We start from the raw sequence: 123,742 nt of genomic DNA on the forward strand, positions 1-123,742 counted from the left end.
TATAGGAATGAGACAATTTCCAGAAAATAGGGCCATGTAGGAGAAGACGTAATGGCTCACAATTTTTGACTCTACATTTTGCTCATAACTATCCACACTCACTGTATCTTTATCTCTTGTATTATACACCAAGTTTTATCTCGGTATTGACTTTCGCATGTTCCAATTTTTTTTCCATAGGCAATGTTCATTCAATTGGGGTGCAAATGATTTACCTAAGGCCAAGGGGTCATGACTCTAAACTAAATGTATATGAATTTCTTTTAACTTGTAAATAAATTTATTTTGTTATAATTTTTTAAAAATTATTAAAATATATTTTTATAATTAAATTTGCATTAAGCTGTGTCAAATTTTAAAACATATATATAATGGTGGTTTTAATCAAGTTAAGGTTTTTCTTTTTTCAGACAATTCAGTGTCCAATAGTTATATATAAGACTTTACTTAATGCATCCTTTCGTCACTAAGTCACTAAAGTATATATACTGTTTTCCTAATTTTTTTCCTATTTTAATCCTTTGGAAGTTAAAATTAATAATTAAGATATTCAACCAATTATGTATCATATTATGACATCATAGTGACATCATCTCCAGAAAATCTTTAAAAGATCTTTTAAAAATGAAAATTATTAAAATTACAAAAAAATTGATAAAAGTATACAAGTTTTTACTAAAAATTACTATTTTTTAAACTAAATTATAATTTTAATATTTTTACTAGAGCTTGAATATAAGATCATTATCTTTTGAAAGGACAGACACGTAAGAAAATTGTTTTATAATTCAATCAATCAAAATGATTTTTAAGTGATAAATTTAGATGAATTTTTACAATTTATTAAAATAATGAAAATAATATTATTTCAATTCAAATAATAATGCAAGTATTCAAATATGCCATCCTTCTCCCCATGTCCACCATTATTATCGAGTGTTTAATACAAAATAAAGACAGCATTGACACAATGATGGAAGGAAGAAGTTTACGCTAGAAACATCGGGAAAGTCTAAAAGTTAATGTAATTTAAAATAATAAAATTTTGATGTAAAAGTGTTAATTTTTATTAAAATAATTTTAAAATACAATTTTTATAAAAAAATTGATTGTATTTTTAATTAAATACAACTTTTATATCAAATTTTAATATTTTAAATGTGATTAGCCAATCTTTATTCTAAGATGCAATAAATTTTCCCCCTTTTTTTTAGTTTTAAAACTTTTTACAATTTCTATAAAAAAACCCTAGAAGCCAAGAGTTCTATCCCTAATATCCTAGCAAGAACAGTGGCTGCTGCGGCTTGGGATGATGGAAAGTGGTGGCAACGACGGGTTTGGGGGCGATGAGATCTCCCTGCTGGCAGAGGAATTAATTCAATTATCGGTTAAAACTTCGACGGTGGAACCAAGTGAGAAACCAACTCTAATCTGTACTATTTGGACAGAGAAATCTTACAATCCAGATAGCTTCAAAGCGCAGATGAGAAGTATTTGAAAAATAAAAAAAAGTTTGAAATTCAATTGGTAGGGCAAAACCTGTTTATGATTGTCTTTGATTTAGAGGAAGATTTAGAAACTATTATGGAAGGACAGCCATGGTTGTTTAGGAAAAGTTTAGTCATCTTTGATCGACTGACTAAACCAATGGAAAGAAATCAGATCAGATTAGTTTCATCCCCGTTTTGGATCAAGATTGGGCCATGTTTACCAGAATTTGATAAAAAAGATCTCTTGCATGCCATAGGGGTTACTTTCGGAGGTGTTCTCAGATCTGAAGTTAATGGTGAGTTTTGTCGCCTTAGAGTTAATTTAAAAATACAGAAACCCTTGCGTAGGGGTATATTTGTTTTACGAAGCAATGGAAGTAGATACTGGATCCCTTTCAAATACGAGAGATTACCAAAATTCTGCTTTACCAAAATTCTGCTTTGGTTGTGGCATAATGGGGCATGATCTTTAAGAATGCACAGTAGTGGAACCTGCAGAAAAAGACAGAATTAGAGAAGACCCACATTTTTCTTTAGCACTTAAAGTAGAATTAAATTTAATTGGAAAGGAGTGTATGAAATTTAATGCTATAGGGAAAAAATTACAATCACAGAGCTCGTACACAGGAGGAGTCACAGCGAATCAGAAAACGTGCTTGTTTGATGGCAAAAATAGTGGTCAGATTCCAGTACTGCAAAAAGAGGTGTGGGCGACAATAACAAGAACAGAGATAAGGAAGCAGCTGGAAGGAGAACAAGATAGGAATATTTCAGAAAAAGACAAAACCGACGAAGAATTATTACAGCCAATCAAGAAATCCAGCTGGAGGAGAGTTAAACCGTTAGAACCGATGGAATGTCATGAAGTTGAGAGTAAATTGCAGAAGAGGAAATTGGCAGATGTTGATTATGATGATTACATCACAGAAGAATCACGAGATAAGGCAACAAAGAGGAAGATATGTGAAGGAAAGGAGTTGTTACATGAGGTGGAAACAAATATGTCTGTTGTCAACCTCACCCAGAATAGATCGGCGGCTGCCAAAAGGCAAGCCGACCGGACGCAATGAAAATCATTTGCTGGAATGTCCGTGGATTGGGGAGCCCACGGGCAATAAGAAGGTTTTAGTTTTTATTGAAACAGAATAATCCCCAAATAGTTTTCATCATGGAGACTAAAGTTAGTGAAAGGCGAATGGAGAGTATTAGACGGAGGTGTGGTTTTCTGAATGGTTTTGATGTAGGAGCAGTAGGTTCGCGAGGAGGACTCTGTCTAGCATGGAAAGAGCAGACCCAGGTTAGTCTTAAAACCTTTTCAAATAATCATATTGATGTATTGATCAAAGAAGATGATGGTGGTACAGAATGGAGATTCACAGGGTTTTATGGGTCACCTTATATACATGATAAAACTAGTTCATGGGATTTATTAAGAACTCTGAGGCAGGAACAGAACTATCCTTGGCTAGTTTGTGGAGATTTTAACTAAATAATGTATTCTTTTGAAAAAAATAGAGGTCAGGAAAGGGAGGAAAAAAGGATGGAAGCATTCCGTGATGTACTAGAAGAATGCCAACTTATTGATGTAGGATATTCAGGAGTATGGTATACGTGGGAAAGAGGGAATCTACCGAGTACAAACATTAGAGAAAGACTGGGTCGTGGTGTTGCAAATGGAAAATGGATGGAGTCTTCCCAAGTGGCAATGTTCACCACTTAACGTCTTCACTTTCTGATCATTGCCCTCTTTTGATTAGCACAACAAATGCGGGTAGGTTAAAAAGAACTCCAAGATTTAAGTTTGAGGCATGGTGGACTGCAGAGGAATCGACTGAAGAGGAGATTAGGAAATCATGTGAGTCATCAAATGGATCTCTAGTTGAAAAATTCAAAAGTTTACAGATCAGTCTGACAAGATGGGCACAATCAATAAGGAAGGCCGGGAAAGAGTTGACGAATAAATTCACAAAGGAGCTTGAAATTCTGCTGGAAAAGGACAGAGATGATGATACAATGGCACAGATAATAAATGCGAGAATCCATTTAAATTTGGAAGTTGATAAAGAAGATATGTACTGAGAACAAAGAGCAAAAGTAAACTGGCTTCAGCTAGGGGACAGGAATACGACATTTTTCCACAAATATGCTTCAATACGAAAACGTATTAATACGGTTAACAGGCTAGATACAGATGATGGAAGGGAGATTGTTGAAGAAACAGAAATAATTGAGACTGTTGCAAAGTACTTCCAGAATCTTTTTCTATCTAATGGGGTAAGGAATCTTTCCCACCTCTTATCAGGTATCAAGAATAGCATCTCTCCAAACATCAACACAATTCTACTTGCACGATATACGGCAGAAGAGATCTTCAATGCAATAAAAGGTATGGGACCCACTAAAGCACCAGGTTATGATGGCTTTCTAGCACTTTTCTTCCAGAATTACTAGCATATTGTGGGTAAATATATTAAAGAATTTTGCTTGGGAGTTTTGAATGATGGAAAAAGCCTTGGTGATTTCAACCTTACTGACATAGTACTTATCCCGAAGATTCTCAACCCCACAAATCTTGTCAACTTCAAGCCTATCAGCTTATGCATAATTATTTATAAAATAGTAGCCAAAGTTATTGCTTATCGTCTTCAGGAATTCATTGGTGGATGTATTGACAATGCTCAAAGTGCGTTTATTCCTGGGAGGTTAATTTCTGACAATATTTTGGTTGCCTATGAAATTATGCATACACTTCGACAAAAAAGAACAGGGAAAAAAAGATTCATGGCAGTGAAACTCGACATGAGCAAAGCATATGACAGAGTTGAGTGGACATTCCTGAAAGAAGTAATGCGTCGAATGGGCTTTGTAGAGGAATGGATATCACTAATTATGAGATGCATTTCTACAGTCTCTTATGTGGTAAACATCAATGGAAGGAGGAGTAATGTTTTCAAACCTACTAGAGGACTCCGTCAAGGGGACCCACTTAGTCCTTTTCTTTTTCTAATCTGTAGTGAGGGACTTTCGTCCTTACTCAGGATAGCAACAGCAGAAGGTTTGAAAAAAGGAGTTAAGGCTAGTAGAAGGGGTCCGGCGATCTCACATTTATTATTTGCGGACGATTGTATCTTGTTCAGTGAAGCTTCAAAAAATAAAATAATGATTTTGAAAGACATCTTGAAGGAATACGAGAGGTGTCCAGGCCAATGTGTGAATTTTAACAAGTCCACGGTTTTTTCAGTTCCAATATGGTGGAAGGGGACAAAGCAGCTATTTCAACTGAAATGGGAATAAGGCGTTCAACAAATATGGAGAAATATTTAGGATTGCCTAATATGGTAGGAAGGAGAAAGAAGGAATCCTTTCAGAACCTTAAGGATAGGATTAAATTGAAGATTGAGAATTGGAGTACAAGGTTTCTATCACAAGGGGAAAAAGAGGTTTTTATAAAATCTGTTCTTCAGGCTATACCAACTTATGCTATGGCATGCTTTCTTCCACCAAAATCATTATGCGAGGAGTTCGAAAATATTTTCGCTAGATACTGGTGGCAAAAAAGTCAGAAATCGAAAGGGATTCATTGGTGCAAATGGAAAGCTATGTGCAGCTCTAAAGAGGAGGGCGGAATGGGATATAGAGATATGGCTCAGTTTAATATTTCTTTACTTGCTAAGCAGGGTTGGAGAATTATCAATAATCAGGATGCTCTTGTTACGCAATTTTTTAAAGTGAAATATTTTCCAAATGATCATTTTTTAAATTCTCGTTAGGGAAATTCCGGCTCTTATGTATGGAAAAGTATTTAGGCAGCGAAGGCTTTACTGGCAAAGGGGTTATACTGGAGAGTTGGTACGGGTTCTAATATACTCATTAATGATGATGATTGGGTTCCGGAGGCAGTAAATTTCAGATTATCAACAGTGAATAATTCAATGCGTAATCTCAAAGTTAATGAGTTAATCGATAACAATACCAGGCTTTGGAAGAAGGAGTTGATAAATAATACCTTCACAGAAGAAGATGCTGCAAGAATTCTTCGAATCCCTCTGGCACGAACGCCTCACGAGGATTTCCTCATCTTGGGAGGTGAGTTGACGGGTGAATTCACGGTCCGAAGTGCTTATAAACTATTACAGAGTTCGAATGAAGACCCTAGCGCTTATACGTTACAACTTATCTATAGGAAATTCTACAAAAAACTTTGGAGCCTAAATCTACCAGCTAAAATTGCAATTACAATATGGAGGTTATCATGGAACTTCTTGCCTACAAAAGTGAATATGCAGCACAGGAAGCTTTCAAACATCACAACATGTCCCCGTTGTGAAGCACGAGCTGAAACATTGGACCATCTTTTTCGAGAGTGCCCTGTCACAATTGATGTATGGATTGCGTTATCATTCCAAGGTTTTTTAATAGACCAGAGTATGGATTTCGTACAGTGGATTACCTGGGTATTTGAACAACTCAATCCTTGTCAAAGTCGTTTATTCTGCTGCGATCTATGGGCCATATGGGGAGATCGAAACAGAAGAATACACGAAGGAAAAGTTAGCAACGGCAAAGAAACTGCAAATTTCATCAACAATTACATTACTGAGTTAACTCACTTTGAAAGAAGGAAATCGAAAAAAATCACAGGAAAGCAAAGATGGCAGCATCCACATCGTGAGTTTATAACAATAAATTTTGATGGAGCATATCATGAAAGTCAGTATTGCTCAGCCATAGGTATTGTGGCCAGTGATGCCGAAGGAAGTGTTTTGTTATCCTATTCAGAGTTACAGAAAGACATTACCTCTGCATTTGCCGCTGAAGCAATAGCTTGTTGGAGAGCAGTCTAAATCAGAGTCGATCGGGGATGGCAATCAATCATTTTTTAGGGAGATTCCCTCGCAATAATTAAAAAATGCAATACCACAGGTCAAGATCGATCAATGATAGGGGTTTATATTCATGATATCCAACAGGAAATCAGTAAGTTTAATAAAGTCAGATTTCAGCACACACCAAGATCTGCAAATAATCTCGCACACATTCTTGCAACGAAAACCCTAAAGAGGAAAGAGGAGATTTACCTTGAAATGGAGGTCCCTGAGTATGCAAAGAAGCAGAGAAGATATGACTGGTTGCGTGAACCAGACTAGAAAATGACAGAAGATGAGGGAAGAAAGGAAGAAATGCTTCAAAACTAAAGAAAGTGAAACGGTTCAAAAGAAGCTTTGCCAGAGAAATCGTCGAAATGGAAATGAAATGATGGGAAGACGAAATGACAGATTTCAGCAAATTTTGATTGGGCATTTAGTCGGTGCTTTTATTATAGGTTCCAGAACTCTCTTTTTTCATATCTCTCTTTTTAATATCTTGATTTTTTCAACTTTGGCCATCTGTTTTGGGCCGGGTTTTTCTAGGATAATAGGTTTATAAGTTTTGTCATACTGTTTTCTATTAATAAAGCCCATTCTTAATTTTTTTCAAAAAAAAAACTTTTTACAATTCCTAATAACTTTTATAAATTTTTAGAGCTTTTATATTTTCTTTTACAATTTTAAAATATTCTAACATATTTTTAAAAATATTAAGAACATGTAACGTTAGGGATTGAACTGGAAATGTCTAATAACATTAGAGATTGAGATGAGTCAAAAAAAACCTTTAACTATCAATTGGAAAAAAGGTACGTACGGTAGGAGTTAAGGTATGCATTAAGCCATTACACTTTAATTAAATTTGAAGTTGAATCAAGTCAAATATTTGAATGAGAGATAAAACTCTCTCAATGTTGTTTTCTTCTTTTACAAAACTTGAATCCAAAATCTAAAATAAAATACGTTAAACTTTTTTAACTACAATTGTTTTTATATTTTTTATGTCCATTTTAATTCAATGTCGTATCTAAAATTTAAATTTGCATCTCTTCCTAAAAGTATAATATACCTTAGACCGTACCCAACACATATTATAAATTCATTTTTTAACTACTTAATTACAGGGGAGGAGGGACTTGACATCATTGGGATAATCATGGGTCGTTAGTAATGTTTTCCTTTGCTGAATTTATGTAGATTTGGAAGCTCTTAAAATGGGCAAATTAGAGTTGTAGTGGCATATGATTTTTCCCTTAATTAATTTTCATATACACTGCCAAAAACTAGGTAGGCAGTGGCATAATCTCTTGCAACTCCGTCATCTCGTTTCCATGTTGATTTGATCTTTCCGTTTCCGTCCATGTGGGAAATGAAAAAGTCGTTTTGCATGTCACTTGTCTCGACACCTTTCCATACCAAATGGCTGTTTTCAAACTTTAACTCACCTCCTTAGAAAACTGGTTGTTAAGAAATGGATGAAAACCAAAAACATTACATAAAGGAAGGGGAGAACTGAAGAACACATATACATAGAACCAAAAACAAAAAGATCACATGGGTTCTGAAAAGCAAGGGTTTATATGGTTATCAGGGCTTTTGTTTCTGAATATCTTTGTCTTATCCACAGCCGATGTCCACTATTACGAGTTTTCTGTAAGTTCCTTGCATGTTCCCCCTTTTCTGTTTGTGTTAATAAGAGAGAGCAGTGCTGAATTTTCATTTTGGGTTTTGTTTAAATTAGTTGCAAGAATCCCCGTTCACAAAGCTGTGTAGCACGAAGATCATCTTGACCCTCAATGGCAGCTTTCCAGGGCCTGAGATTCGGGTTCGCAGAGGGGACACAGTTTTTGTCAACGTCCACAATCAAGGAAACCATGCTGTATCCCTCAAGTGGTAATATATACATACATGTATATGCTTACACACCTTGTTTATGATGAAACAATTAGTCATATATATATAGCTATGTTTGTGGGTTTTTAGGGAGGGAGTTAAGGGTTCAATTGATGGTTCGAATGAGTTGATTCAGCCAGGGAGAAACTTCACTTACAAGATAGAGTTAAAGGATGAAATAGGAACTCTGAGGTGGCACGCTACCAGTGCTTGGGCTGCTGCAACCGTCCATGGTGCCTTTGTCATTTTGCCAGTAGCCACTGAAGACTATCCTTTCCCTGCACCTACTTCTGATCAAACAATTATACTTGGTACATCTGATTAACATGTTTGATTCATATATTTTGCAAATTAATTGCTTATATGAATGTTTTGGCATAATATTCCGTTAGGGGAATGGTTCAGGGAAGAGTTAACGGAAGCTAATCAAACCATAACTCCTGGCTCAGCAGATGCTTACACTATCAATGGCCACCCCGGAGAAACATATGGATGCAGCAACGGTACGTATCCGCTATTGTTTAGACTTTTTCTTTTCCTGGTATCTGATATCTGGTAATGACTTAGGCCTCACTGTTTCCAAGTTAAGTCAGGTCGGATATTCATAAGACTAAAATCCGAGATGTTGGACCCGTCAAATCTTGTTTTTTTTTTTTTTATAACTCTATTTTATACTTTTAATACGTAAGTTTGCATCACATGAATTAAGCATCCTCTTCCCTAGGCCATACAGCATGAAATGAAAGCTGATAATAGATTAATTTTTATGCAGAAACCTTTACTATGAATGCTAATAATCCAACAATTTTGATGTTGTAGATACAACTTTTGAGATGCAAGTAGATTACGAGGGCCTTTACCTTGTTGGCGTAATAAATGCTGTTGCCAATGAAACAATGGTGTTTGACATCGAAAACCACAGATTGACCATTGTCGGACAAAATGGGACCTATACCAATCGTTCCTTTACAAATTCTTTAACCCTAGCCCCAGGCCAAGTTATTGACGTCTTGTTGCTTCCAAACCAAAATGTTGGCCATTATTACATCACTGCTCGATCTTCCTCCGGCACACATATTACCAATGGAATTCTGCGATATACCACCACTACCACTAGTTTTTAATATGGGTAAATAGTTTCCGTTGCTAAGAAATAATAATAAGGTTAATGTTGAAATAAGAGATTAAATATAATGTGTGTATGTTGGTTTATAATTTGTTGTGATCGTTGTTTGAACGATGTGTTTTGAATGTTGTAATGGGAAGATGTTCTTTAACTAAAATGTACAATATTTATTCATTATTGTAAGACCCGATCAGAGATTCAACCAATTGGATCTTTGGTTCCAATTCAATCACTTCAAAAAGTAAATTAAAAATATTTACAATTGCAAAAGAATAATTTAAAATTTTAAGAATTATGGAATAATATTTTTCTTTAAAAACCAAACATAAAATTGAAAAAAAATCAATTATTGTTAAAAAGAATAAAAAAATTCTACATTTTGATTTATTTGAAATAGATATATTTTTTAATTATATTTCGATTGAATAGTTTTCAATTCAATCACTTCTTATAACATCGTATTTATTTAAGGCTAAAATTAAGTGACTGTAAATAGGGTTAGAAGTTGAATATTGCATAAATTTCATACCAACAACAAATAATATTGAAAAAGTTTAAATGATTTCATTTTTAGTAACGTGATATTAATATATGCAATAATAATAAATTATATTAAAACCTTTTATCATCAGCATAATAAAATGCTTATTTCAAGTTTCCAAACATGAGAAAGAAAGAGACTGAAGCATTCGGGGAAAAAAATAGAAGCATCGAAATTAGGATTGTGGACAATGGGGCATCTAATCAGGCAGTGACGACTGTACAATAAGAATTGGGTTTGATTTAGTTTCTATATTTATAAATTTATAAATGGATTAGTTTTATGTTTGTATTATGTTAAAAAGAAGTTTAATCTTTGTATTAATAAAAAGATTCATACAAAGTTAATATTATTTTGTAAAGGTGTACTTATTTTTTTTTTACCTTCCAAATTAATAAAAAAAATTTATTAAAGTAATCTTAGTCATTCATTTAATTTTTCGTTTCATTTAGCCTTTGAACTTGTAATTTTGTCAAATCAACTCAAATTTGATGGAAAAGTTAATATTTTTTAACTTTACTGATATGACCTATGTTAAACTGAACGTCGATAATTGCAATATAGAATGATCGCAAAGCAATAAGAAAGAAAATTAAAACACATAGATTTTACCTAAAAAAACCACGGGTAGAGGAGAAGAAAATTCACTAATGTTGAAAATAGAATGATACAAGAGGAGTTACGATTACATTGACCCTGACAACAAGATGGGAGTGCGATGTGCAGCAAGCTGGAGAGGGAGGCAAAGGGTTCTTAACTTTCCCAACAAGATCTAGGAAGACAATGTGGCACTCCTAGGTTGTTTTCTAGTCGGCTTTCATGTATCTCTCACTCGTGGGAGTACGAAATTTTGTCTTCATGCAAAAGGTGCCCACCACCATCTTCATTATCCTCATGATTGGCCTCCTGAAAATGGCCCTGTAAGTTATCGGGAGGTCAACCGCTAGAAAATCCACCATTTCTATGGTGGTGTGCTCACCATTTCCCATTACCAATGGGAGGAAAAATGGACCCCTTAACCGCAATGGGCTGGTTGGCAAAACTGTACACCGGGCTTGCAAGTTTGAGTTGGGCATCCTTGAGCCTCATTTGATGAAAAGCCTTGGTCATCAGAATATCCACAGAGCAACCTGTGGTCACCCCACAAGCTTAGTACTATTGAAGGGTCACCCTTCCTCTTCATGGTCCCTAGAGGTATTTATAAGCAGAGGTTCCGTGCAGGGTTGTGTTAACATGTTAGACTTTCCATCTAGCCATCATTAGGGAGCTCGTGGGAGGGATGTCTTCAATGAGACAAGGATGTCTATGACAAGAAAGATCTTGTCATTCATTCTAAAGTTAACGGGATAAAGTAATTGAGCCCACGTGCTATTTGGTAACCAAACAACTTCATGTTTCCAATGAAGATAAAATCATTCGTTGTTCAGATAGTCCTCCAAGGAGGGTGAGCTCACAGATGACCGCTTGACTTGTTGGTGGTAGGCTTACATGTATAAGCATCTTCTAAGCTTGTCACATGTATTGTCACGGATGAGGGGTATAACAATCGTGATATTAGTATTGGAAAAAATACTGTTCAAAAATAATTTTCTTGCACAGCGAAAAATACAAATTTTGAAAAAAAAGACCAAGTTTGTGATATTTATAACAATAAACCCAAAAATCCGTACCTATGTTTTCGGATGGGCGGATCCTTTTTTATTCTCAGCTTTCAACCAAACGATCTTCTCAGTTATTCTTGTATCACGAACTGCTTCGAGTGTGGGCTCGAACAAATGGTATGAACATAAAAATACTAAAAACCATATTTAACAGTGCACAAAGACGAGAGAACCAGAGAGGGGGAATGGCTCTAGAGGAAGATCTCAAAACAAACAAATCAAACTATGAACATGAAAACCTAAACCCAAACGATAATGGAAGATTACGGTCCTAGAAAGAAAATGAAAAGTTTGGTTTTGATTACCGAATGGAAACAAATGGTTTTAGTTACGATTTGGGTTGGTTTCTTTTTGGTAAAAAAAAAACTATTAATTACGATAATAAATTTAATTAAAAATCATTATAAATTACTCTTCCTTATAACAGACCCAAAACCCAACCAGCCCTAAACCCCCAAATCAGACCCAATCAAACTCAATTTGCCCTTTTTTAATTAAGTCATATAATAGAAATTAAATTTTATCCATTAATTCAATTACTTACATAAATAAACCTGGATCATTATAAATTACTCTTCCTTTATAAATTACACAAAAATTAAAATGAAAGTATAGCAACTGTATGCAGCAGCAGTAATTCCAGAGGCTGATAACAGAAATTCAGAAGGAAAAAAACACATAAATACAACAGGAGGAAAAGGCACCAAGAATACAAATTGGTAGCTGAAACTTTAAATTGATTTTACATTATCAATCTTCCAATAACCTCGGGTCTTTACATTCTCACTCGACCATACAAAATTATGAACATAAGATGAATGCTAGTTGAAACTATCCCCACAAATTTGCTAAAAATTGCATTATAATGGGGTTGGGTATATATATATACACAGCATTTTTCAACTGGCTATAAAAAATGAGGGCTAATTCAAATAAAAAATGTGAAACAAGGAATACGAGAACTAGGCAGAAATACCATTTAGGGACTTGGGTTGAGACCAGGCATCATTTGGAGTGCCACACAGTTGGCAAGGGTCAGAGGATCCCTGTGAACACCAGTGATCAGGGACACTCAAAAAGTAAGTTGACATGAACTTTCTGAGTCTTTTCTTATATTCCTTGGGAGAAATCACAGTTGGCAACAAATTCTTAGGAACAACCAATGAAGACTTAACCCATGTCTCCAGTTGTTTGTCCCAAGTATACTGCCTGAGATAATCAATGATCCCACATACAAGCTCCCGCCGCTCCGTATCCACCCCAACAAGTAAAGAATAATCCATTACATTGATTGACTGCAAAAGAGCACAACTCAGTCAACACCTCATTCCAAATTTGAGGAATATAACATACAAAGGAAATATATAGATGATATATGGGGTTGAGGGAGGATTTGGGATGTTGGGGTTGATGGGGAGTACTGAATACCATAAGGGCAAAATTTATTCAAGAAAAGAAAGAATGCATCTAGTCCAAGCAAGGAAAAGTCCAGTAGAAAGAAATTAAAGCTCACATTGAGGAAAGTTGTGTCATTCCATACAGCCCGTTGCAAGAGACGCTTGGCTTGATTACTAACATATAATGGAGAGGAATTCATGTCATTGACAAAGTTCTGATCCAAAAGAACATCTCCAGAACCCTCAGCAGCTGAATTGAATCGAGCATGCAAGGCCCCTTTAAGATCATACTGGCGAGTAATATTTCTACCAAAGGTAAGATTCTCCATCACCATAAGATCATGTCTTGTCTCTTTCCCTGTTTTAGGCTGTCTTACTATTACCTGCAAAATGTTTAAATGTTCAAAAAAATAGAGCAAAGAATAAAGCAATCACATATTTTTTTAAATGAAAATGAAAGCAAACCTGATAAATCCCAAGAACTTTAGCAAGGCAAGTTTGGCTTCCAGACTCAAATGATTGGTTCATGTACTTGAAATAATGTAAAGCAAACTTCTCAAATGATTCATATTCTGTCTTCTTGATTTCTTTTATAATAAACCTATCATCAAGTGTTTTAGCAAAAAAGGACTTGCTCTTCCCTCCTTTGGCATCCCAATTTCTGCATCGGCTAAGGGAAGCAATATAATCAAGCTCTGAAGGGCAGCACCGCTCTCGAAGATCACGGAACTGGTTAGCATATAAACAAAATACCGAGTATTTACCCTTCCCAAGTGATTTTGAAACCCCTAGAGAAACCTCTATGTTATGCGCATCAGGAGGAACTAGAGAATCCAACAAGCTTAACCCATCAAAACTGGAGAAGCGCGACTCTTCTGAAGAAATACTCAGACTAGAGACAGACTCTGAATCAGAGGAACCACTGGACGACCAATGCAGGGATGTTAAAGTAGGAACACGACTTAGGCTTCGTAAACTTTCAACTAGTCTATCTCTCCTCCCATCCTCATTGGACACTTCAGTTCCAGCAGGCAGATCTTTCAGCAATGCCAATGCACAAGCAATTATACTCGAGAGTTCACCTTTATAATCTGATACAATATAATCATTAGTTCCTAGAGGTATGCGTAGCCTTGATGCTTCCTCCCTGATTAATTGACAGCCTGTGGGTATTTGTGATGGAGTATAACTACTAATGGATTCAAACTTGGGGACATTTCCTCTTTGAAGGTCCTTCATGTATATCTGTCTGATTTCAGAAAAAGGCATCCAGAACCATCCATTTACATTTTCTAAACTGGATAGTAAGGAATGCGGAGATCCATGAATCTTTGATTCATTTGAATCAATCATAGAATCATTGTCATCAAGATCAGTGGAAATTGGGATTGTTCTATCCACTTGTAAAGGACCTGATATAGGTGCATCCTCTGCTTGATAGTTCTCATCACCAAAATGGGAACAAACAGAAATATCATGTGCCACAACGGACTCTGGTTTGGATGATTTCGTAACAGCATCTACTTTTGGCTTTTCAATGTTTTCAACCTCAGTAGAACTCCCTTGTATGCTGTCACATCCTTCAGATTTTTTAACAGGAACATTTGAAGATAATTCATCACCAGGAAATTCATTACCTCCAACCAAAGAACCTGAATAAGTTTTCATATTTCCAGTATTTTCAGAACCTTTATCACCATCTATAGGTTTGCTTTCTCTACCATTGTCCTCTCCATCAGCACTATCAGTATGCAACTTCAGTTGCTCCACCACTGCTTTGTTGTTGGCACCAGCAACTACTACTGTCGGATCAGGCAACAGCAGAGAATGCAGGCGTCGATCCCAAATGCATGCTTCCAGAAGAAGGTCCCACCTTAGTCTGTTCAAGCTGAGGAGTTTGTGAGAACCCAAGTTTGCATTCCCATTATTTGCAACAGCATTCTGGATGTTTAGCTGCAATTTTTTCCCAATGGAACATATGAATAAAAAGTAAAAGCAACAGCACCCAACAACTTATCAGAAAGACGATGAGAAACCAACCTCAAATTCAGAAGCTTCCAGTTCCAGCATCTCTTCAACATCAGAGAATACTTTTAAGGAATCTTTAAGGTTTAAGGTTGAACCCGCAAACTGAGACCTTATCTGAACCAAAAAGGTTGCAACCTCTCTGAACATTACCATTCCTTTTGTGTAAACCTGAAGAAAACAACACCAATTCAAACATATTAACATGCCTGTGTTTATAGTTTACCACATAATAAACATTAGGTCATAAATCTAAGCACAGTGAGAACAGAATATCCACATACATTCTCGGATTCTTCCTTCAGCCAATCTGGTCTGATTGACCTGCTAAACTCCAGCTGTTGTGGAGGCATGGACACAGTATAAGTGGTAACTGAAGAAAAACTAAACATTGCAACCATAGGGCCTAACCTGCAGTTACATTAAATTACAAGAAATAAGGGAAACAAGCCTCTTAGCATAAGAAAATATAAACCTCCCCAACCCCTAGCCAATAAATATAGTCGCAAGCTATTACTACAAAACATAAAGTGCCCAAGTCTCAAACAGAGAGGACAAAATTTCCTGCTCAATAATACATTTGAAAGTAGTTCATTGTTAAATGAAAACGGAAAGAGTTATCCATACCCAAAGAAATATAGAAAATCCTTGTGTGGAGAATGGCCACAGCTGGATAATCCACAGGATGTATTGTGTTCAGAAAAGCTGAGCTCCAAGAACTTTCCAAATGAGAGAAAACGTGCAGCAGTTGAAATTAGCACTCTTTTCGTAGATTTTGACATTCCATTCTCAGTTTGACACTTGCCACAGCGACTCCACATCCAGAGTTTTCCCTCAGCTTCCCCAGGTAAATGCTTAGGAAGCCGTTTAACTTGTATTGTTAGCTGCTTATTATGATGTGCATAATAGTAGAAGTGAGCTTCTGGGAGTTCACCGCATATAGAACATTGGCTTCTCTGCAAAAAGCAAAAGTTTCTATTAGCGGAAACTGGAAAACTCAACAGTACCAAGGATTGAGAAAAGTTATGTTTTCAAAAGCAGTCTACAGCATTATAGAGTTAAGCGTTAGCTAAGTTTGTTAAAAGATTAACGAGAAACTAAATAACCAAATAAGTAGTCGAAACATATCTTCAACACTTTAGAGCAGTGGGCAACCTAATAAAACTTGACTCACTTTCAATAAAATCAAACTTGACTCATAAGAATCACATACTGATAAAACTGCAGAAAAGATTCCTTCTTTTTTAATTCTTAAAAGGAGAACCCAGAGACCTGATTGAGTAAATTATCTCGAAGGAACTTCCCAAGAGGAACATCAAAATTCCTGTAGAACATTATATGGCTAAAATGGCTTTGCTCACATATAGTCCCCTTTAAGGCATTTCGGCAAGACATAAGAACCAAAATACTTTGTGCATCCAACATTGTGTTGATGCTCTCCTTATTTTGCATTTTCTCTTCATTATTATCACCACCAGCATTCAAGTTAAGTAGTGCTTCAGAGGAAGCGGGAAAAGATTGAGGTTGTCCATCATCAAGGGATTTCTCTTGATCAGGACCAGATTTAGATTCCACATCAAGTTGCTCTGAGCCCTCAAAACTTTTCATTGCAGGAACTGCTTCTGTGAGCTCAGATTCCACCCCATTTAACCCTAAATATGTAGACAATGACCGATGAGGAGCAGTGGATGCAAGAGGAAAATTGCTTCCGATTACTTTCTTCAGAGAGACAGAAATGGATGACAACCCAGACAAAATGCCTGGTAAAGCAGAACTATCGCCTAATCCTGACTTCAGAATTTGATCACCATTTACATGGTAACCTTCTTCATGCAATCCACTGGAAATGGGAATGTCAATTTCATGTGAACCAGTTTCAGCAGTAGACTCATCAAGACAAGTAGCATTCATGTTGCAAATTTCTAAGGCATGGGATTCATGATCAGCTGGCAACACATCTGCTATTCCAGTTAGAGGAATCGTAGAGAACATTGCCTTTTGATCAATAAGGAAAGAAGTTTCAAGGATTAAATGATATGCCATGACAACAGCATATTGCACAACACACTTAATCTTTTTCAGTTCTTCAGAATGGCTTCCTTTCAGCAAAATCTGCAAAATTATGATATCAAGTTAACAAGTGCACAGACAGGAAAATGCCGTTGATATCTTACCAGGAAAAAAAAAACAAAGGAAGAGGAAAGCCTGTTATCCAGTAGATAGCATCAGTTCAAACATCTTCAGACCAGACATCAACCACAAGTACTTTTTGAGAAACAAGATGATAAAAATCGATGATGCAAAGAAACCAAGTGGAAGACCCTTAAGCTTCAAAAGTAAAAAACTACAAATTGGTGAACTGTACATTTTTAGGGGACTACTAAAATAGAGAAAATGCATTTGACTTTTAAATGCTTAGGAGAAAACCAATTTAACTAATATATACATTTTAACAAAATCAACATACTCGGATAAAATTGGGTTTCGACATAACTAATTAAAACATAAGTTGAATTTTTTCCAATAAAGAAATTCTTAGGAGACTACTACAATAGAGAAAATCTTTTAAAAGAGTTTAGCTGAGAACTTTCTTAAATTTTATGGAAGATTAGAAAGAAAATCTCAATATCAAAAAGACCAATACTTTTAGTAACTTTTAAAATTCAATTTGCAGAATATTTGCATATAAAAATCTTAAGATAATTTACAATAGGTTGAAATATTTCAAAGAAAAATTCTTAGGAGACTAAAATTGAGTAATCTTTGTAGGGAAAGGAGCAAAGATACAACAAGCTGCATTTTCTTAACAGTTCAACATAGGAGGCCCAAGCTTTAAGATATTATTGCATTTCAAACTTACAACAAAAAATTAATTAGTAATATGTAATAGCCTAGGAGATAACGATGTAAGTACTTAATATGTATTATAGTTGAATATCTTAATAGCTTTGGATAATGAGGTTTGGAGTAGGCCTAGTCCTACTCATTAATATTGGAAAAACTGGTAAAAATAATGTAAAAGAACGTTTAAAGCCTTCCCATTGAGAAGTTTTGCAACGAAAAGAAATACAAAATAAGCTATCAAAGGAATGATTCTTTTTATTAGAACTGCGTTCGTATATATCTTGTTTTCCATATATCAACTTCTCAGACCATACTACCAGTGCTCACATCCAACATCTAACTCTGTCTTGTTTCCCACATGCAAGTGATTGTGTGTTAGCATGTATGCAAAAACATGCTGGAGCATTCTGGGGAAAACAATTAAAAAAGAAAGAAAAAGAAGAAGTCAACTTACAGTGCAACAAAGATGTTTGGGACAGCCCTCAAGAAACATCAATGTTTTACTTGGTCGTTTTCCCCCTTCACCAGAGCAAGCATGTTCTTCAACAAACTTTTCTATATGGAAGGAGTCGCACTGCTTATAGGAGTCATTCTGCTTTAGCTTTTGACCAATCAAATGATCGGACGGTATGATTGATGAGCCAGTGCAGCACGCAACTCTCTTGAGACGATGTTGCTTCATGTCAAACACCAGTGTGATTCCTTTGGCAAGAACACTCTCTTGAACATCACGTGAAACAGTTTTCTCCACCAATATCACATTCGGATGACACATATCTATCATCTCGCTTAGAGATTTCATATGACCTTTTTCCTGTTTTCAAGGGTCAATGATCAGAACATAGAGTAGAAAATTTACTGCATTACAAAGAAATAGAGTTTACTTTTGCCATGGTACCTCATCTAGTGAATCTAATGAAGACAACCCACTAGAAGATTGACCAAGGGCTCCCTGAATTAATAACAGCCTTGGATTCCTGAACTTAGTTTGCATGTGCTTATGAGCAGCACGCTTTTTGAAGACCAAGCCCTTGATTAATTGGCTGCAAAAAAATAGGCTAATTTATAATAGTTCAAGGGACAAAAATCCTATAACACCAATAGCATTAATGTTCTATTATAAAGAGGTGTTTCAAATAAAGCATGAGAGATGTTGATTTCCACGCATGCTCATACATGATTCAACAAAAAAAAAAGAAATTAAAATTTTAAAAAAAGAGTATGGCTTTTCGCATGCTACCAGTTGAAGGAGAAGTAACCAATAATCTCTTAATGAAATAAATTTTACAGAGATAATAGATGTTTATAAGAACTATCTGAAGAAGATACTTCAGAAAAGCACATTACCATCACCCATCAATCTTTTAAAAAAAACACCCATCTGTCTCTTCAATGAGAAATCTAAATCAATTATAAAATAAATATCCACAACTAAGAGTAATATAACTTCAAACAGTATATTGAAATCATATCACCTTTGACTGCGAGAACCAGTTGCAATGCATTTCACTTTCACATATCCATCTGGACCCATTGCATTGCCATCAATAGCATCAGGCTTCAAGAAAAGTGCAGCTTCCAAAGATAAAGAAGTAACTATATCCACCCAACTATCATTGTCACTCACAGAACAGGCAACACCCACAGATTTAAGAAGTTGACTGACAATGGCTTTGAACTTCCCATCTATCACCTCTTTAATTGCCCTTTCTTTTTCCTCTTTAAACCTGTAGCGTCCATTGCCCACATCTGTATGACTCAAGGAACTTGGTTTTCCCCATTTTGTGCCATCTCCACATTCATCATCTTCGTCATCATCGTCATCATAAGCCAGAGAATTCTCCAAGTCGTCCTCTGGATCTTCAGGTTCTGGAGGTTCCCAAATTTGATTATCTATTTCACCATTAATAACTTGAGAAACTCCACTCTCTTTGACAAAGGGTCTAGCAGAATTTTCGATAACATTTTCTTTTGCTTGTTGTTCATTACTAGTTTGTGTTATCTCACCATCTCTAACTATGTCCATATCATTGCTATCTTTCTTATCTCTCAAGTCGCTTTCAGACATCAGATTTGAGCTATCAAGTCTCTTCCCAAGGCCTTCTGAGCACGGGTTTCGTCCATTTGGCAGACAATTGAGATCCCCATGACTATTTTTTGAACCAAACTCTTGGTCACCCTCAACCCTGAGAAATATCAAATATAAGTAATGTTCATATTCACGGTCAAACATATATAGAATTACAAGATTCCAGTTAATAAAGTTAATAACAACTAGTAGTATAACAGCACCACAATGAAAAGAAGGGCACCTACCGATCGTATGAGTTTATTACATCAACAGAAAAATCACCTGATGGAACAGAATACAAAATATAAAATAGTTAGCTCAAAATGAGATGGAAATAAATTAACAAATAAAAACTAGATAGATACTTACTGCAGCTGGAATATGAACGATCACTGCTAGACAATGAAGAAGTTGGACTGATCATTGGCGTTGAATATGGAGTAATACCATCTCGTTTTACAAATTCTCTTCCTTGCCTTTCCCAACATAATTTACACGACCGAATTGGGTCTCCACTACAAGAGATTAAAGCATTACCATTCTCCAGTTTCCTTTTGTCTTCACTGGTCTTTGTAATTTCAGCACCACAGTAATGACACATGCTATACATCTGGTGAAATAAGAACTCCAACCAACTCAATCACCTATCGGATAAAAATGGGAGATAAGACCCTTGTGCAAAATAATATATTTTTTTCTAAATCACTCCAGTAAACTCCATTCAGACATCAAGAACATCATATTGTGCAAACCAAACACTTCTGTAAGGCACTCATAAGATTTGATGTACTTGCAAAGGTTGAAAATTATCTAAGAGAAATTTTTTAATGAAGTTCTTTCTATTCAGAACCATAGCATAAAAGAAAAGGAAAAGTACCAAGTTCTATATGAACTAAACTAACCAATTTCTTCCGTGTTTTACATATGATTTTTTTTCCTACCCTAGTATTCAAAGAAAGCTCATATCAATCCAGTTTCATATACATGTACGAAATAGTTCTTGAAAAGCAGCAGGATACAGTATCACAAAATTCATCAGCAGATAAACGTGGATACCAAATATTTGCAATTTTTATATACCAAATCCGTTATTGATCATGCAACACGCCTTAGAACTAGCAAAACATAAACTAAAATTTCAAGTTAAGTAGCAGTACATAAACTTATGGGACTGTCCAAGTTTGGGTGTCCTAATTTTGCAAAAGCTCATGCGGTGTTGTATCTGTATCGTATTATGCATATCCGTGCTTCCTGGAAATAAACTAAAAACTGCAGTAATTCTTCTATCTGTGTTCACAAATAAACCTGCAATTCTACATGCGTTTCAAAAGTAAAGGAACATAAAAAACTGGGATAAATTCCCAGAAATTCCAGAGAAAATACAACTTAATAAAATATCAAAGAATTGTAATGACCATGAACTAAATCCATGTTTGCAATCAGACAAAAAAAAAACATTTTGTTATGTCAAAAAGAAAACAAGAGTCCAAAGCCTGAAAATTATAGGTGTTTCTAAAACAATCAAATACATTGAAACAAAATTGACTAAACAGAGAACATAGTATCAGATCAAACATAGTTCATTGGAAACAGTGACAACATACTGCAATTTCAAGAAGGATAAAAAAAAGTCAATAATAATAAGCATATACCAGAACAAAGGGAAAACGATGAAACCAACATCCAAGGCTGATTTGCAATCTTTAGCAAAAAAAAAAAAACGAATTTGATTTTCAAATTCAGATGATCTGTGCAAAATGGATAAAATCACCAAAGGCATCAACCTTCTGAATTTCCAAAATGACAACAGTTTAAAATTTATCCAAAACAAAAATCAATCAAAAGTTGCCATATATTCAAGCTCCAAATTAAACAATATAAAAAGGAAAACTAATTAAGTCAAACTAAAAAAAAACAATTCAATGAACCCAAAATTAAGGCAACAAATATGGAAACGAAGAATCAGAAATATTAGTACTTACTGTTAAAGCAATCCAAAGAACAAAGATTTGGGTATGATGACCACTAATCCAATCCCAATCATAATGTAAACTTGTTTAATGGGTTTCTTTTCTTTTCTTTTCTCTACCCAGAAAGCAAGGATTTTTTTCTTCAGAAAACAAAAAATAAAAAGCAAAGAATACGATAAAAATGAGTCCTCGAAAAAGAGAAGGATTGAGAAAGAATCAGAATTAAAAGAGGGGAAATGAATTTGAAGAAAGGTACTTATGAGTGGGCTCCACCCTGTGTTTCCTAATTCACTGTCCAAATGTTTTCTTTTCTGGGATTCATTTCATGATACATCCTCATATTATGTTCTAGATTATAATTTACTTCTCAAATTTTAAGATATTTTAATTAAATCCTGAAAGTAATCATTTTTGTGACTCTAGCCATCAAGCTGGCATTAAATGTCAATTTGGGTTTGGTGAAGTATCAAACTTTAAACACATCTATACCAATTGTGTTTAAAAAAATAGTTTAGCATGGCATATTTAAATACATGTGTTTAAATTTTATTTACGTGTTTTAAGTATATTATACATTCAATCCGAGCTAGCAGTTGATATTTAAACCAACATTAAGTTGATAGAAAACTCAATTGATATGATAATGATGTTTTAAATGTTGGGATAAAAAAATTTGAGGAAGTCCAAAAAAAATATTAAAATAATTTGAGGAGTTTGATGCAATTAATATTTTGTAAAAAAAAAATTGAGCTTTTAAAAGTTATTAATGGTAGATTTGGATTTTGTGCGTAAGGGAGGTAGATACACGTTTTTTGGAGGTGGGAGAGTTAGATGCACATTGATTGAAGGAAACAAAATTGCAATCATATCCCTGCGGTATTTATTATTATTCTTTTCACATGAAAAAACAAAAATAAAAAAAAGGATAAAATCTCATGCGTGAACCAGCGTTTTCAAGCATGATGCATGATTGTTGACGAACTAAGCCTATGTCCACATAAGCTTAATTAATTAATTGCTTATTATAAAATTTAAACCATGGTTAATTGATCATCATAAATGAAAAAAATCAGAAGAAAATTTGGAAAATGAATTTAAGGTTGGGCATAACCTTTGACTATCTATATACATAGACTTGAGTTTAATTAAAAAATTCAACAATGTAAGCCACATAAGGGGACCCAAGTCCTAGAAAAAGTCATTGCATCTCTGACATACCATCCACCGTAAATAGAGGAAACAGATTATGGCAAGATAATTAATGAAGAAGTAGTCCAAAAATGGAATGATAGGCGGCATTTTGATATTCGTTAAAATCTAAGAGGACCTGAGTTGTTAACATTTAACACACTGTTATCGTCACCGTTAGCCACGTGGAGAAGAATGAAAGCTATGCCCCAGCCATGAGTACACATCTCTATCAACGGATCCGTGTATTAGACGGAAAGCAATTTTTGTTTTGAATAAAAAAAAACAAACAATTATCTTTATTATATATGAAAATAATTAGGTTTATTTTAATACAATAGTTAGATATTTACAAATCCAATGTGGTCCCTCTTAATATTTCAAATTTTGAAAGCTTATGTTATGATTAATTTTCACATCCAAACAAAACGGCTCCTCCGTAAGAGAAATAGATAGAGAAGAGTGATGATATACGATTGAAGTAGTGCCATGTTTTACGCGCCTTATCACATCAAATACCCCTAATTCTCTCTCCTCACTACAATCCTTTGCTTTTTCCATTGTCCTTTTTCCTCGGCTTAATGGTTGATTTTTTTTCTCCATGATGTGATGTTTAATTATTAAAGCACTAACTCTTACTATTTAACTCTAATTAATTTAACTATAAATTTAGAAATTAATTTTTTAAGAAAAGTCAACCCATTTCATAATAAAATATTTATTAAAACATTACTTTTTAATAATTTTGACATGATAAATTGCTGATAATCTGTGACATTATGTATCTTATATACTATGCAAAAATTATTTAAAATTTCTAAAAAATAAAAATATATAAAAACTTAATTAGAATTTTTAAAAATATATAAAGTACATTTGAATTGCTGCAATATTTAAAATTTTAACATTTTAGGTAGTATTCTATGTTAAAATAATAATTCAATTCTTTTTAAAGATAGATGATTAAATTCAACCTTTTAAAAAATAGAAAGTCAATTTTAACTAAACTAAAAGGATAGAGTCAATTTTTCTTTTTAACATAATGTCTAAAACTACTCATAATCTCTCTCAACTCGTAAATAAGAAGATAATATACTTCAGTGTACTCGAACCCATATCTTCTTACATCAACAATAACACGCATACTAATTGAGTTAAAACTCAATCGATAATTAAATATCATATTTTAGAGATTAAAACACAAGATAGGTTTCAACTAAAACATTTATTAAGAAAATCAAATCAAAATTGAAATGAAGACATAGTTGTATCCTTGCGTGGGGATTTGTTGCGGTGGTTAAACTATCCCAAACGCTAGCAAGTAGGAGCAATTTTGTTTTATTTCCTACAAATTTATTTATGATATATTATTACCTAAATAAATGAGTTGTTGTTGGATAAGACTCTTATGTAGTTTGAGAAGTAAAAGACATTAAGAATGCTTGAGTTGTGATTTGTGGAAAAAAGGCTCAAATGTGACGATAATAATAATAATAATAAAAGACCACTTGAAGTAAACATCACTTAAAAGAAATTAATTATTCAACTATATAAAATTTAATTTGTATTAATTTTATATTTGGTCATAGGCAAGTTGAGCATAAGACAAACAAAATTTGGGTGCAATTTTCTTATTATAATTATCACCAAAGTCCAGAATTGCAGAGATGAAAACGTAATTAGTTTTTGACATTTTCTATGGTTTGAATTTGAAGCAGAGCCATATATGTTGTTGCCACCTTAAATGATTCCCTCCATTAATTGAAAATAAGACAAAAGCCTTACCTTTTAAATTTTAAAAATTTCTATTCCAAATGATTTTTTTTTATAAACATAATTGTTTGATGAAGGTATCAAATTTTGTATTTTTATGGTTTGCGTAAATATAATTATATTCAGCATATTTAGAGCATTGCTTCGTGTTTATTATATACAAATATATATATATATATATATAGAAAACCCCATTTAGTTGTACTTTCCAACTATTTATCATTTATATATATATATATATAAGAAAGCTTCTTTGGGCCATTAGTTAAGTAGTTAAGGATGTGGGTAATTTGTGGTTTTTTTTTTCGTATATTTAAATTATTATAAAGGTATATATTCGAGAAAATTAGCAGAAAATGTTGATTTTAAAACTTAATTAGTAAATTAGGTTGTTTTTTTTTTCAAATTTAAAGAAATAGGTTGATTTTGGAGAGAGAAACAGAAAACGTGTCTTGTTGGATGCGTTTTCGTCCTTCCAAAAAAAAAAATTTGTGTTGGGTGTTGGAAATTTGGGGAGAGATTTATTTGTCTTTGTGTTTTAGGGAGAAAATATGATAGTTTTAAGGTATGTTTGAGTTAATAGTAATGCGGTGGCGCTCGAAGACCCACACATTTCATTTCCCGTGTGAGGAGTGCACCATCGATCTGCAAACGAAACCTGCATATTATGGTGAGTGAATGGTCCAAGGGAAAAGATTTTTCCATCATATTTTTTGGATATTCAAGCCACGCATCGCAACATTCTGGTACTGTAAGCTATTAGTCCAAATTGACGACACATTCATGTACGGGAGATATGAGCATTGCTTGTTGTTGGTTGTTGCATAGGATGGTAATCGAAAAATCTTGCCAATAGCTTTTGCAATTGTTGAAGGAAAAACCACAAATGATTGGGATTTCTTCTTGACTAACTTGAGAAAACATGTTGTACCGCAACCCGATATATGCATCGTTTTTTATAAGGGACTCAAAATACAGGTTGCAATTGATCGACGTGGAAGCCTCTGGGATCGTGCACACCATAGGTATTGTATACGTCATATAGGGTCAAATTACATGGGTCAATATCATAAGGATGCTGAGCAGCAACATGTTATTAACATGGGTACGTAATAGCCATTATGTTCTATATAATCCTTTTAACATATACATTATTTGCATTTATGGATATATTCTTTATTTTCTTCGATAGGATGCGAGTTCGTCTAACATTGATTCCATGAAATGTTGAAGAACTTGTGGGCTATAAACAAAGTTGGTGCAGAATACCTTGATGGGATACCTAAGAAGTAGTGGACTACAATACAGGCACATGACAACGAACCTAGCGGAATGCATAAATTTTATATTGAAGGGGATTTGTCATTTGCCAATAATGTCAGTGGTCAAAGAAAAATATTTCCGTTTAGCAGCCTTATTTTCAAAGCAAGTGGAAAAAATATGTTGGACAAATAAAGGGCGATCACATTTGGTGCGAGGAGGTGATGAAAAATATTATAGAAAATGCTGAAAGAGTGAACTTTATGTCTGCAGTGTGTCACTCGCGTATAAATCAAATATTTCAAGTTACAGAGTTCCTTAGGCCTGACAAAGGTATTATCGAGGGATCATATCGTGTATACCTGGGACGAAGGACTTGCGACTATGGGAAATTTCAAGCACTTCGTTTTCCAAGCGCACATGCAATTGTTGCATGTGTCTCGACACGTCTGGATTGCATGAGCTATGTTTACTATGTTTACAAACTAAAACGCATATATAAAGTATGTAAATTTGAATTTCCACCAGTCCCAAATGAAAGTATGTGGCCGCCTATCTCGAGCGCTCCATTCAAGTTAGTGCCGGATATTACGTTGTGTCGCAAGTCAAAAGGTTGACCGAATTCTATTCAAATATGCGACAATATGGATATTTGGGCAGAGGATAGACCAACCGAGGTTATGCAATTATTGTAAGAACCTATGGCATAGTAAGCCAACACGTCCACACTTAGGGGCAACATTTAGGGGAAGACCTAATTAAAACATTTATTCATTTTTTTGATAAACATACAAAAAACAAACAAACAATTTGTTAAATTTTTTTCATTGCTTCTCATTTTTTGGTAAATTGTAAATAAGTATATATCATTGATGTAAAGTACAATAAAATACAATATAAACAATTTTTCATATTTTTATTGTAAATAAGTATATTATTGAGAAGACATGCGATAAAATACAATACAAATAATTTTTATTTTTTCTTAGATTGTAAATAAGTATATATTATTAATATAAAATACAATAGAATACAAAACAAACAATTTTTTTAAATTTTTTTCATAGATTGTAAATAAGTATATTATTGATGTAAAATACAATAGAAAATCTTTTTGATAAAATTAGAACAAGTACATTATGGATGGAAAATTTTTAATACAATACAAATTGGAAGTTAACAAACTAAAGATGATTTACATGAAAAAATTTAAAATAAAAAATTCATCTGCATCATCGACCCGAATATGAGCCACAACCTGGTAGCTGTCGGTTACGAAGAGGATTTCGCTGTAGTTGGGGTTCTGGCTCCTCATCTTCTTCTTCTTCATCTTGACCTCCACATCCATCTTAATCTTGATCTTCATCTCGTTCCTTCGTGCTAGAGTGCATTTGTGTCCTAAGTTCCCATCATATATCATTTGTGGTATTAATATGTGGTTGCGAAGATGACACACCTCTGAAGAACAATGATGCTGGGGGTGTTTACGACACTATCGACGGATAAATGTATGGTGTCAAAACTCAGTTGTGGATAGAATGTTGGAATTGTAGGCGATGGTGGATACATCGGTGTCGTTGTCAGCAGTGATGTGTAATATGGTCCTAGGGATAGAGGTGGTGCAAAAAAATACCTGAAGAATGTTTTGATGAATGGTATGATGGTGCATAATGTGGTGCTCGCGTATGAAAATAGGGTTAGTGAAAGCACCAAAAATATATGAACCATACTGACCGAGAGATGGTGCACTCATTGGTGTTTCATGTGAGGTTGAAGTTGATGATGATTCCACCGATGCATGTACTCCCGATCACTGCTTCATGTGGGGTCGTCTTAGCCTTCTACAACAGCATTGTCTACTCCTTTCCTCCTCCGATGGTAGATATGACTTACCATAAAGTCTAAACCATGTCATGTAATCTAGGTCGCCAAATTCAATCGAAGAATTGGTTCGCGTATACATATGAAATCGTACCTATGTTCCCAAATGTAGATATATTCCACATGAAATTTAGGATAATCTTTATCGGTTCTCACCCGCAAGTTGATGTTGTGAAGTTCATCTACCCCCTGGGGTGATGGTGAAATACTTTGCATAAACTCGAACCGGTGCATCACTTGATCAAATTCGTGCATCTCGATCATTGCAAAAAACTATCAATGGCACTTTGGCGTGCCAAATATTGCGATTCGCCAAAAATTCGATCGGGATGCATTATTAAATTCTTAGATCAGAGTATGACATCCATTCAAAATACAATACGAAATTATAATTTTTATTACATGCCTAATATTAAATTTTAAATCCTTACGCAAATATTATATAATTGAAAATTTCAAAAACTAACCTCGGCTTCTAATTGTTAATCTAACAATAGTCAAATATCTTCAAGCTAGTCCGATATACCCACATGACTCACGTTATTGTTCCACCTATTCAAATAATATGTTATTTCAAAAAGATAATAATGAAAAAAATATTATGATAACTATATTATTAAATAAATTTTACCTTATTACGAGTGGGAATTCATAAGGGGCATTTACCCGGAGGGATGTAAAAATGGTAGGCGGTACCATGCCCATGACTGAAGGAGTATGCAACCACCGATTTTAATTTTTTTGTGCTTTCATTGCCTGACACATCTCTTGATACAATGTCACCAACACAACTAATCCCCAATTGAGTCGCCTCCCTTTTTTTAAGTAGACTAGTTGTAGGAGCCACATTAAATGTACTAGATTTCGAGATTTATCTGGCATTAGAAGACCCTCGATTAACCTCAAGATAAATGCTCGCACGTATTATTGTCTTTCAACGGCACTAGCAGAGTTGTTAATATATGAGAAATTATCTTCTAATCACTTCATCTCTATCCGACTACCACTAAATTTGTCCGGCACCTTGCCTAATAGTTGCTTGCAAATTGCGCTCTAATCACCTACGCCCACTACCCCCGTAACGTCTGCCCCATCAATCGGTAAACCAAGTTGTAATGCTACATCCTTGAGTGTAATTGTACACTCATCCCACAGAAGATGAAATATGCGTGTCTCAGGTCTCTATCTTTCCACAAAAGTGCTGATAAGTGCGAAATCCAATTTAGTCCTCCGAGCTTACGAGAAACGTGCAAAAATCCACCTCTCGCGAGTGTTGTTCGATAACACACGGTGCCATTGCACTTAAATTATGTATATATGTCTCGATAATTCGATATTCGGTTTGATTATATAAGCATAAAAAATTTATAAAATTAATAATGTTAACAACTTAATAATTATATTAATTCAAATTAAAAAAATTAATAATATTTTCTTACAATTTGCAATTGAACACCGGCAATGTGTTTGTCATCCAAACAAATAAGAGACATTGATATTTTTAAAATTATAAAAAATCAAATAAAATGAAAAAAGATACGAAATTTAAAATTAAGGCAACAAGAATTTGAGAGAAATTGAATGAAAAATTGAGAATAAAATAGTTGAGAGAATTGAGAGAATAGATCAACAAGATTGAGAGAATTGAGAGAATCGAATTTGAATGCAAAAGAAAGAAAATGAGTTGGATATATATAGCAAATAAACTAGGCATTAAAAAAACAAATTTAGCCGTTTGAAAAAAAAAACTGTTAGAAATTAGCTGTTAGATTTTTTAACCGTTTCAGAAAGTTACCGTCAGACTCGTTTTGCTAGTATTAGTTAATTATGTTTAGAGCAACTATTATGGGGCAGGCTGTGCCTTTTGCTAAGTTGGTGGACTGATTTATGTTTATGACTTGGTTGTTATACACTTAGTTGATTGGATTTATATATTAAAAATCAAATATGGTGATAATAATGTTAAAATTAATCGAAATGATCCGGTATATAATTGTTGTGACTAAAAGTTTTAGTATTTGTAATTTTGCATACTTGTATTGTTATGTATCAATTAGAATAGAGGTGTTATACCATATTCAGCGTGGATCCGTGGCATTACAAAACGAAACTTTGAGAAGTGTTCGTATATGGTTCTTCGCCTTATATCACTTGGTTAATTTTCTATTTGAAGATCACTCGAACAATCCTCCATCTTATATCACCTATGTGACTAATCACTCGGATGCATTGTCCTCCAAGTCACTAGTTTTTAGCGAGAATGCACTCACCTCCAAGAGAAAACCACGAGACATAACAAATATTATCTCAACAAGAAGAATGTCAGAGTCGTACCACACCCGATGACAACCCACGTACAACAACCTTACCACCTAGCCAACCATACGATCACCATGTCTCGGATTTTTCGATGATGCGGCATTACTGAACACGAGACCTTCTTCATTATAAATACTCTGTAGAATGATGAATGAGAGATCTATTTGAGCCTTCTTAACTAGGGGTGTTCATTCGGTTAACCGACCTGAAATAACATTAACCGAATTAACCAACCTTTCAAAATTTTTAACCGTTAACCGAACCGAAATTTTTTCAAAAAAAATTAACCGAACCGAAATTTTTTTGGTTAATTCGGTCGGTTAACCGAATTAACTGAAAATTATATATTTTTTATTTTTGGTTAAAAATTAACTGAATTAACCGAATTACCCGAATTAACTGAATTAACCGGATTACCCGAATTAACCGAATTACCTGAATTAACCGAATTGAATCACTACATAATTAAATTATTTTTAGACTTTTAGACTTTAGTTTTAGTTTTAGTTTTAGAATTTTATTTTTATTTATTAAATTATTTGTAATTTTTATGATTGGGTTGGGTTGGGATGAATACTTGGGCTTGGATTGGGTTTAGGTGAATAGTGAGCCTATTTATATATTATAATTTTATTTATTAATTTTTTCGGTTAAACCGGAAAAATTCGGTTAACCGACCGGTTTCAAATCGAATTAACCGTTAACCGAAAAATAAAAAAATAATTAACCGACCTTCGACTGAAAAAATTCGGTTAACCGACCGATTAACCGAATTCGGTCGGTTAACCGAATTTTTTCGGTTTTACCCGAATTTTACACACCCCTATTCTTAACAACCTTAAGCACCTACCTTTTGCACCGAACTTCTTTTGTCCTCATATCACCTTACTCCTCTCATATTTCCTCCTTTTCCGGCTCTCCATCTATCAAGGTGAATCAATCTCTTTAACATCATCACCTTCTTCTTCTTTCTCCTCCCTCGCTGATACCCCATATCAATAACACTATAGTCAATTTTATTAGTTCCAAGTTTTTTTTAATTAATTAGTTATAAAAATAATTACCTCTGAAGATTTAATCTGACGCAACTAAAAGGAAATTTTGTAACCAACATACTTGAAATTATCAACCCAACAACTAAAGTCAATTCAAGGAGGAAAAAACGAAAAAATAAAATTTAGTGTTCATTTTGCTAATTTTGGTTTAGGTTGGATTGTTGGATAATGTGATATATAAATTAATTTGGGTTGGATATGGGTATGGGTATTAAATATTAAAAGATTTGGGCTTAGGTATGGATTTTGAATTTAGCAAATATTTATATTACTAAAAGGTTAAATTTTACTAGTTTCAGTATTTTGATAAAATTAGAGATTTAATACTTATACATAATAAGTTATAATTTAAAATCCTCTTATTTTTTATTTAAAATTTAAGTCCAATTATTAATATAATTATTTTTTATCAAAATTTATCAACTTGGCATGTTGACTAGATTGCATTGATACGACGTAACGTATGATTGATGGAAAATAAGTATGTTAAGTTGATGAATTTTGATGAAAAATACAAACGGTATTAATGATTAAACTAGAATTTTAATTGAAAAGTAAGAGGATTTAATTGTTTGAATTTTAAAGTATAAAATTAAATTATAGGATTGAAAACATATTTTGACCTAATAAAAATATTGGTTTATTTGGTTTGAAAAATCAAAACTATAAATAACCATGTGGAAGTCCTTTTATTTTTAGTGAAAGTACTTAATTAGTTCTTCTATTGTAAGAATCAAATCAAATTAATTTTTATTATTAAATCGATTGATTTAATCTTATACTATTAAAAAATTAAATAAGACTGGATTTCAAAGACAGTTGATATTTACTGTTTATAAAAATTATCAATTATTGTCTAAAATTAACGTTTTGAAAGTTTTATGATTCTATATTTGAAATGTTTTGATTGGGGTTAAACTGCAAATGAAAAGAATAAGATTCATATTATTTTTAAATAATAAATGTTAACTTTATTATAATTTGTTTTATTTGATTATTTTATAGTATAAAGATTAAGATATTTTATTTAATAATGAAGAAAGAGACTTAATTGTCTTTGAATTTTAAATTCCTAAAAATAAAAATACAAAAAACTAAACTTTAAAATAAAATAAAAAATACAGATATTTTAACCAATAATTTATGTTTGACCAACACATGAGGCAACAGTGAATGGGATTGGCAGATGAAGAAGCGGCTTCAGTTTCCTCATCGCTGAACATATTAGGGGGATATATGTTTGAAAAGGAGCATCTATGGGGTAAGGCCAATTACTATTAGCAAATATATGTATGGTTTTGGAGAAATGCAAGTGATAAAGAGAAAGTTGGAGCATTTACCATTTGCAAAGTCAATATCGGTTATTATATCACAAGATTTGTTTGAATGGGTGGAATGTCATTCATAAAACTAAATGCTGATAATGTATGAATTGATACACCACCATGTATGCATACATGATGCTGCGAATGGGAAGGGAGTTTGATGCGGAAGAATCATATTCGGGAGAATGAGGTTCTTTCAGCCCACCACATAATTAAAACAACTCTTTTTGGGGGTCGTTGACTCTTTGGAGTTGCTATTGTATGTGATTATTCATTGATATCCAGAGGAGACTTCTCTCCCAAGGCACTACAACTTTCGTATTGGGTTTTCAACTCCCTAACCATCAATTCCTTAGTTGAATGTTGAATAAAGAAAACAGAATCCCAGGGTTTTAGTGGTGTACCCAATGCCCAACATCTTCATTTTATATTTGATATGTTTTACACCTTACTTCCAACTCTAAATCTTGTACTCCTAAGTGGGGCATGTTCCATGGGTTCTTTATGATACCATAATTTATCCAATGATGTGATTTCCATTTTTCTAATGAAGGAGGTGTTTTTATGAGATAAATTTATATGCACCAACAAGAGCATATGATTTTAATTTATAATAAAGTAACAAAATCATGCAATATTTGATTTGAGCAGAGAACATTATTATTTAACTTTGAAATGTATACTTTTTGTATGGCCTGGTGTATTTTAAAATCTAGAATCTATTCCTTATTGCAGATTAATTTTCAAACGGGTCTATCCCCTCTTTCTATCTATATAATCTGCCTATTGTCAAAGCTTAATCATATCTACGCTTAGTAAATCAAAAGAAGAAAAAAATGGGGGTACACATACAGAACAAGATCCGCCTAGCTCTTGGGTCAGTGAAGGATCATGCATCCATCGGTAAGGCCATGATATACAACCACCACGACCGAAAAGCCTTTTCCGATATAGAGATCGCTGTGCTGCGAGCAACCGGCCACGATAACGGTCCCATAGGAGACAAATACATGCATGAGATCCTTTTCCTCGTCTCCAACTCGCCGGGGTCCATCCCTTTCCTCGCCGAAAGGATTTCACGGCGCCTCTGCAAGACTCGACACCGCCTCGTTGCTCTCAAAACGCTTTCTCTCATCCACCGTCTCTTGCGAGGTGGCAACCGTTGCTTCGAACAACAGCTGCGTAGCGCTCATGTTTCGGGTCATCTCCAGATGAGCACCAACAGTTTTCGCAAGTGTTCGGATCCTTGGTCTTCGTTCCTGCGCAGCTACGCGGCTTATCTGGAAGAACGAGTGGGATGGGCCATTAACCAAGCCGGGAAACTCGAACCGGTTATGTTCAACGGCTTGGAGTTCGGGTGTTACGAGGAGAAGTCGGTGGATATGGTGTTTCGTAAGTTACCCAAATGTCAAGCGTTTATAGACAGGGTCTTGGATTGTTCGCCGCGTGATATCGTGCCTGTTGCAGACAGCTTAGCTCAAGCGGCCTTGGTCAACACCTTGAAAGAGAGCTTCCAGGTTTACATCATGCTTTGTGATGGCATCGAAATCCTCATCAACATGTTCTTCGATTTAACAAGACCAGCCAGAGCTTTGGCCTGCGACATACTCAAGAGAGCTTCACGCCAAAGCAAGGAGCTTCACGATCTGTATGAAACCTGCAAAAGAGTTATGGAAAACAAGAATCTCGAGTATCCCAATGTGCAGATAATCACCATGGATCATGTTTTGGCATTGGAACAGTGCTCTAGCTTTATGTCAACGAGCACCTCAACAACACCTCCTCCACTATCCGATTGCCTAACAACGTTGGGTAAAGAAAGTAAAAAGGAAGGGAATGGAGATAATGGGCCATCATCATCTCAGTTTTCATGCACTATGGAAACCAAAATAAGCAAGGTTTGGGTTGTTTTCGAAGAAGACGATGGTGAATTACAGGTGCCTATGGCTATGGATATTGTTTAATGAGAGAGAGAATAATTGAAGTAGCAGCTTTGTCAACGCCCATTGTTAACTTACATGACAGACGACAAGTCCAATTTTGCATCTGAACCAACCATTCCTTTCAATCGAAAAAGAGGAAATTCTTGTGTACCTAGCTGTCTAATAAAGCTTGATTGTTCTTTGAGAAATTTATAAATATATACATGATTTAAAAGAGTTATGGTAATGCTATGATCCAACTTATAGTTCGAATCAATTTATGTAATTATCCACAATAAGATCCAAAGCTTTGTAAATCTGCATGGCTATACCAACAAGAGGATATATATATATATATATATATATATACAAGAGAAAAGAAGTGATGAGAAATAACAAAGAATATTCTCTGAAAATGTATAGTTGTAAATCGAAAGTGTCATCAATGCTATGACATTCAAATAGAACAAAAGAATCAAACCCCATTTTCCCCAAATGTAATTCCTAGTTGATATATGCCCAAGACAAAAAAATGTATTGATAATGCACATAGACTAGTTCTAGTAGTTAAGCCATACTATTTGCTTGGGAAAGCATACAATTATGTAGTTGTCACATGATGAAAGTATCATGATACTTTTGTGGATTGATAGGTCTTTGTTAGAGAACAATCTCACTAAACTTGATACTGCTTCAACTATGATACAAAGTAATTATACTGTATGGGGAGTATCATGATTTGATTTCTTCACAAACAGGTTCCAAATTGGATTGGATATGCCAAAGGAAGAGTGAATTTGGGTATTGTTATAACTAAATTTTAGAGTTATGTTGACTGTAGTTCATACAACTTCTCATACTGCTTTGAAGTTTTTTAAAATTCTTTGGTGGAGAGAAAAAAATATTGCAAACAAGTGAATGAAATGTACAAAAAAAGTGGAAAGAAAGACCAGAATAGACCCTGTGATATTGAATGTAATAACAAATGGTAATTTGTAAGGAGAAGAAAGAATTAAAGAGTTTAAAAAATTTTTAAAGATAGCTTTGGGAGTTAGAATTCTGAAAATATGTCCTTCCACAAACTGTGAAGGGCTTCTACTTATAACGTCTAGTAATGGAAGTTACAAATTTAAGCATTAAATAGGAATGTAATAACGAATAATGTAATTAAAAGGCATTATTTTCATTTTATAATAAAGCGTTTAAGTTATAATGGTGAAGGGTGGAATAGTGAAATCTTGTTCACTATGTTTTAGAAAAAAAACGGGGAAATTACAATATATATATATATATATATATTTTAACTAACTCTATTTTTATTCATCAAGATCATTTCTCTAGAACATTTTAAGAGTGAAGACAATTTAAGAACATTACCATATTTTGAGATTATTTTCATCTTTTTACTTTGATGAAGTAGTACCATGTGAAATAGATTCTATAAAATATCTTTTGGAATACAAGCTATTCTTAACGACGGATTATTATTGAAGGTGAGATTTTTCTAAATAAGGGTCGTTCTAACTTGTTTTAAATGTGAATTATTTTCAACATAATTGTTCTATGGTGATGTTGTTCTTAAGAAAGATTGTTCTAAATAATGACTCTTCTTAAAATATAATTTTGTTCTAAATAAAAGCTATTATCCTAAATCGCAGTTATTCAAAACAAAAATTGTTCCAAACATTAACTATTTTCAGTAAAAGTTATTCTCAAATGACAGCTATGCTGGATAATCGTTATTTTAAATTAAAACTTTGTCTTGAAGATCTCAAGTTACTCAAAACATGACCAATCAATACGAACAAGCACATTAAACACTATATATCAATCTAAAAATCGGGATATAATATAATAATTAATTTGCCACTTAAAGCCTATCTAATAATACAAAATTATTTTTATAAAAATTTATTAAATTTATTCCTGTTACATATAAATTCTTTTATTCTTTTATATCACGGATTTAAAACTAGTGTATCCCTGAAAGCCCATTCCATTCTGCATTGTATTCATCACACTATAAATCCTGATTTCTTTCTTAATACTAGTATTTTAAGGACTAATAAACGACTTTGCTAGAGCTAGTTAAAAAAAAAAAAAAGCAGATACTTTTATTTCCAAGGCAACGTTTTTTCCGACTATTTTACAAAAAAAAAAAAAAAGGAAGCAGAAGATGGACACCATATCTGGAAACTGTTATAATTTAAATCCAACCAACACAAGCCCACTGTAGCCGTAACGAGTAGGGGAATTATGTACGTTTAAAAGAATCACCAGATCCAAAAAGGTTTGGATATAAGAAATCATCATTCATAGACGGCAATCTCTGCGGCAGTTGTTGATGCTGCTCTTGTTCAAGTGCATCGTCTCTGGAAACCGGTGAATCCAAACCTTCTTTAGATTTGCTCACTGAAGGAACATCTGCTGCCTCAAATCCCTTGTTCTCCTGATCCTGACGTACCGTGTTGGAGTCCGAAGAATACGAAGCATCAATGGGATAGGTAAAAGAGTGTAGATGATCAAAACTCGGGTTTTCCATACTAGCTGGTTGATGAGGGATATTTGTATGAAAATTGTTTTCAGAGCTACCCTCGTTGACCTGGCCATTCCTTTTCTGTGTAAGTTCGGCAATTCTGACTTGTGCAAGACTTGCTGCTGCCCGAGCTGCAGCTGCAGCACGCTCAGCAGTTTCAGCAGCTGACTGAGCAGCAGCTAAAACATCCTCCAGATCTATGTTGGCCTCGCTATTTGTTTTCAAAATCGCAGGTGTTGGATCACTTGGTCTTTCAGAAATTGGTGAAGCAGATACGGGTGGAGGAGAAATGAATGGCAGAAATTGTTTATTTTCTTTGGCTCCAGCTGGATCGTTGGGCATTGTACTTTCCTTGGTTAATGAATGTTCTTGCGTCATATCGGGCTCCAAAGGGGACATTTGTAACACATGTCTTGAAGCTCCAGAATGTCTAGATGAATGATCAATTTCAGGTTCTGGAGCAGCTGATGACGGTGGGTTAGTTACCGGTGCTGATGCAGCATTAGTGCTTGGCTTCAACGACACATTAGGAACTTGAGGAAAATCTAATGGGTCAAAGTCCGAATCAGAATCAGGCTGCTCGGTTTGAGCACGATTAGCGGCAGAAGTGAATGCTTCATCATGTTTCTCCACAGGAGGGGGTAACTTAGACCCAGTCTCAAGATTTGTTGGGCCATTCTGAGAACAAAAAAAGGTGTCTTAAAGATACAGGAACAGAGAACAAGAAAACGAAGTCTAAATTTACTTACCAATAAATCTTCATGTGGTTTGAAAAACTCAGACTCAGTAGCAGCTGGATCCCATTCCAACTCATGCTCTTCAGCAATTTCTTTCAGAATCTTCAATTTTACTTCAGGTGAAGGAACACGTATAGATAACAATTCTATCAACTGCATTTAAGAGGATGTCAACCAGAAGAATGAAAATATAAAATGAAATACACAACAAATCGTACAACTTCTAATACCTGACGATTAACACCACAATCTGGCCTCAGCTCAGATGCAGCTGATACAAATTCCTTCCCGTACTTGGAAGCAAATAGCATTTGAACCTGCAGCAACTCTGGTAGATCGGCACATCTTGGTGCAGCAAAACAAACACTAGATATTGCTTCCTTCAAATCTAGAGGACATTCCCTGAAAAAGGATGATTCTTCAAATTTTTATTCCACAGCATGCAGTGTGCTTTTAACACTCTCTTCTTTATTTCAAATTTTTTATAACTTACCAACTTCTTGTGTGAGCATATAAGATATCCAAATTAAACAAAATTCAGAATTCTGCAAAAATGTCATTCATCAAGGCAACAAAGTCACAGCAATAAGTGCAGAGAAATTTATAGAACTTCATTGACAGGTGAAAGTGCATCTAGAAAAGAACATCAAGTGTAGCTTTTACATTACTTAGGTAGGTAACATGTGCTGCTTATAACCTAGGCAAACATTGTTCTACCTCCAGAAAGATTCCAATGCTTCACAGATGCAAGGCACCCCAAGATTCTAATATTGGCAAGGCAATGCATAGGAGAAAGGTATTATGAGAACTATGGAGAATTTACAGAACTAAACATTCAATGAAACCATATTAAAGACAATAATTTGATGTTCATGACTTATGGCAGTTCACCAACTCCTAACTAATGAAACGATATAGAATGAGAGATTTTTGTTCTCATCACAGAACCCCAGGCCCAAGTTACTTTTCCTTTAAAATGTAATCCTCAACCTGAAGAATTCAGTCAAACTACTTTCTACTCAACTTCCAAAGGCCCTTACAAATATTTGGCCCCATCCTTCAACCTAAAGCTGATACCGCATTCTAGCTGGTACTTTGCAGAATTCATCCTACACAACTGGTTCGGTTCAGACCCAAAGCGATTGAATCAAATTCAAAATATTAAAAACAAATTCGAGATTTTTGTTCAAGTCACAGAACCCCAGTTTTAAGTTACTATTCCTTTAAAATGTAATCCTCAAACTGAAGAATTTGGTCAAACTACTTTCCACTCAACTTCCAAAGGCCTTCTACAAATATTTGGCCCCATCCTTCAACCTAAAGCTGATACCACAACCTAGCTGCTACATTGCAAAATTCATCCTACCCAACTTGTTCAGTTCAGACCCAAAGCAATTGAATCAAATTCGAAATACTAAAAAAATCAAGAAAGAAAAAAGATGAGAATCCAAAATTTTCAAGCAGTAACCTTTGAGTCTCTATGATCGGAAGCCGGACGGCAATAAGCTCACAAAACAGTTCGAGGATCTCCTGAGCAGCCATCATGTTCTCTTCCCTTATTATATGTTCCACCTAAAATGTAAACCCCCAACCATTGTCTCATAAGAAGCTATCGACTCATTTTTCAAGTAGTACCAAAAAGAATTAGAATACCTTCTAAAAACAGCAAATTTAGAATGTACCAGAAAACCTAAGTCACTTCACAAAATATTAAAAAAACAGCATATTTCGAGTATCAAATATATATATATCTACTTCGATAAACAGTGAATTAAAATATATATGTATATATACACATACCCGAATTCGAGCAGTAGCTTCTTGGCCAGTCTCAAGAAGCTTGGCAATGTCGCGGCGCATCTGCTTTATCTGAATCTCTCTCCTATTCCTTAATAACTTTATCCGCGGAATCGTTAACTTCAGTAAAGTTTTGCTGCAATTTTTTTCCCCCAAAAGAGAGAGAGAGAGAGAGATCAAACTTGAAACTATTTAAGCTAAATCTTTAAACTGATCAAACTAATAATTATGAAAAAGAAGAAAGAAATTATTCATCAAACAAGATCAACAAACAGAGAACAAGAAGCAGAAAAATCGATCAATTGAAAATTGAACGTAAACATGAATATGAGAATACAGAAAAATTGACAAAAAGAAATATACTGAGAAATCAAATGAAAACGAAAAAAAAAAAGAAAAAGAGAAGAAGTAAATACCATTTAGCAGCTTTGAAGCCTTTGTTGAAGAATGAATCCATGATGGTAAGACGCGATCGCACAAATTAAAAAATGGAGACCTAAATTTTAGGAAAACGAAAAATGGCTTGAAGGGTTTAGTATTTTATATGATTGGATTAGAACAGGAAAAAAAAAATAGATTTGTTTTATTTTATTTTACTTGTATTTTGGTTGCGAGGATAAGACGCGTCATCTCGTCGTTGCAAAGCAGCTTGCTTATGTCCTAAGGCTTTTATTTAAGGCCAAATGTTGTTATTAGTCATTGTACTCTGTATAAGTTATGAATTTAGTCCATATAATTTAATTTGGTTCATTTTAGTCCTTTACTTTTTGAGTTGATCAATTTTAATCTCTGTTTCTTTTTAATTTCAAAATGTCAATCCTAACTTAAATGTTAATAGTTAAATCCTTGTAAAGTTGTAAATTTAGATGTTCTACACTTTGATTATTCTTAATCCCTATATTTTTAAAATTTGAAATTCCATTTTTACATAAATAATAATCGTTTAATCCATTAATTAGTTTTTAATAATATGTGAAAATAAAAATTGATATGATATAACATATATAATAATATGTTTGTCACATAAGATTTTAAAAATAGAGTAATTTAACTTAATGAATTTAATGACTTCTTTCTTGTTAGGACCGACATTTAAATTTTGAAATATGTATAGATTAAAACATCAAATTAAAGTACAAAGATTAACTATATAATTTACACGTAGTATAAGGACTGATAGTAAAATTTAACCTTTGTTTAACCCTTTTAAAAAGAAATAAATAAGTTGGAATCGAGGAAGATACTAAACGCGGGGTGGCTACCATTTCGCGTCAGGATGGGGTCACAAAATGCTGGCATGTGTATTTACAAAAATATACTTTTTAAATTAAATTATTTAAAATTTATTAATTAGATTATTTAAAAGATAATTCGAAAAAACTTGAATAAAAAAACAAAAACAAAGTTTTAATGGATAAAAGTTCTTCAATTAGTTTTTCATAATAATAAAAGAACTTAACAATGTCATCTCATTACTTTTTTAAAGACATGATTTTGCTTTAAGAAAATGATTCCATAGCCCATACCAGAACCACCTTTTCTACTATTCATTTAGCTTCACAACAACATGCTAAACATAGTATTAACCCCATATAGAGGGTATGATTAGTTTCGATAAAATTAATTATTATAATGATGGAACATCTGTTTGGATCCAATTGCCACTTTGGTGGTAAATTGAAAATGAAAAATGGCCACTAAAAATATTATATTAACATAGAAAATTGAAGAGTGAATCGTAGCCCTTGAAAGTCGGATTTGATGGAGAGAATTTTTTTTGTATGTCATCGTACTTTTATTTTATATCATAAAGAAAATATTGACAAAATTTTACGGCCCTTAGATTTGCTTCAATATAGAGAATCAATCGCAGTTGTAGATTAAAAAAGGTGATGGATAAATTATTATGTTATAATATTTTATATTGTTAAATTGAAAATAACATAAATGTTATCAATATCTCAACCCTTGGATTTAACGGGAAACTGAGAATAAACTGTAGCCATTGGATTAAAATCATTAAAGTTAGATTATTATATTATATTAGTATATTTTATTTATTATTTTAATTAGATATTATATTAAGAAAGATGAAGAACTTCCTTCATCATTCATTTTCTTTCTCACGCCACTTCTTTTCTTTACAAATTAGACCTCCCTCACCATTAATACCCCTCCAAGCCAAGAATCACCAATTTGGCATGAGAATCCTTAGTGAAACCAAGATACCCACAACCTAGCTAGCTTAGTTTTTAAGATTGAAGTGGTGTGCTTATGATAAAGGAGAGAGAAAATCAAGTTTAAGTGGAACCCAAAGGATGCAAGAGAGAGGTAAAAAAGTTGAATCAAATGGTGTAGACAAAGGTAAACAAGTAGCAAAAGATTGAAGAGAGGTAAGAGAAGGCATAAGAAGCTCAATCAAGTAAGTACTATCTTACCAAATTAAATTTAAGTGCAAATTATGTTAAAATAGTTAAATTAATTTTTATATGTTTAGTTCATACATTATTATGATAATATTTAATGTGATAGAGATTAATAGAAGTGATAACATGATTTGAAAAATTAATTGCAAAGTGAAGATGTTATGTGTGATAAAATTTGTAGTAGAAAGTATTAAATTGTAAAGTTTATAAAATGACTATGTGAATTGAAATAAATATGTGAAAGGGTTTAAGTGAAGTGTCTATATGAAAATGAATCAAGCACATAATGTTGATGTATTGATTATTGAAATTCATGTTAATAAAGACTAAACTGAAGAGTGTGTAAAAGTTTTATTTGATATTGAATATATGAATGAATTTAATACAAATATTATTGTCATTGCTCATGTAGACAAGATAAGAAGACCATTTACACCATTAAAGGCCCATTTCTAATTTTATTTATGGAAATGGGAAAATTTTTTTCATTATTTACTAGAAAAGGCCGATTTTAGTAAAACGCGTCCATGTAGGAACGTTTTTGGGAGAAATTTCAGCAAAACGCGTCCCTGGGGGAGCGATTTTGCCATGTCAGCACAAAACGCCCCCACATGGACGCATTTTGATGACGTGGCAAAATCGCTCCCCTAGGGATGCGTTTTAGCCCGTGTTTTTTTCCCCAACTGCTATTTGATTTTTTGACCGTTGGGGGGTCCAACGGTAAAAAAAACCTATAAAACGCCTCTCCTATTTTTTCAAACATTATTTCTTCAATTTTCTCTCAATTTTCTCTCTAAATTTCTCAAAGCTCTCTTTAATTTTGGTAAAAAAGCTATCTTTAATTTTTTTTTCTGAATTAGTATTTTTTTTATAATTTCGAAAATATTTGATGTGTTAGCAATGGCCGGGGAATTAATTCGTCTCGATCATAAATATATCTCCGTCGAACAAATGAAAATGGTAAGGATTAATTTTAATTTTTCAATACTATTTAATATTTTTTTCATTTATGTAATTTTAATTCATTGTTATTTTATAATTTTTTATAACAGTCGTAGATTAGGTGTTACAATGCTATATTCGTAATATGTCTAGTCCTCCATCACCATTGATAAAAAATTACTTGCGGGAAGCGGGTTTTTGACACGTGGCCACTATAGGTCGGGGGTGCAAGTTGGACCCGAAACTCATCAGTGCATTGGTAGAGAGGTGGAGACCCAAGACGCGCACATTTCATCTTTCATACGGAGAGTGTACCATCACTTTGGAGGACATGCAGTTACAATTGGGATTGCCAGTGGATGCGTCCACATTCACCGAGTTCGTTCAATCTGCTGATTGGGGAGCCATATGTTATGATCTTTTTGGTGCGATTCCGGATAATATTTACGGAGGTCGGATCGAGATGGGCTAGTTACGAGACACATTTCCAAAGTCGGAGAATGATTCGACAGAAGTAGAAAGAATACAATATGTTCGGGCACATATTCTTGAGATGATTAGAGGTTATCTGATGCCGAACTTGTCACAAAACCTCGTACATCTGAGGTGGCTACTAAAACTCGTTGATTTTAGAGTAGCTGACGAATTTAGTTGAAGGTCTGCCATGTTGGCAACATTGTACTGGGAGATGTGCGAGGTGATGCCACCAACTAAAGCCAAAATCGGAGGTTGCCTATCACTACTACAATCATGGGCTCAGTTTCGCTTTCTATTTTAACGTCCTCGAGTGGACCACCCATATACATTCCCACTCATAACGAGGTAAATTTTATATTAGATTTTACAATTATTACATAGATTTAAAATATAATTGTATGCTAAAAATTTATTTAATTAGGTGGAACCATTCGGCGAGTTATGTTAGAATACCTACCGCTCTTGAAGATATACAGCTTCTATTAGACCAACGGTCGGAAGCGCAAGTAAGTATTAAATAATATATATACATAAAATAGTCGTTTCATATTTAGTATTTAGTATTATGTATATAACTAATATTTTTATCATGTTCATATAGTTTCAATGGACACCATACGAGGATCCAGAAATTCGAGCAATAATTCCGGATGAATTCTTTCAAAATCTGAACATTTCGCATGTGAAGGTCTCATTAGTCAACTATGCTACCGTGGAGATGCACCAGACGAATAGAGTGTTGCAGCAATTTGAATTTCGACAATCGATTCCCGTGGCACTTGAGGTGCTCGATGATGAGCACAAAATTGACTTTCACTAATCGAATATGAATATGCCAGTGTTTTGGTCGGAATATATTGAAATATGGGAAAATTGTTATGATCATATACCTACTCAGGAACCGATCATCGTTTCAGAGTTAGCGTGCGCACCGGATTACATGCTATGGTTTAAGATCCATGACAAGCCATATTTACTGTCGGAAGAGCAGAGGCGTCAATAAATTCGTGTCGAAAGGGAACGACGGGGCTCTTTAAATCTAATGAGAAGGGATGACAGCACGAGCCCATCAACAACGCCCACACAATCACCGGACCCAACGCCTCAATCGACGACACCACATCACAGCCTCTTCAGATTATGTCAGGTGCGTATCCTAGCCCTTATATGTATCCTAACCCTTATATGTTTCCTTTTCCCAGTCCTATGACATGTTAGAATGCATGGTCTGGTGCATTTCCTTTCCCGATGACTCTGACTCAACTGACAATATATAGCCTGCTGTCGCAGAAGGGATCGCACGAGGTGTCGTCGGGGAGCTCTTCTCATTACTAATCCCCATCGCCTTATGAGATTCAAACACATCCGCCGTGGGTAATGCAAACACCTTTGCCTTCTTTATTCTATCCAGGTGGGTCATCCTCCCAACACCCATAACCACAACCCCCGCTGAGAGCTGAACCAAGGAGGAATCTAGCGCGTAACCATCGATGACCCCCATATGGCACTAATTCCGATCAGCACCAACATTGATTTTTTAATATATTTGTACAAACTATTTTTATATTCTTTCATTTAATAAAATAAAAGTTGTTTTTAATATTTTAATAGTAATTTATTTTTTATATTTTTAATAAAATAGAAATAATGCAACATTGTTTTATTACAGCAACTATCAACTATTTCAATTTGGACATGATCGAATTGTATGACCTGGGTTCTTATACCATCCGCACAACTTATGTTGGTTCGTTCTTTTCTGGATATCCATATTGTTACGTATTCTATTCGAGCAAGGTCGACCTTTTGGTTTGTGACGCAATTCCCTATCCAATAACAACTTAAACGGAGCAAGCGATATAGGTGACCACTTACGTTCATCTGGAACTGGTGGGAATACGTGTCTCCACACATTGTACATGTATTCTATTTTGTACACTTCGTCGACATATCTCATGGGATCCAAACAGAGATTCTGGCAAGTTGCAATTACATGAACGCATGGATAACAAAGTGCGTCAAACGTCCCACAGTCGCAAGTCCTATTTCTCAGGTGTACACGATATTACCCGCATGTAATACATTGGTTTAGTTTGTCAAACTATGTCACATAAAACTATAGGTTATCGCGATCGTGACACACTATGTGCATAGTATTGGCCCGCACCTTTGCCTTATTAATTTCTTGCAATACCTTCTGGCACCATACATGGCCTCCCTGCATTTGGCCTTTATAACTCACTGCTCGTTTTGGAAATAGTGTCACTAAATGAAAATATATTTCTCGCACAATCGAGATTATCGACAAATGACACGTTCTTTTTAGAACAGAATTTATGCATTCAGCTAGGTTTGAGGTCATATAACCATATCATAAGCCGTCGTCGTATGCTTGTATCCACTATTCGAAAGGTATGTTACAGAGGTAGTCTGCACCTTGTTCGTTAACTGAACGCAAAATCGCCAAAATTTTATGAAAATGTTCATTATTGATCTCGTACCTTACCAATATAAGTTGATAGCGAAAATTACATACCACTCTTCCATTCAGAATAAATTGAATATTACAAACAAAATTATATTAATAGAGATTAAATACCGATGTTAGTCACTTACCATCGTTCAGTGGTAGACCGATATTACCCGTAGTAGTTGGACATAACGTGCCTTAGACAATACTGATAGTGTGTGCGATCCCATAGGCTTCCCTGTCGCTCAATTACGGCTAGTATTTCAGTGCTCCGATCCGATATAACGTAGATATCAGGTTGGGGGCAGACATGCCTTCTTAACCTAAAAAGAAATAAATCTCAGTCATCACTTGACTCCCTCGGTGTTATTGCAAATACAATTGGAAGGATTCTCTCACCGCCATCCTGTGCCACAACTAGTAATAGTCGATGGGTATATCTACCATACATAAAAGTACCGTCAATTTCTATTAATGGCTTGCAATATACAAATGCGTCCCAACATTGCTTAAAGTTCCAGAACAGACGCTTAAACACTTGGCATCCACGGAGCAATCGGTTGTTGTAGTACGCAGATGTCGTTTTAAGATCTGTTATGCAACCTAGAACGTACCTCTCCAACACCTAACACTACTGCCACACCTCATTATATGAAGCATCCCACCCACTATGCATCTTTTCCAACGTCTTCTGCTTAGCTATCCAAGCCTTGCGGTAAGAGGGCATGTACCTCAATTGGCTACGAATATTGGTAATTAAGACCGATATTAAAGTTCTGGGATTCGCCTTCACCGTTAGTAGTATTAAGCTAGCTAACATATCTGAATCCATCTTAAGATGATCTTGTGAAACACCTGTCAACGGAGTACGTTAAACAATGCAACATTACGTAATAACAGTATTATTCAAAAACCCTAAACACCTAGTGACACAGTACCGGCAACACATGTATGTGGATCTTTGTACTTTTTTATCTCCCATAAGCCTGTATTTTTCCTAACTGAAATCGTGATTTTCTATGAATATGTACCGTATTGCACTGCACACTTGGCCTCAAACTTCTCAGATTTGGATTTAACCATATTGTAGTTAACCCCGTTCATGATGCTATGTTGTTTCAAAGTACCAAGAAAACTATCCTTACTGGAAAACTCTTTACCAACTTTTAATTCACCCGAATTCAATGACGAACTTGTACGGTCACACCTTCTGTATGGTAGATCTAGAAACTCCAACGCATCATCTGCCGATAGATCGACATTATGCATGTGAGCTAGAGGCGAGTACGCCCTGAATCACGGATATTCTTCTTTATCTAAACCCCATTCAACATCTTCAGGTTCGGTTAGAATAGGCTCCGATTCAGAAAATAATGCAACTTCTACATCATCGGGGCCGGGATCTCAAGCTGGATCCACATTGAACTCATCATCCAACCCACCATCATCTGCAACGTATGAGGTCCCCTCGCCGGTGGACGTTGTAGGGAGTACATCATCCCTTCTTGTGGACGTTTCATAACGTCTCCAATCAAATGTGGATTGTCAAACACTAGAAGTTGATGTCATTTCCCAGTACGTATTTTGAGCATCAAATATCAACCCACTGAGGTACATGTCTCATTCACTAACCGAGTGTCGTACTGGGGTTGTGTATTTCATACTGCTACCAAACACGAGCGCTTCCGTGTTCTGCTTCCCACTAACGGAGTGCCGGACAAGGGTCGTGTATTCCTCTCAAATAGCAGTAGATGTTGAAGTCGCAAATGCTTCATTTGGTGATAAAAATTGTACATATAACTCAAGATAGGGTGATCCACTAGTGAGATGAGTTTGCACCATCGCCTCCAAGCTACGACACCCTTTGATATCAAATGAGTCATATGTCACGGGATCAACCGAAGCACAAAATTGATACTTAATAGATGAAACTCTTATTGGCATCGTTCTGAAGATTTTATGCCTAATTCTTTTATGAAGTTCCTTGAAATCTATGTTCTTGTTAAAAACCAGTCGTGTTGTGTTCTCCGATAAAAAAACAACACTGTTCTTGGTGTCACGGGCTTCACCATCATAGCAAATAATAGCACTAATACGTTCAATTATCTTCAATTTCTATTCTACTTAGCCTTAATTTTTATTGCTATAACTTATGCGACCTGAGAATGAAATTTGGCTCATTTAGGGTCTAAGACCAAACAAGAACTACTGTAGAAAAAGAGCGTCCACGTGGGAACTTTTTTCAGTAATTTTGCTAACATTGCATCCTACTTGAAGCAATTTTGACACTATTTGTTCAGAATCATCTTCTCAAAAATATTTTTTCAGGAACTACTGTAGAAAAAAAGTGCCTACGTGGGAGTTTTTTTCAGTAATTTTGTTGACAGTGCATCCTGCTTGAAGCGTTTTTTACATTATTTTTTCAGAACCGTCTTCTCAAAATTATTTTTCATAAACTACTGTAGAAAAAAACAAAAGTTTTTATATTGTCAATTTCATTTTCCCTAAACCCTAAACACAAAATTATTTTTAAAAAAAACTAAACCATAATTTAATTAATTTTCTTAAAAACCCTAAACCTTAATTTAATTTATTTATTTAAAATTCCAAAAACCTAATTTAATTTATTTAAAAAAAACCTAAACCCTAAACCTACCAAAAACCAAAAAACCCTAAACCAAAAAACCCTAGGGACTAATATGCAACAAGCCCTAACCCTAGAAAAACACGGGCTAAAACGCATCCCTGGGGGAGCAATTTTGCCATGTCAGCAAAGCGCGTCCACGTGGGCACATTTTTTGCTGACATTGCAAAATCTCTCCCCTAGGGACGCGTTTTGCTAAAAGGTTTTCCAAAAACGCTCCTACGTAGACTCGTTTTGCTAAAATCGGCCCTTTCTGGTAAATAATAAAAAAATTGACCCATTTCCATAAGTAAAGTTGGAAATGGGTCTTTAATAGTAAAATTGTCAGGTAAGAACTTGTTGGATATAGATGACATGCCATTAGAAATTTTTAAGCGCGTTAGTGAAAATGACACTTCGGTGCAATTTTGTAGTTTCGACATTGTAATGCTTTGGCGAGACCTTGCACTTTGGTGCTCTATCGTGATTAAGCACATCTATGCTTATATTTCCAGTGATATTCCACATATCGTGCTTGTTCTATCAAGTCTACTATGAGCCTACATTCAAATGGTAAGGAAATTGGCAAATGAAATAGTAAGTGAAATTTTACAAATAATTATGTGAAAGCTAAAGTTATAATATATTTTTTTAAAATTGATTTATTATATTATGTTAATTTTATTTACATGTTAAATTAAATAAAGTTAAAGTAAGCTTGAATTCTCTGAGTATTTACCAAGCTAAAGCTTTATTGTAACTTAATGCATTATTTTCTAACGCATAGGTAAATACTCAAGTCAAAGCTTTAAAGTGAAGATATCATCTCAAATCAGCACATCACATCTCAAAGCTTGGAAGAGGGTATGGTTTTGATCTTTTAGCAATAGATTATGGCATGTACATAGATTAAAATAAAACATGTGTACAAGATTTCTAATGAAAATTTTTAAAAAATCTTGATCATTTTGTTAACCTTACAAACTTAGTTAAATTTTGATTGAGTTATATATAAAATTATGTAATGTTTTGATAGAGATTTATTTTTTATAATGTTTAGAAGTGATATGGAATTATTGATGATAATTTAAACTTGGTTTTAGATGTTTCAAACATGTTTTGGGTAATCTATTTCTAGGTGTCGTGACATTGGACATGAAATTAGAGTAATCTGCCCTTAGTGTTGCGGCATTGGAATTTGGACATGTAATTAAAATAACTTGCCCCTAGTGTTACGACATCAAAAGCCAATGTTGCACACTAGAAGCCAATGTTGGTACATCATAAGCCAATGTCGCACACTAGAAGCCAATGTTGGGACATCAGAAGCCAATGTCACAACATTAGAGCATTCTGCCCTCAGTGTTGCATCACCCATTTCCAGTGTAATAGCCTGAATATTCAGTGGTGTCGGAATGGTGATTCGAGATCACTAAATCTGACAAACGAGTAGAAAACATTATAAATTTAGTAAGTATAAGTTAAATGTGAAGTTAGAAAAATTTTTGAAATAGTGAATAGTGTACTAGGAATAAATATTAAAATAATTAAAATAAAAACGAGGTATCGAGACCTCAAGATTTTAAACCGAGCCATAAATATTTTTAGAAATATTTATAGAGTGTCATTGAGTTGGTATTAAAGTTTCGTTAGAAAATTTTAACGTTTGGATAGTTAATTAACTAAAAAGGACTAAATTGAAAATAGTGTAAAATTTGTTAAATTGTGATTAAATAGCTTAAGTGACTAATGAGGAGGGATTTAAAAGGCAATTAGGCCCAAATTTTATGGGCTGGACGGTTGGGTAAGAAAATCAGCAGAATGTAAGTATAAATAGGGCAAAATTGGAAACTTAACAAATTAAACATTTAAAACAAAGACAAAAGTGAAAAATCTAGAGATCTCTTCACAATTTATCAGCAAAAACGCCATAGGAGGTCTGAAACAAGCTGGTTTTTCATATATTTGAATCATGTAAGTTTAATTCTTGATTATTTCTTCTAATTTTTGTGATTTTGATACTTTTACAATTAGGCCCAACTAATTATTTCATTAGTTTTTGATTTCATGGCTGATTTTGAAAGTTTCTATGAATACATGCTGGAAGTATATGATGAATGAACATGGAATTAAAGCTTTAATTTTGTTATATGATGATTTTATTAAGTAATGTTGATAGAAATTGATTTTAGGGACTTAATTGTGAAAAAGTTGGGAATTAAGGTTTGGTGTTGCGGTTTTGAGTATGAAAGGCTATGTAGTAGTATAAATAGTTGGAAAAGGTGTTAATTGAGAAAAATTAGATCAATTGAGGGGTTAATTGAGTAGGGACCAAATTGTAAAAACTATAAAGTTTGGGGTAAAAGTGTAATTTCGAAAATTTAAGGGCATAAATTGTGAAATGGATTAGAATAGAATTATATGCTGATGAATGAATAAATTTGTATTTTAGATCGAGAACCCGAAGCAAGCCGAGGAAAAGAAAAAGTAGTTGATTAGTCCCTGAACTTTTGCAAATTCTGCAAATCGACCCAGGTAAGTTCATATGGCTGAAATTTAATGATTAAATGTTAATTTCATGAATTATACAATGTATGATGAAATGTATTTATTGTTGAAATGAGGATAAAATAAAAATGTGAAAATCGAATAAATGATCAAATTAAGTGGAACGCTGGATTTGTACTTCTGATCAAGTGACAAAGTGATAAGTGGCTACACTTATCTGATCAAGAAACAAAGTGATAAGTGGTTACACTTATCTGATCAAGAAACAAAGTGATAAGTGGCTACACTTATCTGATCAAGAAACAAAGTGATAAGTGGTTACACTTATCTGATCAAGAGACAAAGTGATAAGTGGTTACACTTATCTGATCAAGAGACAAAGTGATAAGTGGCTACACTTATCCGATCAAGTGATAAAGTGATAAGTGGTAGCTTCACTACACTTATCTCGATCAAGTGGCAAAGTGATAAGTGGTAGCCTAGCTACACTTATCGATCAATGACAAGTGATAAGAGGTCATATGTCAAAGTGAAAGTGAAGTACTCAATTTTCCGTAACTGCTCCTTAATTTTGATTAAGGATGGTAAGTGACAAATGGGCCCAAAGGAATTATGGTAAAAGAATAAGTAGTAGTGAGTTTATACCAAGGAACTCACCAAAGATTGTGGTTGATGTAAATTTAGTAATGGTGTATATTGTATAAGTGTACAAGTGTTTGGTAAGATTTATGTTTTATGCCTATGAACTTACTAAGCTTTTCTATAAGCTTACATGTGTGTGTTTATTATTTTGTAGATTAACGATTTATACATTCGAGGATCGGATCTACATCAAGAATCACACTATCCGGATATACTCCTAGATTATGTTAAGCAACTTTTGGATTTATATGGCATGTATAGGAATTGAAGTAAAAAGTAAATTTGAATGTTATGGTTATGTTAGATATCGAAATATATACATGTTTTTAGTTTGAAATGGTTGATTGGTTGAGCTTCATTAGTATTTAAATGAAGTAGATGAAATACTGGAATTGGTTGTGATTTGAAATTTGCAGGGAATGTTAGACAATTATAAAGGGTTATATTGAATTTTTTAAAAATTGCAATGGAGCAGTTCTTGGACAGCAGCATTGATGTAACTTTTAAAAATCACCAAAATAGTGGAAATAGAATTAGAAGTTGAGTGAGATATGGAATTAAAGCTGAAAGAGTCTACTTTCATATGAAAGAAGTGGAGTAAGCAAAAGAATTATATACTTTTAGATATTTGAATTTTAGTGAAACAGGGCAAGAATGTTTTGAAGTCCCTGTTCTGACTTTAGAAATTCATTAAAATTGTACAGAAGGAATTATGAGTTATAATTTATATGTATAGATTCCTTAATGAGTCTATTTTCAGTAGAAATAAGTTTAATCACCATATGAAGCCTTTAAAAAGAGATAATTAAATTTTAGTGATGAGTGGTCAGGATAGTCGATTAGTGAAACAGGGGAGATTTCAACTAATAAACTGTACTAATTGGCTAAAGAAAAAATTCTGAAAAATTTATGGTGAATAGATATATGAGTCTAGTTTCAGGGAAAATTTACAGATCTAAATTTCGAGTTTCGTAGCTTGAATTATAATTATTTTAGTGACTGCTGTACAGGTGGACAGCTTTATTATGAATGATGAAATTAAATTTGAAAGTAAATTTTTATGCCCCGAACTTTTAAGTTAAGTCAAGTAACGCCTCATGCTCGACTCCGACAACGGTATTGGGTAAGGGGTGTTACATCCAGTGTCACAACATTGATCCTGTTTACCCTGTTTTGACCCAAATATGCCCGAACACTCCCATTTGCAATCAAAATTTAAAGGTAGCTGAGAAATGACTCAAGCTCCTTCATGTAAAACAAATTGTGTTAAAATGAAGTGTTTAATATGATGTTCAAGTTAAGTGGTCTTAGTTCCCAAATGTGACATTCGTTACTCGAGTTATCAGTTCAACCCGGGTAAAGTGTGTTACATTAAACATTCAACAAGACATGCAACATCAACATAATTACATTAAATATTATAAGGACTCCAAAATATTTCCCAGTGACTTAGGTACATGCTATACGTATTAAACATAGTAAAAACATTACAAAGATGGTTGAGCTAAGTATTGATTGCTTGGATGTTAATGACTTACGATCATTCTAGAAACCTACGAAACTTGCGCACAAGAACGAACAAATCTGTACGCTAAGTATTGATTACTCAATGGTAATAACATAATTTGAAGTTAAACATAAAAGAAATTAAAATAACAAGATTATGATTATCACATTAAAACAAATCATTTTCTGAATGAATTGATATAATCAGAACCAGAATGATGCTTGTTTATCATATTTAGAATGACATTTATTCACAAATTAGAATAACGTATCATTTTCAGAATCAAAATGACATAATAAATATTTTCTTATAACCCTTATTAATTGGAAGCTGACACTAGTATGGGTGCACGAATTTATCCCCTAAGACTCCACAATAAGCACCATAGTGTTGATCAGGCATTAACGTACTAATCCCCTTACATTCCACAGAATGTAATGCACTGAAGTGCTAGAATGAATTGCACCGTAGTACCAGAATAAATTGCACCAAAGTGTCAAAATGAATTGCATTGAAGTGTCAAAATGCTCCCACCAATACATATACAAATCTTATGTCATGCCAACTATACCTTAACTATGTCTAACATCGTTTAATAGGGCGATCTTATACTTTTACAATATCAACTCATGCATTATCACATATTTCTGAATATGACAACAAGGTAGTTAATCATTTTAATACAATAAGGAATTTCATATATATATACATACCTATCAACTTACCTAATAAATCAACATATAATCGATATATTCAAACACAGTTTGTAATTTCATATCACAAACAATTCATCAAGATTAGTTAGTTATTTAGATTAACGAAATAAAAGCATGTTATGATAGTATAAATTGATATCGCTAATCCTCAATGATTTTCGTCTTTCATTTATTTTTCAACGGATGACTTCATTTTTAGTTACTTTGAATAAATTAAATATGAATAAAATGTTAAAATCTCATGTTCAAATAATTAAAATTCAAATCAAATATGTTTTAATTTAGTCTTTATAAACTCAATTATTCAAATGCTCATATTATATGATCTACCCAATCGAATCACAATCCTACTTCGTAACTATACTATAGGGACCTCCAACTAATAAATTATAACAATTTCATTCAAATTTCTCACTCTTGATTTCTATCCGTTATATCTCAACAAAACTTTATTAATTGAAAAATCTACTAAGTGGGCTAGCTTAAACTAACACTCTTACTACCAAATCTAACAAAAATTGAAGTAAAAAGCTTACCTATCCCTTGTAGTAAGCAACGACAATGTAGGAAAAACTAAGTCCAAATTTTCTCTTCTTTGTTTCTTTGCTTGCCGGGTATGAAGAAGGAAAATCAATGATCATTAACTCATTAGAAAAGTAATAGTGGAGATCTATGGCTATGGATGGTCTCATCCACTATCTCAAATTTAATTATGGATTAATAAATTTGAAGGCCATGCTAAAATTGCTACATCAATCCTTCCCATTTATCCTATCCTTTGATAATTTCTTAATTTAACCCCTGTTTTATAACAGTCGATTTGATTAAACTATTCATTGATTCTACTTTCCAATTTTGCACTCGTCTCACTAATTTATTGGTTTAAATCTTGAACAGTTCAGTTAAATAAATTCAATCTTGAATTGAATTATTATACATCGAAAAAAATTGAATCGTTACAAGTCAAATTAAAATACAGGTACTAAATTCACAACTTAAATAGTCTGACACAGCAGAATTGGAGAAGGGTTATCTGAAATGAACCAAATTTGAAACCACTTAAATGCCAAGTCCTCTTTCCGCCTCTTGATTCCATGCCATATTACTTGTCTAATCGTCCAAAACTTCAATAAAATTTGCTGCTTTTTCTTTTTCCAATTAGAAGTAACCCTAAGAAAATAAAGATTTTATATTGAAAGAGTAATATATGTATAAAGTATTGGGTTATTAAAATATAATATCAGTGTTAGAATTAAATTTTGGTTGGAAGAGGTGGCTTAAGGTTAAACCCGCAGGACATCTATCTGCATTCTGCACTAGTCATCTCACATGAATGGGCTTTGAGTGAATAACATCCACATAAAAGAGATGTGAGACTCAGATCAAATGCAAATATGCGACATAACATTTGAGATAGGACATGTTAAGACGTTATCCAAAACCCAAGCATGCAATCCACAAAGAGCAGCAGCATTTCATTCCACATCAGCACCATGATCTGCCACCTCAGCAACGCCCTCCTATCGAATTCCAGCATCAGATTTCACGTCTTCCACTGCCCACCAATCAAAACACGCGAACCACAATCCTGAGTGGCCTCTCGACATCCACCAGCTCCTGCTTATAGTATCTATCCTCCCCATTCCCCCTTTCCCCACTACTATTAGATCTTCACTCACCATTGTTCCAAGTTTGTTGTAAACCAAGCTAGAACCAGCAGCCAACATGGCCTCATTAGCAGCCTCCACCGCTGCCGCCTCCCTTGGCGTCTCTGAAATGCTCGGTAACCCTCTGAATTTCAGTGGTGGAGCTAGGTCATCGGCTCCAACACCATCCAACTCATCCACTTTCAAGACCGTTGCTCTTTTCTCCAAGAAGAAGGCCGCTCCTCCAAAGCCCAAGGCTGCTGCTGTCGCCCCGGCCGATGAAGAGCTGGCTAAGTGGTACGGTAAGTGCAGTGGACCTACCAATTCAGTTTAAGTTCATCAACATTCTTTTCATTTTGCCTGCATAAATAACCAAATTCTAAAAAACTAAACGCATGCATTATAATAATCTATGCGTAATCAGGTCCGGACAGAAGGATTTTCTTGCCTGAAGGTCTGTTAGACAGATCGGAGATCCCAGAGTACTTGAACGGAGAAGTTCCCGGAGAGTAAGTACAAATTATAATTCACATGACATGAAGTGGACTGCAATGTTATTTATTTGCTAAAGATAATTAACTTCTTGTTGCTTTGCTTTTTTATGTTCATTTGTTCCATTTAGCTATGGATACGATCCGTTTGGTCTCAGCAAGAAGCCAGAAGACTTTGCAAAGTATGTTCTGTTTTATTGTGTTAATTAACATCTGTTTCATTAGTGTACAACAGCAATAATAATAACAATTACTTGATGATTGGAATGCAGATATCAAGCATATGAGTTGATACACGCAAGGTGGGCAATGCTTGGTGCTGCAGGGTTCATCATCCCTGAAGCCTTTAACAAATTTGGTGCCAACTGTGGCCCCGAAGCCGTTTGGTTCAAGGTTAACTTTTACTCACTTTTAATTAAATATTCACCGATTATATAAAATGATTAATTTGATCTGGTGATACGTGCAGACCGGAGCTCTTCTCTTGGACGGTAACACCTTGAACTACTTCGGGAAGAACATCCCCATCAACCTTGTGGTGGCTGTCGTTGCCGAAGTCGTCCTTGTTGGTGGTGCTGAATATTACAGAATCATCAATGGCTTGGTATGCCATGCACTTTATAAATGATAATAATTTACTACCAAAACCAGACATTGTATATTCTGATCCCTTCATTGATATGTAAATAGGATCTGGAGGACAAGCTTCACCCTGGGGGACCATTTGACCCACTGGGGTTAGCCAAGGATCCAGACCAGGCTGCTTTGCTGAAGGTGAAAGAGATAAAAAACGGTAGACTCGCGATGTTCGCCATGCTCGGTTTCTTCTTACAAGCTTATGTGACCGGAGAAGGTCCGGTGGAGAACCTTTCGAAGCACCTGAGCGATCCTTTTGGCAACAACTTGCTCACGGTCATTGCTGGAACTGCTGAAAGAGCTCCCACCCTCTGATTTTAATATCTTTGTTTTCTGATTTTCGCCGCTACTTGTTATTGCGTTTATGCATTTTGTTGTACATCAAACTTATCGGATAATTCCCGAGAACTTTAATCTTGAAGGTCTCACCCTCGAATTTACTAATCTTTCTTGCAAATATTACGACGTATCGACCTAAAACACTTATATAACCTCTCAATGGCATTGCTTAAATCTACTAAGGTGATTTTTGCCTAATGAGCTTCAAGAAGAGAGAATTACTAGGACATCTAAACATTTCTAACAAATGTTGTAGGCATCCTTCATTTAATCTTTGTTCAATGATGTTGAACTGAATTTCTAGATTTTCGTTTGTATTTGAATTTTACCATGAAATCTTGATAGGTTAATTAGCCATATCAACATATGTTACTTCTATTCATATCATGCCATGTAATTATATATATATTTAAAACAAATAACCATTTGTACATATTAGGTGTGATTATTAGATGATAAAAATTAATTAAGCGAATAACTAATGATTGAATCAATAAATAGTTGAATTCCTTCTCTAAAAATGTAACATAGCATGTTGTAAATAGAGATAATATGTATTGACATGACGTATTTGCTTCATATAATTTTTCTCACTTGGTTATTGTATGCCTAAAGTTATCTGATTAATTCCCATCAAAAGCTAGACAACCTAAGATACGTTTATTAAGATAGAAAAAGTAATGGCAATTGAATCAAAAGATAGACTAATTATAGAGGTAATTAGTGAGAGTTAAGCTTAATTAACTAATTAAGGAGCAAGAGTTGAGAGAGGGGATTAGTGGTTAATAGCACGAGATTAAAATGATATGGTACTTAAAATCCAAGGATACTTCAATTTGCATTGAGATGTACATTGCCTATTATGATATGGGTATACGATTTTTTGGATAGTCCCTTTTGTGATTGCGTCTAGATTTATGTATTTTTGTTTTTTAAAATTTCAATCCTTATCCAAATGGTAATTATTAAATTCATTAAATTAAATTATACTATTTTCAAACTCTTATATGGCAAACATATTATTATATGTATATTGTCATGTCACTACTACTTCTAAATAATACTTTAAAAATCACATTATTTTAGTTAATGAAATTAAAATTACTTGATTGAAATTCAAAATTCTACAAGTATAAAATTATAAATAATCAAATGAAGAACATGGACTAAATCCACCACTTACACGTAGTATGTGACTAATGGTAGAATTTGACCTACCATACCATAATATTTGACTGTTACTATTTAGAACATGACTAAAATTTTAAAATTCAAATAGTATAATGATTAAAATTGAAAAATTAAAGTATATAGATTAAATCTACAATTTACACATGCAATTTACACAATATAACATGACAAATATCAAAATTTGAAAAGAGGATAAAAAATTCAATTGCCTTATGGGTTTGAAAGGTGTTAGCCTAAAATAATTTTTTTAAAAAAGATTTACAATGGCCTAAAAGATTTTTATAATCAAGTCAATTTGACTTTTCATATGTTAAAGGAGTTTAGTGGTCCAAAAAGAAAAATAAATGAAGCATTATGGGCTTGACCAATTTGCATCCTTCAATGCTAATTTGACTTTTCACATGTAAAAGGAGTTTAGTGGTCCAAAAAGAAAAACAAATGAAGCATTATGGGCTTGACCAATTTGCATCCTTTAATGCTTTCTCCACACTTTTAGGCTCGAACTAAGATGTATAATAGGCAAATCTCACCATATCTTAATAATTTTGTTTTGGCTTTCTTTAGTTCGAATTCCATCATGAATGTCACCAATAATATCACTGGTAAAGTGATTCTTCCTGACTCTAGATGAAGGTTGAGGTAGCTCATTATCAACACTGTGATCTTTTGTTAAAGAGTCAACATCAACTTGCTTTTCACCTTCTTTTGAAGTGTTAATGGGAGTGGGCATTGAGGCTGCCCTTAAGGGTTTCACTACATCATCTTTAATTTTGTTATCTTTAATTGGTCATTTATAATTAACAATCGTGTTAAAGGAATCCATTACCATTTGAGTCATTTTGTTGTAGACTCTAAAGGCTCTGTTGTTAGTGGTATACCTTAAGAATATTCCTTCATCCAATTTGGAATCAAATTTTCATCGGTACTTACGATCCTTTAAAATATAAAAGGTACTTTCGAACACATGAAAGTATTTGGCACTTGGTTTTCTGCCTTTCCATAACTCATATGATGTCATTCAAGTCTTAGGCCTTATGAGAACCCTGTTGATCACATATGTAGTAAGCATTTATTGCGTTGACGCAAAATTTATGAGCAATACCCTTGCAATTTAACATCACCCTTACCATCTATTGCATTGTTTTATTCTTCCATTCCACAAACTCCATTCTGTTGTGGTGTCTTAGGGGTTGATAATTCATGCTTGATCCCTTCCTCATCACAATAGTCATTAAATTCTTCATTCTCAAGCTTTTTTCCATGGTCACTTCTTACTCTTATGATCATGCCAATTACTCAACCTTTCTCATTCATCAAGTTCCTATATAGTTCCATGAATTCCTTAAATTTGTTAGCTTTATCCGTGAGAAATTTCACCCATGTATATCTCGAAAAGTCACCTACACAAACAAGCATATAACGTTTACCTCTAATGCTCTTTGTTTGCATAGGGCCTATCAGATCCATGTGAAGGAGCTCAAATGGCTTAGATGTATGAACTTGAGACACTTTTTGGTGCTTTTCCTTATGTTGCTTACCATTCAAAAATTTATTGCAAACCTTGCGAACAACTCCACTATGCTTTAGGATGCCTCTGACAACCTAATATCGAACTAATTTTTGCAATCAATTGTAATGGATATGACTGAGTTTCCCGTGCCATAGCTCAAGTTCTAAAATATTGGCTTTGTTACACCTTATAGATTGAAGAACCTTGTAGCAATTATCAAATGTTCGAGCTCATTCTCAATTGTCTTGAAAGAAACTTTACATATGTCTCAGTTGACCAACATATACTCATCACACAGTTGGCAAACTCACAATAATAGCCTTTGAGCCTTCCACCATTAATACATCGTTCAGTTTTGGCATACCATGAGCATCAAGTGTGCTCTTACCAATTATATTGCCTTTCTTGCCATCTCCAAATGTACCTTGACCACCAGGACAGTTTTCAAAATCGATCAGATAGCTTTGGTTGCCTGTGTAAGGATCTATGTGCTACTAACAACCACTTTGGTTCTTTTTCTTCTCAAGAAAAGTTTCTATTTCCTAACAGTCGATGTGTCACATGTAGTGGGCACTACATCTAGTTCTGAGTGTTTCCATATCAAGTCATGTAGCATTGTGAAACACATTGGTCTAATGTGTGTAGCTGCACCACAATAATGAAAAATAACTTTGGAATGCGTAGGTACCTTCTTATTTGTCTTGATCAACATAGGCTTGGTTGAGCATTCTCTTGATTCATCTTGATTCGGTCCTTTCACAAACACGGTAGAACTCTTCACAATTGCCTTTCTTTTGTTTACAAAACCAAGTCCTCATTTGCTTGAATCTCTTCTACTGATAACGAATATTCCATCAAGTTTGTTATTGCTTGTGTTGAATTTCTCAATCATCAATTTGGTTCCAACCAACTCCTTAATGTTAACAAGATTGTCTAGTTCTTTGGTAAAAAAGGATTCCTTAGCCTCTATTTGCTTGGCCAGGTTCATGTTTTCTTCCTTCAGTTGAAATTTCTCTTGTGTTAGTTTGATATCAAAATCACATACTTGCTCACATTTTCCAAACATGGTTTTGTATGTGTCAGAAAATCTTCCCCAGATCCTCCTTTAGAGTCTCCATCTGTTTCTTCTTCTAATTCAAAAATCACACTTGAAGTAAAAGCCACATAAGCATTCACTTAATCCTTATTAAATTTAGAAATTCTAGGAGAGTCTTCATCACTCCAAGTAACGCACAAAGACTTCTTTTTATTCTTTAGAGTGTTAGCACACTCAACTTGGATATGTCCATAGCCAAGGCATTCATGGAATTAGATTCCCTTTTTATTTTCTTACTCAGTCTCATTTTTTATAACCATACATTTATTATTGGCTTTTGGGTTGTTCTTGGATGCCTTAAACTTCTTGAGTCTCCTAGCTTGCTTCTTAAAGGCTTTGTTGAAATTCTAAGTAAGCAAGACAATTTGTTCTTGAAGTTCTTTTGTTGCAGTGAAATTGGGAGTGGGCACTTCATCAACCACTTGGAGTACAATACTTCATTCTCCTTTTGACATGTTTCTTTTAGATTAATCGAGATTCATTTGAATATTTGTAAGGACCTTATCAACTCATCTATCTTCATACTTTCTAGATCTTTTACTTCTTCAATATTTATAACTTTGATTGAGAATATTTCTAACAGTGATCTTTAAACTTTTCTCTCACAAGTTTTGAATTTCAATATTCCTCTTCTAAAGCAAATGCTTTATTTGATACGTCACATAACTTTGCATAAAATTCACCAATAATTTTTGAATCTTGCATTCTCAATGTCTCAAACTTGGTAGTTAACACTTGCATGTTTTATTGCTTGACAATATTTGTTCCCTCATGAGAAATTTGAAGAATGTCTCATACTTCCTTTGAAACAATACACTTGGAAACCCTTTTGAATTCATGAATATCAATACCACAAAATATAGGATATAGGGCCTTAAAGTTAGCATTGCCGACCTTCTATCCTTCAGTGGTCCATTCTACTTCAAGTTTAGGAACTTTCCCTTCTTCAAAATCAAGTATGGGAGCTTGTTAGGTAGTAAGTATAGAACGCCATGCCCTCTCATCAACTGACTTGATATAGGATTTTATCCTAACTTTCTAGTAGGGATAATTACCACTTTCCAACATAAGGGGATGAGTAATCAAAGATCATTCCATTGCTAGCAACCAACGACACTAGGAATTACCATTAATTACATTAAATGTTTAGCTCTAATGCCAATTATTGGGACCTCAAGTTGTTAATTGCTTAAATTGTCAACTAGGAATGGAAGTACCTGACTGTAGTGGCCATTATGACTTGGCACTGCGAAAATTGTGTAAATAAAATAACAAAGAACACCAATGTGTGTTTATGCAATTCGGTTTCCTTACGTCTGTGGAGCTAGCTAAGTGAGTAATTCTACTATCTTTAATCCACAATACAACAAGTAAATTACACTCTATCACCCCTAATTATAGAAAACTCACATTTATACCTAAAGACTAGGATACTCACCTCTAATTCCTCCATTGAAAATTTAAACTGTAAACACTTAAGGTTTACTATTCAATTACACTCACACAACCAACTCCTCAAAGAACAAATAAAGTGCTTTCAATATCATCTCTTTCATAACCTATACAAGCTCCAATATATATATTAATTTTGGCCTGCTAACAGAATAGAGACTGAATACAAAGCAACTCCTTGAAATTAGCAGCTACAAAATAACAAAGATAATATACTAATAATGTCTAATAAATCACAAACATCAACTTGATCTGAATAAATCTCCATAATTCAAGGGTTGTATTAATTCAATCCACACCAATCCAATCTTCATAGGTAATGGATTGGTTTTCTTAGATAGGCTTTCGTATCATCAAAATATCAACTCAATTAACAACCCAAATATTTTGTTTTCATGAAATTGCCAACATCATATATGTCAAGTTTTGTTTCATTGCCCCAACGATAGATGACAGGCACTACTAAGTGCCACTCATAATGGTGTTTCAAAACTTACCTCAACGAAAAAGATGAAAATTGAGTGAATTTTAAGTGTTGGGAAATGTTGGGATGGTGAGGAGGAACTTGAACATGATTAGGGATGAGTAAAAAATCGGCTATACAATTAAACCGAAGTAAACCAAACCATTTAACTAAAATAAGTTGATTAAGTCGGTTTTTCAGTTTATTCTGTATAATTAATTAGTTTCAATGGTTTATTTTGTTGGTTTTTATTTTGAATTTACAAACTAAATAAATTGATTAAAAATTTAATTAATAGATCATAAACCCTAAACATATCTAATATCCCAATACCCCATATCATATAAAATCCAACTTAACATAACTCAAAATATAAACCCAATTATCCAAATAAATAATTATTCAAGTAACCCAACCCAAAAATAAAAATAAAAATAAAATAAAACTTTTAATTAATCTAAAAGAAATATTTAGATTAACTCATGAAATTTTAATAATTGCAATGATTATTTTTGTATGAATCAATAAATCTTAAAAAAACACACAAAAAACCTAAAATTGAAAAAAAAAATCAAAGAAGTTTGGTTCATTTATTTCAATTTTGGCTATAGAGTAAGTGTCTTGGGTTTAGTTTAAATAGGTTAGTCAATTTGGTTATTGATATTCATATATAAAAGTCGAACCGATGGAATGTATCCCTAAATATGATTTGTCATCTATAGGTGGCAAGGTAAAGATAATATAATAAGAAAGCGATTATACTAGAATATTGGTAGAATTTTAAAAACAATAAATATTAGACCAAAAATGAGTTGGACCAATCGAGTTGAAAGACTGTCCAACCTATAAACATGTCTATTCTAATCTAATCGAAAGAGGAGGAAAAAGTATTAGGGATAGAGGGAAGAAAAGGAGTTTAATGGACAGAAATGAAAACAATTAGAAACCAAAGGATATTCCTTGAAATATCCAAAAACACCCTTTCTTATTCTCCTTCTGAATCTCTATCTTATCTCTCTCTCAGCCTCATATCCATTAAACTTCAAAATTAATTAACATATCGCCAATTGTGCCAGCCAACCCCATCTTCTTATTTCTCAATGCTTTCGATGTAACCTTCACGATTCCAATGTCCATACATTTTTATCTCTTCTCTTTTTTCTCTCCGTTATGCTCTTTCATACCTTTTTTTGTTCTTTTTTTTTTTGTTTTGTTTTTTACTCAAAATAATCAATCTCCTACTCCCCCAACTTTATCTCACCCTCTATCTATTCCTGGATTATTCGCCCTTGCATTCCCTTTTTTTTTTTCACACACTTTCGGCACATATCCAAGTTGGGCTAATATGCTAATTTCCATTAATTTAAAGGAAAATATTATATATAGATATATAGGATTATGATGCTTCCAAACTAATAATATTCTAAGTTAAATTTTTATTTTATTTTATATTGAAGGATTATTGTGAAAACAAATAAATAAGAACACACAAATTTTTTAGTTTTTATTTTATTTTGTTTTTCCATTTTCATATTTGTTTTCTCTATTTTATGTTTCTCTCCTGGAGTGCTATTCTCTCTTCTATCTCCTCGCGTCTCTTCTCCTATTATTATTTATAAAAGAGCCACACTTAACTTTCCATGAGTAGAGCTGCTTTACATTGAAGACAAATGAATAAAAATAAAAAATTATTATAAGGATTATTATTTAACACATGTGTAGAGGTTTTTTTTATATAATTTAGGAGCAAAATTAAGAAATAGTAACGTGTGATAATTTCTTATTTTTACATGTGGAATTTCAAACTCCACCAATGGTAAAAATGTATCATTTCAAAATACTAATATTTGTAATTATTTTGTTTGAATAAAAACTTTTAAAAGAAATTTGAAGTAATTTGTTGAGGGGGTTTTGATCTCATGGGGTTGTCGGGCCCCCTCAATAGGTTTAGTATTGGGCACTAGGCGTCTATTTTCATTTTATTCTCAGGTTCTGTCTCACATCTTTATTAAGAGCCTCACTTGGTTTATGAAGTAGAACGTTTTTATTTAATTGTTGAATAAGTAAGATACCACTTGATCTAGTTAAATCTATAAATGAAACTGTAACGGGGTTATTATTTGTTGTTTTTTCTATTATTATTATTACCAAATAGACCTGTTCATGGGCCGGGCCAGGCGGCCCACCCGAAATATGGGAGGGTTCGGGTAAAAATATAGGCCAGAAATATGGGCTTGGGCAAAAAATGAGGCCCGTTTAAAAAACGAGCCGGGCTCGGGCACCACTTTTTTGTCCCGGGCTCAGCCCGGCCCGGCCCGAATATAATAAATATATATTATTTTTATTTTTTAATTTTAAAATACTTTTAAAATAATTTTTTTATTTTTTTATTTTTAAAATAAATTTTTAATGTTTATTTTAAAAATGGGCCGGGCCGGGCTAATGATATTTTTCCCGGGCCAGGCCTGGGCAAAATTTCAAGCCCATATTTTGGGCCGGGCCAGACCCGGGCCTAGGAGGCGGGCCAAAAAATTTTCGGGCCCGGCCCGACCCATGGACAGGTCTATTACCAAAGATAGAAATTTATTAAACTTTTGTGTAACAAAAGGAAGATGGAAATTTATTAACATAGTAAATAATTTATTTTCATTTTGAGTGATTTAATAGAAGAATAAAGAAAATTGAGTTTAGTAGGTTTAAACTAAAAATATGAACAAATTTCAAAATACATTTCTATAAAATTGTTATGTTTTGATTTGCAACTAGTGGTGGAGCTAAGGGGTTGGCAGGGGCTCTGGCCCCCTAAAATGAAAATTTTTTTATTTAGGTCTTTTATAATTTATCAAATTTTAAATTAGTAATTGTAAAATTATACTTTGGGCCCACAAAAATAATAAAAATTTGATTGAATCCTTTAAAAATTATAAAGATATAAACTATTAAAATGATAAAATTACATTTTAGTAAAAATATTTAATTTAATTCTGCCCAAAAAAATTTTCTGGCTTTGTCATTGTTTGCAGCAGTTAATTTTAAACCTATTGATAAAAATGTGTAAATATTTCAAACTTTATATATTTAAAATTAGGAATTTTAGTTAAAAAAAATCAAAATTCAGGTACTTTGATTAAGAGAGAGTAGAGTCGTAAAACTGATGCCATGGATTCTTTCTAGTTAGTTAAAGAAGTTTTTGCCGTTTACTTCAAAAAGAAAAATAAAAAGAAAAAAAAATCCTTTTTCTTTGTGTGCGTGCATTCATAGTGAAAGAATGTTGGATACATTAGTTATAAGTTAAAGAGGCTGTGCTGTTGAATTCCGAGTTCCACCGTTTTCAAATAAACTTTCCTAATAATAACTATATAAGAGGGCCTTATGCTAGGTAGCTGATGATAGAGCAACCAAATCTCCTCATATTTATTTAGTGATTGAGAGAGAATTGATATGGCAGGAAATGAGTGGATAAATAGCTACTTGGAAGCTATTCTGGATGCAGGAAGCAGCACTAAGAAGAGGGATGATGATGTGAAGCTGACCAAGGACGCCAAATTCCAACATGATAATAAGCAACACCAAGAGCAACAGCAGCAGCTCCTGAAAGAGGAGAAGCCCTTTAGTACCACCAGGTACTTCGTGGAAGAAGTCATTACCAGCTTTGATGAATCTGACCTCTACCGGACATGGGTTAAGGTAATTCCTTCATTTCTTTCCTCGCATGTATAATTCAAACTCTTGTTCATCTCCACAAATCATCACAAGCAAAGAAGAGAAATTTTAATTAATCAGCCGGGAGACGGGGCGGTGAATAAATTAATGGCGGGCACGTACGTACGTAGTGCAGGTAATAGCAACAAGGAATAGCCGTGAACGCAATAACCGGCTTGAGAATATGTGCTGGCGCATTTGGCATCTTGCCCGCAAAAAGAAACAGGTCTCTCTCTCTCTCTCTCCCCCCTCCTACCTTTCTACTATTTTTCGTTTTTACATTAATATTCTCACGCATTCGCTCTTCCTCTTTCCCTTTATTGCTTTTATTTCCACCTATTTCTACACCTATTCATATATTGCATTTTTTTTTCATTAAAATGAAAGGAGAGAATAATATTAGAAGTGTTTTCTTTTTTTTTTTAATAATTTCACTTAAAATTTAATCAAATTTCAATATAATTATCGAAAGTTGTTAGATTAAATATATAATATATATATACTTAAGTCTCAACCTAATGACTATTGTAATTTAATATTCTTTTAATTTTACAGTTTTTTCTTGTATTTATTTTTTCCTACTTGGACGAAATTATCAATATCAAGTATCAACCTAACAACATTGGATCTAATTGAATGCACAAGTGACCAAATATTCTATTTAAATATTGGATGGTACACACTAAAATACCAATAAGTAATTAATGCTTAAAATTCTAGGAAATCATGATATATAAGCTTAATTTATATAGTGTTGATATAGATTTGAAATATTTGACTCTTTTATTCTAAATAAATTTATTGTTTTGACATTAACATGAGACGTATTTAATTATTTATTTAAACTTCTATATTAAATTATAACACTATTAGATAATAAGGCATTTAGTCAAGGCATAATGATAAAGTTGACCCTTAATGTTAGTCATTTTGATTATGAGTTCTTTGTTGAGCTAAATTTGATCATTAACCTTTTAAAAGAGTTAAGTCAATTTTTAATGAAAATGTTGATTAAAACATTAATTTTTAACAATGTTGGCATGACATGTCATTATTTGTCTTACATGTCACATCAAAAATAATTTAAAAACTATAAAATATTCAAAAATAAAAAAATCAATTTAAAAATATTTAAAAAAATGATTTACATTGTGCTGCCGTATTTAAAGATTTAAGCATTTTTGTCAGTATTTTTATTAAAAATACAACAAATTTTTTTAATGTTGAAGGTCAAATTTAACTAAAAAATCATAAAAGTTAGATTGATAAAAACTGTAAATATTAAAATTGTATTTATTATTATACCTTTAATCAATTTGTAACTTTTAATTGAATTGCACATTCTTTAATAAACTTGATATATGAAATTACATTTATTATTTTAGTGATTTTAAAAGCTACATGGGTGAATCTAAGGTGGACAGGATAGGGTTGTAACCCTCTGTACAAATGATTAAATTGTTTTTCTTTTAAATATTTTTTCAGTAAATTGAATTATTAATTTTTAAAATTTATATATATCTTCTTTCATATATATATATACATATAAAATATTAGAAATCTTATCATACGTGTATGCTATAAAAATTACGTATTTAAAATAGGTATGTTTGAAAATAATATGCAATAAAAATGAAATATATGGTTTGAAATAAATTAATAATAACATATGAAATATGTAAAATATTAAAATGAAAAATTAAATTAAATTGTGAGTAAAATGAAATTTAAACACATAAATGCATTAGATTAAAAACTGTAATCGATATTAAAAATAAAAATAAATGGGAAATATGATAGTTTTTAACTTTATTTATAGAGTTAAAAGTCCTACTCAATATAGCAAATAATAACCTTTTTAATATCTATACGTCTATTTAAGTTTTGACTAAGTTAATATCACGACTTAACCGGTTACCAATTTAATTAAAAAGTTACTTAAATACCTTTCTATATATAAAATAAGTTATATTATATGAGAGTAATTTTATCTTTTATATTTTATATAAAATCAATAAAAATATAATGAATTTTAAACATACATTAAATATTCATTTAATTTTTATGTAATCTTTTAATAAATATATTTATTATTTAAATAATTAATATGCGAGTTTGTATTTAATATGGGGTTAGTGAATCACATAATAACACTTCGCGATTGATTTTTAAAATTATTAATAGATTACAGTCGCAATCTGTGTTCCTTTTTTCTCTGACACTGACAATATAAAAACAGATAACATTAAAAATAAATGAAATGAACATATAGTTTGTATAATTACAGATAGCATGGGATGATGCACGAAGGCTAGCGAAACGACGACTGGAACGCGAGCAAGGTCGTAACGACGCCGCGGATGACTTGTCGGAGCTGTCCGAAGGTGAGAAAGAAAAAGGTGATCCCAATGTTTCGGAACCAATCAAGAATTTGTCGAGGATCAACTCCGACACCCAAATTTGGTTTGACGACACTGACAAGTCTAAACATCTCTACATTGTCTTGATCAGGTTAACAACACACCAAAGTTCATTCACTTGTCTTAACAATGGGAAAGAAGTCATTACATTAGCTGTGCTTAATGTTTGATTGGCTGGCTGCAGCATGCATGGGCTGGTCCGTGGAGAAAACATGGAACTCGGAAGGGATTCTGATACAGGTGGGCAGGTGAAATACGTAGTTGAACTTGCTCGTGCTTTAGCAAACACCAAAGGGGTTGATCGAGTGGATCTGCTGACCCGACAAATCACCTCACCCGAGGTTGATTCCAGCTATGGCGAGCCTATAGAGATGTTGTCCTGCCCCTCCCATGCTACTGGAAGTTGTGGAGCCTACATTATCCGCATTCCTTGTGGCCCTCGTGACAAGTAATTACATTACACTAGTCTAACAAAAAAAAAAAAAAAAACTAATTAATACAATATTGATACTTTTTTCTTTGCAGGTACATAGCCAAAGAGTCTCTTTGGCCTCATATTCCTGAATTCGTTGATGGGGCTCTAAACCACATTGTGAGTATGGCGAGGGCTCTGGGTGACCAACTCAATGGAGGGAAACCTACATGGCCTTACGTGATCCATGGCCATTATGCCGATGCTGGAGAGGTGGCAGCACACTTGTCCGGGGCCTTAAATGTACCTATGGTTCTAACAGGCCACTCTCTTGGCCGGAACAAGTTTGAACAACTGCTCAAACAAGGAAGGCTGTCTAAGGAAGCCATAAATGCCACATACAAGATAATGAGGAGGATCGAAGGGGAAGAGTTGGGGGTGGATGCTGCTGAAATGGTGGTAACTAGCACAATGCAAGAGATAGAAGAGCAATGGGGATTATATGATGGCTTTGATCTTAAGTTAGAAAGGAAGCTTAGAGTCAGGAGACAACGCAGAGTGAGTTGCCTCGGACGATACATGCCCAGGATGGTGGTATACCCCATATTCTAGTGCTTAATTTCGAGTTCTACAAAACATATGATCACATTTATTTACAGAAAGACTGACCTGATAAGGGTTAATTAGTGGCAACATTATCTTACATGCTTAATTTCTTTCATGGAATTAGGTAATACCTCCTGGCATGGACTTCAGCTACGTTACAACACAAGATTCGTTGGAAAATGATGGCGACCTCATGTCGTTGCTTGGATCCGACAACAAAGCTCAAAACAAAACACATCTACCTCAAATATGGTCCGAGGTCAAACACTATTCTCTTTCTCCAACCTGAATGTGATCCAATAACTTTAATCATAAATACATACAATTGTTACACAGATAACCATACTCGCATTGATGCAGATAATGCGTTTCTTCACAAATCCGCACAAGCCGACCATACTTGCATTGTCTCGTCCAGACCCCAAGAAAAACGTTACTACGTTACTCAAGGCCTTTGGAGAGTGCCAGCTCCTCCGAGAATTGGCCAACCTGGTAAAACTAAGCTTGACTTCAAAACAGGATCCAAGTGTATATGCATGATAATTATAAACACCAACTTAATCTGCTTACTGAAACTGTATCCTATTGTTTACAGACATTGATACTTGGCAACAGAGATGATATTGAAGACATGTCCAATAGCAGCTCAGTAGTGCTGACGACTGTACTAAAACTCATCGATAGATATGACCTGTACGGTCAAGTGGCCTATCCCAAGCATCACAAACAATCAGAAGTTCCTGAGATTTATCGCTTAGCTGCCAAGACCAAAGTATGTATATTGCTAAGAATTTCGTGTTTCTGCAACCATAAAACTGTTAACATTGACCTTTTATGTCAACTTAAACTTGAAGGGAGTTTTCATCAACCCAGCTCTTGTGGAACCATTTGGTCTTACTCTCATTGAGGTAAATACAAAGCTTTGACTCACATGTGTAAGCTGGATCATAGTAACATTTAGATTTTCAGCATTTCAAGGTAACCATTAGCTCTATAATTATTAATTCTCATTTCTGATTTCATCTTCCCAGGCAGCAGCTTATGGCCTACCTGTTGTTGCCACCAAAAATGGTGGACCAGTGGACATCTTGAAGGTGAGATGCAATATGTGCCTACAAGTTTGGTTTTCATCTTCCAGTCCAAGTGATATAGGTTACTGAGAAAATATGCAATTTCAGTGAAAATGATGTGTTTCCAACGCAATAACAAACGAGAGTTTATTCACAGGTACTTAACAATGGCCTCCTAGTTGACCCACATGATCAAAACGCCATAGCAGATGCCCTCCTCAAGCTTGTTGCTGACAAGAATCTATGGGCTGAATGCCGAAAAAATGGCCTGAGAAACATACACCGCTTTTCATGGACAGAACACTGTCGTAACTACCTCTCACGTGTCGAACGTTGCAGGAATCGCCACCCTACTAGCCGTCTTGAGATCATGACAATTCCTGAAGAACCAATGAGTGATTCTTTAAGGGATGTGGAAGACATATCTCTTCGATTCTCCATAGAGGGAGATATCAAACTCAATGGAGAGATCGATGCAGCAGCTAGACAGAAGAAAATTGTTGAAGCCTTTACTCGAATGGCTTCTTTAAACAGCAACACCGGCATTGTTTACAGTCCTGGTAGAAGGCAGATGCTATTCGTAATAGCAGCTGATTGCTATGATAGTAATGGAGAAACTACAGAGACCTTTCAAGCAATGATCATGAATGTGATGAAAGATGCAGGCTTATGTTTCGGCTTAGGAAATATAGGCTTTGTATTGCTAACCGGGTCAAGTTTCAGAGAGACCATGCAAGCATTAAGTTGTTGTCCGGTTAATATTGAAGATTTTGATGCACTGGTCTGTAATAGTGGAAGTGAAATGTACTATCCATGGAAGGACATGGTGGCAGATACGGATTATGAAGCTCACGTGGCGTACAGATGGCCAGGTGAAAACGTGAGGTCAATGGCAATGAGGCTTGCTAGGATGGAAGACGGAGCAGAGGATGACATCACAGAGTATGTAGCTGCATGTAGCTCCAGATGCTACTCTTATAGCATCAAACCTGGTGCAAAGGTGAAATATGCTTAATACTAAAATACTAATACTATAGAACTACCTACTCAACATATGCATTTCAAATGTAAATTAATAAATCCAAGTTGTGGCAGACTCGAAGAATAGATGACCTTCGCCAAAGGCTTCGTATGAGAGGCTTTCGATGCAACCTTGTCTACACTCACGCAGCTTCAAGGCTAAACGTGGTGCCATTATTTGCATCAAGAATGCAAGCACTAAGGTCAGATGGATTCTTTTGTACCATTTGCACATAAAACATTGCTACAAATGGGTCCATGTTCTATGCAGGTATCTTTCAATAAGGTGGGCAATTGATCTTTCCAAAGTGGTCTTATTCGTTGGGGAGAAAGGGGATACAGACTATGAGGACCTGCTTGGTGGCCTACACAAGACCATTGTTTTGAAAGGTACCGTAGCGTACGGCAGCGGGAAGCTCCTTCGTAATGAAGACAATTTCAAAAGAGAAGATGCAGTGGCTCAAGGTAACCCTAAAATCAAGTTTGTAGAGACCAGTGGAGGCCAGAATATAGCAGGAGCTTTGGTCGCTCTAGGGATCAAATAACACGCTCTCTCCCATTCATTGCATCTTAGAGCAAAAAGTTCTATACATAACCCAGTAGCAAGAATGTGGTTAAAGTACATATATCAAAGCATATACACAACAACCAGCAAAATACATTGGAAAATTTATATATTTTTTAAAGTATAGAAATTGGTGCAACATGAAATATTATACATATGTAATATAAAAGCATACACATCAAACAACAGTCTCACACCAATCTCTGAAATGAGCTAAATTTTACGTTGTACCTAGAAATTGAACTACTAGCTGAATTCTACCATACTTTGTTTCCTTCTTCAAAGAGAGGGCGTAGTGGTAACGGATTCATTGTTCTAAAGGTAGAAAGGACTGGTCATTATTTGTGACCAAAGCTTCCTCGTGATTTGGGTTTTGAGTAGGTGCCACGTCACCCTAGTTAAACTAACTTTGTTTTCATTTGTCTAATTATGAATTTCATCCTTCTATTTTGTTCAAACTGAAAAAGTTATCCCCTTATTTTAAATTTCAAATTATAATTTACTGAGTAGTTAATCTAATTGGATAATATGGTTAAATATTGCCCTTAAATCAATAATTTGAAAAATCAGTAGTTTAATAATTTAGAATTAGAAAAAATCAACATTTTGGTAATTTATAGGTAACAAATTAACAAGAAATCAATAGTTCAAGTATTTGCCAAAACTAAATTCACTGAGACTATTTTAATTTTCTTAAAATAGAGGGATGAAATTCACTATTAGACCATTCTATTATGTAATTGGATTGGGCCTGCAGCCACATAGCCCAGAGCATATATATAAGCATAAAATAAGTTGGTGGGAATTATAAGCGCTAATAATTGAAATGAAACAACCAGTAGGAAGAAGGCGCAGCCATGGAACCCCTCTCTTTAGATTTTCTTCCTTCTATACAAGACTTCGTTTCATCCTTATTCTTCTTGCTTTCGTCGCTCTTTTGCCTCCCGTTTTTTTCCACTTCAAGCTCCGCCGTTTGCATCAGGTTCCGAGCCTAATCTTATATTTTCCTGAATTCCTTGATTTCTACTTGTGATCAGAATAGGAGGTTTATCAATTGATTTTTTTATGCACCTATAAGCTAAAGATGTGATTATTTACGAGCAATTATTATTTGATTTGATTTTTTTGAACAAATTTGAAATTCCTCCCTAGATGACGTTGACGTTGGAAACGTAAAGGCTTTCTGAATTAATTGCAGTAGTTGATTTTTTTTTAACGTGCTAAAACATTGTAGCGAATGTTGAGAAACTTACACTATAATTTCAACCTAAAGATCTGTCTTTTAAATAAAGAAATATATATACAGACGGGTGTTATTTACTAGTAAAAGTTAAAAAAAAAATTTAGTAAGTCCAGGATGTTTCTCTTAATAATTTATATGTGATCATATTTGCTTGTAAAAATCAGAGCTTTTGTGATATCTTTCATTATGTTCCCTTGACATGTAGTTAATTTATTTATTCTTTTTCGTGCTTTTATAACTTTGGCTTATTAATGATTTGAGTTATTGCTTGTGACTGAACCATCTGAAATGTTTCCCATGCTGTTTATCTTTGATTTGATATTTTTTAATCCACTATGTGCTATAAATGAAACGTATGAACATATAAATGTTTAATTGCTTTAGAACTTGGGTCTAAGTTTTGTCTTCCTTTCATTTAGTCATGGTCATGGAGAAGATGGAGGTAGGTATTCTGGCTAGTTGGAAAGGAGTGTCTAGGAAACACAGGAAAAACTTAGTTTGGACAATGGTGCCACTTTATTTACTTTGTTGTTTGTGGGGTGAGAGATTTATTATAGCATTTGATCGAGTGGAGTACTATGTTCTTAACTCAAAGGCCGAGGTTTAAGGAAATTTTTTCTTGTTTTTTATTTGCACTTTCCTAATTTTACTGAATTCTTTTATTTTCCTCTTTGGATTTCATTTAGTGAAATTTGAGGTATTGTTGCTGCTTTCCCTTTTAGTTTAAACTTGCCTTGTTCTCTCTCTCTCTTTATATATATTATAAATATATATATGTAATTCTATGCACTTGTTTCTTTTTCTATATTTTCTTAAAAGACGATAACAAGGCAGTTTTCAAGCATTTTCAAGGTTATTCTACTTAAGTTGATATTCACCCTATGATAATATTGAATAGGCTCCTAAATGATTTAAATACATTTTTTTCTTCTAAATGGTGAAGCGTATGTGGCTTCTATGTGAAGAAATTTTTTTCCTTTTAAATTCTAATAATGCCAATTTATTTTATTCCTCAGTTAAATGGGATAATAGTCACATAAATAGGTTCTCAGTTACTAGTATGATTTTATTTTCCATTTTGCAGACGAAATTAAGGAAGTGTGGTTGGCTGAACAATCCTCCCCTTGTGTGTGCTCATGGTGGTGACTCAACCAATGCTTTCCCAAACACTGTAGGCATCTCTTACTTTCTGTAATTGCTTTACCTAGCTATTATGCGTGACTTTCCAAAGAAACAAACACCAGCTATAAAATTTGATATATCTTATAGGGATGTAATGGCCTTGTTCTGTCCTGCACCTGGTTCTAGGTTTCCTTCGGTTTCTTCTGTCCAACTTCTGTTTTTGTGCCTTAGAACTTGAACCTATGCTAAACTTTGGCCAAGGCTAAATTAGCAGAGGTTAAATCCTTATAACTCATGATGAACTGGTTATGTAGATTACAATGACCTGTAATTGAGCTAGCTTTTTCTTTACTTTTGGGCCCTTATTATTTTTGGTGGTTGATCTGTTTACCATTTGCTCTTTTTCTTTTTTCTTTTTTTGACCAGATGTCTGCATATAGTATTGCTCTTCATTCTCAAGTAGACTGCATTGAGATTGATGTCTCTCGCTCATCAGATGGAGTTTTGTTTGCACTTCATGACAGGTATTTTCATCTCGTAATCATATAAGAACTCCCATAAAGGATGTGGTTTTCTAATTCATGTGTACTTTACTTCCTTGAATGGTTTGAGTGGTAATCTATGTTTTGTTTTTTAAATGCTTTATCAGTTTGTTGAGTTATTGGCTTTATTCTCTTGTGTGTAATGTTATACTGATTTCAAATTTTTTTGATGAATCAGAATTATATAGAAATATTCAGATATCCAATGCATGCATTGAATTTTGACGTTTAAGTTGTAAGCAACACCATTTCATTTATTCTCAATATTCCTCTCAATCCAGGTCCTCTCATCATTTGATGTTAAGATACTTATAACTTAGCTAAATGCCCAAGAAAAACGTAAAGATGTCCTAATTCAAGTTCTATGGCAATTATATATTAGTCAAACTTTTTGGAATGTTGATTCCAAAACTTCAGGCTATTCAAGCTTCACTCATTATCTTTCTTTCTTTTTCTTTCTTAAATAAAATTAAAGATAGCCCATCATCTCTGCATTTAGTCTTATTGTTGATAATTTGACATATAGATAAATTGTTGTACTGATAGTTAGTTTAATGCTATGTACATTCAGGACATGGTTTTGGATTGTTCATTAGAGTTGCACTGATTCTGTTTTATTAGATTCCTGCATGATATTGGTGGGTAGTTATACTGATGTTACTTGATATGTTCCTATATTTGTAACATTATCACTCTTTGATCTTTTTGCCAACTCAAAAAATGGTCATCTTCAATGGTTTTCTAGATTGAGGTGTAAGGAAAACATTACTAGAAAGGTAAGTGAGTTTTTAAGTGAGCTGATAATGCATTTTGTGTGTGGGTAGTACAAGGAGGCTTAACAAAATAACTAAATAAATCATGTGTAATACTTGATACAATAACTCCTTGGTTGTGTTAGAGTACAAATCTGGTCTTTTGTCCTGCATCTTTATTGCAAACTTATGTTGCAGCTGTTTGGAGACTTGATTTTTACATTACACAGGCAGGGATTTGCAGCGGATATCTGGTAACAGCACTTCTAAAGTTGGGCACTTTAGATCAAACGAGGTGAAAATATTTCTGACTGGATCTTCTCTTTCTCTGTTGAGTTCTAAGGAATCTATATTTTAGATGCATGACTTATGGAACATAATTATTGTTCTTTGTGTATGCCATGCATATGGGGAGAGACACAGAGCCAAACCTGAAGAAAAGATGTTATCTGTTTAATTAAGATATTTTCATTTCTTTCTATCCAATTTGACAATTCAGCTTGATCTTGTTAATATGTTTATTTTCTGGCATGCAGTCTTCCCATCACTAATTATGATATTAAATTTTCTATGATTTTTCCTTGTAAAAAGATTGGATTGAAGAAAATGTGCTTGCCTTAAGCTTAAGCTAGGAAATATGAATTTCCTGATGAATTGCATGATCACCTAACATTCGATTCTGAGCAAGAAGAATCGATATAACTTGTGGAAAACTCTATCCGTATATGAGATCCTAATTGATCAGTTGATTTTTTTTGGGCATTAGTGTGTCTCAAGTATGTGCTTTTTATGGTAGTAAATAGTATCAAAATTTTGATATTTTTGATGATATGAGTGTAGGAGGATTTAACATGGTTTATTCTATAACATTTTCCTTTTCTGAAAACATAAATTTACTGGTGGAACTTTGTTAGTTTGTGTTTGCATCAGTGGCAACAAGCAATGGATGCTCGCATTGTTATCATTACAGCAGCAGGAATAGGCAGAATATAGTCTCTCTTTTTGTAGTTTCATTCTATTTAGCTATGTTGCGTAAGTGAAGGTATAATTTATTGGTTAGTGATGGTAAGTGATAGTTCGGTTCAGAACTTCAAATTTACAGGCTTGGTATCTTTTTCTTCCTACTCAGAAAAGAAAATGTGAATTGTGAATTTCTTTGGAATATCATTGGAAGTTAAAGGTGTTTTTGATGGTTGCTTTCTTTACTTTGACAGCATTATTTGTCCTAAAGCATGAATAATCCTATTGATAGAAATTATAGCATGTTGTTTATGTTAGAATAATGGTAAGATTGTGAACCATAATATGGCTCTTCTCCATTGCTTGAAATTTCTAGTCTTTATTGTAGCCTCTCATTGGAGTTCCTTTTAATTTCAGGAATTGTTATACACTTTTTTTGGAGGGGGGGTGGGTGTCAGCAATAAATGATATATTGTATTACAATGTTTGATTTTCATTCATTTTGGGGAAAAAAAAAAGGAGGTATGGTTAAACATTTGAAAATTTATCTTGACAACCATAGGTGACGTTTTACCTTTCTACCTATGTTTGTTCACATGTTTGTGTGGCCATACATATGTACGTATAGTCAAATAGATTATCAAGTTATGAAAGCAAAAAGGTAAAATAGCCTTTAAAATGAACTTGAAATACACCCCCCGCCCACACACCCTTTTTCAATTACTTGCTTTCTTCTTTTGAGCAAATTGGCTTTATTTATTTTATTTCCTCAATTTATTTTGCGGACTTACATGCCCTTTGAGTTGGAAATAAGCTAAGTACCTACTTATCTGCGGAATACTTGGCATACCTGCTCCAACACAGTAGCCCCAGTTATTGTATAGTTGTTAATGGTGTAGGAAACAAGATACTATGGTTTTTAAGATTTAACAGTACACACTTCTTTTTGTATATCAAGGTGTTGTTTCCCTTCTTTGCACTCTTAATATATCATGTGCAAAATGATTAAATGGTCTGTAATTCTAACTTGCCTGAAGGTTACCCTCCTAATTGGGCTCACTTTATTGAGTGTTTCTTGAACTTGCTCTATAAACTGACATGTTGTAGCTTAAACTGCGAAAGTGTCTTAAGAGATGGTTGTCTAAGAATGCTAGAGATAACCTTTGTGAGCATCCCATAGACGATTGGTCCCTTTTTCTTAGTTTTCTTATTGTAATAATTGTCTAAAGTTTATGTCATCTATGGGTTGTAAGTCCTTGTAAGGTAGGTCTCCATCTGCCAAAAAATGATCAATTCAGACAATTTACCAAGAGCAAATGGTGCCGGAAACAAAAGACTTGATTTAGGTTAACAAGCTCTTTGGTGGATCCAGTGTCTCTCCATCAGAATATTTTTTCAGTAGTTTTCAATACCTATCCAGATAAAAGACAGATGTCTAACTTTATTTTAAACCGTCACAATTTCTTGGTGGATTATAATAGTTGTTCTATTAAAAATAAACTTTACCACTTATTTGGTCTTCAGCTTTCATTGTTTTAATATTTTGGAAATCCTTGAAAACAATGATCCATTTCTTTCTTTTTCTTCAGCCCCTTTTTTCACTCGAAATCCTACAGTTTTACATAAAATACCAAGCAAGATATTTAGAAATGTGGATCTCCTAATTGGATTGAGTTTCTGCTGTTTATAGGACTTGGAGCCATAAAGATCTTGGCTGTTGCTAAAAGCTTTTGCTCTTTTGTGGGCACTATTTGTAAGGGTGAATCTCACCATGAGTTGATGCATCAACATGCATGCAATCTGGGTGACTTCCAGACCTTGCCCAATGATTTTGAGAATTTGAAAGTATATTGGTGTGTGTAAATTTCATATTTTAAATACGATAAAAAAAATTTATTGTATTTTTCAGGGGAGTCCTTGAATTGGGACCCTATTTCCTCTTCTGTTAAGATATTGAAATAGAACTTAAAAAATTAATCTTAGTTAATGAAGAAGTCACGGAAAATTATTTCTCAATATTTAATTCAATCTGAACCATTTATTATGAAGTGGATATATGTCTTTCATCTGAATTTGTATTGAAAATTACTATGCAAATATTTCATTGCAGGGGAGCTGGACCTTGGTTGGGTTTCTTTATATTGACGATGTACCAATCCAAATGTCCTGGACCATTTTGTCTTTGCTTTAAAATGCAACAAATTAAATAGTGTTGTATGGTATTTTAGCACTAAGAGTTAATGTCATCTAACCTTTGCACCAATTTGGATTGTTCACTGACCCTTGTTAATTTTTATAGAGAAAAGCAAAACCTACAATAAAGGGGAAGGGTTCTCTTATTTGTTGGTTAAATTCTTTTCCAACTTTAATTTTCTGTGATGCGGTGGAGTTAAGAGTCATGGTCTATTTGAGCTCAAAAAGTTAACTTTTGGGGACTGAATGTATTGTTTTCAGTGATGTTTATTTTCTCTAATGTAGGTTATGTGTGATCTATTTTCGGAACTATAAAGAGTTAATCTCCAATTGAAAGGAAATTGCATAGTACCATTCTGAATTTGATCATGTGAACTACGTTCTGGTTTTATCACAAACATCTTATATCCATCTCATTTAAGGAAAGCTATTTGCTAATAATGTTGATTGAGACTGTATGTTATTTGTTGTAGCTCAAAGAACTAGATGTCTATCATCAGTCGGGTAATTCAAAGATTCCTACAATTGAAGATGCTTTGAAGGTATGTTCAGGATGGTGTTTCATCTAAATACTATATTCTATTATTGGTAGTTTCTTCTATCAAAAGGTAAATGGTCAATATCTGATTCTGCTTCATCTGAATATTCAGTTGATATCAGCATCAGTTCGGCAGGTGATTCTAGATGCCAAGGTGGGGCCCCATCATATGAAAAGGGGCTTGCAAATGATATTCTTTCCACTGTGAGTTATTTTGCCTCTCTTCCCTTGTTTTGATTTCTTTTAAATTTTGATTTAGAAATGTGCTAATGAGGCATTAGGCAATACACTTATCTTTCTTCTAAAATTTCAGGTTGAGAAGATGCAATGTAAGAATTGCCTCATTTGGGCTAAAAGTGATAGTTTAGTAAGGGACATAATCAAGCTCTCATCAGATGTTGCGGTGAGAAGATAACTGTCCTGAGCTCCTTTGGATTTTCTCTATAAAAATAAACTAGTGTTGAAAGGGTAATTGTGATGTCTGTCTGAATGACTATCTTATACAATATGAGTTAGATTGTGTAGTCTGCATTCTTTTTAAAGGGAATGAAAATTTTATGTCTGGATGAATTGCAAATTGTCACATGCTATCTGATAGTAATATTTGTGCTATAGAGGTGGCAATTGCTGATATGATTTGAACAATCAAAATCTGACTTACCAAGAAGTTAGACCAGTTGTTTCAAACCCAGGATTCCCAAGTTGCCATAACGAAACACAAAGAACTGTTTACCTTCTGCAACATGTCCTTTCACATATGTGGCCTTGGAACTTTTTCCCCTCTCTTCTGCTTTCCTTTTCCTTCACTTCCCTTTCCCTTCTTTTCTTACTGATCCATGCTTCAAATTCTGAAAAAAATACGGCTAGGAATAGACTTGGACCACCTCGTAATTCATGTTGGCAAGTCGTGTTTCGTGTTGCGTCTTTCTCCATCCTTGTAGGATCCTATTTTTGGCTTCAGAAAAATATTTATTTTGAATTATTATTCTTGAACTTAATATGGATACTGACTAGGGGTGCTTTTGCTCTAATAGTGTTCCATTTCAACCAAGGCTATAATGTGGGAGTTGTTGAGGTTTTTCTTCTAACCACTTTGTAATGCATTTGATTGGTTTGTGGATGAACTCACAGGTAGGCTATGTTGTTATGGTGGATCCCCATACTGGTGCTCGAACTAACTTGTTGAGAATGAAAGGGTCCAAGGTGGCTGGCGTATATCATCAATTGATTGATGAAAGAATGGTTAAGATTCTGCATGGGTATGAAACTCAATTTTGAGCCTGATTATTGGTGTAATTGATGTGAATGCAGTATGCAATTGTGATCCATTGCATGATCTGTTGGTCTCAACAGGAGAGAGAAGAAGGTATATGCCTGGACGGTCGATGATGTCGATTCCATGATGAGGATGCTGCATATGCATGCAGATGCCATTGTTACTAGCAACCCCACTTTACTCCAACGCACTATGCAAGACAAAAGAACACAATGCCTTGAAGAAGGTTTTTCTTTAACACGATGACCATGCTTGATTTTTATCGATTTCACGACATTAATAGTGATATGATATTGTTGAACAGTTGCATGTTTTCAGTGCACCTGTCTTTATTTGTTGATTTGCGTTTTTTATCTTTTGAAATTTGGATCTTATAATTTATCTATTCAAGAAGATACTTAACCTCGAAAGAAATAGGGAGCATGTAGTTGGGAGGATTACCTCCATTTAGATTACTTAGAATATTAGTGATAATGTCAAATTCTCTTGGTTCAGTTGATTGGAACGTATAATTTTTGTTGTGTGTGTGTGTGTGAAAGGGCGCGCATGTATGCATATGTCCTATCATCATCTCTAAATTTGTATGCTGTGTATCCAGTCCCCATTTTGGATATAAAATATTAAAATTAATTATATATTAAATAAAAAATTTTGGTTACATTTGGGATCATTGTAATTTTTTAACTTGGATTTAATTGTTCAAATACATTAATTCAGATCGATTTTTATTTGGTCAGGTTTTTTTTCAACCCTACTTATAAGCATTAAATCAGTCTCTTTGTTATGAAGTGGATCAATTTAATTTTGTATTATTAAAAAATTAAATAAAGCTAAATTGTAATAAAAATTAATACTTACTGTTTTAAAAAATATATGATTTTTTTTCATTTAAAGTTCAACTCTAAGTAAAAGATTTTATTTGTAAAATCATAAAAAATTCAAATATTAACTCCATTAAATAATATAAATGATACTTTTCTAAACGGTCTAGGTATAATTTTTTTCAATTTTTAAACAGGAGGATAAACACGTTTAAATATAATCAAACCCATTCTCTTGCATTGGTAACTCCAAGTATCCTCTTTTAAAGTATCATATATTATTTGTTGTTTAGTAATTTTCAGAAACTTAAATTTAGATTGTAGCATGTGGTGATGTGTATTTAATTCCACCAAAAGACTACACTTCATCATTTACGTTTTATACAATGTCTAAAACTATTCGTAATTTTATTGAACCCTTAAATAACAAGATCAACACGCTTGAATCTACAATTCCTTGCATTAACAACCATATTGATGTTAATTGAGTGAAGATCCATAATTGTTCTTCAACTCTTAATTCCATCAAAAGATTAGGCATCATCACTTTAACAATAATAATAAATAATGCTAACATCTTGAACCCATAAATAACATTATAGAAGATTAAGTTTTAAATTTCAATATGAGGGACTAAAATCAAAATTAGACATTAAAATTGGTGGCTAAAAACAATTCTATACTGTTTAAAATAAACTTATTTTAATTGAAAACAACACTAGAGTATTTTATAATTCTTTTAAAGGACAAATCTTAAAATTCTATATTAATTTTGATTTAATGTGTAATTTAATATATAAATTTTGATTTGGTGTAATTATATACATGAAACTTTAACTTTAATTTAGGTATGCACATTTAAAGAACTAAATATATAAATTATTTTTATATGTGAATAAATATAATTGTTTGTGTATATAATATATAAACATTAAATGATGCTACATCTATAATTGTGTTAATAATTTATAGGAATTAAATCAAATTAAAATTTAATATATAAAATTGTACAAAATCAAAATTTATATATAAAATAACACATTATATTAAAATTAATGTATAATTTTAAGATTTATTTTTTAATCAAATTGATAGTGTGCAATATTAAATTTATTTGAAATTTAAATTGATAGTCGAAACAAATAAGCAAGTTCGAAGTTAAGACAAGTGAGGTTTCAAAGACATTGGCTTCATTTTTGTTTTTACCATAATGAGTTGCGTTCAAGTAATAACAGTAAGACAATGGAAGAGACAAGCGTAGGGTGTTGTTGGAAGCTTAACAGATGACTAGCATTGCCATGTTACAAGTCGACAGCAGAGTGATTTCTTTTACAATAAAATTAATCTGAATTATAGTTCAACACACAATTTTAGTCGGAATTGAAGGGATTTTTAACCAAATATTTCCTCCTTTTTTAAATTCAAAAACATATTGTCTTTCTAATTTCTTTATTAATTTATACTAAAATGGTATAACTCTTGGATTTAAATTAAAATCTATTTTTGTATAAACAATGATAAAGGAAAGAAATAAAAGGAAATTAAAATGATCAATGTTTATTTAAGTAGTTAAAATATATATTATTTAATATTTTAGTGTTTAATTTAGAAATTAACATGTTTTTGAGTTTTTCAATTTGATACTTAAATTTTTCTTAAGCACTTATGTTCTTTTTATTAAAATACATTTGTCAAACATTCGTTGAGTCATACGATGTTGTTTAATCTAATTACTACATTAAACATTGAAAATAAATTCATTTATCAAATTAAGGTAAAAAATTAAATATCAAATTAAACATTAAAACTAAATTCAGGTACGGAAGTATATATTCACACATAAAAAATTTATATCAGTAGAGATGGAGCAGTCGTGAAATAAATTGTTAGTTGTTGAAGGTTAGAGACAATATGCGTCTTATTTACTGGATCACGTGGTGGAATTTTCACAATCACAAGTCTCTCATAACACCTAGCAAAGAAGAAAACGGTGGCTTGGCTTGTTCTTTTCTTCTACATATTTTCCAGTTTTATTTCTCATCTCAAATTAATATTATTTAAAGATTTTCCAAAAAAACATAAAAGTTTATCTGTCTCAAATCTAGGTCTAGGAGAGGAGAAGCAAATTTCCCCAAAAACCCAATTAAAGAATCCCAGGTTATTATTATTATTACCATTATGGCATTGACGCTCTGGTTCAACAAAAAGATCGCGGATCCCCTTATCCAGATCCTCCGCAAGTAAGCTTTAGCTTAGAATGTCATTCCTACATTTTATGTATAAATCTGATTGCTTTGCACTTCCAGGGGAGCAGAACCCAAGCAGTTGGCCTTCTCTTCAGCCTTGGGAATTACTTTGGGAATTTTCCCTATATGCGGTAATGTTGTTTTCTTCCTATTTCTTCTTTTCTTTTCTTTTGATTGGTTGAGAATTTGATCTGAATGAAAAAAAACACTGCAGGGGTTACGGTGTTGCTTTGTGGGATGGCAATAGCGTTGCTTGGATCTCACTGCCATCCTCCAACTGTAATGCTTGTTAATTTCTTGGCTACTCCGATCGAGTTGAGGTGATTTACTCTTCTTCTTCTTTTTTTCATTCTGGATTTTTAGCTCTTTTTTTTTTTTTGCCCCTCCATTTTTTGAGTGCTAATTTACTTGCATTTCACTTTGTTTTATCTATGGATGTATCTATGTTGTCGTCTAGCTTGGTGGTGCCCTTCCTTCGCTTTGGGGAAGCGTTATCTGGTGGACCTCATTTTCCCTTAACTTCTGATGCCTTGAAGAAAGTTTTGACTGGCCAAGCTTCGAGTGAACTCCTCTTTAGTATTGCCCATGCTGTAAGTGCCCATTTTCTGCTCCTTCCTTATTTCACTTGTTACTCCTTGCTCTGTATTTGATTTCATCTTTTAGATTTGATTGTCATTTTATGGTAGATAGGGATAACAGTTTCAATATTGTTGAATAAATAAACTGTTAATTGAACCAATTTGACCTTAGAATGATGGTGTCTGGGTAATAAATAGTAGCACTTATGAATTACTGTTTCATCAATTAGCCATCTGAATTTGTTAAGTTTTTTTTCTCAACTTTGCCTTAACTTGTAATATGTCTTCACCTATATCTTGTATTCTCAACAATCAGATAAAAGGCGTGTGTGTCTCCATGCAATGGTTTTCTTTTCTCAACTTGTATGAATGAAAATTTGCTTACAGCACACGTGTTTAATACAAAACATGGAAACTTTCTTTGTAAAGATTTATTTATTTGATTTTCTTCTGAGTGAAATTCTTTGATCTCGTTGAACATCATCCATCGGGCATGTATCATAACATCATCTAGAAATAGAGATTGAGTGAGCTTGTAATACTGTTCATTTCTATGTAAGAACTTTAAAGATGAAAATCGAAAAACATTGTCTTCTACTTTTTGATGTGGCTAGTATGTTCCTATGTAACATTATAGATATTATGATTTTGTATGATTAAATTGTATTTTACCACTAGTTAAATCTCCCATGTCTGCAGCTATCCTGTAGATATAGAGCATTGGTAAAACTCTATGCAAGACTGAACGCATTTTCTTAACATGTGTTTCCTTGTTCAGTTTATGCTAGGCTAGTCCTGAACGTAAACCACTTCATCATACTTGATCTTCCAGCTCATTGACTATACTTTTTCAAACAATGTTCACTGTTGATTCTGGCCAATGGCTTAGCATGATATATGTTGTTTAGGTTTCATAATATGTAGCTGATGTTGCATAATATAAAAAGGGTCAATTACATATTTTCTACTTGAACTATAGTGAAATTATCTATTTGGTATCTGAAGAAAATAACTTTGCAACTAAGTACTTCAACTTTTATTCCCCTTGTGTAGATTGAACACCTTACAAACTCAGTTAAGAGTGTAATTCAGTTTCCCCATTCTTTTTGTAGTGTAGTTTCAAACAAGCTGCTCTGCTCACTGAGTTGACATTAGTATATATATATTTCGAATAGTTGTTGGCATTAGTATAGTTTGAGGTGGAAAGGGTTCCTTTTTACCCTGTATGCTATAAATACGAGTATTTATGCTTAAGGTGATGGAATTTTATCAAAAGACGGGATTGTGGACTTTATGTAATTGTACATTAGTTGAAACATGCCTTATCAATATGGAATTACATTTGAAAATCATCTTATGGAAACTGTTGCAGTTGTTGGGATGGCTTGTTGCGGCACCCTTTGTTTTGGTCACACTCTACATTCTATTTTTGCCAATTTTCAAGGTTGTCGTCCCCAAGTTTAGGAGTGTTCCTTTGAGCCCAAGGAAACATCTTCTTTCACCTTCAGAAGTTGGGCTTAAGGTGAGGCAGGTTTGATCGTTGTAATCTTGTATATTTCTTTCATGGAATGCTTTGACTGGAAACTGCAATTATACATGTTTCTCACCTACTGGCATTTGTTGTATATAAGTCATATCTGGACGCTTAATTCATCAATACAGAATGTGGTTTATGAGCCTTATTGGGTTGAGTATTGTTAGTGGGCTTGCATGCATCCAGATACGTATATTTATACATATATGTATATGTGTATTAAAATAGGGAAACTAATGGTTGAGCATAACTTTGAGTCTGAGTTTGAATGACTAATTTTTATCCCTTACTTATCAATGAACAATATCCGAATTATAATGATTTGTTTTGTGTTGTGTCGTTTGCCATTTAATTTATAAAAGCACCCTCCTCTCTAGAGCTAACTTGAAATAGAATGTCCGATGCAGTTGATTTCTATTCATTAGGTTCTGAGCAAGGTTTTATGGTTTGTTTATTAAACCAACTGAACTCAAATATAATATGTTAGCGAGCATATTCAAAATTTTTGTTGTTGTTTTAGTGCTTGTAAACAGTTTTGTTTACTCTAATCAAAATGCGCTTAATTTAAAAACGAATTGGATTTAGACACTATATTGATAGTCACGAATTGAACGCAAACAAATTGGAAAACAGATGAACATTGAATAGAGGACTGTTTGTTGAAACATGGTTCATTTAGGGGCCTACTCTTGTCTTTGGGGAGTGACACAGGCAGCGGCGGCCCAGCAAGAGGAATGAATCTCACGCATCACCGCTCAACTTCTGATTTCTTGCTTAGAAAAACTATAAATTAGAACTAGAATACAATGTTAATGATCTTGGGACTAAGTTTTGGAGGGGACTAGTAAAATTTTCAAAGATTTAGGGAACTTCTTCTTTTTAAAAATGGGAGTTTAACTGAAATTTTTGTGAGATTAATGAGAATTTTTAAAAATTATGAGAGTTTAATTAAAATTTTTAAAGAAAAGGTGTAATAAAAATTTTAAAAATCTGAGGGCATCTAATCAACATTTTCTAAAATTTTCAAAAATTTTGAGGGACCTAATTAATAGTAATCAAGATTTCCCCAAAAGATCTGCCCTTGATGTTATTGTTTTGTGACTTCAGAATTATTTCTTTTATGTTAAATTTGTGGATTTGTTTGAATTTAGATGATATATTATATTAAATATTCAATTGTTAGATAATCTTAAATTTGACTGATTAAGTTGAGCTGCATACATTCCTTAAAATGTACGTTGTTGCTATGAACAAGGAATACATCTTCTGTCAGTTCCAAATTATTATAATGTTTCCATTCAAGAGAAGAGGCTCTACACAACTCTGGTATCAATGAAGTGAAATTAAGTAAACTACAGCCAATGGTTTGACTTCAAATTTAATGATTAATTTCAAATATGATCCTTTTAATCCACCAAATAGTTCCAGAATTTTGATTGTCAGTGGAAGGCTGGTTAAAGTGAATTGAGAGGGAATTTGCAGAGCTCTACCAATATAGTAATATAGTAATATATATTCTCAAATTTTGTTGTGTGGAATGAGGTATGTTCAATTTTTAATTTCTGTCATATTTGAAGTGTTAAACACAGGTGTCTCAAATATATGTATAAATAAATCTAATAATTCAATCAATTATAGGCTTTAATAAGTAATAATTGTAAGAAATTGTAATTGCGTAGAGGTGTTGGGGCCTTAGCACTGCCCTCCAACTTTTTAATCTCATAATTCGTTTAAATTATTTTAAATATTTTTATATTAACAGTGATGTATTTTGTAATTAAATTTCACCCATAATACTAATTTTATTATTCAAACTTTAGTTTAGACATGTCTGATTTAAATTAAAAATATCAATTTTTTATTAATTCATGTATTATAATTTGTCAATTTTAATCTTTTTATATTTTTAAAATTTAAAATTTCAATTCGAATAAACTAATAACAGTTATATTCATTACGCCAAATTCTACTATTAGTTTTGTATAACGTGTAAGTTGCGAACTTTTTTTTTCAGTTTGATTATTTTCAGTTTGTATACTTTTTGAATATTAAAATTTCTATCTAGTAGTCAGTTTAATCCTTCAACTAAAACATGTTTTTTTGTAAGTACTATATTAAAAACAGATGGTGACATAACATTAAGCTTGTCATATGAGATTTTGAAAATAATAAAATTTTACTAGTTTAATAGTTACCATTTGAATATACTAAAATTTCAAAATTCAGAAAGATTAAAAATGCTTAGATTAGAGTACAAAAATTAAGCCTATAACTTAAGCACGGTATAAAGATTAATAGCATAATTTGAACATTGCACAAGAGTAGATGAAGAAGCATATCAGCTAAAGGTGTTGGATCATCCTAGTAATTTGCAGCAGCAAGATTAGGTTGCAGTGGCGTGGGATTAACATATGATCACGTAAATCATCTTGGTTAAAACAGAGAGTGAGTGAAAGTGAAAAAGAAGGAAGATAGGGAAATATGATGGAATGAGTTTTAGTCTTTATTGGTGAAGACAAAACATTGGATTAATAATTCAACGCTGAATTGCTTTGTTTCTCTTGTAACACCCACGTGAACCCCCCCTCTTTCCTTTATAGACCCTTCACCCCATAGGCCCCTTTCCCTTTGCTGTTTCTTTTTAATTACATAAGCCATGTTCAAGACAACTACTTATGCTCTGTTCTTTATTAAATCATATTGCTATACCTAATCACTTTATTTAGTAGTTTCCTTATTGCTAAGACTAACCACTTTTATTGAAAAGGATTCACTTATAAGATTTGTTAAATGTTTATGTAGACCATCACTGGGTTAATTGATTATTATAATTGTATCTCATAAAATCTTGTAGGTTTATATCTTTGACTATACAAGAGATTTCTCAAATCACATCTTAGTAGAGCATTCCATGATTCTATTAATAACACTTTATATGACAAAACAACTATTTAAAAAGGAACTGACGTCAAATCCCTTCGTCTCCAAAAAGACTCCAAACACTCACTAATTACTTTAATTTTATTGAATTTCTTTCGTAATTCTCCACTATTCTCCAACCTCTACTAATAATTTCTAACATTACTATGTGAATCACTTGGAAACTTGTATCAACAAATATATATAACGAAGATATAAAACAAGAAAGAGGGGACAAATGGTGGTGGAGGAGCTTTGGATTGGTCGGTCTAAGAGTTTGGAAGTCTGAAATCCTAGTCGTCTCGGAAGCAAGCACAATGATGGGGGATGGGGCTCCCACATGTTTTCCCAATCCCTACTCCCTCACTTCCCTTCCAACAATAATTGTCAACATCATTTCCATTTAAAATCTCCTAATCTATAAATATATATACATTAAATGTTCAACTCACTCATTTCCATTCCATCCTACATATAGAGAGACATAGAAAAGTTCATTATTTCTGCAAATACACAATGAAGGTTTGGCCTGCATATTTCATCTTATTATGTCTCTTCACAGCTGCTTTCTATCTACTTTCTTCTTCTTCTTCTTCTTCTTCTTCTTCTTCTTCTTTAATCTTGCTTACAGGAAGGAGATCACTAGAGATGTCATTGCCTCACCACAAATACATATATCCCAAAGCAAAGGTAACATTGTTTATTTATGAAATTATAGAAGTTTTGAGATTGAAGATGGCTAAGTTTTTCTTTTTTCTTTCTGAAACTAAAGGAATTGAATGGTGTGAATGCAGGTGGTTGATGGTTCATCATGGGAAGGTTCTAATGGGCATATGGATAATGAGATTGTTAATTACCACTTAGATTACCATGGAGTCACTACTCATCCAACTCCAACCCCCAAACATCCTAAGCCTTAATTTTTTTTTTTGTTTACTTTTGCCTTTATTTCTCTCATATAAGCAATGCAACACACTGCATTGATGCTTAATATGTACCTCATCTGAAATCAATACATGGTTTGATTTTTTCTCTTATATTAGTTTTTTGAGTTTTTATTTACTGAGATTTCTATTACTTTCTTAAGTCAAAGCAAATTCAAATAGTTCAACTTTTATTTTCAAACTTTAAAATATGAAATACAATTAACCAAGAATCGGGTCTCTAAGCAATGATTTTTTAATTTAACTCGACTTTCTCACTGTTTCGACTTGGCCCGACTAGGTTTACACATACAGTGCGAAGAGAAAGATGGTTGATACCTTGAGACGAATGAGGAGATTTTTACAAGATTTGATGAAAAATCACTTCCATTGTATAACATAATATACATCATATGCAGATGCAGTCAAATAGAATGCAGAGATAACATTCCGTTCATATACTGCTTTCTAACCTCCTCATACTTTTCATGCAATAGCTTATAGTTTGCAGTAACGTCATCATATGATACCTCATTACAGAACTTCGATTTCACATCCATGAACACCCTTTCGGCCATCTCTTTGTATTCAACATATACAGCAAATATATCTTTAATCTCTGTTGATCCAACATACCAATCCAAATCCCAATCATGTCCTTCAACACTTTCCCTCTCTTGGTTCAGATATCCTAACCACTTGATCTGCTGAAATGGGTCTTCATTTCTCTCAATAGCTGCTTCAACACTCTTCAATGCTTCCTGGAACCTCAATTCTCGGCTAATTTTGTTGATCAAATAGCTGAAAATGGTTCTTTGGCATTGATCAAGCCAGCTATTCGTGTTTGATTGTGAAGAAGCAGCAGCTACCAAGCATGCCTTACGGAAGGCAGGATCAGAATTACCAATTAAACCAATAACTATATGCAGAAGCCTGGTTGACATGACATTTAAAATTCCAGACAATGACTTTAACGAAGGATGAGAATGGTGTTGAGTACGGTTCCAACAAAACAGTGCCATGTGCATAAACCCCTCCCACCTGCGTAAATGAAGGAAAGAGTGTATGAGTTCTAATGTCGTATTATAAAAATTTACAACTGCCAAACCACATAAAACTGAATTCTAATTTAAAGTAAAATAAATCATTATAAAGTAATACAATATGCATATGGCCAAGCATAGCATAGCATATGTTTCAGCCGGCATCCCCAATTAGGAGCGTCTGGAGTTCCCCTAACCCAAAGAAACAGAAAGTACCAAAAGAGAAATAAATTAAAATAGCATCCAAGTAAGATCCGTCATATTGTAGAATTATGGAAAAAAAATTGAACTTAATGAATCCGATCCACTCAAAATCATCATAAGCTCAATCATGACAAGATCAAATATACAAGGGATGCCCAGAGACATTGACCAAATAAATTGTCCTAATGTCCCAAGGACAACTATGTCTGAAGTCTAAACTAAATAATTTTGTCAACAACATGGGTCATTCCACATGCAATGTTCAACTATCAACTTTTAAATGGTCACCACAATCAATCAAAATCATTTTTAATCTATATAGGAATTTATATTAAAGAGAAGGAAAAAAGGACTTATTTTCATATTAGCAACAACCACCTATATTTATCATGGAAGTGTATAATTAATTTAGAAACAATGAAAACTGGAAAAAGAAATGTAAATACAAACATCCTTTATTTTTTTTTCTTGATAGGGGTAGGGGTAGAGGTTGTTCAAAGATCGAACTCATGATTGGTCTAAACTAAAAACTCGAATACAAGTCCTTTGCCACTACCCATGTGGTTCAGTTGACAAAAGTCCAATTATTAGTACCTGATAAAAACTAGAATTGCTAATCTTGTTAAAAGTGATGAGGTACCTGCTTTAAAACCGAATTCAAACCTGACCTTAAAATAACTAAAAGAAGGGCGATCAAGTAAAAGAAATAGAACTTTGTCGCAATAGCTAAGAAGGTATGCAAAAGAAAAATTGAAAAACTCCAAGAATTACCCAATGGTTTTTCATCATAGAAACCTAAGTTCTCCAAATTAAATGATATGGCAAACCGATACATACACTCATTTTGACCAAACATATCATCAGTCGTTTTCTATTGCTAAAAGCTTCAATATTGCTTCTTTTGCAGCAAAATGTCCAATCAGAAGGTAACTATCACCTGGGCACATGTTGCAATCAGTCGCTCATTCAATAAAAAATTAGATCCTTGCCATGTGCACAACAAGAGGAAAACTGAAGACAAGAAACGGGGACTACCTCACATGCCAACTGTCTAATAAAGGAACCTAATCACCAACAAGCTAATAAATGGTAATTTTTTCAATGAATTACTTCCCATACAAAATTTCGAAACAGATGAAGAAAAAAAATTTTGGAGTGGTGTGTGGTATATATGTTATAAGATTGTTATTTGAAACATGAGATAAACAAGTTACAAGTGTTGTTCAAGTTTATATAAAACATGAAAGACCAAAAATTATCTTCGAGGCACATGATTACAATTTGGATGAGACAAGCAGTAAATGAAAATCTCAGCTTCAATTCAGAGAGTTTAAGTAATAACTCGTCATATCTTAAATGTTAACATTTTTCACTGTTTCTTCCACAAAGTAGACAAACTGCAAAAATTTTCCAAAAACGATAAAAGCTATAAAACCTGTGTTAACTGAGTAAATTATTACCAGCAAAACTTCATCTACAATTATAAATTATTCCCTCATTCTTTTAACACTCTTTTCTCATGGATATGTGGTAATCTCTAAGAAACTACAGCGCAAAAAAATAGAAAACAAAATAAACAATAGTAAAGCAAGAAAGAGAATACATATGGAACCTTTATGAAAATCTAACACAACATCATACAAGAAATTAAAGCTCTTAGGCCAAATTATCTGGCAAGCAGCAATAATGCCTATTGCATTTATTATGTATCTGATGATAAAGTGAATAATATTTTTCTAGCCAAATCACAATGAAACTAGTGGAGTGAGCTTCAGTCTGTCCTAGAATATACAGATAGCATGTGACACTAATATCATGAGATAATCTCAGAAACCTAAAATGATTAATCTACATTAAGCAATAAAAAGTGAAGAGGCATTATTATTTAGGATGCAAGGCAAAATGGTTCATGGTAGTGAGCCTATACATTGACTCAACAGAATTTAAGAAACACTTATCCAAAGTTAACTTACTCAAACGGAGGTTCAACCTCAACTCCAAGTGTTAAGTGCAGGGAAAACCCAACAGATCCATCTTGCTTATCGTAATGTGTACATGCTTCATGAGGACAACCCCTGGGGATATATAGGACATCACCTTCATTAAGAAAAAAGTTATAACAGTCTCTTGTATCATCAATGGTTTCATTATTTAGAATGTTACAAGGGTCATATAATCGAGGTAACTGCCCATTTAGCTGAGAAAATATTTTCCACTGCTTAGATCCAAAAATTTGGCAGATAAATACACAATGGTCATCATAATGACGAGCCAACCCTTGAGAATTAGGTGGAGTTAAGTACATATTGGCACCTGCCGATGGTTGACCAAAGATTGAAGCTAACCTGTCTACAATAAGGGCAACCCTTTGAAAGCGGAATTCCATTCCACGTAAAGCTACTGTATAACCATCATTATATGCTTCTTGACACTTTAACATATCATCTAAACATAAAACATGTGGAGTCTTGACACGGCAAGAATCTGAATTTTCTTGAAAAAAGTGCACTTCTTGTTTAAATTGGTTATCTGTTCTTAGAACCCGTATGTCTTGTTCATTGATAAGAGGACATCCCAATTTATTTCTAACCTCCATCAGGAAATTAAGGATGTCTAACTCATCTGAATCAATGGGCAAGCAGGAAATTAGATCTTGAAGGATAGAAGAAAGAACCAAAGGGAATGAATCTTTAAAACAAAGAGATTGCATAAAGGATGTGAATATTTCATCCACCTCCAATGAAGCACTTGAGAACCTTCTTACAACACAAGGTAAGACCTCCCACTGGTTTAATATGAAATGTTTGAAATCATCCTCACTAGACCAAAATATTCTTCTTTCAACAATATTACTGGACATAAGAGCTGGAAATTGATCAACATTAATGGAAAGCCTAAAAATGCTTTCCGCCAGATCACTGATGGTAATATTGCTGAAATATAAGTTCATCCCTTGACCAGCTCCCAAAATATCACTGTTTATCATTTTTTTGTGAGCTTCTCTCCACACTTCTTTCAAAGAGACAGAAAAACATTCAGATAGTTTGCTCGGGATCTTTCTTAATTGCTCAATGTTGCATGTGTTTATGAGAATGATGGCAGCATTAAGAAGTAAAACTGGGAGTTCACCTTTCTGAAAGCCTATCCTGAGAGAAGCAATATTTACATCATCTCCAGTGCTTAAAGAAATCAGTGTTGATGATCCCTGAACCTCAAGGAATGCAAACCTGGCAATGATTTAGCACATCAAGTTATAATTTTTAACAAACCTAAGAGCAATATATGCAAATATATATAGCCTATAACATCTTTTCAGGGGGAAAATGAAGGGACAAATTAATAATTGGAGTCTTCTTCTAACATATTGATAAAACATGCCATTCGAAATATAAATGTGAAACCATAAGGATTTTGGAAAAAGAAGTTAAATTGCTTTGTAACATTTCCATTCTGCAAGAATAAGAAGAAACTAAGTCCAAACAATGTATGTCTAAAATTTATTTATTATATGTTTTAGTCACTTAAATCTTACATTTCAGAGGAAATATAAAAAACACTTTGCTTATTATTGTACTCTTTAAGCGGAAGATACTTATTTTTGTGGCTATATGAGCCATTGCATATGCCATTTATTCACTATATCACCCCCCACCATTTTACAGTAAATGTAAAGTGAATAAATACCAAATCAAAGGGCATTGTCCATTTCTATGAATTTAAATAGCTAATTCTAATTTCTCAACATCAGAATGAAGTTTTAAGCGAATATCTAACTACATGTTTACCGATTATTATGTGAATAAACTATGCAACTGACTATATGAGTTTGTTTATGCACAATGGCAATGTAAAACAAGAAAATACATAATTGTGGTTCATGTTTCTTAGTTTCATCATCTATACCATACCATGTATCGTAAAACCCCTAAACAAAACTAAATATGCACTGCAACCACCCTCAATGGCATTTGTCAATTTATTGTTTTAGTTTATCACCAATATTTCTCTACATATTTGTATCTATCATCTAAATGTTCAAAGTATTAAATATAGACAACCACTTACTTTATTTTTCTTTGCTCTTCACGGTAAGTTTGCAGTAGTCTAAACAGTAGTAGCACTAAGTTTGCAGTGGTCTAAATAGGAGTGATAACATGAATGAGTGATACAAGCAAAGCAAAGTAAATAATTGCAATAAGATTACTCGTTGGGCAATTATAAAAGAAAGAAAGAAAGAAAGAAAGAAAATACTGACATGAGAGTTTCCAAAGCAGAAAAATGGAGCAACCGTTGTCTTCCCAGACAAGTAGAGCAAATATCCAAAAGGCCATCGCAGGCAGCCATGGAGACGGCCTTTCGAGAAGTGGGTATCAAAGAAATCAAAGCCTTAAGCGTGTGAAAGTCAGAGACGACCTGGTGATTCACTTCAAAGGACAGGAGAGAAACCGCCCCAACAAATTGGGCGGTGAGGGTGGCGATGTGAGGGGATTTGGAGCGGAGAAGGAGAGGGCAAAGGGAGAGAATACAAGTGGCTTCGTGGGGTTGGATTGGATGGGAAAGGAATTTGGTTAAGCAATCCTTCACAACTGTATGAGTATTGGTATTAGTATGAGAGTGAGAGAGAGCGGCAGCCATTAACAGAGGGAAGGTTAGTGTATTACTCCTGCGATCAGTATTGCCTGTATTGGAATGGGATTGGGACTTTCTTTTGCGGTTTCCATTGTTGTTGTTCTTCTTAAACTCCTGCAAGTCTTCCATTTCCGCAACTCTATAGTTTCAACTCTCTGTGTATGTGATGTAAATGTTGGCTGGTCGGAAGATTATTCTTAAATTATAACAATTCAGCTGCTCGCCTTGCTTCGCATCCGCTTGATTTTGGATTCCTTCCGTCATTTATTTGGGTTTTCATTGTTTTTTATTTGGATTATTCTCTTTTATTTTGGGGCAATTTAATCTAAATTAATGCTACTGAACTTGGCTAATTTTCTTCGTTGATATTAAACATGTGGCATTGACATCCAAATCACCTTACAGAACTTTGGAACTAGTTTTTCAATAAGATTTTGATTTGATTTATTTAATTATTTTTAATTCAACTCCAAATAATTATTCGATTTAAATTTCATTTAGTTAAACTTAATTCAAAATACTTTCAATTAAGTTATAAGTTAAAATACGATCCATCACTTCTATTTATTCTAATATAGATTTGAATATATTCTAGTTTTCAATTCATAATAAGTTGGTCACCCACCAAGATTTGAAGGCTTAGTTGAAAAGTGAGAGAGCTTAGTTAAAAGTGACTTATTTTCTAAATGAGCCGAGTTTTGGGTAAAATTTATTTGGGATAGGCCTGATCGGGCTCGAATTGCCTAAATTGTTTTCATTGTTGTTTGTTGTCATTTTGATATTATTTTGTTGCCATGTGTTATTTAAGTATAAAAACTTTTTTTTAATATATTTTTAATATATTTATTTTAATGTTTGTGGTATATTTGATGTATTATATTTTTAAAATTTATTTTTATACAAAATATAATATAAAAATATTTATATGAACATGCCAAATAAAGTTTAGATTTATGATGGGTTTGGATGGGCGATTGGGTGCGGTGTTGTGCATTTAGTTTACTTTTTGTCTCACGCTACAGTGTTGCTACAGTATCTAATCTCACCGCCACCGCTGTTTTTACACTAAACACACCGTCCATCCAAACTCACCCTTAGTATTTTTTATTTAAGTTAAGTTTAGGTAAAATTTTAAACTCAGCCTAAAAAATAATCTAAAATTTTAGATTAAGCCAGATCAAGTATAATCCTAATTTTCAGTATAGAGTTGCTACCAATGCCTATTAGGTAGAATCATCAAGTTTTATGGGCAGCACTAAAACTTTATTATCATTTAGAAATTAAATGTGAGTTGACTCCATACTTAATTGGAGTTTCACATTTGAATATCGAAACATCTCAATGAAAAAATTAAAAAGTATGGGCAGAAGAATGATAATTTGAATGACCCGCCACCTGGCCTACACAAGTATTAAGAAACCAACTGCACGGAAGCTTGAATGCTTGACAAACATAAACAATGATTTCAAACACAGCCACCATTTATTTATTTACTTCTTTCTGGATAAATAAGTGAATATTACTTGTCTTCAATTTCATTTTCCTTTTTTGAACCATACTTTGTCTTTCATTTCAAGTAGACTTGGAACAGAAACAGATAAAATTAACTTGGATCTACTAGTATTATCATCACTCAATTACAGTTACAGTTTCAATATCAATTAGCATTACAATTTCCATAACAAAAAATAACAATACAAGATGAATTTCTAGAAAATTGTAAAAGAAAAATGGCATCGAACAGGTCAGCAGGAAATATCACAAGAGCTATCTTTCTACTGGAAATTCAAGTTCAGGCATGACCACTCTGAAAACTGCATAGTGATGATTTAAGCTTTTCTCACCCTGTAACCTATGAACGCTTCCCAATGCCCCAGTTTCAGGATTCGGTAATGCATAAAATATGCGCCTAATTCTTTGATGAACAAGAGCCATGGCACACCTTCAAAATGCAAAACCAAATGTCCACGTATCAGATAATGGCATCACTTCCAAAAGTAAAATGTCAGCAGTATAGGTAAACAAAAAACTTTTCTCTTGCACAAATAATCATTTCCTTCAGCAAAATTTACAGCTCGGATTAAAATTTTATTGATAGCCGCTAGTTAGCAATGCACCAATCAAAGCCTTAAGATGATTTTAATGATCTAAAGAAGAAATGATCAAAAGGTTTTACCAGCCAAGTTTAACCGAAGAGGCTCAAGTGGAAGAAATATTTTCCTCCTTAGCTACCATCTTTAGCATAATGACTATTTCAACTTATGTTACTTGGACGTGTGTGCAAATGTTGGCATGCGCCCAACATGAGGTATGTTCTTCCAAGTTTTTCCATGTATTGGACAGTCCTTGAAAGCTCATATTTCCATAACCATGTCCAAAAATGTGTTACACAATACTTCAGAAGGGGAAAAAAAGAGTTGGAGCAACATGTATTTCAACTCCTAAGGACGAGTACTCGGTAGAGATTCATCAAAAAGATTATAGCTAAAATTCAGAAGACACAATACAGCAAGTAGTTCTTGTTGCTTAACCAACAAGCATGCTCTTGAAGAGAAAAATAGCCTAAAATATAAGGAAAAGCAGACCCCTGATAAAATCTGTTGTGCTTTTATCCAGACACAAGCAAGCAACCACAAAGCAAATCCCATCCATCAATAGAAATTAACAAGGGTTGGTGTTTGCAATTAAATATTTCTAATCTTAATCTCAAATGAGATTAAATTAGCTACATTTAATTTATTCAATTTAAAATTTCTTTGAAATTATTTTATATCAGGTAAAATGTAAAAAGGAAGAGAGATAAGTTCTGTTAACGACTTACATTGCACAAGGCTCCCAGATAAGATAGATGTCGTAGCCAGTACACAGATACGGCCTTCCTAAGGAGTTTGAACCTTCAGTATTAGCATCCTGCTCCCCACTATTTTTTACCTAAAACAAAATCATTAGATATGACTTTGGATTTGTCTTGTTATGTAAATCTATATTTCAAATGGTATTCTTATGAAAAACTAGTAAAAACAAACCTTTCAAAGAGCAAACTTAACCTACTTCACGTACATTTGACAATTTGCTATTAGTGATCAATAAATTGTTCTTGTTTAGAAAACCCCAATTGGTATAATTTTTGTTCAAGCCTTAAAGTAAACTGCGAAGAAAAATGAGGAAAAACCATAACATTTGTTTTTGTTTGATAAAAGAAACCTAGAAAAATCATAACATATATATATATATATATTTGCATGCAGCAAACAGATATTTCACCAGAATTCTAAAACAAAATTAGAGGATATGCCCCCATCTTAACCTTTGTTTATAAGGATCACCAAGACAGAGGTTCAGAAGTAGAAGAATATTAACTCACATTTTCAAGGTCGACCCTTTGTCTCTTTGCTAGAGAAACTGAGGAAGAAGAATTACAATCAACTCCATATGACTTCTCATTATGCCCAAAACCAGGGAACAAATGTCTGTCCCTGGCAGCAGAAGCTTCTATAGCAACAATGGAAGCATGTCGTAATGGGTGACAATAACAAGGACTTGAATGGAATGATTGTTGTGCAAACCACCAAGGGTTTAAACAAGATACTGCCTTGTAACATTGTTGGAGATTGTTAGCTGACCCATTTGAAAGGAAAGTTATATCTTTTGCTGTGATGTTCGCATCAACATGAGAAGTGAATCCTTCTAACTGTTTAAAGTCACAGGTTTCAGTCTTTGCTTTGCTTGTTCCCGTATGCCAAGAGCAGACTTCATCACATGCACTTGCAATTATCTGCCCAACTAATGGATCCACTATCATAGCAGCATTGACAATCTGCAGAAAAATGCAGAATTAGACAAGAATAACATACCATCCACAACCAAAAGAAACTAAGGAACGAAACACCACCAAAAATGGATTACAAGGAAAAGTGACTGATTTCTACTTGGCCTTACCAATTTAGGTTGTACTGTATGTGGTTTATATTAGGGAAGAGCTCATATGCATAGCTTATTCTGCAACATCTGTTGCACTGATTATTGACAATTTGAACTACAGACTTAAGATTTAGAGGTTTCCTTTGAGTTTATCCTTTTTCTTTAGCTTTCTTTGTTTTCTCAACCTTCTTTCAGTTTTACTATTGACATAGCATTGCCAAGATTGCAATCAACCATGTTAAAATACTAATATTTGAAAAATGATAAATTCATATAAGTGACAAGGCAGGAACTAAAAGCACTTTAACGAAAGCTATCTCCTCAAAGGTGATTTCATAAGAAGCAATAGACAATTCATTAATAATCACATGCATCGAATCTATTTTCTAATAAACTCTTAGGTCTTAGCAGAACAGCACATCATACCAAGAGATTCAACAAAAGCTAAATTGCGCAAAAAAATAAAATCCTACTTAAAGATACATAATACTAAGGTATAAGTATAACAATTGTAGCCTTTATTAAGTCCTACATCAGCAAAGGCTGAATAGACACCACAATACTACTTCTTTCTGACACTTGTCTTGTTTTACCTTGATACGCAACACAAAGCATTACAAAGACTGTAGCCCCTTGTTTAGGGTGCCAGGCACATTCTAGGTGCTAGAACCTTTATATTGCCTAATGCGCAAGGCACAAGAAAAGCATCCACTTGAGTGAGGCCAGGCACAACAAGTATGTGTGCGTTTTATATGATCTCCAGTTTATCCTACAAAGATGCAAACTTTCCTTTCTCTTTTGTTGGTCAACACGCAGGATTTCTTTATAATCCTTTGTCTGCAATTGAATACTCAAAAATGAGAAGGCAGAAAGTTTGGTATTGTCCCCTTTCTTACTAAAAAAGGTGAAATTAATGAAAATAAAAGAAATTAGATATCATCTATGATCTATCATCTTACAAAAGCATGCGTAGGCTCACCACTCACCAAGCATGCATCTGACCAAATAAGACCTAGAAAGGGTCTTCAGGACTTTTGTTGTTTGATGCTAAGGGACAATGCCTAACTTGTAACAACATTGGTCTAGTGTTACTAGCAACCTCTGTAGAGTGAAGTGTCATGTCTTGGCCAATGTTGGTAATGAGTGGGGCTTGGGTACAGATTTTACATTCAAACCTTAGCACAATTCTCTCATATACATAGGCAATTTTAGATTTTATTTATATTTATTAGAATTTCACCTATTTTCCAAGTATTAGGACTGTAGGGTTTTATTTCCTAGTGTGCATTTTTTTACATTTAGTGTTTAGTCAAAAATGTCCAGGCCATTCAGATTAATATATATTGAGATATTGAGAGTTCAGATATTTTGATATCGAATTATTGGGACACTTGAGAATTTTAACTAAGATTTCAGATTACTGATTGAGTGTTTTGACTTGACAATACTTGTTCTAGGTCAAGCATCTTATGTTATCTTGAGGTCCACTTCAACAAACAATCACAGGGTCCTACTATTGTTAGCCTACTTGAAATCACTACAAACTCTTATATTCTAAATTACTTATAGAAGCTATCCATTGTATAGGTTCTGGAATTGCAAATGGACTGGGATTCAAGTATCCCACACGTATCCTCAAACAATAAAGCTGGTGCATGAGAAAAGAATTGACATAATTACCAAATGATCACCAGATTTCGCCAACTCTACTGTAGACTTCATAAAATTGAAAACTGCTTTAGAATCCTCCTCACTAAATCCAGTAATGCCAGGAATATTGCTGCAAATGGAACAAAAGGAAGAGAAAAAGTAAGCATACAAGGAACATATTATAGCATGTGGCAGCTGCAAACGACAGACTAAATAATTTTAGCACCACGAATAATTAGAACTAAACATTTAAGAATCCAAGCACCATTTCAAACTCTAAAATCCCACCAATTAAAGGTAATGGCCAATATGCAGTTCAAAATATTCCACCTATAACCGAAGCCGGTACTTGCATAGTGATTATAATCCACTAAAATATCCCTTAGTTTGAATAAGCACACAAACACCATTTCCCATCCTTCTACATTTATTTTCTCAGGCAAAGCATTTTATGCGTCAATATATCAAACAAGGAAGGAAACTCAATAAAACACTTTTTAGGCTATTGTTTCACACTATTGAAGCAAGAGCATATTTTGAGTACTAAATGATATTGCAGTTCACAACATTTAGATCTCAAGGGAGTTCCACTATGTAACAATTGCTATTTTTTTCCTCAAAGATTTGACACCATTTTAACTTCTTATTAAAACTCAATAAACAGTTTTAGTCCTAATACTGGAGTTGACTAGTCAATAGCCCAAACTTTAAAGCACACATTTAGACTATCGCAGCTTCGTAAGTTATATGACGTGTCTGACAATTGCCTCTTTTCTTTTTTGGTCATCCAACTATCAATTTTTTACTTAATTTGGTCACCCAAGTAATCAAGATTGTTTTTTTGGGCCATTTCTGTTAAGTGCTGTTAAATCTCTGATGGAAGGGTGACGTGGCAGTTAAAAATTGGTATAATAACAAATTTAGCCCTCAAGTTTTACATATTATTTCGATTTAGTCATAATTTTAAATGATTAACCCTCAAAATTTACAAATGGTCTCAATTTGATCCTCAAATTTAAAAGAGTTTGGTGTACGGTTGTTAATAGCGATTTAGTCGAAGGAAACACAAAGCGAAAGAGTCTTGAGCATAACTGACATTTAGCCTTGTTTGATTCAGCCAACACCATTGTTGTTTTTCCCTCTTTTCTATACATAAAAGGGGTTCCTTCTTCCCTTTCATGCTTCCATCTTTTTTGGGGTTCTTCAAAGAAACAACAATCTAAGAATAAAAAAAAATGGAGTGGCATGCTTGTCTTGATGAATATGAAAAGCTCGTTATAAGGATGAGTACACCCAGGTTTGTATTCTGTTTGATTTTGATTCTGGGTTTCAAAGCTTTTTTTTTTACTCATTCAAGCTCCTATTTTGGGCTTTTTTATTTTCATCAGGTTGATAGAGCTAGAAGACATGGAATTTTGTTGAATGCTGTTCAGGTTTTAACAGATCTGAATCTTTCAATTAAAAAGGCTTATATTTTATCTGATGGACAGTGGTTCATGGATGGTAAGCTGAATTTTTTCATGATAAAGATTTTGAGGATGAAATTGAAACCATTTGTAAATTTTGAGGGTTGATTTTTTAAAATGACTAAATCGATATAATATGTAACAGTTGAAGGCTAAATTTGTTATTATACCGATTTTTTAACTGCCACGTCACCCTTCCGTCAGAGATTTAACGGCACTTAACAGAAAGGGACCAAAAAAAACATATCGATTAGTTGGGTGACCAAATTAAAAAAATTGATAGTTGGGTGACCAAAAAAGAAAAAAGACACTAGTTGGGTGACCTGTGGTGTAGTTTACCCTATAACTTAAAGACCTTGAACCATAAAATTCTACACCTCAAATTTGCAACGGGTCACTAAATGGTTAAATACTTAAACTGAACACCGTTCACTTCTTCACAGTTCATACAATTTCTAAGTAATGGTTATCAGTTGCATACCCTTTCTCAGCTTCATATCAGTGTTTATAAAATTTATGATTAATGGCTACCAGACTTTAACTCAAAAAACTGTAAACCAAAAATGTAGGGCTTACTAGGTTGGTGGATGGTATGAGGTTGGCCATAGTTTGCACTGTTCTTCCCACTCTTCCTTTGATAATGCAGCATATTTGTTAACCTACAAGTCATTTAGGTAAATGTGAAATATAAATAATAGCTTAAAAGTAAATCCAAAAAGCCATGCCTTCAGTAGAGGAAGCTTCAAATAAAAAACATTTGACAGGAAGATGTCAAGGAAAAGAACTGTTCAATAAAAAACTTCCAACTTCCCTTGATTTTAGCCATATGAAATTATTAACAAAAGAATGAGAAAATAAATGAGAGATTCTTACAGAATAACTTAGAAAAGCACAATGTGGCAATGGAGTAATAACAACAGCAGACAGTGACAAAGTGGGAGAGAGATACATATAGAGGTGCACAGACAAGCACAAGAGAAAGAATGGAACAAAATATAAAGGGTGCAAACTATGTCCTAAGTTTTGAAACAACAACCATTCCATAAAGAGCGCCAAAAGGGCAATGAAAAAAGCTATAAAAGAAACAAGTTAAAAGAATCAATTGTTGATGGCACCTCCATCGCACATAAAGCAAAGGCAGTAAGCCATGGCTATTATTTGTTGTTACACACAAACTTTAAAACTCTTTTGATTTTGTATTAGATGACCCACTGGTCAGAAATAAGATGAGTATTAGAGAAAATAGTGTTACAAAATAAAAAAAGAAGATAACCCACTTCAGTAATGAAAGGAGTCAAGTGGTAGGAATTGACGATATCTTCCACATCTGGTGGCATTCTATTGGATTTTGTTTCATTTTCAGAAGCTAAACATAATACGACATACAACTCTGGTTTTCCTGTCACATGAGGCAATTGTCACAAACATATACTCAAAAGAGAAACTTAGCTCCTCCAACAATTGAATACAGCTGGTATTAGTTATTATGAACATTTGAATGAAGGTCTGTTGATATGGAAATGAAATTAAAGGAGAAAATTTCAAATTTACACTTTTGTAAGGGATAATATTAGCATTACTAACCCCCTTGGAGTTGCTTTTTCTGAATCCGCTTCAAATGCTGGAGATTTTGAAGGGGTGCAATCTGATTAAGCCGCCTACCCTTCCCATTCCATCCAATTCCATTCAAGAAAAGTAATATTAGTAATTACTAATACAATCCATAATAAAATAATAATAATAAAAGTAAAAGAGGTAGTATTATTACCTTACCTTATGATAGTATTGGCATGCTTCGGTTCAATTAAGGCAGCATAAACCTTTTCTGTATAGTGTATATATCAGTAAATAATCAGAAAAAAAAAAAGAGAAAAAGAAATGAGAATTGATGAACTCACCGGTGGGTTGGTGGGTGGGGGAAACAGGGGGGTTGGGTGGAATATGGATGATTTGCTGCAGCTGCTTGTTCATTGTCAAGGAACCAATATGGGCTTCTCCAACAGAGCAACTGGTTCCAAGATTTCAACTTCAGCAAAGTTGTGCTGCCCAAAATCCCTAGAACTTTGCTGTAACTGTAATGTAACGAAATAAAATAAAACAGGCTGCATTCACCAGATATAATAAAATAAGGTTTTTTTTATTAAAGTATATTAGAAGTCTGTATTATACTGAAAATTTCATTTTAGTCATTGTACCTTACTAAAAAACACCATTTTGACATTAAAATCGTTATCAAAATTGGTCATTTCTGAAATAGTTTAAAAAATTTATTGCATAAAGAGTGTTAAGATCAAAAACTCAAACTCAAACTTAAAAAGTGAAGAAATATTGAATTTCACCAAACGCAACCATAGTAGCTATTTACAATAGATAGACTCAACAAACGAAATTCTCAAAAATCTAAAAATGGGTTCAAAGCTTCCGAATGAATGTTCTAAAAATCTAACGGGACTACAAGATCCCGAGGCTTCGCTTTCGTTGCTTTCCGTGATAAGAAAACTACGAGGGATACTACCGAAGGAATCACAGGTCAGAATATTGATTGAAGGAACATACCGTGGGAAACGGCGGTGTACTTCGAGGAGGAAACGGTGGGTACAACAGCGGTGGAGGAAGCGGAGGATTTGGTGGTCTCCAAGGAGGCTATGACGGCGGAGGCCGTGATGGTGATGGTTACTCAAGAGACGGCGCTGCGGCGGAAATCAAACAGGAAGGTCTTGAGTTTAGGGTTTAAGTGGGCCTGGACTTCAATGTCATGGGGTTTGGATTTAGCGGTTTTCAGGTTCTCTGGTTCCTCAACTGGCTGGCATCTCTTAAAACATAAAAATGTATGTAGTATAATACCTTGTTTTAGAGGGGGAAACAATCTAAAGAGACAGCAGCATGTGATAATGGGAGCTAAGAACTAAGAATTTCGTCAGCAATGGCTTTTCTCATTCTTCATTTGCCGTAAACCAGGCTCTGATTTGCATGGTATATCAGATGATATCAAATTCGACCATATGTCTTAAAAACATGATTTGTTCAAAGAGTGTACCATTTTCTGATTGTGGTACCTAAATATTTTCTTTTACATTGTCTAAACCAATTCAATCTAATGAAGTTTAAATAAGTTGCTACGCCCGTCACCTAATAATCTCAATCAATAAGAACGAGAAATTGGTATCCTAAAATTAAATATATATATATATATATATATATATATATATATAAATTCTTAATAATTCTAAAAATAAAAATTATATAATTTATAAAAATGTTGACCCACTTTGACCCACGAATATTAATTTGAATTGTTAATATTTTAAGAAAATTTTAAGAAATCATATATTTTATTTTTTAAATATCGTTTAATTTTTTCCTCTAAAATATATATTTTTGGTATTCATATATTTAATTTTGTTCTTTCTAATTTTCTTAGTTTTTTATTTGTGTTTTTTTCAATATACTTTTTGGTATTTTAGCTAAAAATATTTTGCATTTTCTAGAATGATATATTAGATTTTGACATATATTTTTATTTTTCTAAAACTAAATATTTACTTTTTATATTTTTTTGAATTTTATAAATTATATTTATAATTTTATAATTTTCTAACATTTAATTTTTTAAATGATTTTTCTATTTTTCTAGAATTTTTCTATTTTAATTTTTTAGAATTTATATATAAATATTAATGAAAATGTAATATCTCACTTTTTAATTAGCTTGAAAAAAGAATTAATAGGTTCAAACACTCCAACATGTTATCCACCCTGACAAGATGATTGCCCAAAGAGAGGGTACTATGAAATATATGAGTACCAACCGATGCTTCCTTCATCATACCAGCCAACGAGTGTACAACGGAGTTTGCCTCTCGTAGGATATGCTTAAAGACAACATTCCAATCACAACTTATTAGCTCCCGAATTTTAAAGATCAAATCTCTTTAAATACCCCCTTTCAAGCTGCCAATGATCTCTTTAAAAATAAAAGTACACAAAGATATGAAAAGTTATATCTTTTAAGAGATAAATAATGCTATAAATAATGCTTTAAACTATTTTAAGAATGCTTTAAGCTTTTTTATTTCTATTATTTTAAATATTTTAATTAATTATATAAATATATGTTTAAAAACTATTTTCAACTTCAATTTTTTAATATTTTGTAGAAATGATATGATTAGTTTTTTATATAATTATGGATTAGCATTTAGCATGCTTGGCAGTATATTTTTTAATTCTACTAGTAAATTTAAAATTTATTATGTCTTATTTTTTTAATATTTTATTATATCTTATAAAAATACTTGTCATCATCCAAATCCTATTTATAAAGTTTAAAATGCTATTAACAATGTTTCAAATATTTTCCTATAATTATAATCATTAATTGATTTAAATGCTTCATAAGTTTTTGTAAGTGTTATGTTGGAAATATTTTATAGTTTTTAAATTTGATTTAAAATGATGTATGTATTACATTTCAAACTTGTGAAAATCTATTTTAGCATATGATGAAATAGGGAAAGTTACATACACTAACAGAGGAGATGATTTCTTCCTCGCATTTTTACACTAATTAACAAAGCTACGTATACTTCAAACTATAATAACAATAATATTAATATTTTAGTGCAAAAGCATAGAAAGATATTCAATGGGGAAAAACAATGGGGGATCCCTTTCCCTTGGCATGGTCATCTGCTTCTAATTCGTCCTCCATGCCATCCCCTTCATCCCATTCCACTTTGTTCCCGTTCTCAGTTGATCCAAAAGCCCAAATACATAGCAAGTAATAGAAGACATTAATCACACTAAGAGCTGTAAGAAGCCAATAATAATAGTCATAATGACCCTTATTAAGGCTATTTGACACCCAGCTCACTCTTCCATGTGTTTTGGTCACCTTATTCAATATACTAACAATAAGACTCCCAATCAAGTTCCCCACTGCCATGCCAAGGGTAAAAAGAGCCACTCCAATGCTGGCCATGCTCTTAGGGAACTGCGAGTAGTAGAACTCTATCTGCCCAATTGCGTTGAGTCCCTCGGCTAACCCAATCAGGCAGTGCTGTGGCACCAACCACATGGCACTCATGTGCACCACCCCATAGGGATTATCAGCCAATCCTTGTCTTATTGCCGCAGCTCGCCGCTTGCTCTCCACCAACCCTGCCACCGCTGTTGCCACGCAGGATATTATTAAGCCGAACCCCATTCGTTCTTTTAGGCTGAGTCCTTGTGACCGTTTAGTGAACTTGGATAGCAAGGGAACTACAATTCGATCATAGGCAGCGACCCATATCGTCAACGTGATCATTGCAAACACACCGAAGGAACCCGCGGGGATTTTTAATCCTCCAGGAATTAAGTGCCTGTCCATGGAATTAGCTTGGAGCACCGGGAATGACTGTTGGCTTATGGTTACGGCGATGATGATCCCACTAGACCAAATGGGGAGCACTTTGATCAATGCTTTCAACTCTTCCACTTGTTTGACGGTACATAGATTCCATGGATTTAAAGCCCTCCCATCCATGTCTATGTCCTCGGGGCTTCTAATCATACATGCTTTGTTAAGAAACCTGACATGAAATTTGACATAATCAACTATTTAGTACAGTGTTCACAATATATGTATATGTGTGCGCGTGCGAATGCATGTGCATGGTACCTCAATTTTTCTGTGGGTGTAATAAGCTTGGAGCCTTTGTGAAAGTACCATATGGCTCCACCAGATTCCATTGGTGGCAAAACCAAGTCTCTATTGTTCCAAGCGGCTTCCGTGACTTGGGCAAAGCTTGTAAACAAACTCTTATTCGGCATCAACTTGATGTAAAGTGGTGAACCCAATAGGAACATGACTGTGGAGATGAACATGAGCCCTACAGGAACTCCGAAGCCCACAACCCACCCGGCTTTATCTTGAATATAGACAATAACAGTTATTGAAATCATAATCGCAAGTCCGACCGAAGCGTAATACCAGTTGAAGAAGCTCTGCATGACCCTCTTGTTCTTGGGGTTGCTAGGATCATAGAGCTGATCAGCACCAAAGGCCAAGGAACACGGCCTAATGCCACCAGCTCCGATCGACATGAGAACAAACGACCCGAACAGATGTGCCAACTGCGCTGAGTTCGCTTTCACACAACTTTCTGTCATGGGACTGTCGCAATGAGGAGGCCTTGCTTGTGGAAAGACTGCAGTTAACCATAATAAGCTCATTCCCTGCCCACAGCAATCATACATAATACGTTAATAAACCCGTCCTTTGTTCCCTTACGAATTTATAAGAAAATATTTCGCTTACAATAAGGCTGGTGACTGTCCCGAGTGCAATAACAAGAAAGCGGCCAAGGAAAGAATCGGAGAGAAAAGCCCCAAGGATTGGCATGAAATTGGAAATTGCAGACCAGATGAAGAGAACGTTAGCTCCTGTGGCAATGGACATGTGATATTCATTCGTTAAGTACAAAATCATATTTGGTAAAAGACCAAAGCTTGCAACTTTCTCAAACGTCTCATTTGCTGCACAAAAACAATCACGATTTAATCAGCATACAATACCCAAATCCCTTTACATCTTAAAAAAACCAAGAAACAAATCAATTCAAGCCTTACATATAACAAAAGGCATGGTCTTAAGACCACCCAGTTTCCTAGTGACATGCTTCTCTTCATCACCACTTTTCGTTTGATCAGGGTTCTCCATTGATGCCATCCCCTGCTGATGCTGCTGCAAATGCAAAAGCCAGAGAATGAACTTACATGTGTCTTGTAGGCATCAAATATAATCATCTTGGCTACCTAAGTTTCGTCTTATGCTATTAGGTATCAAGCGGCTCTGCCGTCTCTAGTAATTATTGAACTAAACCGAGTATATTCAATATTATATTCCTATAAACTTCGTTGAAATTAAGTTGTTCGTTTTGTATTGAATTATTGGATGAAGTTCATGAGACGAAACAAAAGCTTTGTAATGAAATTGTAATAAATACGATATGTTATGTTTGTTGTAGCCAAGATGTTGATGCATTTTGTGTGTGCACAACTAATTTTTGCCAAGCACGTCATGAACGAATAGATTACCCGTAAAAATGATCTCGCAAATCTAAATATGAAAATGCTTTAGGATATTATTCATGTATATTATGTAGATTTACCATTACCTCAATCAATTAATAGATTCCAGAATTAACATATTATTTCCTTTAATATCTACTATCTACAAAATCTGTATTGATGATACATTTAAAATCTTCTGCGATCCTAAACTTAAATAGTATACATAATTGGTTTTTTTCTCATTTAATATTTCATTTTTTTCCTTCCTATTTTATATTATACTGAATATTGTCATTAACTGCTCCATGTTTCCTAAACATTTATTTTTTAGATTTACCTGCCAAATATATCTATCTTAATAATTAATAATTACCTTAAAAATACGTAACCCTTACTAATAATTTCTTCAATTCCTATTTATGTAAAATTATAGTTTTTTTTTTGACAGATTACATCCTTTGAAGGATTTATTATAATTTCGATAAATTACTTTTTAGCACTTGCCTTTTTGTTTTTAAAGGTATTTCCTGCTTTTTGTTTAAATTTTATATGCTAAATATAAAGTTAGATTTTAAATAAATTATCTGTATATTAAGATTTTGTTTAATTGAATTAACTTTTAATGTTATGATATGAATATTAAATTGTTAAGTTTAAAATATAGTTTTGAAAAACACCACATATTAATAACATTAATCGAATTAAATTTATATTTTTTAAATATAATAAGAGTTAATTACATTCATTGATTAAAGTAGAGCAAAGATAATTACAAAAAAATCAAATATTAACAATTTTAATATTAAAACTATAAAATAACCTCTGAGATATTATTAATAATATTATTTAAATTATTAATAATTAAGTGTCATCCTCCAGACAGTTGGTCATACATGGGCGTATGACCACCCATCAAGGGGACATGAATGTCTTCACTCCTAATGGGGATTGAACCCGTGAATTATGGCCTATAGGTCATCACTTAAGAAAAGTGGTACCTTATGTGTAAATGACCTATGTGCCTTAAGATTGAGTCCTTTGGTGTGCATGTTAATGATTTTCATGATTAATGTTATGCCCTATACTAATGTCACTCCCACGAACTTTGTAGGTGATATCACCACCAATTGAGACACTCTCAATTCTATGAACTATACATCTTTAGGTAGCCTCTTGAGGCACAGTGGCTCTTAGTAGAATACGAGAGGACAAAACCCTTATCAAAGGACAATACTTAACATTGTTGGGAGTCTGACTGATTACATAATTAATATTACACACAATGTTGACACCTCTCCTATAAGCTTTGCAGGTCATATCTCCATGATCTCCACCAAATTGAGGCACTCCCGGTTCTGTGAACTAGGCATCTTCAGGCAACCTCTTAAGGCACACTGATTCTTGATAGAGTACAAGGGAAAAAAACTCTTATCGAGGACAATATCCTACCATTGTCGGGGGTTCAACCGGCTACCTAATAAGCAACACTTTGAAAACTTTTCCCGGAGGACTCAATCCCCTCAACAATTAGCATTCAACATTTTGGAATTTTCATTCAATTAGTAACAAAAATATCATAAAATAAGTTCCAACTTATTATTATTTTTATTCAAAATTTAATTGTGATTTTATTTTTATATTATTATAACTTTAAAATATTTAATATATTTTAATCATGTTCAATTTGTAACATCCCTAAAACCCTTAAATCGTGAACATGGTTAATTAGGGAATATAGGAGTTAGAATTTTTGAAGTAAATAAAATAAGAATTAACAGTGTTAGTAGAGAAGGTAGATAAATACTAGAGGAAATTGAAAAGGCTCATGTGTTGAGAAAAATAAGTCCAAGATATAGACTAAATCATAAAAGAGTGAAAATTGTTGGGGTCAATATGTGAATATTCAAAAGTTGATAGGTTAAAGTGTAAATTTAGAAAAGTTGAAGGACCAAAAGTACAAATGACTCAAAAGTCCTTGTGATACAAAATTGTTAGATGAGGACCAAATTGAATAAGTGGAGAAATACAATGGACTAAATTGCAATTTTACCAAAAGTGAATTTTGATTCAATGATGGAATTGTAGAGAATTATGGAGGGAAAAATGCTCATTTCTCAATTTGGATAATTATCAATTATTAAGGTGTAATAATTAAGGGTCATTTGGTGTTGAAAGATTATTGGCTGGAATAATTTACGATTATTTTATAATTATTTTATTATTAGATATTTTTATTAATTAATTAATTAATGATTAAGTAATTGGAAAAGATGAAAAGAAATCATCTTCATCATCTCAGGCCACTCTCCATGAAAGAAAAAAAAACTTTTGTTTTCTTTACAATTTGATCATTTTCTTGAAATTAAGAGAGAAATCCTTGAAATTACACCAAAAATTTTTAGTAGAATCAAGCCTCCAACAATCTAGTGAACTTTGATTACAAGATAGAAGGTTGTATGCTCATGTTGGAGGAGATGGAAAATCAAACTAAGGTTTGAAATCAAGAGAACAAGGTATGAATATAAAGGTTTTATCATGTTTTCAAGTTCAATCTTGCTAGTAAAGTATAAAAATGATGTTAAACTAAAGATTTTTCATGGAAAGTTTTATGTTCGTGGCATGTTGTTGAATAATGAATTTGAGAAAGTGAATCGAGTTATAAGAAGAAGGGAAAAACAAGTGATTAGAGGTTGGTGATAGGTAAGTACCATTGAATTCTCTTGTTATCAAGGACTAAATTGTAAACTTTGTAAACTTTATAATTGAAATAAGAGAAGTGAAGTGCCTGGAAAAATTAGACATGTGAAATAAGATATTATGCAAAATGTTAATAACTAAATTGTAAGATATTTAGAAATGACTGTAGGTATTAAAAATGTTGGAATGAATCATTCAAGTGAAGTGTTACATGAAAGAGAATTGATTAAAGTGACTAAGTAGTGAATATTGAATTTCGTGGTAAAAAAGAAGTAAATTAAAAGTATGTAAAAACCTTTACGTGTTATTATTTGATAAGTAAAAATGATGTAGTGAGTATGAAATATATGATGTATTATGGACCAAGGATTTAGTGAATAAAAATCTCGTGATTATTGTAATTGAAATTACAATTATTCTTTAAATTGTGAAAATGAGGACTAAATTAAAGAACTACAAAAGTGTAGTCAAATTGTGAAAATCGTGAAATATCACATTTGTGTATAGATAATGTAAATCCAGTGATATTCGAGTGCCTTTGTAGACTAGTGCTGAACTTCGTAGATATAGTTGTCATGCTATAGGAGCCCAAGCACTCCCGTGTTAATCATGATATTCATGACATTGCACTCTGATGCCATTTTATTCTGTTAATGCACTACATGCCCATGTTTCCAACACTCATGTGCTATGTGTATCGTGTTGTGTTCCGTGTATCTATCTTGTTCAACATGTCTAGCATGGGATAAAAAGTTGTGGTAAGTGATTTTTTTATAATAATTCATGTTAGACCGTGAAATGATAAAATAGTGAATCAAATTATTAGTGAATTTTGTAAATATTGAATAACCTATTGATTAATATGATACATTCATGAAATTGTAATTGTAATATTGTTAATATTGAATAAATTAAAGTAATGATAATATTTGAATTCATGGATATTTATTAAGCTATAATGTAGTTTAACGCATTGTTATTTAACACTATAGGTAAAGATCCGATTGAAGCTCTCAATTGTAATAATGACCTCAACACATCTCATCGTATCACCAAGGCTTGAAAGAGAGTATAAAATTAAGCTTTTGGTTTACGTTAATGACATGTACTTAAATGAAACAATAAAGCAGGTGGGTGTTTAGTTGCACTTATACTTGTGATATACGCTATTTTGAATGGGTAATTAGGAGTTTTTGTTAATGTTTAGACTGATTTTGAACAAATTTGGCATTGTTTAGAAATGTTTGAAAGCAAAAATTTCAAGTCCCCTGTCTTGAGTCTCAAGACATGCGAATTGCGCCTCAAGACATAAAAACTTCGAAACTAAAAATCTACAGTAACAATGCCATGTCTCGAGAGATGTTGAATTTTGTCTCAAGACAATAGCACATTCTTCTTGAGATAGGGCAACTTTGAAGCTAAAGTTCTACATTGCTATGACAATCTCTTGAGGCATTTAGGTCTTGATCCCGAGACATACAATTGAAAACTTTTAATTTGGATTAAAAGATACCTAAAATAATTTTTATAAGCTATTAAACTTTATTAATAGTCTAGTTATGCCCTTAAAAGTGTAATGAGACCTTGGAATCATTAATAAAAGCCCAATTTAGTAAATGAATGTTTAGTATAAAATATTCGTTGCTCGAATTTATTCGGGTAAGGAGTGTTACGTAACCATTTGAAAATGTTATTTTTAATTAATCATATTTCATAAAGGCTTAACATATCATTTGGTATTTGAGTTTGACATTTTTTTCTTATGCGGCACTTGTACCTTTTTTTGTCCAATTTGATACTTGTATTTGCCAAAAGTTACATATTCTGATACTCAAAAGTAACAATATTAACTTTTAGGCTTTACTTAGTAGAGTAGAAAAAGAAAATTAGAAGGATTGAAAAATTACCAGAATGGTATACATGATTGGAATCAAAGTAAAGCAAAATTAAACTCGTATAAAAATATGGTAAATGAAAAAACCACTTAACCAACTACCTAAATAAATCAAATATCATAAACATTAAGTAATTACCAAATAATCAAATATGGAGTCATATTAAGCAAACTTGTTAATGAAACAGAAAACATCCCACATGTTCAATCGACTTCATCCGAGTTTCGCTGACTTCACAAGTAAGATTATAACCATGTACAACCTTAACAATTTTATTAAAACATATCCTATTTATTTTAATAAAAATACAAAAAATAGTATAAAAACTTTATCATTATGTCCGGACAAAAAAGGCCTTTAGTAAATATAAAATCCTTTATATATATATATGGAGTTAAAATAATAAGTAATTATTATTATATTGTTTGAGATGTAATTAATTTAGAGTATGAGTTGCTTTAGAAGGCGACAACGAAGGTGGATAGAGAGGTGCATTAACATTAATTTCCACACACTAAAGGTCGGGCCAAAAAATGCATTTGCCATTGGAAATGCCACCCAAACTTCAAACAAATATGTCAACTGTCATTTACACATATGCCTGAAAATGAAAACCACGTCGAACGGTTGGGCTAAACAATCAATATATGCCAATCTATTTCTTGCCTTCCTTCTTTTTAATTATGTCAGTAATGACGTCTAGTTTTTTAATTTATTGGTAAAGTTATGCCAGCTCTGCTATGTGTTTTCCTTTTCCATATTTATAAAAACATTAAATTAAATACCAATATACAAACATTGTGACTATTGTTAATTTCTCAAGGAATGTAGGTCGACCCACTGTCCTTTGAAATTCCGAACAGATTCCCATGCGCCAGCCTTTGGCAGCCAAGTTCACCATGTACGGTGTTAGACCCTCTTCAAATGCAGCGAGTAACGGTGGGCAAAATACTTGCAATTTTAAGGATAACCGAAGCAGGAAGGTATGTGGCAAACAGCTGCCGACTCTAATTTGCTGCTTCATCAGTCATGTCTGGGACTCCAGTTTCTCCTATAGCTTCATCCAATGACCAAAAATTATTACACTTTAGATCGTCCCAAGTTCTTGAAATACAACCCCCAACATATGAGTAATATTCTCTAGACATTTTCATAATGCGTTAAAAACTGGACATAACAATCAAAAACAAAAGGTTTCAAATGGTCATGTAAATATTTTTCTTACCTTACTTAACTCATACTTTCGAAAAATCTTCGCACTTGAACTTACCTTATTTCAAATAACAACTTACTTCAATTATATAATTCTGCTCCTTCCATTGCCTCTCATAAACTTGAAACAAAGAAACATTGCTTAACTTATGGTCAGTGAAAACAAAATATCTCCCCTCTATGGCATTTCTTTTTTTTTTTTTTTTGCACAACACTCAAATTTTGCCTCATATGTCTATTCTCTCAACAAATTTGAGCCATTAATTTGACTTTTATTACATCCAGCTTTTTAAAACTCGATATTTTTACAAGATGTAGTCTTCCCACCCGAATCCTCCTTACAAAATATTGAAATTTGCAGTTCATAAAGGAAGAAGAAGAAGGGAAATAAAGAAATAAAAGGAAGTAAAAAGTTAAAAGAAAATAAATTAAAAAAGAATTAAATTACTCCAAAAAAGAAGGGGTTAGCTGTGCAATTTGACCTAATACTTTCTTTTTTTTGAAATGATGATATGAGATGCCACCTCAGTTTGTCGAGGCTAGAGATGATCATGGGTTGGGCGGCCCGGCCCGACCCGACGGCCCGCCTGAATATGGGAGGATTTTGGTAAAAATATAGGCCCGAAATATGAATTTGGGCAAAAAATGAGGCCCATTTTGCCCGATGCCCGGCCCGACCCGAATATATAATAAATATATATTTTTTATTTTTAAAATACATTTCCCATTTCCCCATTTCCCATTAGACATTTAGTATTTATATAATAAATATTTTTTTTATTTTAAAGTATTTTTAAAATAAATTTTTTTATTTTTAAAATACATTTCCGAATATAATAAATTGATTGCAAAAAGGACGATGAGCACGATGAAGACGATAAGGATGATGTTTCTTCGATTGCTTTTTAGGATACTTCCTTTCTAATTGTTGAAAATTTAATTTAGCTTACAATTTATATTTTGTTATAAAATTAAATATGTTGATTGGTTAATGTACGAATATTCTAGTTGGTTGATTATATTTTACAGGTTTTTTATACAATTTTGGTGTTTATTAAAAAAACGGGCTAGGCTAGGCCGGGCTTGGGCTTAGAAATTTTTTCCCGAGCTGAGCCTGGACAATATTTTAGGCCCATATTTCGAGCCCAGCCTGGGAAGCGACCCGAACCCGGCCCGGCCCATGATCACCCCTAGTCGCCATTAACATTAATTGATGAAAATATAACAAATGAGTAAGGTTTATTGTAACTTTTCAAAGTTTAATGATAAAATCGTAATATAAAATATAGATAGGTGATTAAATGTGCAATTTACACCTTTCTTAGATTGATTTGATTGGGCAATCGACGTGTGTTAAGTTAGCACATTAAGGAATCAACTTAGCTTATTAATTAGTATACATTTTTGTTTATTATTTATCCCAGAAGTCTCTTAAATTTCCCGACAATACAAAGAAATCTTTTTCGAGTTTTCTTATCTCTAATAATTTCATCATACATACTCCTGGTCCTGGCTCTTCTTTCCCTCTTTGATTAGGTACGCGAAATAGAACCTTTTTTTTTTCGCCTTTCACTCTACTCTTTTAGATTTGTATTAATTGTTAGTTTCTCTTTTCTCTTCCGCACACTCTAACTTTGATTCATTCAACTTTCTTTTTCTCTGTTAAGGTTCAGGAATCTCAATCATCAGCTCAATGGCTTCCTTTGAAATGAACGACCGAAAGAGTGAGCTCTTTTTTTTTCCTTGTTGTTGTTGATTTAATTTGTGCTTTCTTTGCTTCTTTTCATTCGGTTAACGCATCTCTGAATCTTTAATCTGTTATTTTAATGACACTTCTGTTGATTTTGGTACTTGAAATATGGTTCAACGTGCAATTCCTAAAAGTTTTAGTGAGATATGGATTTTCTTCTTCTAGTTACTCTGTAGGTTTTTATTGTTTTTATGACTGTTTCCGAGATAGGAATGTGTTCAAATGCTCATTCTATTTTACGTCGAGTCAATTACCGAATAATTTGAATTTTGAAGTGCTAATCTATTTCGAAGTTTTGAATATGTTTGATGCAGTCTAGTGTGAGCTTTGTGCGTACGTTTTCATAAGCCATCTTTACAAATTGCCTTAAAAGAAGCATTAATGGTGATTCTATGATATTGATGCTAGCCAAAAACCAAATTAAAACCTTCTAGCGGATCACTGCTTACCAAATTTGATTTAATTATACGGTAAAATATTTTTAATTAATATGTATCGTTTCAGCTATGTTTTAGTCTTCTCATTCTTCGAAGTTCAAATGCATTAGACAGTTTGTAGGACGCAGTTCTAATTGTTACCCTTATCATGTATTTATTTATTCTCGGTGACGTATGTGCACTGTGCTTAATTGACAGTGCATATTGTTCAAGCCACACAAAGTGGTAGACCCTCTTGCATTTGGATTTTCTGTAGAAAATGCTAATCGAAAACAGCTTAGTATTATGGAATTTTCGTAGGAGTACTTCAAAATGATAATATCACTTTTATATAGTATATGAGATGATTTGGTGAAAAGTAAGAACTTTACCAATGCCTAAGCTGTATGGCATATAGATTATTTAGTTAATTCTGGATTTTTGTAGAATCTAATCTTTTAGTTTAAAGCTAAATGTGTTTGCTGATAAAATTGTATGCTCAATTACATGGATTCTTGAGATTGAAAATGCTTGGAGGCAAGTAGGAGACCTCTGGTACTCTAGCATTTTATTCACATTGACTTGGCAATTGGAGACATATGGCTTTGTTTGTAATCAATATATCTGGGAAAAAGCCAAAGTGACAACTTCTGTTTTTATTTTCATGCTGTTAACTTTCATACATATTAATTCTAGAATTATGAAAAACAGAAATTGGGCTAGGATTAACCGGATTTGGCATATTTTTTTCATTTCTCGGAATTATCTTCTTGTTCGACAAGGGATTTCTTGCCATGGGAAATGTAAGCTAAATTTTATTACATTCTGTCCTCTTTGCACAACTCTTTTCTATTTCCCCCTTAAATCATACTTAACTAAAACTGCCTTCTTTCCTTTTCTGTTAACCAGATCCTTTTCATATCAGGAGTGGCCTTGACTATTGGTCTGAAGTCTACCATGCAATTTTTCATGAAACGTCAAAATTTTAAGGTTTGATTTATCCTCTCCCTCTCTCTTTGTCTCACACATATGCACATCAACACACACAATTGTGTGTTCATCTCTTGTTTTCATTATAATTTATTGCTATTGAATGCAGGGAACAATTTCGTTTGGTGTTGGCTTCTTTTTTGTTGTCATTGGATGGCCTATCATTGGCATGGTATTGGAGGCATATGGGTTTATTGTGCTCTTTAGGTTTGAACTTTTCATTCCCTTGATTTAATAAAAATGCTTGGCTTCTATTAATTTTGCTCTTCTCATTTGGCATTCAAATTTTCTTTTGCAGTGGTTTTTGGCCAACACTGGCAGTGTTTTTGCAGAGGATACCTATTGTTGGTTGGTTGTTCCAGCAACCATATATTAGATCGGTATGTTTTGTTTCTAAGTTAAGTACTTTTGTTTTTAACTTGTAAACTTCTGCTATACATGCATGCTTGTAAATATTATTTTGTTAGTTCTTTGGTTGGTTGTTTACTTGATTAAATCAGTTTGAACTTTTAACAGCTTCCTGGAATAGCCCTAAAATTTGAAATATGAGCAATGATCTTTAGTGATCTCAGAGTATGAAAGAAAGCCAAAAAGTAATCTAAAACTAAGTTCGTATTGAATATTTTTGACTAGCTGAAAGAAATTAGGTCAACATGTCAGCAACTGAATCAGCATCCATTCTTCTTGCTGCAAGTAGTGGGTAAATAGCTATCTATTTCAGTGCGACTGAGATTGGTATATTAGAAAGAACCAGAGCTTAACATTAGATTGTTTAAGTTACTAACTTCATTAAGTGGAATCTTTGTTTGTGATGGTTTGTTCATTTATTGAGATCCTTTTATCCTACCTTCCAAGGGAACTAATATAAACCTGGTTTCCCATCTCTCCCTTTTTCTCTCATGTTATTAGAGGGAATATCTTCACAATATTGCCAAGTGCACATTTAGGTGCTCAGGTCAAGTGTGTTAAGGCAATGATGACTTAAAAGAAGTGATTGTCATACCTGCCCTTGCAGCTCAAGTTATACAAAAAGTGCTTGTGCCAAACACTTAACTGACTTAATTTTTGTGGAATCTTTTATTCAGCAAATGTCAGTCCACCAAGTTATCAAATCGTCAGCTGTCCTTGGGTCCATCTTCTAACAAAAGTTTACCTGAATAATGAGTGAAAGAACTTCAATGGATGGACCATCTTCTTAATTGATTATAAATATTAATGAAAAATATCAATATTTTCATTTTCTTTTTTATAACCATCGTTTCCCCTTGTCTGTGTCATTTAGCTCAAGTCTATGACCCCTCAACTTATAGAATCAGTTCCTTGCTTCATAAGTAAGAGCATAACGATGTGTCAGTCTCAACAATTTTATTGCTGTCCTCTCTTGACAAGGCATTGACTAAGAATAATATAGGAATAACGTTTTGTTGTAATGAGAATCTCATAATTACAACTTATGATTATTTACTTTTTGTAAAGATTATTTATTCCGTGATTTTATTAATATTAAATATGTATGCAAATCTTGTACGTAAAGAATCTGCCTATGACAGTGACACCTACTATGACATGTATGATGTATCACATAGTTCAGTCACTCTTAGAGCACATGTTACTAATTCAAAGGAATCTGCCAGTCCAGCATCTGGTTTTAATTTCAGAAGTATAGATCTTAAGCATACAAAGAGCTTGTAGGCACCGAATGGTGTATGGCCAAGTGGATATAGTCTAACATGGCTTTGGTCTGGTCTTGGGGCGAGCCGAAGACTGTACCTTATTACCACTATTCATGTTATGCTCATGCTGATTGTGTGATTATCTGAAGTGCATGATGACTAAAATGTCAATTTAACTGGCATTGACTTGAAATCCTAGGGACGGAAAACAATTATCAATTTTTTCACATTGTATGCAAGAAAGATACATTTTCTTTAAGAAAATGGCTCTCTCTCTCTCTTTCCTCCCCTTTAGTAGGCTTAATTTTTATTCATGTCAGCTGCTGAAGCGATCGATGGACCACCTTTTATATCTTTCATGTGCAGATCATGTTAACATCATAAAAGTTTATTTTTCATACGCGCATCTATATATTGACTTGCTAAAGTTGTTTGAGGAAATTATTGAACTAATTTTGGCCTTCCTTCTTCTTGGTGCAGTTGTTCGACCGATACCGGGGCAGGCGGGTGCCAGTATAACCTCATATGTATCAGAACTTAACACACTCATGGTTAAGAATAGATGGTTGTTAAATGACTTAAATCTTACTAACTAGGATCCCAAATAAGACACCAACTTGTACAAGTCATAGGATTATCTGATTTTTTTTTTCTTTTCCTTCTTTTAAACCTAAGTTCCCTTTCTTTACCATATCTTGCCTCTGTTGTGCAAAGCTCTTTTATTCAATTTGGGCATTTTCTTCCATTTCTTTGAATCCCGAAACCTGCATGTACAGCATTTAGCTAAAACATTTTGAGTAAGAAGAATACAACAGAAGCTTGAAAATACGAGTTATTCAGCTGAAAACGGTGCATAACAAATATGAGTTATTTCGAGAACAAATTTTGTATCATCGAAAGCATCACCGTTGTATTGGCTCCTTGATAACCCCAAAACATAACCGAATGGGTCTGTCGTTGGGTTAGCGAATGACCTTTTCATATCCTAATTTTGGTAATAAATATGTATATTAACTCGTGCATGAAGAGTGCTTTATTTGATAATAATGTTCATCTCCACAGCCACACGGTATTGTTGGCAGAGTTTTCGGCATTAGACTGTTGCTTACTTGTTTTAATTTTTTTTTTCTCTCTTGCTGGTGGTTCTTGTGAGGATCTGTGAGGTCATATAAATTAGCTGCTATGACTCATGTAAGAGACAAATGAAAATATAAAGTGTATCTATCCAAAGGAGCAAAAGGACAGAGATAATGCAATATTTGAAGCACACACCAACGTCATACTTATGTTACGGGGTTAGAATTTAAGTCTTGCAAACCGTATGGCTTTAGGCAGAAACTTAGCTTCAAATTTGTTTAAGTCATCCTAACTATTGAAAGTGTGAATTCACAAAGGAAATTATCTAAGGCACCGAAATAAAATGGATGTTTGAGTAAATGCTCTCAAATATATTTAGTCCAACGGTACAAATTGAATTATATCGATGGCTGAGATTAGTGTTTATTTACAAGATGTCGTAAGATATTTAAACTCTATGCATTCTTATCATTTAGGGTTTATAATATTTATCTTGGTAAAAATACAAGTTATTAGAGTGTTTACATTTTAACCAACATCCAAATAGATTGGCCTTGAGTTTCTTCAAAGTAATAGGTCAGTCTTGTCGGGCCAAATGACCCCAATTGAATAAAAAGGGTTTACAAGTGCATCGGTTGCGAGCTTCTTTGCGCAGCCCATGACATTCTCCCCTACCTATTCTAGCGACATTCTCATCGCGTCCTCGGAATGGAACTGGTCCATCTTGTCTTGTAATTGCCATAAAGCCTCGACAAGTTCCCAACTTGCCTCACTATTAGGAAGTCCTCATCAAACAAAGTACTCGTGCCTTGGCCTATAATACTTCTGTCGAATCTCACGGTCTGCCATGATGCACACAACGTCACGGTCGTAAGAGACCTTAATTCCCATCAGTATCTCTCATACTTGCCTCGATTTAGATCCTCTTGATCCCCATAGAAAGGCTTAAGCATACTAACATGGAACACTGGATGAACCTTGAGTTTTGTTGGCAACTCAAGTTTGTAGGCCACCTCGCCTACCCTCTTCAGAACTTTGAAAGGTCTCTCATACCGTCGCACAAGCCCCTTGTGCAAGCCAGTATGATGCAAAAATAAGTGTAATTTGGTAAGGACTAAGTCACAACCTAAAACTCGACATCTCTGCAATTACGATCATCTCATTTCTTATTGCACTTACTTGCCTTGTGTAGGCAAGCTCTAGCTAAGTCATTCTACCCTTGTTAGTCCTTAGAAAATCAGCTAGTTGTTTGATTTGATCCATCATAACAGGTATCAACAACGTTGGGTGTGAGTGGTTGTTGCCCTTTCACTATCTCAAAATGATTGATTTGTGACCTCACTCGATTGCAAGTTATAAGAAAATTGGGCTACATCCAACAACTTTGGTCAATCTCTCTGTGTAGCACTCACATAATGCCAAAGATAAATCTCCAAAAAAGCATTTAACATCTCGATTTGCCCATCAGTTTGTGGATGCATGCTAGTCAAAAAGTTCAAGTCTGACCTCATCAACTTGAACAACTTTCTCCAAAATCAACTCGTAAACCACCCATCTCGATCATTAACAATAGACTGTGGCACTCCCCAATATTTCACCACATGTCTAAGGAATAAACGAGTGGCCTCATCAACAATGCACTCCTTGATTGCTGGAATGAAAGTTTCATACTTGGAAAAACCTGTCAACCACCTCAATAATTCTCTCAAACCCATCAAATTTAGGCAAACCAATAATAAAGCTCATGGATACACTCTCCCATGGGCACTCCGGAATGGGCAAAGGCTGTAAAAAATCAGTCGAAGTT

The 123,742-nt window shown here is 33.6% G+C and overlaps 12 protein-coding genes and 1 long non-coding RNA gene across 22 annotated transcripts; 8 read left to right on the forward strand and 5 right to left on the reverse strand.

Annotated features, from left to right (window-relative positions):
- The first annotated feature begins 7,823 nt into the window (after positions 1–7,823).
- On the forward strand, positions 7,824–9,534 carry LOC105769903 (laccase-14). Its single transcript, XM_012590860.2, has 5 exons — positions 7,824–8,011; positions 8,100–8,251; positions 8,342–8,562; positions 8,644–8,754; positions 9,071–9,534. Exons 1-5 carry the CDS (start codon positions 7,913–7,915, stop codon positions 9,373–9,375), a joined length of 888 nt encoding a protein of 295 aa, XP_012446314.1. The 5' UTR covers positions 7,824–7,912; the 3' UTR covers positions 9,376–9,534.
- Positions 9,535–12,299: 2,765 nt separating this feature from the next.
- On the reverse strand, positions 12,300–22,094 carry LOC105769893 (putative 1-phosphatidylinositol-3-phosphate 5-kinase FAB1D). 3 transcript variants are annotated; one of them, XM_012590846.2, is made up of 14 exons: positions 21,899–22,094; positions 21,074–21,167; positions 20,286–20,560; positions 20,162–20,198; positions 19,321–20,031; positions 18,744–18,888; positions 18,300–18,659; positions 16,274–17,113; positions 15,629–15,957; positions 15,286–15,412; positions 15,017–15,172; positions 13,442–14,929; positions 13,093–13,359; positions 12,300–12,874 (listed from the first exon to the last, which is right to left on the reverse strand). In XM_012590846.2, the coding sequence occupies exons 3-14, from the start codon at positions 20,524–20,526 to the stop codon at positions 12,542–12,544; spliced, it is 5,034 nt and encodes a 1,677-aa protein (XP_012446300.1). In that variant the 5' UTR covers positions 20,527–20,560; positions 21,074–21,167; positions 21,899–22,094; the 3' UTR covers positions 12,300–12,541. The 3 variants fall into 3 exon arrangements, with proteins under 3 accessions (XP_012446300.1, XP_012446301.1, XP_012446299.1); XM_012590847.2 differs by lacking the exon at positions 21,074–21,167 and having other exon boundaries at positions 20,286–20,526; XM_012590845.2 differs by lacking the exon at positions 21,074–21,167.
- Positions 22,095–32,535: 10,441 nt separating this feature from the next.
- LOC105765774 (putative clathrin assembly protein At1g33340) lies at positions 32,536–34,856 on the forward strand. Its single transcript, XM_012585026.2, has 2 exons — positions 32,536–32,623; positions 33,504–34,856. Exons 1-2 carry the CDS (start codon positions 32,536–32,538, stop codon positions 34,649–34,651), a joined length of 1,236 nt encoding a protein of 411 aa, XP_012440480.2. The 3' UTR covers positions 34,652–34,856.
- A 1,846-nt stretch (positions 34,857–36,702) lies between these two features.
- LOC105769915 (uncharacterized) lies at positions 36,703–40,258 on the reverse strand. Its single transcript, XM_012590872.2, has 6 exons — positions 40,096–40,258; positions 39,683–39,815; positions 39,351–39,454; positions 38,113–38,284; positions 37,895–38,035; positions 36,703–37,823 (listed from the first exon to the last, which is right to left on the reverse strand). The coding sequence occupies exons 1-6, from the start codon at positions 40,134–40,136 to the stop codon at positions 36,864–36,866; spliced, it is 1,551 nt and encodes a 516-aa protein (XP_012446326.1). The 5' UTR covers positions 40,137–40,258; the 3' UTR covers positions 36,703–36,863.
- A 2,610-nt stretch (positions 40,259–42,868) lies between these two features.
- Positions 42,869–45,036, forward strand: LOC105769917 (uncharacterized). Its single transcript, XR_001126098.2, has 4 exons — positions 42,869–43,869; positions 43,946–44,030; positions 44,126–44,671; positions 44,815–45,036. It is a non-coding gene; the product is annotated as an uncharacterized LOC105769917 (long non-coding RNA).
- A 10,594-nt stretch (positions 45,037–55,630) lies between these two features.
- Positions 55,631–57,207, forward strand: LOC105769916 (chlorophyll a-b binding protein CP26, chloroplastic). The gene is made up of 6 exons (XM_012590877.2): positions 55,631–55,938; positions 56,061–56,145; positions 56,259–56,309; positions 56,400–56,520; positions 56,597–56,731; positions 56,818–57,207. Exons 1-6 carry the CDS (start codon positions 55,716–55,718, stop codon positions 57,076–57,078), a joined length of 876 nt encoding a protein of 291 aa, XP_012446331.1. The 5' UTR covers positions 55,631–55,715; the 3' UTR covers positions 57,079–57,207.
- An 8,733-nt stretch (positions 57,208–65,940) lies between these two features.
- LOC105769920 (sucrose-phosphate synthase 4) lies at positions 65,941–72,893 on the forward strand. 4 transcript variants are annotated; one of them, XM_012590887.2, is made up of 13 exons: positions 65,941–66,501; positions 66,653–66,742; positions 68,804–69,027; positions 69,121–69,384; positions 69,462–69,942; positions 70,079–70,213; positions 70,315–70,446; positions 70,550–70,726; positions 70,809–70,862; positions 70,986–71,048; positions 71,182–72,024; positions 72,120–72,247; positions 72,316–72,893. In XM_012590887.2, the coding sequence occupies exons 1-13, from the start codon at positions 66,256–66,258 to the stop codon at positions 72,587–72,589; spliced, it is 3,111 nt and encodes a 1,036-aa protein (XP_012446341.1). In that variant the 5' UTR covers positions 65,941–66,255; the 3' UTR covers positions 72,590–72,893. The 4 variants fall into 4 exon arrangements, with proteins under 4 accessions (XP_012446341.1, XP_052487249.1, XP_052487250.1 ...); XM_052631289.1 differs by having other exon boundaries at positions 66,355–66,501; positions 66,648–66,742; XM_052631290.1 differs by lacking the exons at positions 65,941–66,501; positions 66,653–66,742 and having other exon boundaries at positions 68,804–68,915; positions 69,028–69,384.
- A 501-nt stretch (positions 72,894–73,394) lies between these two features.
- LOC105769921 (glycerophosphodiester phosphodiesterase GDPD4) lies at positions 73,395–81,729 on the forward strand. The gene is given in 10 exon segments (XM_012590889.2): positions 73,395–73,591; positions 74,937–75,023; positions 75,401–75,498; positions 76,503–76,563; positions 79,895–79,963; positions 80,072–80,117; positions 80,120–80,163; positions 80,273–80,362; positions 81,091–81,218; positions 81,313–81,729. Coding segments are annotated over 10 exon segments (948 nt in total). The 5' UTR covers positions 73,395–73,435; the 3' UTR covers positions 81,482–81,729.
- A 2,205-nt stretch (positions 81,730–83,934) lies between these two features.
- Positions 83,935–86,562, forward strand: LOC105770682 (uncharacterized). Of its 2 annotated transcripts, XM_052630741.1 has the most exons (6): positions 83,935–84,046; positions 84,162–84,296; positions 84,363–84,433; positions 84,517–84,622; positions 84,760–84,892; positions 86,253–86,562. In XM_052630741.1, the coding sequence occupies exons 2-6, from the start codon at positions 84,235–84,237 to the stop codon at positions 86,415–86,417; spliced, it is 537 nt and encodes a 178-aa protein (XP_052486701.1). In that variant the 5' UTR covers positions 83,935–84,046; positions 84,162–84,234; the 3' UTR covers positions 86,418–86,562. The 2 variants fall into 2 exon arrangements, with proteins under 2 accessions (XP_052486701.1, XP_012447451.1); XM_012591997.2 differs by having other exon boundaries at positions 83,984–84,296.
- Positions 86,563–90,571: 4,009 nt separating this feature from the next.
- On the reverse strand, positions 90,572–96,429 carry LOC105769922 (uncharacterized). 2 transcript variants are annotated; one of them, XM_052631292.1, is made up of 4 exons: positions 95,759–96,429; positions 93,849–94,730; positions 93,477–93,578; positions 90,572–91,297 (listed from the first exon to the last, which is right to left on the reverse strand). In XM_052631292.1, exons 1-4 carry the CDS (start codon positions 96,259–96,261, stop codon positions 90,682–90,684), a joined length of 2,103 nt encoding a protein of 700 aa, XP_052487252.1. In that variant the 5' UTR covers positions 96,262–96,429; the 3' UTR covers positions 90,572–90,681. The 2 variants fall into 2 exon arrangements, with proteins under 2 accessions (XP_052487252.1, XP_012446344.1); XM_012590890.2 differs by having other exon boundaries at positions 93,477–94,730; positions 95,759–96,428.
- A 1,301-nt stretch (positions 96,430–97,730) lies between these two features.
- On the reverse strand, positions 97,731–106,263 carry LOC105769923 (tRNA-specific adenosine deaminase TAD3). 2 transcript variants are annotated; one of them, XM_012590891.2, is made up of 10 exons: positions 105,726–106,256; positions 105,068–105,241; positions 104,943–104,994; positions 104,754–104,827; positions 104,447–104,568; positions 103,746–103,828; positions 101,734–101,833; positions 99,497–99,949; positions 98,954–99,063; positions 97,731–98,074 (listed from the first exon to the last, which is right to left on the reverse strand). In XM_012590891.2, exons 2-10 carry the CDS (start codon positions 105,138–105,140, stop codon positions 97,900–97,902), a joined length of 1,242 nt encoding a protein of 413 aa, XP_012446345.1. In that variant the 5' UTR covers positions 105,141–105,241; positions 105,726–106,256; the 3' UTR covers positions 97,731–97,899. The 2 variants fall into 2 exon arrangements, with proteins under 2 accessions (XP_012446345.1, XP_052487253.1); XM_052631293.1 differs by lacking the exons at positions 97,731–98,074; positions 98,954–99,063 and adding an exon at positions 99,084–99,280 and having other exon boundaries at positions 105,726–106,263.
- Positions 106,264–107,810: 1,547 nt separating this feature from the next.
- LOC105765924 (protein NRT1/ PTR FAMILY 1.1) lies at positions 107,811–115,841 on the reverse strand. Its single transcript, XM_012585204.2, has 5 exons — positions 115,659–115,841; positions 109,782–109,896; positions 109,471–109,688; positions 108,832–109,388; positions 107,811–108,742 (listed from the first exon to the last, which is right to left on the reverse strand). Exons 1-5 carry the CDS (start codon positions 115,839–115,841, stop codon positions 107,812–107,814), a joined length of 2,004 nt encoding a protein of 667 aa, XP_012440658.2. The 3' UTR covers position 107,811.
- Positions 115,842–117,417: 1,576 nt separating this feature from the next.
- On the forward strand, positions 117,418–121,603 carry LOC105769927 (vesicle transport protein GOT1). 2 transcript variants are annotated; one of them, XM_012590897.2, is made up of 7 exons: positions 117,418–117,565; positions 117,697–117,753; positions 118,907–118,998; positions 119,105–119,185; positions 119,295–119,392; positions 119,484–119,565; positions 121,339–121,603. In XM_012590897.2, exons 2-7 carry the CDS (start codon positions 117,723–117,725, stop codon positions 121,375–121,377), a joined length of 423 nt encoding a protein of 140 aa, XP_012446351.1. In that variant the 5' UTR covers positions 117,418–117,565; positions 117,697–117,722; the 3' UTR covers positions 121,378–121,603. The 2 variants fall into 2 exon arrangements, with proteins under 2 accessions (XP_012446351.1, XP_052486685.1); XM_052630725.1 differs by having other exon boundaries at positions 117,468–117,565; positions 117,703–117,753.
- The last annotated feature ends 2,139 nt before the right edge of the window (positions 121,604–123,742 follow it).

This window comes from Gossypium raimondii, chromosome 5 (assembly GCF_025698545.1).
Source record: "Gossypium raimondii isolate GPD5lz chromosome 5, ASM2569854v1, whole genome shotgun sequence".
NCBI classification, from domain to species: Eukaryota; Viridiplantae; Streptophyta; class Magnoliopsida; order Malvales; family Malvaceae; genus Gossypium; species Gossypium raimondii.

Bases quoted from the DNA above. Each gene is read 5' to 3' on its own strand.
- LOC105769923 (XM_012590891.2), bottom strand. From the start codon at position 105,140: ATGAACAAGCAGCTGCAGCAAATCATCCATATTCCACCCAACCCCCCT. The intron at 104,828-104,942 runs GTAAGGTAATAA...TGGGAAGGGTAG, and splicing joins CATGCCAATACTATCATAAG to GCGGCTTAATCAGATTGCAC. The intron at 104,569-104,753 runs GTTAGTAATGCT...CTCATGTGACAG, and splicing joins GAAAAAGCAACTCCAAGGGG to GAAAACCAGAGTTGTATGTC.
- LOC105769927 (XM_012590897.2), top strand. From the start codon at position 117,723: ATGGCTTCCTTTGAAATGAACGACCGAAAGA. The intron at 119,186-119,294 runs GTTTGATTTATC...TATTGAATGCAG, and splicing joins TGAAACGTCAAAATTTTAAG to GGAACAATTTCGTTTGGTGT. The intron at 119,566-121,338 runs GTATGTTTTGTT...TTCTTGGTGCAG, and splicing joins AGCAACCATATATTAGATCG to TTGTTCGACCGATACCGGGG.
- LOC105769893 (XM_012590847.2), bottom strand. From the start codon at position 20,526: ATGTATAGCATGTGTCATTACTGTGGTGCTGAAATTACAAAGACCAGT. The intron at 18,660-18,743 runs GTACCATGGCAA...CCTTGAAAACAG, and splicing joins CATTAGATTCACTAGATGAG to GAAAAAGGTCATATGAAATC. The intron at 15,413-15,628 runs GTATGGATAACT...ATGTAACTGCAG, and splicing joins GATTTTCTATATTTCTTTGG to GTTAGGCCCTATGGTTGCAA.
- LOC105765774 (XM_012585026.2), top strand. From the start codon at position 32,536: ATGGGATTGGCAGATGAAGAAGCGGCTTCAGTTTCCTCATCGCTGAAC. The intron at 32,624-33,503 runs GTAAGGCCAATT...ATCTACGCTTAG, and splicing joins TGAAAAGGAGCATCTATGGG to TAAATCAAAAGAAGAAAAAA.
- LOC105765924 (XM_012585204.2), bottom strand. From the start codon at position 115,841: ATGAAGCAGCAAATTAGAGTCGGCAGCTGTTTGCCACATACCTTCCTG. The intron at 109,897-115,658 runs GTGGGTCGACCT...TTGCATTTGCAG, and splicing joins GTTCGGAATTTCAAAGGACA to CAGCATCAGCAGGGGATGGC. The intron at 109,389-109,470 runs GTAAGCGAAATA...TGCTGTGGGCAG, and splicing joins GGACAGTCACCAGCCTTATT to GGAATGAGCTTATTATGGTT.
- LOC105770682 (XM_052630741.1), top strand. From the start codon at position 84,235: ATGGCATTGACGCTCTGGTTCAACAAAAAGATCGCGGATCCCCTTATC. The intron at 84,297-84,362 runs GTAAGCTTTAGC...TTGCACTTCCAG, and splicing joins CTTATCCAGATCCTCCGCAA to GGGAGCAGAACCCAAGCAGT. The intron at 84,623-84,759 runs GTGATTTACTCT...GTTGTCGTCTAG, and splicing joins GCTACTCCGATCGAGTTGAG to CTTGGTGGTGCCCTTCCTTC.
- LOC105769903 (XM_012590860.2), top strand. From the start codon at position 7,913: ATGGGTTCTGAAAAGCAAGGGTTTATATGGTTATCAGGGCTTTTGTTT. The intron at 8,012-8,099 runs GTAAGTTCCTTG...TGTTTAAATTAG, and splicing joins TCCACTATTACGAGTTTTCT to TTGCAAGAATCCCCGTTCAC. The intron at 8,252-8,341 runs GTAATATATACA...GTGGGTTTTTAG, and splicing joins CATGCTGTATCCCTCAAGTG to GGAGGGAGTTAAGGGTTCAA.
- LOC105769916 (XM_012590877.2), top strand. From the start codon at position 55,716: ATGGCCTCATTAGCAGCCTCCACCGCTGCCGCCTCCCTTGGCGTCTCT. The intron at 56,310-56,399 runs GTATGTTCTGTT...ATTGGAATGCAG, and splicing joins AAGCCAGAAGACTTTGCAAA to ATATCAAGCATATGAGTTGA. The intron at 56,732-56,817 runs GTATGCCATGCA...ATATGTAAATAG, and splicing joins ACAGAATCATCAATGGCTTG to GATCTGGAGGACAAGCTTCA.
- LOC105769915 (XM_012590872.2), bottom strand. From the start codon at position 40,136: ATGGATTCATTCTTCAACAAAGGCTTCAAAGCTGCTAAATG. The intron at 39,455-39,682 runs GTATGTGTATAT...TTTACATTTTAG, and splicing joins AAGCTACTGCTCGAATTCGG to GTGGAACATATAATAAGGGA. The intron at 38,036-38,112 runs GTATTAGAAGTT...TCTTAAATGCAG, and splicing joins ATTGTGGTGTTAATCGTCAG to TTGATAGAATTGTTATCTAT.
- LOC105769920 (XM_012590887.2), top strand. From the start codon at position 66,256: ATGGCAGGAAATGAGTGGATAAATAGCTACTTGGAAGCTATTCTGGAT. The intron at 70,727-70,808 runs GTATGTATATTG...TTAAACTTGAAG, and splicing joins GCTTAGCTGCCAAGACCAAA to GGAGTTTTCATCAACCCAGC. The intron at 71,049-71,181 runs GTGAGATGCAAT...GTTTATTCACAG, and splicing joins GACCAGTGGACATCTTGAAG to GTACTTAACAATGGCCTCCT.
- LOC105769922 (XM_012590890.2), bottom strand. From the start codon at position 96,261: ATGGAAGACTTGCAGGAGTTTAAGAAGAACAACAACAATGGAAACCGC. The intron at 94,731-95,758 runs GTCAGTATTTTC...AATCATTGCCAG, and splicing joins TCTGCTTTGGAAACTCTCAT to GTTTGCATTCCTTGAGGTTC. The intron at 91,298-93,476 runs GTAAGTTAACTT...TCATTTACGCAG, and splicing joins GAGGTTGAACCTCCGTTTGA to GTGGGAGGGGTTTATGCACA.